Raw genomic sequence first — 144179 nt, 5'->3', positions numbered from 1 at the left:
AAGTGAAGTGACTTTCACTTTCTTTGCCCTGGCTCCCAGCACAGATTCTACTCGATCCCCACTGGTTGTTAATTATGGACCCACTGGGAGAAGAAATGGCCTCAGCCCAGAGCCCTCTGCATGTCTGGTTGGGTTCATGGGCAAGTCTGAGTTTTGCTCAGGGACCAGCCTTTGTAGATGCCAAAGTGAAAGTCTCAGCTCAAGTTTTTGTGGAATTTTCCTTATTGAGGATGATGCCATTTCAAGAGGACAAATGTTCTTTTTGGCCTATTTCATTTGTTATCAGACGTCCTATCACTTGAAACACTGAGAGAAGATGTGTTTTCTCAGCTGTAGGGACGCTGTCTTAGGGGAGAGATTCTATGCAATGGAAGTTCAGCAAACCCAGGGATATGATTTAGAAGCAATTCACTAGGTCAGAGACACCTTTAAATCAGAAATGTGGCAAGGGGAGAGGAGAGAAATCTCAGTCAGTTATTTTGTCTACAAATCAAGAGCACGGTGAACTTTCTCACTTTTAACTTCTGTTGAAACAATGACCATAAACAACGTGCAATGCTAAAAACTAATTAAACAGCCATCCTAAATCAACAAAAAAGGGTAAATTGAATTTTAAGTAACATTTGCTCCTGTGAAATGTGTGTGGGGCAATGGGAGGGGAAGTGTGCTTCTCCATGCTGGCCTGTCCTGAGGCTGACACTTCTGTGAGTTAGACTTATTAATTAGTGAGTTGATCAGCCTGTCCCTATTACCTCAGCTGCCTTTGTGTTTCACTGAACACTCCTCTCAATAACCCACCATCACCATCACCACCATCATCACCATCATTGTCATGCCTTTCTTGAAGCCATTTGTCCAACTAATGCGTTCTCTTTTTTTCTGCTTATCTAAATTCAACTCATCCTTACCATGCTCTCAGTTCTTTCCTTCAGTCTACTCAGCAGCGCTCCAAGATTCCTGCCTCTTAATGGACACCTCAGTGGTCGTCTGGACCACTTACTGCCCAGCTGTTACACCCAACGTCACGAAAGCTATTTACTCAGTTCTTATCATTCTCATGCTCCACAGTCCCCCTGCACCCCATGCTAGCCAGGAAGGGCTAGATTGTACAGGAACAAAAGATTCCCAAATGTCAGGGCCTCAACACTAGAAAGGTTTTATTCAAGGATCCAAGCACAATGGGGTCTCCTCCAACTAGGAACTGTGTCTTGGGGTTACAGGACCACTTTGGTGCTGTCCAGGGGTAGCTGGTGCTTTCCAATGATTCATCCTGGATGTGGACAATGTAATTTTTGTGCACATTTCATTGGCCAATTTGTCACACAACTGCCCATCTGCAAGGCAATTGAAAAGTACAATTTTCCAGGTGTCTTGGAGGGGAGGAGAACTGGGTATTGTGTTTTGATGCTAGCTATATCAGCAATTAGATAATAATTTTGTAAAAGTACCTTAGATAGCTTATATTTCTTAGTGTCTCTCACGTTTTCGGTAAAATAGGCTCTCAATAAATGTTTGTTGACTAAGTGACATCATCAGTTATCCCTTATGGAACATTAATTTATGATATTTTTATCTTACAAGGGACAAGCAGAGTGGAATAAAGACTCATAATTAAGGTCTGACACATGGTAGAGCATTCATTCATTCATTCAACAAATGCCTTTTTAAGGCCTTATATATTCAAGACAGTGTTGTAAGCATTTGTAAACAATGTACTGATTGTTGTCCTTGCATAGCTTGCATTGTAGAGAAGGAAACAGACAACAAACAATAAGTATAACAAATAAAGAAACTACATAGTGTGATCGAATGTGATGTGCTGTGGAAATAAAAGAAGGAAAAGCAGATAAAGGTAAAGAATAAAGTCACCACTTCCCTGGTGGCTCAGATAGTAAAGAATCTGCTGCAATGCAAGAGACCTGGCTTCGATTCCTGGGTCGGGAAGATCCCCTGGAGAAGGGCATGGTTACCCACTCCAGTATTCTTGGCTGAAGAATCCCACGGACAGAGGAGCCTGGTGGGCCACAATCCATAGGGTCACAAAGAGTCGGGCACCTCTGAAGTGATTTAGCACAAAGGATATAGAGATTGAGAGGTTTTCAGTGAAAGTAATTTTAATTAGAGTTGTCAGGGCAAGCTTCATTGAAATAATCTTGGAAAAGAAGCAGGTGAGCAGATATTTGGAGGAAAAGCAAGTAGGAAGAAGGAAAAGACTTTGCTAAAGCCTTAAGCTGTGACGTATTTGAGGAACAGCATGGAGTTCAGTGCAGCTGGAGTGAGATCGTGTGGGCAGCTGGAGATAAATTTAGAGGGATGAGGGGAGCACATCATGAAGGCTAGTAGGCTATCATATAACTGGATTTTTCTCTGAGTCAAATAAGAGGTGATCTGAGATGTTCTGATGTTTAGTAATACATAATTACACATGTATTCTATGTGTGTCTATTTTAATCCAAAGTAGGAAGTTTAGCTTTTGTCTCATTTACATTTCTTGGCTCTCATAATAACATATTTACCTTTGCAGAGAACTTTTTCATGAATTATACCATAAAATAATAATTATAAAGATAAGAGGGGGCTGGCACTATTATCAGCTCCCACTTACGTCATGTTTATGGATGACCGAGATGGAAATTTTGCCTAGAATCCTTGTGGCCCAGCTACCCAAAGGATGGGGCTATTAGGGCTTAACCTCTCCCTTTCTAGCCTCTCCATACTTGTATCATAAGGTCTTAGAGAAAGAAACTTAATCAGCAGAATCAAACGGGCGGTGAGATGAGTTCCACATAATCCCCACTCTCATTGAGTCTGAACATCTCTTAATAAAACTCACAGTTGTTGTGGGGAAGGGATATGGGGCTGCTGTCTCTCCAGCCCGCTGAGCTACCACCTGCTCCCTGCAGGGGCCATGATGCTCATCCCCGGAGTATCATCGCTTGTTTTCCAGCCTGATCTCCCTTCCAGGGAGAAAATAACCACTGGTCTGTGGGCTCCTGCAGTCTCTCCCCAGTTCCATTAGGGCCCATGTTCACTGCCTGCATCATGTTACCAGTGACACCAGCGTGATGACCACTTTCCCCTGGAATTCCTAGGGGGCTTTCCCACTTGTTTGGTTGTCTCAGATCTGGTCAAGGTGGAGCTTGTTTCCCTTCCCCCGGCCAGGCTTATTTGTTTTTAATTACTTATTCCATTGCTGCATGATAGCGATTGCTGGATATGAGGCCAAGTTTGGAGATGTTTTATCCCTAAATTTGCTATCGGGCACAGGGTCACAAACCCCCCACACCATGCCGACTCTGCTTCTACCCTGGATGGGCTCTGCTTAGTTTCCTAGGGTGTGTCCAACAACTATGAAGTAAAATGAAAGGGAAAGTGTTAATTGCTCAGTAGTGTCTGACTCTTTGGGACCACATAGACTGTAGCCCACCAGGCTCCTCTGTTCATCGGATTCTCCAGGAAGAATACTGGAGTGGGTTGTTATGCCCTCCTCCAGGGGATCTTCCCGACCCAGGGATCAAACCTGGGTCTCTCGGATTGCAGGCAGATTCTTTCCTATCTGAGCCACCAGGGGAGATCTATTAAGTAAACACAGAATCAATGATAGTCATTACTTCCTGCCACTCAGTGTCCAGCCCTTTATGAGAATATTAACTCTTTGATGAATATGTGGTCCACGTTCCCTCATCTGACTCTTGGTCTCTGCTAATTGTGATGATTACACACCACCTTTCCCTGCCCTTTACTGTCTTGCTCTCTGCCCTGGATGCTGAGCCCTGCATGCTACCTTCCTGCATGCTACCTCCCCCAAGCTCCCTTGCAGCCTGTCTTCCTGTTGCGTTCAGTGATGGGATGCACCAACAGGGTGCAGGGGTTGATGAGGAGACTGCAGTTAGGATGTTTCTGCCCCGCTGTCTTACACTTGGGACAATAGCTCTGCTTGTAGCTGTTATATTTATGCCTGCAGCTCCTGCCAGGTGGGCCCTCTTCCAGGACTCTGGCTCTCCCTGTGTTCTGGTAATGTTAATTCCTCCCTCCTCTGGTCCCTCAGGCCCCTGCTGTTCGAATTTTAGGATACCTTGACATCTCCTGTTGACTTCCTTAAACCTGTACCTAATCCCACTATCAAACTCTTTTCAAAACCCCAGCTTTGGTGCCTTCCATTTCCTGCTGGGCCCTCAGTGATAGACCAACAAACACTTCTCTCTGAGGCAGGAACAGGATATGGCTGTAGGTCCTAGGGGTTCCCTGTTGTCTCCTCTCCCAGAGATTTTATCCTCATCCTTTCCTGCTGGATAGTTTGATTAGGTGACTTCAGCCACTCTCAGCCTCCGGGTTGGGAGTAAACTAAAGGTCATCTACCACTGAGTGCAAATGCTGCAGGCTGGAGGCAGGGGTGCGGGGGTGTTGTTGAAATAAGAAGATGTATTCATTGCCTCTGACGAGTCCACAGGCTGGCTGGGGTATAAGAAATCACACACCACTGAAACAACACATACCATTGAAACAATAGGAGTATAAAAAAAAATGATCATTATTATCTGTTAAGCATGGGCTTCCCAGGTTGCACTAGTGGTAAAGAATCTGCCTGCCAATGCAGGAGACACAGGAGACGTGGGTCTGATCCCTGGATCAGGAAGATCCCCTGTAGTAGGAAATGGCAACCCACTCCAGTATTCTTGCTTGGGAAATTCCATGGACAGAAGAGCCTTGTGGGCTATAGTCCACGGGGTTGCAAAGAGTGGGATGAACACACACACACACACACACACACACACACACACACAGAGATTTATCAAGCACTTAATGTGTGTCAGGCTTTGCGGCATGAGAGATTTCATTAAGGAGGCATGATTTGACCTGCACCTTGAAGTAAAGAAATGAGCATATGTGGAGAATGAGAAAACGGAGGATGAGGACACAGTGCCAGTCCTAGACTGGCAATTCAACTCAAGGGACTCTGGAGGAGGCTGCTCCTGCCACATAATTCTCCCTAAGACCCTGGGTGGGGTGGCATGCCGTGGGCTGGGACCTGGAGCATGGCTCCAGAGGGGAGCTTTCCTGGGGCACAGCTGCCTGCACTAAAGGCTCTTCACAACCCTTCCTCAGCCCATTCTTGTGTTCCCCTTGAGAATGTGGACCTTGACCTCCTGCTTTGCCTTCTTCCTTGCTTCCTATTGGTCTGATGAGAATATGTACTCTTGGGGCCAAACTCAGGATTCATCCATCTATCCAGCCATTCATTTCTTTACTCCCTCACTTACTCACTCAGATCAAAACATCTGTCCCTGTTATTCTTATCCTATCTAACTGTATATCCACACAAAGCCAGCCTGCAAATCCTCAGCTGTGGACCCAGTCATACAAGTTGAGGGGCACAGCTGGAGAAACCTCTCCACACACAGGCCAACGTTGGAACCACAAGCTCACTAGGGTCTCAGCATTTTCCAGCAAGCACTTTGTATGTCCATAATATCCTGCTATCCCTAAAGATTATCATTTCAGATCCTCCTCACTCCCACTTCTGACTCATTCACTTCCTCCACTCCTCAATTATCCTTACTGCCTTCTCTACCCTCCTTAACAGCCTCTTCAAGGCCTTGCTGCCTCATAAGCTCAATGTGAGAATAATTCATCTCTCTTCCTTGACATCCCCTTCCACTGTGAGGATTGTCTCCTCTTACATCACTTTTCTTTCACCTAAATCCCCGCCATTTCCCCATATCAATTCATGGACTCACACATGAATTCTCCAATGATGTCCTGTGGTTAAATATTAAGGACTTTTTTGGTTCTTATACTGCTTTCTTGCTTATGGTGTCCATGTCCTTCTTCCTGCAGGAACTTGGTAGATGTTTTTGTTTTGTGACTTCCAAGATTCCACTTCCTCTGTGGTCTCCTCTTCTCTCTTTCCACTCTTTACCTCTCTTTCACTTCTTGTTCTTCCTCTTCTCCTTTCCTAACTCAACTTCTAAACTCATTGTTTTTCTCTGTCTCCATCTAGAAGCATGAACTCTAGATCCAGTTGATATGGAGTTTGAATCTTGACTCCATCACTTCCAAATTGGGGAGTTTTCATACCTTGCTGTGACCCCATATTGCCTAGCTCATAGTTGACACTCAAAGAGGCAATGGCAACCCATTCCAGTGTTCTTGACTGGAAAATCCCAGGGACAGCAGAGCCTGGTGGGCTGCTGTCTATGGGGTCGCACAGAGTCGGACATGACTGAAGCGACTTAGCAGCAGCAGCAGCATAGTTAACACTTAATCAACATGAATCATTATTCCTCCAATTGTCCAAGCACAAACCTGGAAGTCATTCCCGACTTCTTCTCCATCCCTTCATCTTGTCCCAGCCACAAGGATCTTGATCTTCTGATTGTTTCTTGGAGCTGTCCATTTTTTGTTCCCTTCAGAACTGACCCAGTTCAGGGACTCATGTAGCATCTGATTCCTAACTGTTCTATTTGTTTCCAGCTTTAGCTGCCTGATCCAATTTTTACTTTGAATCAAAGCAATCTTTCTAATAAATAATTATAGCCTCATCCATGCTTAAAATCCTATTAGGATTGCTACTGCTTTCAGGATGGAGTCCAAATGCCTTGGCGTGCAATGGGAGGCTCTCCCAGAGCTGCTGCCTGCTCCTTTCAAGTCATACTTTCCACTATCCATGCCATGACCTAGCCATCTAATTTCCTACCTAAAGATGTTCATTAAACATGGATCTGGACCTGTTGGATGAGACTTACTGGCATCAAATGTCCCAAGAGTCCACGTATTTGCCAAGTGTCTCCTGTCTCATGTGTCTGTTGTTTAGTTAGTAAGTTGTGTCTGACTCTTTTGCAACTTCATGGACTGTATCCCACCAGACTCCTCTGCCATGGGATTTCCCAGGCAAGAATACTAGAGTGGGTTGCCATTTACTTCTCTAGGGGATCTTCATGACCCAGTTATTAAAGTCACGTCTCCTGCACTGGCAGGCGGATTCTTTACTGCTGAACCACTTGGGAAGCCCACACTTGTGTCTGATCACTTCAAAAATTGGGAACCTGTGCTTTAGAAAATATTTAGCAAAAGCATGCACAGTCCTCAACCTCAATGACAGGTCAAAATGAAATTAATCAATGGCTAGATGATTTAGTCCTGGCTATAAACGCCATAGGAAGGAGGTTAGAGAAAGGTACTGTGAATTTCTGCCTCTTTGCCTACTTTTTGCCCACAGTTTCATCATTCTATCATTCATCATTCCCATGTCTTCCTAGCTCTTGTGGAGGAAAATGTGAAATTTAAGAAAGACTTATTCCATCCACTATCCATGGACCCTCATATCTTCCTTCCTCACCATGTCTGAGACAAGACCTGTGTCCTCACAAGACAAACAAGTTTAATTTAAATCCTGGGTTTCTTTTGCATGCATCTCAACTGGATTATATAGCCTGTAGCTCAAATGGTAAAGAACCTGCCTATGATGCAGGAGACCAGGATTCAATCCCTGGGTTGGGAAGTTCCTCTGGAGAAGTGAATGGCAATCCACTCCAGTATTCTTGCCTGGAGAATTCCATGGACAGAGAACCCTGGCGGGTTACAGTCTATGGGGTCGCAAAGAGTCAGACACGACCGAGTGACTAACACACACACGTCCAACTGGATCAGGGTGTGAGCTATATGGAATGAGACACAGGAACCCCACCTGAGGGGAAAGTGAGATGAAACAATTATTAGTTTTGGAGTCAGAATTCCTAGGATTGAACTTAAGTAAATTTGTGTATTCCCTTGGACAAATCATAGATCCTCTGGGCATTGCATCTGGCACCCCTAAATGGGCTGGGAAAGATGATCATCAAATTAGTAGCATTAGTATACCTTTGCCATGGGATCATTATGAGACTCCTGTAGAATAAGAGTTGTGAAAACACCTTTAAATCTTAACATGCCATGTTGCAAAAATAGATTTAAGAAGGCTAGAAAACAACATTGGATCCTCAGATTGTTAGTATAGATATTTTCTTCCAAATGTGAGGTGGACGTTGAGAGTGGGTGAGGGGCCTGGTGTCTGAGAAGGGATTACCAAGGGTCTATTTGAAGTGAATCTTAAGAGCAGGAGGAGTCTATTCCATGAACCAGTTTCTTTATGTTCTTCCTTCAAAAAGGGCCATGTCCTTGTCTGCTTTTTGCTCTTTCTTTCGGAGCAAATTGAACTTCTGAGAATCTTAGAATTGATCTTGGAACACCAGGTTTAACATGTTAATACTTGTGGAGAAGTCTTTGGTGGACATGTCCCCACCTTGGTCCCCATCTGCCTCTCAAACTTAAGCTCCCAGTGGATCCTAAAAATCCATCTCCATTACAGTCTAACTGGTTTGATCACTCTGGCAACCCAGAGAATTGCCTCTTGTATTTAAGACAGGCTGACCTGGGATAAGAAAGATTCAGTAGGTATACGTGTTTCTTTGGTGGTAAAGTATATCACTTTTCTAGGGTCAAAGAATTCCTTCTGAGAGGATCCTCAGTACCACTTGGGAGTGCTGAGTCCAAAGTGGTCAAGTGAGATACCAACTGGGAGGCAAGCAGAGCTCCGCTCTCAGTCAACAAAATCCACACAAAGTCAGCCAGTTTTTACTGCTTATCTTTGGTAATCCTCTGCTCTCTCTCTCTGCTCTCCTTCCTCCTCCCTTTTGCCCCCCCACACTGAGGAAGGCCAGGTTTTATTCTAGCAAACTTGGGTAACAATAGATATGATTGTCAGCCTCCCTGGGGCTGGCCGGGTTTTTATGAAATTAGACATATTTGTCTTGATGTTTAGGAGCGAGCATGAAATTCAAATCTCTGTGTTGGCATTCCGCGGGCCGGGCCTTTAATATTCAATGACATGACTTCATTGCGGTTTTGACAACACTATATAGAAGCTGTGCTTACCATTGAAAATTAAAGCCACTGAAAGCGTTGACAACAGCAGAATTGTGAATGCTTCCCAGCTCCTGAAGTGATTGCTATTCCAGTTTGTCTAGAAGTGCTTATTGTGTTTGTAATGCCGTCAGTTCCACTTAAAGACGACTTGAAGTCGGTGCCATACAGGTAAGTACCAAAGAAATCTCCGTCTTCCTGTCTCTTTCCACTCCTCCATCGTTTCCCATACAATTTTTCCACTGAGGGCCCATTTGCATTTGGTTACAGAGCCCCTGATTCCCTCTACTTGGGAGCCGGTTGATTGCACTTTTTTCAAGTTTCCAGGTTAACCAGACTTTCATTTTTCCTTTTGTTCATTTGCCTTTTTTTTGTCTTCTTTTTCTTCCCTGTGAGTATCGGGAACACTGGGCTTTAGTGTGTTACTGTTTAAATCCCCGAGCGTGTGACTCTTCTCTTCTCCTCTCCTGTGTAAAACGAATCTTAGGTGGGGGTTGAGGAGGACTTGGTATCTGAAGAAGGATTATAAAAGAAACTCTCTTTTGAAATGAATGCCAACTGTAAGAAGAGACGACTCTGTTGACCATGACTTCAGTTTGGGTCTTTGTAATATTGAGAACGTTCAAAAGAAAACTTAAAAAATAACTAATAGGGCTCAGCTCTGCTGTTGTTGTGGGTGGTGGTGTTAAAGCAGATGAACTAGTAGAGAATTCTAATGGCCTCTTCCCTAGGCTGGATGCTTGCTTCAGTCTTTGAAGATTTCTTCCTCTGCCACAAGTGGACATGCGATGATTTTATCAGAAAAACATTCTTGGTACAAGCCTTTCATCCTCAAGCAAGCCGAGACTCTTGGAATGTAAAACTAGGATGCAAATAAGAGAGCTGAGAGGAGGGTCTGGGGTGCTGAAGGCAGTGATCTAAGAGGGACTTTGTGGCAGATGAAGGCGGCAGTGGCTGAAGGAAGGGTCCGGGGTGAGAGCAGGCTGTATGGACACGCACAGCCTCGGTCCTAGGGAGCCAGTAAGGGGCAACTGCCAGGCTTCACCCTCCTGTCTTCCTCAACACACTCCTCATTGGAATCCACTTTCCTGCTTTTCCAGACCCTGCTGGATAAAAAGGTTTTTGACAATGGATGATGAGCCTTCTTTTCTGTTTCTAAGCAACCTCCTTGAATTTTGGAAAATAAGAACTCCATCGCCAGAGCAGGGCTGCTATGGGGCAATTTGAATGAGGCACCAGGATACAGACATCTGTACCCTGCACTCTTCCTGGACACGTCATGATTCCTGAGAGTTACCATTGACTCTCCTTTCCCTGACTTTACAGAAGGACCATGTCATTCAGTTCAGTTCAGTTCAGTTGCTCAGTCGTGTCCGACTCTGCGACCCCATGAGTCGCAGCACGCCAGGCCTCCCTGTCCATTACCAACTCCCGGAGTTCACTCAGACTCATGTCCATCGAGTCAGTGATGCCATCCAGCCATCTCATCCTCTGTCGTCCCCTTCTCCTCCTGCCCCCAATCCCTCCCAGCATCAGAGTTTTTTCCAATGAGTCAACTCTTCGCATCAGGTGGCCAAAGTACTGGAGTTTCAGCTTTAGCATCATTCCTTCCAAAGAAATCCCAGGGCTGATCTCCTTCAGAATGGACTGGTTGGATCTCCTTGCAGTCCAAGGGACTCTCAAGAGTCTTCTCCAACACCACAGTTCAAAAGCATCAATTCTTCGGTGCTCATCCTTCTTCACAGTCCAACTCTCACATCCATACATGACCACAGGAAAAACCATAACCATGTTATTAAGGGGAGCCACATGCTCAGATGTCTTCCCAGGAAGCCCTGAAGCTTAAGAGACACTGTGTTTGTTACTTTTCAGTACTCCTTTGAACCTTAACAAATTATTGGTGTTCCCTGGAGGTCCAGTGGTTAGGACTTGGCTGTTTCACTGTCAAGGCTTTTGTATAGCCCCGGGTTGGAGAACTAAGATCCCTCAAGCCATGTAGCATGGCTGGGGAGAAAAAAACGTTTAGTAGAATTAAACAACATGGCTAGATTTTATAATTTTTAAAATATATTTAAACTAGGGGACTTAAAAACAAAAAAAGTTGTTTGGTGTTTATTAGCTTTCCCTGCCTACCCAGACTCTGGCTTGTCATTTATCTCCTGCTATGGCCCACACAGATTCTGGTCTCCTTTGCTATGGGTGCCATCCTTCTGTGACCATCCCCAGGGCAGGGAACGTGGTCTCTTGAGTGGATTTGAGATTTGGGATGAGCCCTGGTGATCATTTCCTGACTTTTCAGAATCAGATTCTGTCCTTGGTGCCTAACTGCTCTTACTCTGGGGGTCACGTTTTTGTCTCTTCCCCTCTTTATTTCTTTTGGCTGTGTCAGGTCTTAGTGGTGGCACATGGGATCACGAGGGACCCTTCCCTGTGGCATGTGGTCTCTCCAGTTGTGGTGCAAGGTCTCTAAAGTGTGAAGGCTCAGTGGTTGTAGCATGTGGGATCTTAGTTCTCTGAGCAGGGATTGAACCCATGTCCCCTGCATTGCAAGGCAGATTCTTAACCATTGGATCACCAGGGAAGTCCTAGGGACCATGTTTTTAATTTAAAAAGTTAGACTTCTGTATAGAACTTTGAAACATGGCATTGTTGCACGGTATTTTGAATATGAGTGATTTAGACACCACCAATATGCAACTTTATTTATTTATTTATTTTTTTTTTGACATTGTTTTAAACTTCATTAGTGAGAATAATTTCCCCCAGTGCTCGATGAGAACTGTGAAAGATATCATGAACTTTCTCCTCATTTTTAGATGCTATTGTTGTTGTAGGCCATAAACACAGGTTGGTCCAATAAATAGTGTATGGAGTCTCATGCATACGTGCTAAGTTGCTTCAGTCATGAACGACTCTTACCGACCTCATGGACTGTAGCCTGCTAGACTCCTCTGTCCATGGGATTCTCTAGTCAAGGGTACTGCAGTGGGTTGCCACTTCCTTCTCCAATGGAGTCTCATGTGATGGTCAAAATAGAACCAAACCTGGAATTGCATATACTTCCTTGCTGTGATTTGAACTGCTTTGGGCTGGAAGCCTGGGTGGGACAGAAGACATGGCTCTTTGACTGTCTGCTGCTCCCTGGTTTCTTGCTCTATACTCCCTGCTTTGGTCATGAGGTCTCATAATGAATCTCACAAGGTTGGAGGCATGGGAGGGAGTGGTGAGTGGATGAGACAGTATCTGCTTGGCTGGGGACATCACAGTCTCTGGTATGGGCCGAGGGATAGAGCTGATTCTTCCCTCGAGGGCACTTTCTTGGGATCTTCAGAGGTTCCCTTCTGGTTCCCTTTGTTCTGAAGTTTCCCTGACCTGTGAGTGACCCCCATCCAATTCAGCTGGATATTGTGACACCTTCCTTTGCCATGGACATCCAGTGGTAAACCTCAAATCTCTTTCTGCTGAAGACACTCCTTCTTCTAGGCAGCTCCACTGACTTGAACACAAAAAGGCCCGAGGTCTACCTGGTCCACATCTGTCTGTGAGAAATGCTCATGCACCTCTTGTTCTCTTAGAGTGAAGGCCAATCACAGCAAAGCGGCCCTCCCCACTGGAGTCGTCGGCCAACTCTGCCCTCACCCAGCAGATTTCCAGGTGGGAGTCAAACTCCTGCTTCCAGTCCCCTTAATATTCTCAAGTGTGAGTCAGGTGGCTGTCCTCTATGCAGAAATACATTTCAAATTCCTGCACGTCATCCTGCTGAAGAACCCTCCAGTGAGTCTGGGAAGAGCACATATCATTTGCTACTCTCTAAGTCCTGATTGAGCTGAGGGGTCCAAAAGTTGCAAAACCACGTTTGATTTCTCTCTTGTAAATTCTGCATAAAGGGGTAGGGCTGAAAAGCAAAGCAGGACATGTCCCATTCTATCTTGTCACACATTCTTGCTTCTCCAAGGGCTTTACAGTCTGGATGAGGGGCCAAAACAAAATGAGAAACAGCTTAAAAAGTGAGAAAAGAAATGTTACAAGTCAAGTAGCCTGAAGCCTCAATTGCATAGGACAGACGATTAGCACTATCAGGTTGGGGTTTGGGTGGATGGAGGAAACCGGGACACAGGGTAGAGTCATAAGTGTATGTTTGTTCAGAGCATTCAATTTTAGCCTTATCTTACTGATTTTCTACTTGAAATTCAAGATCTAAGCACTCCGTGGTGATGAGCCAAGCTTCAAGGGTTCTCCTGGCTGGAAATGACTGGCTGAGAAAATGCTCTGCGTCCAGGCGGCTCCTGCAGAGAGGTGCTGAGAATGATGAAATACACACTTATAGTAAGCACCACATGCATGGAAACCTTGTCTTTTTAACCTACATGTGTTTTTGACCAATTCTAGAAATCTCCTGAGAAGCTCAGCACATGGGAGAAGGGATAAACTTGGATCAACAACAGTCACTGTGCAGAAACATTTAGACACCCATTTCCTTCGATACATGTGGACACAATGCACTCTGTTGCTTAAGACTCTATTTCAGACACTGTGAGATACAGTCAAGTCTCTCAGGTAGCAATGCGATGAGAGTCACATACCCACCTCCCTCCACCCCCCAACTAGACTCACTACGGGGCACAGTGTAATGACACATTTGAGTGTGAGGACAGTGAGGACCTGGTCAGCTCAGCAGGAAAGATGAGCTCCTGCCACAGTCCAGGAAAACACCAGACTGTGGGAATCGACTGTGTCTCACTGGACTTCACCTCACCAAGTTCAGGCTGTGCTCAGTCATGGCCTCCAGGATTCCCAAATGCACAGGTATTAACTGTATTTGATGTTGACAAAGACTGGCAGGGTCTCTGACTCACCACTCCCTAGACCTGGTAAGTCTCCCAGAATTTTTAGGCAGGGCTTAGTAAATACCCAGTGTCTTTCCTGGCACATAGTTGGTCTTCCCTGAGTATCTGTGGGTTGACTGAGTGAAAACTTGAGGGGGAATGTCTGGGGTCCTGTGATGTAAAGCATCTCTGGCTTTGACTCTGCCTGGGATGGGGCCCGGGAAGCAGTGTTGGGAAAGACAAGTCAAACCTTCCCGGGGTGGGGGTGGGGTACCCATGCTCCTCAAAAGTCTTTGTTCTCTGGGCATTTCACTCCACGTTCCTAGTTCTTGGCCTGGTGTCTCTCTCTGTAGGTTTGCTACAAGGACTTTCTCCTGGAGGAAAATGACTATATTTGTTATAAAACTCTCACCAAGCTTCCACTAGGGTCACTTTAAATTGAGGTGGTTTGGGGGATAGAGCGGCAGAGAGCTCCCATAACCTCAGTTCTTTATTGCCAGAAGGTTCCACTTTACGAGCATACTAACTTTCTATTCCTGGAACTGAGGGTCATTTTCTCCATTTCTGGTCCTGCTGGGAAGGCTTCCCAAAGATCTCTTTTCCTGGCGTGGCTCACCTCCCCAGAGACAAGTCGGGGCTGAATGGGGGAGTTCTTCATCAGCTTTGCACCTCCCCTTCCTGCACCTTCCTCAGGAGGGCGCTCGCGAGCTCCCTCCCAGTGAAATCGCGTTTAAGAGGAGGATAATTTCCAAGGGGCATCGGCTCACCAATGTTTGTATAAAACATCCGAATCGTCACCGTCGAAGGCTGTGAGCCCCAGGCGAGCAGCTGGAGGACGGCCAGGTCCCTGAACTCAGGCCACCAAGTGCCTCCCTGGGGTGCCCAAGTTGGAGAGCAGCAGCAAAGAGAACCTCCCCACGGGTGGACTTGGCTTTCCCTCCTCCCTCCGGCAGGCTGGAGGTTTCTGAGGTTACAGACTGAATCCACTGTTTAATTTCTAACCTCCCATGGCTCCCAATTTAGGGCTCGCCTATGGGGTCCAACCACTCAATTAGGGCAGGCACTCAAGGCGGTGGTTGTTTTGATAGTGTGTGGTCGGAGGTGGCATCACACCCCCTCATCCAGCACCCCTTCCTTCCTCCAACAACAGCCTCCTTCGGGCTTCTTTATCTGGTAGCATCTCAGTGGCGGGTTAATGTCGTGGCAAACATCAAGTACTATTGACCTGAGAGCCACATTGGAACACGGTTAGGCCTTGAAAAACTGGGGCAGTCAAGGGAGAAGGGCCCCAGGATGGAGAAAATGGAAGCAAATGGTAGAACTGAAAACAACAAAGAAATGCCTTCCCTAGTTTGGACATTTGCCAAAAGTGACCTCTGTGGTGCCTCACTCCTCTCCCTGCAGGGTTGTAAACCACTTGCTCTAATTTTCTAATAATATGAATAGCTACTCTTTGTGGAGCCCCTACCTTTTAAGACAGGATCTTTTTCCTTCCTCCTTTACAGAGGAATGAATGGAGACTCAGAGAGGTTAATAATCTTCCCAGGTGCCACAGGCAGTTGGTGGTGAAGCTGTACCAAGTCCAAGTGTGCTCCAAAGCTGGCCTGCCCCACAGTCGCTCTGTCCCTGCTGAACTCTCACTCCTGCTCTCTCCATCTCTCTGTCTTTGTTTCTGCCTGTCTGTCTCTCTTTGTGGTCTGAATCGTGTACTGACCCAAATTTTAAGGTAGCCGGAGAATACCGACTTACCTGGATCACTCATCTGCTTTCGTTAAGAGTCATGGTGGAAGAGATGGAGAGGGCTGGGACACAGTCTAGTACACGTTTTGTAAAGGACCCACAGGTTTGTACACTCCGATTCTGTTCACTCTTTTCTCTCCCTCCTGTTCTTGGCAACTGTCCCTTAAACCCGTCTGTTCTCTGCCTCTAATATATTATGCTGATATTTTATTACCAAACAATTACATCCACTAATTTGAAAAGGAAACGAGCAGGAAATTGCAATTATAAGAGTAAAAGCAATGCTCTTTTATTTCTCCCCTTTATGCATATGAAATATGGTTTGTCATTGCCTCACAACAGACTTTCCTCCTCTTCCAGGGCTCTTCACTGCCTTGTCTTTAATAATTGAGCAGAAACAGGAGTCATAATTAGATTCCTGATAACAGAGGAGCTATCCATGGGTTTGCAGATGTGGAGGCTGAGCTTGGAGCCAGGGAGCCGCCACCATGCTGTTATAGGAGAAAACACGCTTCATGTTGTTTCACTTGAGTACCTTCCAAAGCATTCTGTACATCCATGGTCGTCTGTGTAGATTATTTGTTCACCACTATTGTTTTTCTCTGTCTTGGTCATGTTTTCCCACCCCATTGACACTGGGCTTGGTCAGGACTTGCTTTGGTCAATGGAACATGGATAGATGAGACGTACACCTCATTTAACTGAGCAGAAGCTTTCCATGTGCTTGTGTGATTTGACCCTGTTTCCCTTGAGCAACACTCAGGAGGGCGGCTGCTCCATCTAGGTCCCTGAGTGACTATGGTTTGCAGAAATGCCCTGCTGACTCCTGATGGATGTGTGGCTGGAGCAAGAAATAAACATTTGCTGTTTTAAGCCACTGAGATCTGGAGCTATTTTTTTAAATCACAGAATAGCCCAGCCAACCTGACTGATATATCTGTGATCTCATTTGGTTCTCATTATATCCATGGGATTGAGAAAAGGCTGACCACCCTGGGTAGTATGTGGGAAAGAGCCAGTGATGTGAAATCAAAGGGACCTTCAGGCTTAGACAAGCAATACAGTGTCTCTGAAATCCTGTCCCTTTTTAATACTGCTTACCTTGAAGGTTCCTGAGAATCAGAGTCAGTGTATGCTAGAGGTCCTGGCATAGTGCCCATCACAGAATAAACACCCAATAAAAGATAATTTAAAGTATTATCTTTAGAATCCTCTTTTGATTATGTCCGTTGAATAGATAAGAATGTGGAGGCTAAACCAGCTGAAAAGACCTGCTTGAGCTAATTTCATAACAACTGAAGTGTGAGCTTCAGAGCTGTGTCCAGAGTTGTCTCCCTGGACTAAATGTGTTCCCTGAGTGGTATGCCCCGAACTGTGCTAAGGGGTCTAGGGAGGGGATTGGTGGCAGCCGACATGTCAAGAGATGACAACACTGATCCCTGGAGGCAAGTAATCTACATAGTGAGATGAGCTAGATTACAGAGGCAGCCCCAAAGAAGCAACTTGTTTATCTGAAGCACATGCTATTCTAAAATTCCAGCTTTGGGTGCATAAGAATCCCCCAAGTGGCATCTTAACATGTGGATTCCCTGGTTCTGCTCCTAGAATTTCTAGCTTAATGCTATCCTATCTGATCAGCACATGACAGGATCCAGCATCGGGGTCCCTGGGTTCAAGTCCCTCCTCTGCATCTCCAGATTAATGACACAACCTTGGGCAACCACTCTGTACCCCAGTTTCTTCATCTGTGAGATGGGACTATGCGAACAGTTATGTATTACAGTGTGAGTCAACTTGGGTAACACATGCAGAGCTTATGGACCTAAGCAAGCACTCAGTAAGTGTTACCCACTAGTATTCTGATGCAGGGGTTCTGAGAACCACTTGTCCAGAAATTTCTCTAAGGAACGGCCCAGGGCCTTCCTTTGGTCTCCTACCTGGGACACCTCCATGGGAATTTTAGGGGCAATGGCCTCCACCATGGTGAGGTCTGCTGGAGGGGGTTTCAAGTCATGGAAGCTTTGAGTGTGGAACCTATTTAGGTCAAGCAGTTCTTTTGTTGTTTAGTCGCTAAGTCATGTCTGACTCTTTGCAACTCCATGGACTGCAGCACACCAGGCTTCCCTGTCCTTCACCATCTCCTGGAATTTGTTCAAACTCATGTCCATTGAGTTGGTGATGCCATCCAACTATCTCATTCTCTGTCGCTCCCTTTTCCTGCATTCAGTCTTTCCCAGCATCGGGGTCTTTTCCAATGAGTCAGTTATTCACATCAGGTGACCAAAGTATTGGAGCTTCAGCCATAGCATCAGTCCTTCTAATGAATATTCAGGATTGATTTCCTTTAGGATTGACTAGTTTGATCTCCTTGCTGTCCAAGGGACTCTCAAAAGTCTCCAACACCACAATTCAAAAACATCAATTCTTCAGCGCTCACCTTCTTTATAGCCCAACTCTCATATCCAAACATGACTACTGGCAAAACCATAGCTTTGCCTATATGGACCTTTGTCAGAAAAATGATGTCTCTGCTTTTTAATACACTGTCTAGCTTTGTTATAGCTTTTCTTCCAAGGAGCAGGCATCTTAATTTCATGGCAGTTCTTCTTGTTGGCTATTAAACTGCAAATAGGCCATCTCCTTCTGCTCACTTTTGCAGAGATTTGCTCCTGGGAGAAGACCCTTATTAGCAGACTTTGTTTGTGGACAATCTCTGGCTGGCAGGTGGGCAGAAATCTGGAGAAGTTCCTGGCACTTGGTGGCCTGAGGCTGGAGTCAGGGCTGGATTTGCCTCAAATGAATTGTTTCACTTATTGCTCATGCCTGGTGCCAAATGCCTCATTTTGCCCCTTGCTAATCATCAGATTAAGAGTCAATTTACTACAAGAGTGGTTTTCTTCTTTAATTTCTTTGAATAATTCATGTCCAATTCAGGAAGATTGAACATGGTCCGATCTCCCTCCCCGTATGCCTGTCCTGGCTCCCCAATTTTTCTTACTCTTCTAAGTCCACGCCTCAGCAAGCCAACCTCCCAGGGTGACATGCCTAGGCTGTGAGAAGGCAGAGAGGGTCTTCTCTGGGGAGAGCTGTGCCCTGAGCTGGGAAGGGCTTCCCACTTCCCACCCTGGGAAGGGTGCAGGAGGCTGCTGCCATGGATGTTGTGCCCTGAGCCAAGAAGGAGCCAGAGGGTGTGCAGAGCATGGCTACTTACCACATCGGCTGTCAGTATTCAAATTCCAGCTCTTCCAGGGGTTCAGATGGAGACTGTAGGCAACACCTCATCTCCTTATTGCTTCAGTGTCCTGACTTGCAGGAAGGATGAGAACAGTGCCTCCTCATCATGCTGTCCTGAGGATAAAAGCACAAATGTAGAAAATACAGAAACATACAAGAAGAGAAAACGTAAGTAGAAACCACTTTGAAGGAGGTTGGTGTGTGATAATCTCTCAGTTAACATTGGCTGTTATCATTATGTATCTCTTAGATCAGACTTTGAAGTTTATGATGAGGTATAGGTTCTATTGTATTTTATTTGTTCAATTAAAAATTAATTTTAATTACAGAAGGAATTCATGAATACATTCTCCTTGTAAAATTTAAAACATTACAGTGAGAATTATTTCCACGTGTCTGTTCTCATTCTTAGCTCCTCTCCAGGGTTTATCACTTCTAAGTTTAGTATGTAGCCTGATTAAACACTTTAGAAGGCATCTACACACATACATGTGATTGTGGAAAGTAATAGAATATATCCAAGCTTGCCTGCAATGCAGGAGACACAGGAGACCTGGGTTTGATCCCTGGGTCTGGAAGATCCCCTGGAGGAGGAAATGGGAACCCACTCCAGTATTCTTGCCTGAAAAACCCATGGACAGAGAAGCCTGGTGGGCTACAGTCCATGGAGTCCCAAACAGCCAGACATGACTGAGCGACTGAGCACACACAAGTATTATCCATCATCTATCTAATCTAGTATAAATGGTGTATACTTATATGTCATTTTCACTCAGCACGTGTGTTAGAGATTATTTCATTTCAGAACATACAGGTATACCTTATTTATTTTAATAACTTCTTACTATTCCATATTATGGGGATATCACATTTAATTTAGCCACTGTTTAACATTTTTCTTTACTGTAGACAGTGCTGTGCTATATATTATTGTAGGTGTCTTATTGTATGTATACATCTTAAAATTTTCTCAAGGGTTGCAAAATGAGCTCTCCACTTTCAGTTGTGAAAATGTACACTCCCCTCAACTGTGTATAAATTATATGCTTTCATACCAACTCATTGTCCTTTCATATTACCTAATTTAATTTTGCCAACCTAAGATGTATGAAGAAGGCGATGGCACCCCACTCCAGTACTCTTGCTTGGAAAATCCCGTGGACGGAGGAGTCTGGTAGGCTGCAGTCCATGGGGTCGCGAAGAGTCAGACACGACTGAGTGACTTCACTTTAACTTTTCACTTTCATGCATTGGAGAAGGAAATGGCAACCCACTCCAGTGTTCTTGTCTGGAGAATCCCAGGGACAGCAGAGCCTGGTGGGCTGCCATCTATGAGGTCACACAGAGATGGACACGACTGAAGCGACTTAGCCGCAGCAGCAAGATGTATGAAAGGATACAGAATTTTATTGGTGTTTTAAATAAAAGTTTCCTTCTTCCTAGTGAAGTGGAGCCACTGTATATGTGTATTGGCTGTTTGTATTTTTGCTTTTGTGGCTGATCAGTTGTGATTGTTGCCTATCGTCTTATTGAGTTAGGTTTCTTTTTCTTATTTATTTGCTTTTTCATTTATTTGAATACACTTTACTTACAATATCATATTAGTTTCAGGTATAAAACATATTGATTTAATATTTTTATAGATTATACACCACACATACAAAGTTGTAAATTATTCACTATGTTCCCTGTGTTATTTATTTATAACTGCTAGTTTTTACCTCTTAATCCTCTTCATCTATTTTGCCCCCCCTCCCACTTTGTGATAACTACTGGTTTGTTCTCTGAATCTGTGACTTTGTTTCTGTTTTGTTATATTTGTTTTGTTTTATAGATTCCATATGTAAGTGAAAATAGTTTTCTCTGTCCAACTTATTTCACTAAAGCATAATACCCTCTAGGTCCATCCATGTTGTTGCAAGTGGCAAGCTTTCATCCTTCCTTATAGATAAGTAATACTCTATTGTGTTCAGTTCAGTTCAGTTGCTCAGTCGTGTCCGACTCTTTGCGACCCCATGAATCACAGCACGCCAGGCCTCCCTGTCCATCACCAACTCCCGGAGTTCACTCAGACTCACATTCATTGAGTCAGTGATGCCATCCAGCCATCTCATCCTCTGTTGTCCCCTTTTCCTCCTGCCCCCAATCCCTCCCAGCATCAGAGTCTTTTCCAATGAGTCAACTCTTTGCATCAGGTGGCCAAAGTACTGGAGTTTCAGCTTTAGCATCATTCCTTCCAAAGAAATCCCAGGGCTGATCTCCTTCAAAATGGACTGGTTGGATCTCCTTGCAGTCCAAGGGACTCTCAAGAGTCTTCTCCAACACACAGTTCAAAAGCATCAATTCTTTGGCGCTCAGCCTTCTTCACAGTCCAACTCTCACATCCATACATGACCACAGGAAAAACCATAGCCTTGACTAGACGGACCTTTGTTGGCAAAGTAATGTCTGTGCTTTTGAATATGCTATCTAGGTTGGTCATAACTTCCAAGGAGTAAGCGTCTTTTAATTTCATGGCTGCAGTCACCATCTGTAGTGATTTTGGAGCCCCCAAAAATAAAGTCTGACACTGTTTCCACTGTTTCCCCATCTATTTCCCATGAAGTGATGGGACTGGATGCCATGATCTTCGTTTTCTGAATGTTGAGCTTTAAGCCAACTTTTTCACTGTCCACTTTCACTTTCGTCAAGAGGCTTTTTAGTTCCTCTTCACTTTCTGCCATAAGGGTGGTGTCATCTGCGTATATGAGGTTATTGATATTTCTCCCGGCAATCTCGATTCCAGCTTGTGCTTCTTCCAGCCCGGTGTTTCTCATGATGTACTCTGCATAAAAGTTAAATAAGCAGGGTGACAATATACAGCCTTGACATACTCCTTTTCCTATTTGGAACCAGTCTGTTGTTCCATGTCCAGTTCTAACTGTTGCTTCCTGACCTGCATATAGGTTTCTCAAGAGGCAGGTCAGATGGTCTGGTATTTCCATCTCTTTCAGAATTTTCCACAGTTTGTTGTGATCCACACAGTCAAAGGCTTTGGCATAGTCAATAAAGCAGAAATAGATGTTTTTCTGGAACTCTCTTGCTTTTTCCATGATCCAGCAGATGTTGGCAATTTGACCTCTGGTTCCTCTGCCTTTTCTAAAACCAGCTTGAACATCAGGAAGTTCACGGTTCACGTATTGCTGAAGCCTGGCTTGGAGAATTTTGAGCATTACTTTACTAGCATGTGCTGCTACTGCTGTTAAGTCGCTTCAGTCGTGTCTGACTCTACTCGACCCCATAGACCGCAGCCCACGAGGCTCCCCCATCCCTGGGATTCTCCAGGCAAGAACACTGAAGTGGGTTGCCATTTCCTTCTCCAATGCAGGAAAGTGAAAAGTGAAAGTGAAGTCACTGAGTCTTGTCTGACTCTTAGTGACCCCATGGACTGTGGCCCACCAAGCTTCCAGGCAAGAGTACTGGAGTGGGGTGCCATTGCCTTCTCTGAGATGAGTGCAATTGTGCGGTAGTTTGAGCATTCTTTGGCATTGCCTTTCTTTGGGATTGGAATGAAAACTGACCTTTTCCAGTCCTGTGGAGTGTATATAACCACAAATATGCAACATCTTCTTTATCCATTTGGATAAACTCAAAATGGATTAAAAACTTAAGTGTCAGACCTGTAATCATGAAAACTCCTAGAAGAAAACAGGTACTACACTCTGTGACATTGGTCTTAGCTATGTATTTATGAATTTGTCTCTTCAGGCAATAGTAACAGAAGCAAAAATGAACTGAAGTCTAACAAAACTAAATAGCTTTGCACAGCAAAGGAAACCATCAAGAAAACGAAAAAGCAACCTGCAGAATGGGAGACAATATTTGCAAACAATAGGTCTAATAAGGGATTAAATCCAAAATATATGAAGAACTCCTATTATACAATTCAATATCAAAGAAAAAATCCAATTAAAGTATGGGCAGAGGACTCAAATAGGCGTTTCTCTAAAGAAGACGTTCAGGTGGTCAATAGGCATAAGAAAAGATCTTAAGACTGCTAACCATCAGGGAAAAACAAGTGAAAACTACCATAAGATATCACCTCACACTTGTCAGATTGGCTATGATCAAAAAGACAACAAATAACAAATGTTGAGGATGAGGAGCAAAGGGAACAATAATGTGGGTGGGAATATAACATGGTGCAGCCACTGTGGAAAACAGTATGGAGGGATCTTAAAAATATAAAAATAGAACTACCTGCGATCCAGCAAATCACTCCTGAGTATTATCTGAAGAAAATGGAAACACTAATTTTAAAAGACGTATGCGCCCTAATGTTCATAGCAATATTATTCACAATAGTCAAGATACGGAATCAACCTAAGTATCCACTGACAGATGAACAGATACATATAATTTTAATTACTTTTGCAGATCTTTTAAAAACATATTTGGATAATGACTTTTTCTGTGTCACAGTGTTGTTAGTCTCTCATGTCCGACTCTTTGTGATCCCGTGGACTGTAGCCTGCCAGGCTCCTCTGTCCACGGTATTTCCCAGGAAAGGATACTGGAGTGGGTTGCCATTTCCTTCTCCAGGGGATCTTCCTGACCCAGGGATCGCACCCAGGTCTCCTGGATTCAGGGAGATTCTTCACCCCCTGAGCCACCAGGGTTATACTTGTAACACCACTGTGTTGTATTTGGTGACAATATCTTCTCCCATCCATTATTTGCTTTTGGTTTTATATGTATGCTTAATTTAGATTTAGTCCATTTGTATTACCCTGTTCTTTAATGACTTGCTTTTGTGTCCTATTTTTAAGTACACTTTCTCCATCCTCAACATCATAAACACATTTTCCAAAATTTTCTTCTATTTATAAAAAGTATTAAGTTTTTCATCCATCTGGGCTTTCTTTTGTAAATGATGTAAGATCTAATTTTTTGTACTAGGCATTGAGCTAAGAGCTTTATCTGTGTGATCCCAGTCATTCAAACTATCTGAAACATTAGGCATTCTGACAGTCATCTTACAGATGAGGAAAGAAACTGAGAGAGATGCTGTAATTTGCCCAAAGGTCCCAAAGGCCAGTGCAGAGCAGCCGTCTGAAATGACGTCTATCTGTGGGATGACACAGGTCGACTTTGCATGTCCAAATGCCTCCCTGAGAGCTCCCAGCAGGCTGAGCACTGGGTGATCTCACTAAAAGGAGGAATTTGGATCAGGCGGGGAATACCCTCTTTCTTTTAGGACCTGAAATCACCGAGCATCACTGAAGGCCAGGAAGACAAGCACTAAAGGGCAATGGACTTAAAAAGCGTGAAGAATGCCACAGCCTCAGCAATGCTGCTTATGTGAAGCATCTTTGGGGTGCTGTCCTCTAGGATATGGGAGGGTCTCGTTGGGCATCCTGCCCAGGCCGTTCCTGTCCCCCATTACCAGGACACTGGTCCAGGCTTTGTTCCTTTCTCCTTACAGCAGAGGGTCTAGGAGGCTGGGGGCACAACCTCTTCTTTGTTACCCACTTCTGTTGTGCCCCTTAAGAGGAAGGGTGAGTATGGGGTGGGGGGCCTAGAGAGGGGCAACGGAAGGAGGAAGGGAAATGCTCTTTCTGGTTTTACCCTGCGAATCTCACCGCCACCATTCACTCACCTGTGTGGGCTGGAAGCCGGGCTCAACTGCTCCATCTCTCCCCAAAGAGCTGTGAACCACACACTTAGCAATGCAGAGAGATGGCTCCAGGCACCCTCAGCATTTATTATAAATCACTGAGACAGGAAAGATATGAGTCCCCACCTGCAGAATCACTGAAGCAGCGACTGTGGGCATATCTTACCTGAAAACGATTTCCCTGCTTTCTTCACAGCACAGGAGGCTTCGGGGGCCAGACCCAGAGGAGCTGTTCCCTGGAGCAGCATTCTCAAGTCCTGGGACAGTTTTCTCCATATGATCCTTACAGCAAAACCCTCCTAAATGCTGGCGTTTCCTGACCTGCTTCAAACTGTCTCCCCTTAAAATACAGCCTCGGAGACCCTCCTCTGGTCCTGTGGTTTCACCTTCAGGCCTGAATTAGGATACATTGTTGTTATCTGCTACCTACTGATAGCTTTTAAACCCCTTAAGGGAAGGAGTGGTCTTCTTCGTGGAAGATCAATGAAGGGTATTTAATTTCTTTGTTAAAAAGTACAGGGGGAAAAAAAAAACCCCGCAATCTTCTTTTGTCTAATGAAAAAGCAGCTGATATTCAAATCAGCTGATTTCTTCTCTGTCCCTAGAACACAATACAATCATTCGCCCCTCAAAATCTTTGTCAAAATAGTTGACAAAGCGATGCCCTCTTCTATGCATGCATGTCAGGCTTTTCTGTCCCTGGGATTATCCAGGTAAAAATACTGGAGTGGATTGCATGCCTGTCCTCCAGGGGATCTTCCTGACCCAGTGATCGAACTCGCATCTCCTGTGCCTCCTGCACTGGCACATGGATTCTTTGCCACTTGAGGCACCTGGGAAGCGGGCCCTCTTCTATGTCTGAGCTCAGTTGTGTTGACCCAGCTGACCTTGATTCATTCCAACCCTAAAGCACATCCTGTAACATGGGCAGTGGGCAGAAGTGACCCTCTCTGTGTGGTTTGCCCTGGCACCTCTCCCTTGGCCCTGGAGCTGACCCTGTGCATCCCAGCTGCAGGGGAGGCTGTGCAGAGCCCTTCACTGGGCAGGTCTGGCCTGTGGTTTGGACCAGCCGGTGCTGCCCTCTGCTATTCAGATCAAATCCCATCATCATCAGGCGAGGACGCCCTCCAGATGGCCCCACACGTGCACAGATGCTGCTGCGAAGGCGTGCATCAGCCCGTTAGCGCATCGGCCCAGATCAGTTCACCAGACTAACTAGTGCATCTTATTGGCTCTGTCACTTCTTGGTGGGCAGCTTCCTACCCAGTTCCCTTAGCCTCTCTTTCTCAAACCCAGACTCACACAATAGAGAGGGTCCCCCAGTACTTTGGATTTAGCAAAACTTCTTTTAAAAAAAATATTTATTTATTTTGATTGGAGGATAATTACTTTACAATATTATGATTTTTGTTTTTGCCATACATCAATATGTATCAGCCATAGGTATACAAGTGTCTCCTCTGTCCTGGACCCCCTTCCCATCTCCCTCCCCACCCTAGCCTTCCAGGTTGTCTCAGAGCACCAGCTTTGGGTGCTCTGCTGCATGCCTCAAATTTGCACTGGCCATTTATTTTACATATGGTAACGTATATGTTTCAGTGCTATTCTCTCAAATCATCCCACCCTTTCCTTCTCCCACTGAGACCGAAAGTCTGTTCTTTATGTCTGTGTCTCCTTTGCTGCCTTGTATGTAGGATCCTCAGTACTGTTCTAGATTGCATATACATATGTTAATGTACGCTATTTGTCTTTCTCTTGTACAGAGTGAAGTAAGTCAGAAAGAGAGAGCCTTCCCTCTTGATGGAGTAGTGGGAGAGAGAGCAATTTTCCCTGTACTGAAAATGATTGAATGAAGAAAAAAATTATCATATGACATCCCCCACCTGCCTCAGGGAAGGCAGCTTCCTCTCAGATACATGGGTGCCCTGTGGACTATTGTAGTGTTTATGGTGGAACCTTGAGGTCACAGGTCAAGGTCACACGCTGGATCCCCTTTGCATTCCTGGCACAATAATTTCCCAAGTTGACTGCAGAGAAGTGGACCCTCAGCAGGAAATGGGAACCTTGACGGGAGTCCAGCGGGCAGTCTTTGTCTTGGCCACAGAGCATGTGAGGGTCTCACTGCCCTTGACTTTGTTGCTGCATTTGGGGAGTTGCAGGCAGCCTCCCAGTCGTGGTCTCGGCTGCCTCCCCCATCAACATCCAGACCGTCCAGGTGCACCACAGCTTATGTCCTTTAAGTGATCTCTGACTCATGGAGTGTTCCCACCTGGGCAGGATGCAGACAAGACTTGTGCTTCCCTCCCTAGGCTGTGGAGATGGTGGGGATGTGAGTTCCTGGAGGACCAGCTGTCTCAGTGGTGGGCGATGGTACACAAGAGCCCTTTTCTCCCTGTGCCCTGGGGGAGAGTTCCCAACTTTGCCAACCCTGGTGGATGTGCTTCATGTCAGAGAGGAAGGTGGTCTCCCTGTCAGTTCCATAGAGGGTGCTTTCAGTGTGGTCTCCCTCAATACAATTAGACTCCATTTATTCCTCAAACTTGAATGAATGATCCTATGGGAAAACATGGCGGAGACCTTGTTTTGGGAACAAAGTTGGCCAAGGTAATCAAAGGAGACTTTAGGAGACTTCAGGTTTGATTTTGAGTTATAATTTGCTAACGAGAGAACAAAAAGAGCACTTGGCTTTGATGTTGGAGAGTGGAGAGCCCACAGGCTGTGCATAGAAAAGAGCCCAGCAAGGCTGAGGGTGGTCAGTGGGAGTGGGCTGGGCTGTCTGGGGAACAGGTGGGAGTTGAGGGAAGTGAGAGGCCAGCAGGCTCCAGTGGCATGTGAAGCCTTGAGTGTGACTGGTCAGTGTGCTGAGTCATGTCCGACTGTTTCGTGACTTCATGGACTGTAGTCCACCAGGCTCCTCTCTGCATGGGAATCTCCAGGCAAGAATACTGGAGTGCGTTGCCATTTCCTCTTCCAGGGGATCTTCCTGACCCAGGGATCGAACCTGCGTCTCCTATATTGCAGGCAGATTATTTACAGCTAAGCCACTGGAGAAGTCTTGAGTGTGACCAGGAATCCAGATATTGTCTGTCTGTAAAGGAAGAGCACTTCTGAAGACACTGCAGGCTGGCTTGATTTAGAAAAGGCACGTTGCACGTGGCTTTGGGGAACAGAGTTACGCCATACAAACAAATCCAGCTGCACAACCAGAGGGTTACTGCATGTACCTTTAGATCAGACTGAGCTCGTCCCTGAGGGAGGGTCTATAGGCACTGAGGGCCAAGGGCCACTGCTGTCAGATTTCAGAATTGACCCTCATAAAAAGGTCCCTGGGAAGTGGATTATAGCTATGCTTCAAGTCAGGCCAAGTAGAACTTCTGGAGTTCATGGTGAGCCCAGCACGCCTTCCTTCCAAGGGCAGAGACCATGAGCCTGCCTAGGATCTCTCCTCTGTGCAGGGGACATAGTCCCAAATCTCCGGCAATTTAACAATCAGGATGGCAGTGTGGGGTTGCCTCAGACTAGCAGGCAGTGCTGGGGGAGGGCAAAATCAGGGATCAGAAGGAAGTTTGACCTCTTAGAGTGGGGAGAATGGGCTGGGACAGGGAGGGGTGAGGTACTGAATGATGGGGAGGACAAAATGCAGTCATCCCTCAAGAGGAAACCATCCAAATCACTTTTGCGAGTGCATCAGCGTGAGTGAACATCTTTATGTGCAAAACCATGCTGGGGGCAGGTCAACACCCAAAGTGAAATAAATGGAGCCCTACTCTTTCAAGACCTACCTTCCATGAAAGACACCATTCATTCATTCATCCCACAAACACTGAACTTCTGGCGTGTACCAGCCCTGTGCTGGTGCTGCGAACATGGCCCCAGTGGGAAGAACACACAGTGAGTCCACTCGAGAAAGGTCCAAACCATCTCAAGAACACCTTTGAGGTTCTAGAGGGCGGGGATGATGAGGCTGAATTGCGTTGGGCCAAGAAGAAGGCCTCCCCAAGAAGAAGACTGATTGAAAGAAACAAGCAATCAACGTTTATTGGCTCATAGGGTTGGAGGTGGTGCATGGGGTGCCCAGCCAGTAAACACATACTTGTGCCATGATGTGGGTGACAGTCAAGTATGAAAGAGTGCTGAGAACAAGGGATGAGGGAGGGAGATGAAGGCAGGAAGGATCCCACAGGGTCATGGGGAGGAGTCAGTGGTGTGTGTGTCGGAGGGAGCCTCGGGCACCCAGAAGCATCTTGTGCCCCCTGTGCTAGGTTCTGTGGTGCTGGCGCTCTGAAGGCACACAGACCACAGAAACGAGAAGGAAGAGCTTCGGCTCTCATTCCTGTGACTTCCCCTGCGTCTTAGAAAAGGCATGTGGAACATGGGGAAACCGCTTTCTGAGGCTGATGCTGCAGAAACGGGCTTCCTGGGGACCGATGTGCTTTCATGCCCTGTTCACAGAGGAAGGGGTGTGAACCGAAGCTCTGAAGAGTTCTCCAGGCCTCTGCTGAGACCCAAACCCCATCCTGCAGGAGTGGACCCAGGAGGGGAACCCTCCCCAGCGCGCAGCCCCTGAAGGCAGAGGGGCAGGTGGGCGGGGACAGAGGGGAGGAAGGGAGATTCTGAGGTCTGGGAATCCGCCTCCCTGAGGGGCCCTGGCTGTCTCAGGTCATGCTTTTTCGTGCGGTTTACACAGCCTGCTTGCAGGGCCATCTTAAATATCCCCAGAGCACACGGCTGTCTGATAGCAGGACTCCCCATCTTTCTTTGCAGCTGTCTGCAGGTCTGCCTCAGGTGCTTTTCTCGTTTGGCTTAAACATTATATCATTTGGGTTAAACATTGCCCTCTTTGGGACCCTCTTTGGGTCTAATATGCCCATTTGTTTTCCCTGGAAGATTTCTGGAGCTTCCCTGCACTGTGCCTGGGGGCTTCTGGCCGCCTTCTGGGGAGCGTGAATATTGCACTGAATGGACTGTTCAGGCTGGGATGCGGCAGCCCTGTGCCTCCCACCTCCATATGTGGTTCTCCTCCCAAGGCACCCAGTGTGTGTGCCCCCAGCTCTGGGACCACTCTGAAGGCTGGCTACTTCTCACCCCAGTACTGCTGGCAGTCCTCGGTTGGAGCTGGCTGAAGGCCCCAGGACAGAGAACACATTCAGGTCCAGCTCTGTGGATGGGCTAAGCTCTTTGCCACACTTATTTCCTGATAGGAAGATAGCATGAACACCTGCAAACAAGCTGGATTCTTAAGGACTGGACTGAGTGGGACAGTGATTATGTAGTGTTAGTCGCTCAGTCGTGTCTGGCTGTATGCAATCACATGGACGATAGGCCTCCAGGCTCCTCTGTCCCTGCAGTTTTTCAGGCAAGAGTACTGGAGTGGGTAGCCCATTTCCTTCTCCAGAGGATCTTCCCCACCTGGGGATCAAGCCCAGGTCTCCCACACCGCAGGCAGATTCTTTCCCAACTGAGCCCCCAGGCCTTAGTCCATTTGGGCTGCTATAATGAAATACCACAGACTGGGTGGCTTATGAGCAGCAGAAGTTTATCATTCACAGTTCCAGAGGCTGGAAATCGAAGATCAAGGCACTGACAGATTGAGTGGCTGGTGAGGGCCTGCTTCCTGGTTCATAGATGGCTGTCTTTGCTGCGTCCTCATAGGGTGGAAGGGACTGGGGAATCTCTGGTTCTCTTTATCAGTGCACTCATCCCATTTATGAGGGCTCCACCCTTGTGACCTAATCACTTGCAAAGGCCTCACCTCTAAATACCAACACAGTAAGAATCAGGGAGAGGGAGCACAAACATAAGAGTGGTGCTGGAATGAATCAGAGAAGAAGCAAGGGCCACCAGTCTCACCAGCTCTTTAATTTTATACCAAGATTCTGTCTCCCAGTAGAGCCGCCATAGTCTCTTGCTGGCAATAAGGGGTTTATATGTAGGGAATGGAGAAATGCCAAAAGGATTTCTCTCCAGGGTCCTTCCCTGTAGACCCATTTGCCCTATAACACAGAGGAGGTCAGCCTTCAAATGGGGTGCTGGCATAGGTGACCCAATTCTCCCCATCTTGGTCAATCAGAGAGATCAACCTTGAAAACTGCAGACATCCAGCCTTGGGGAGAATAGAATATAAATACCTACAGTGGTCTGATTTCAGGGGGAAGAAAGACTCCTTTATGCTATAAAATTCAGCTATGATTTTTGACACATTTGATGAGTATATTAACTCCAAGCTCTTTGAGAAGAAAAGACAATATAAGTTCTTCTTTATGGATCCTCACATCCATTGTAGTGCTTAGTACATGATACATGCTCAGTCAGCAATTTTTGGATGACATGTTTTGTATTCAGTTTTGTTTAATCTGCAGTGACTTAGGTGAGGCCATGGCTAGGGCTTAAAAGGGAGAAGCCTTGGAATTAGATAGCCCCAGTTGCATGAGGCAGACCTGAGGGGTGGGGAGGGATCCAGTGCAGTAGACAGAAAGCTCCACCTCAGCGGAGGTGGCTGATGAACAACAGGAAAATCCCAGAGGGCAAGCAACCCAAGGTGAGGAGCAGCATATAAGGAAGCAGACAGCTGCCATACCTCCATGCGTCAGGCACCCTTCTTTACACGCCAGCCTGTGAGGCAGGTAACACGGCTCTTCCTCTTATGGATGAGGAAGAAGAGGCAGATAAACCCATAACCTTCTAGGGTAGCTCAACTGATAAACCATCCAGGCTAATTCACTGCAGGTTTCATGCTCTTTACCACCTTACTCTGTGATTCTCAGCAGAGTGGGGGCTTCAGGGTGGGCAGTGCCAAACTGAGGAACCCAGCAGTCGACTTAGGGAAACTCAGGGATCAAGCATGGGGTTAGTGATCAGCAGGCTGTCCTGTGGGGTCTAGCATGGGTTGAACCACATCCTAGAGGGGCTGGATGTTGGGCTGATGCTGGAGATGGGGATTCATACACAAGAACCAGGCAAGAAAACAGTGGCCAGAATCAGGTAACGAAGTTCCCTGGCTCAAGAGCTAGTCTACCTTCACTAAAGCCAATAGCACTGAGTCCCAGGATCTTGTGAAACACCTCTGAAACACTCCTTCTCCAGGCTTGTTGTTGGCCAAATGCTAGGGCCAATCCATCTTAGAGCGTTTTCTTAAAATGGGAATTACCTGAATAGGGGAGGGGGAGAAAGCAGAAGCCACCCAGCCTCATCCGATGCACCTACTCGCTCAATTACTTTTCAGTGAAGACATTACTTTAGGCCCATCCTGTTTTTTTCAGGCCATACAACTGGAGCTGGTGTTGATTTCCAAGGTTGTGTTATATGATGGGGAAAAGTTCTCTGGAGTAAAATTCTGGGGCTCATTAAACAGTGGGTAGAAGAGGAGGAGAGAATGAGGCAAGGAAGTAAAGAGAAAATTATGGCAGGGTTATGTTTTCTTTTCCTGTAGGAAAGGACCTAAAATAATTGCATCTCCTGTTTGGAACATTTTTATTTTCCACACTTCATTCCTGTTTATGCAAAGCAGTGGGTAAGGAGAGTACGTTCTTCAGGGAAATTCTCCCTGGGAAATGCCGTACTGTGTTCACAGGACTTTCAGGTCATTGTGGGAATTGTTTAGAAACCAGAATTTACTTACAGAGGAAAATTGACCAGAAGTTCCTTCTACCCCCACCCCCTCCTTGTAATTTAAACACTTTGTACTAATGTTTTTTATTTGGACAAATCAATTGGCCTCCTTTGGAGTGTAACTGGAGAAACTCGGGAATGCTTGTCCAAGTTGGTTTAGTACAAGCCCACGCTGGGAAAGTTCCCTGTGTATTTGTTGGGGTGCCTTCTGAAAAATAAGAAAGGAAATGGTGCTTTCTTTAGAGCGGCAGCCTTTACGGGCAGCAGGCCTTCCGCAAGTTCATCTTTCTTTTCTGTGGCCAATGCCTTAATTTTTTCCTCCAACAACTATTAATCAAACCAGCTCTTAGGATACAACCTCATAGCAAATTGACCCTAAAATATAAACAGTATATACTCTGTCTTCCCATCCCTTTGGCACTGATATTAAAGCAAAGACCTTGACTAATACTCAAGGAAGTTGTGGATGGTTGAATTTCAGACACTGGCCACAGGCTGGCTTTCCTCAAGCTCTTTGAAGAGCACCACCACTCCACATAAAAAATAGCTTTCTCTACAAATGCCCTCTTACTCATCTCCCTCCATGATTTTACTAAGAATGAGCCCAAGGGGCTGGATGTTTTGGAAGGACTTTGACCAACTCTGTCTTCATTGATGGACTGGAAAGAAAGGATAGGAGGATGTCAGGGAACACATCTGCAGAGATTTCAACAATTTTTCACGGGGATGGAAGTTTCCTAAGTTCTGTCGTGTGATAACAGCATTTAAGCCTGGAGGGAAAGGCAACCTTTGAGAGTGTTTACGAACTCTGATCTTGGAGGAAATGGAGAAATAAATTGGAGAAAGAAATTGAGAGAAGGCAGAAGGATTTGGGGTTGAAGTGTGGCTTAAACAACAGAAATTTATTTCCTCCTAGTTCTGGAGGTGGAAAGTCTGAGATCAGGTTGTCCATCGGGTTGTTTTCTTTCAAGGCCTCTTTCCTCAGCTTGTAAATGGCTATCTTCTCCCTGTGTCATCACATGTCTATGTCCTAATTTTCTCTAATAAGGGCACCAGTGGATGAGATGGTTGGAGGGCATCACCAACTCAATGGACATGAGTTGGAGCAAACTCTGGGAGATAGTGAAGGACAGGGAGGCCTGATGTGCGGCAGTCCATGGGGTCACAAAGAGTCAGACATGACTTAATGACTGAACAACAACAACATATTGGATTAAGGTCCATTTTAATGATCTCATTGTAACTTAGGCTTCCCTCATAGCTCAGTTGGTAAAGAATCTGCCTGCAATGCAGGAGACCCAGGTTCGATTCCTGGGTTGGGAAGACACCCTGGAGAAGGAAATGGCAACCCATTCCAGTATTCTTGCCTGGAGAATCCCATAGACAGAGGAGCCTGGCAGGCTACAGTTCATGGGGTTGCAAGAGTCGGACACGACTTCGCGACTAAACCACCAACCACCACTGTTGTAACTTAATTGCCTCTTTAAAAGTCTTATCTCCAAATATATTCTGGTACTTGTTTGGAGAAGGCGATGGCACCCTACTCCAGGACTCTTGCCTGGAAAATCCCGTGGATGGAGGAACCTGGTGGGCTGCAGTCCATGGGGTCGCTGAGGGTCGGATACGACTGAGCGACTTCATTTTCACTTTTCACTTTCATGCACTGGAGAAGGACATGACAACCCACTCCAGTGTTCTTGCCTGGAGAATCCCAGGGACGGGGGAGCCTGGTGGGCTGCCATCTCTGGGGTCGCACAGAATTGGACCTGGTACTTGTTAGACTTTAATAAATAATTTTGAGGGAAGACAATGCAGTGCATAAAAGGGATAATCGCAGTCAGAATGGCTGCGATCCAAAAGTCTACAAATAATAAATGCCGGAGAGGGTGTGGAGAAAAGGGAACCCTCTTACACTGTTGGTGGGAATGCAAACTAGTACAGCCACTATGGAGAACAGTGTGGAGATTCCTTAAAAAACTGGAAATAGAACTGCCTTATGATCCAGCAATCCCACTGCTGGGCATACACACTGAGGAAACCAGAAGGGAAAGAGACACGTGTACCCCAATGTTCATCGCAGCACTGTTTATAATAGCCAGGACATGGAAGCAACCTAGATGTCCATCAGCAGATGAATGGATAAGAAAGCTGTGGTACATATACACAATGGAGTATTACTCAGCCATTAAAAAGAATACATTTGAATCAGTTCTAATGAGGTGGATGAAACTGGAGCCTATTATACAGAGTGAAGTAAGCCAGAAGGACAAACACCAATACAGTATACTAACGCATATATATGGAATTTAGAAAGATGGTAATGATAACCCTGTATACGAGACAGTAAAAGAGACACTGATGTATAGAACAGGCTTATGGACTCTGTGGGAGAGGGAGAGGGTGGCAAGATTTGGGAGAATGGCATTGAAACATGTGAAATGTCATGTATGAAACGAGATGCCAGTCCAGGTTCAATGCACGATGCTGGATGCTTGGGACTGGTGCACTGGGACGACCCAGAGGGATGGTATGGGGAGGGAGGAGGGAGGAGGGTTCAGGATGGATTTTCTTTTAAAAATTTAGAAAAAAATTAAAAAAAAAAAGGGATAAATTTGGAGGAGTTTGTGCAGCTAGAAGTCAATTTGGTTCTTCTACACATAGGGGCCAGATCTTGGCTACAGAGCATAGGCAGTGGAAATTAGTATATAGATATTAGAAGTCGATCCAGAAGGGGCCCCAAGGACCATGCATTATCCTTTGGTTCTCCAACTCGACTGCCTATTAAAATCACCAGGAAGTGTTAAAAATAAAACACAACTCTGATGCCTGGGCTCTTACTCTGGTATGTTTGTTCAGCTGGTATGAGGTGGGAACTAGAATTGGGTAATTTTGAAAAACACCTCAGGAGATTTTACTGTGTATGCAGTAGTCATAACCACTGATGTAATCCACATCCATGATTTTTACAAATAAAGAAATAGCTAGAAAGATTTGATGACTTGTCCAAGATCAGAAAACATGTGTGAACTAGCACACAGGGCTCCTGACTTGGGTCCCACGATACTTCTGCTAGTACATTTCTTTCTGTTCCCTAAATGCCAGACCCCCTTGAGGTTTCTGAGGTTGTAGATCCCCTGTCCAATGCTGAAGGACTCCTCCCCCAGCCGCTGGCAGTGTTGGAAGCCCAGGCTAGCCCTCCTGCAGAGACTGGGGTATAAAGATCGGATATGAGCTCCAGAACTCCCTGCAGTGACTGTCCTGCAGTTCAAGTCCTCCTTCTGCCCAATCCTACTCCTCCCACTGACTCACCAGTGTGGTCCCAAGGACATCTCAATAAACCTGCTGTCAGCCAGTCTTCATCTCATCATCTGCTTTCTGGAGAATCCAGCCTATAACAAGTCCTCCCTGTGTTCACAGGTTTTTCGTTAGGACTCATTGAGAGCTCACCACATTGTGCTCTGTGTTAGGTACTTGGAAATGAAGAGACATAAGACCTAGATCCTCTTCAAGCTGCTTGGCCATCTACCAGAGGTACCGGTGGTCAATGGCCAGCTCCAGTGCCCTGTTTGAGCTGCTGTAGTAGCCTGTAGTGAATGTGCCATCAGAGCACCCAAGGAGGGGATGCAGATGCTCTGAATGGAGGAAGGGTTTCTCTTGCCACCTTTACAATCTTGCCACTTCTGGATACTCTTTATTATACTTTAGGTGGGTGACAGAGGGGAAGGTGGTGAGCAGAGGAAGGATAAAAGAGTACAAGAACAAGGATAGATAGAATATAGCATGAAGGTCTGGTTGGGTCTCCCATCGGTTCCTGGAGGTCGTGTCCCCTGCAACCATCGTCAACATTAGGCCCCCAGAGCTCTTGTACTTACCCTCTCACTCAGAGGCACTAGAATCAGTTACTGACAGGTTAGAGGGAATAATGTCAGAGTCAGCATGTCATCTTCCAAGGGAGACTTGCCCTCTGTGTTTTATCCCCAGTGATGGAAGAGGAAATGATCATTAACCAGCAGATGGGCCAGGCTTTGGAGCATCCAAAGGGTCTTTCTGGTGCTTCTGAAACTGGACCCATGTGGACAGATGGTCATGTAGGCCTGTGTTAGCAGACCTGGTTGGCACAGATGAGACTGGGCCCTCATGTGTGCTGGCTGAGAAGAGGCCTGAAAAGCACACCAGTACTTAGGAGGAGGGGGTCTGTAATGCCTCTGAGCTCAGGCAATCTCATGCCTCCTACAGGGCCCCTGCCGTGTCTAGCCCTGACCTGAGCTGGACAGAATACCCGGTGAAATGGAAGTGAAGAGCTCAGTCTTGGAGCAGCCTCCAGCGTAAGTGGGTCAGCAGGCATGGCATCACCAGGTGTCTCCAGTCTGGTGGAAGACAGTCTGTACCCTTGGGGAGCCCCAGGCCTCCTGGCCTCATTTGAGGGATGTGGTTTCTGCCACAGGCCAGTATTTAGGACATACATGCATATTTAAAAGGCCTAAGAACAGACACAAAGAGGACATTACCATGTGCAAACGGTTACAGATGACTGGCTAGAGCCGGGGAACAGTTCAGGGAGTCAGGCTTAAAGCAGAGGTCCAGAACACACGGGGTCAGCCCATCAGCCCCCAGTCAAACCAGGAGACTACGGGGACAGGAAGAGCTCTCCGCAGCACCAGGCGCATCATAGACACCAGTTGGTAGGAGACTTGGTCCTCCCTTTTTGAACAAAGGCCAGGTTGAAAATGAACACTGCACAATTGTGTGCATGTGTCTGTAGAAACCTGGACATTATCAAGGGGCGTGTCTGGGGGCTTCTCATAGCACTACTGGAGGGGTTTGTACACTCAAGGTCGTGATTCGTGAACATGACTGTGTGCGTGTAAAGTGTGCATATTTATGTGTGTATGTGTACACACCGGTGGGGCTTCCCTCACTTTGGGATGAGATTGAAGATGCCAATGCACAAATTATCCAATCCACTCGCTCTCTTCTGGGAAGCTTCCCCTCTTATCCGAGGTGGCAACCTCCCCGTGTCCCATGGGGACTGGGTCCTCTCTCTTGTTCATCTCCCTCTCCCTACACTGGCATTTCTGTTTCTCTAAAGCTCCAGGGTTGTGCTTCCTCTGGTCTTGGGCGCTGGCTGCCTCCTGCAGCGGGATGCTCTTCCCCTGCCTCTTCAGGGGCTGCTTCCTTCCGGTCAGGCAGGTCTCAGGTCAGAGGTCACGTCCTCCGGGTGGTGCTTCCCACCACGCTGTGTAAAGTAGCTCCCCTGTTTTAGTTTCTTCATCTCGCACACCACAGCTTGCCGCCGTGTTAGTTGTTTACTTGGTTTATTTTCTCTTACGTATCTCCCACCCCCAGAGCATAGCCTTCATGAGGCCAGAAAGCCTCTGTGACTCACTCCCTGCAGTATCCCAGCTCCCAAACCATGCCTGGCACAGAATAGGTGCTTGGTGAGTCTAGTTAATGACTCAATAATGAATGCACCCCAAAGAGAGAATTTGCAATATTTTGATCTGCAATACTTTGCTTTCCTTGAGAAAGCATCCGACCCTTGAGAATGGGCTCTAGCTGACAATAATTTTTATTTGAAAGGATTCTGTCTGGATATTTTTTCCCAAACAACATACACTGAAGTTCTTGCCCTTTCCCTAATATTTTTGAAATGGCTGTTATTATTAATTATCACTTTTCTGCTGAAGAGAAGGACCATCTGTATTTTGGTGATGGCTCTCAGGCATTTGGAGATCTGTGTCCAGCATGCCCCTTAGGCCTCAGTAGCCTGGTGAAGAGGGGCTATTGTGCCAGAGAAGCAGCACCCCAGGGAGAACCACAGGGTGGGGGACTCCGGACTGACTTTACCACAGATGAGTTACAGCCCAATGGGAAAAGTCACAGATCCAAATCTTGTTTTCTAGCTTATAAAATGAGCTTAATAACTTCAGTCCTACTGGCACCCCACTCCAGTACTCTTGCCTGGAAAATCCCATGGATGGAGGAGCTTGGTAGGCTGCAGTCCATGGGGTCGCTAAGAGTCGAACACGACTGAGCGACTTCACTTTGATTTTCACTTCCATGCATTGGAGAAGGAAATGGCAACCCACTCCAGTGTTCTTGTCTGGAGAATCCCAGGGACGGGGGAGCCTGGTGGGCTGCTGTCTATGGGGTCGCACAGAGTCGGACACGACTGAAGCAACTTAGCAGCAGCAGCACACAGACATAGAGAACAGACTTGTGTTTGAGGTGGGGTGAAGAGGTAGGGTAGAGGGGGATGGATTGGGAGTTTGGGGTTAGCAGATGCAAATGATTATATATAGAAGGGATAAACAACAAGGACCTACTGTGTAGCACAGGGAACTATATTCAATATCCTATGATAATGGATAAGAATATGAAAAAGAAAAAAAAAATATATATATATACACACAAATAACTGTAACTGAATCACTGCTCTAAAGTAGAATTTAACATAGTATTGTAAATCAACTATATTTCAAATAAAATAAATTAAAATAAGAAAAAACAAGCAAACAAAAAATGGTTGCAGTCTTTCTGGCCTTATGAAACTATTGACAGATGGAGATAGCAAACATATATACTTAAAGGGGAGGTGGCTGTCACTCCTAATTTATATTTTTCACTCTTTCATCCGTCGACTATTTCAGACAAGGAGCCGCATGGCTAAAAGGACAGTGGGATGTGCACTTACATTGCCTCATGCATCTGGTAGGGTTGATGCCCACAGATGGTGGTGGCCGGAAGGGACCAGATTACATCAGAGAGGTGCACCCGGGCTGTGATCTCAGCAAGGATGCTCCTCAGATCAGGGAAGATGACCTTTTGAAGAAGCTGGACCTTACTGAAAGTCCTCCAGGGTCTGCAAGAGAGCCAACCAGCAGTCAGCACAGCCCGGGCAGGCTGCTCGGAGTGAGGTGACCGCTCCCAGCCCAGGCCACCCACCATGACCCTTTCAGAGTCTCTTCAGTGATAAAGCTTGAATTTTCCTGACCAGCAGGTCCTGAGGGTCTGGAGCAAAGATTTCTCTTCTTATAAAGATTTTTAAATTCACGGAGAGACGGAAAGAAGAAAGATACAATCCCTGATTGTCATATTTACTGATAATTGATTCATTTGGTGCTCTTTTGGCTTTGCTTCAGTGGGGGTTCAGCTGTGTCTTCTCTGAGGGAGCCGAACTGGAGTCAGACCCTGAGAGTTTCCCAGGGCTCCTTGGGGCTGAGCTTGCCTAGAGCTACTGTTTCCAGTTGGCGAAATCTTTTGCTCCAGTTAGCACCGTCTCTGCCGCAGCCCTGTTCCCTCTGTGCTTGTTTCCCTGAGTAAAGCTCCCCAAGCTTGGGGCAGGCAAGAGCCTGAGTCCAAGGCCCTTCTGGAGTTGCTGGGGGAGAAGCAGCAGGCGGGTGGGGGCGAAGCAGCAGACGGGTCGGGGCTGAGGGGGTTTCTGCCAGTCCCCACTCAGTTCTGTCTTCACGCAGTACCCCCAGAAAGGGAAGGCATCGCCTCATTCCCTCCCTTCCAGGTCCGAAGGACCTGTGACAAGGAGGAAAAAGGCCAGCGTGATGTAAGGACCATGTCCCCTGGAACAAAAAGGAAATGTGAAGAAGCTTGATTTTTTTTTATTGTTATTTTTCTTTAAAGGGCAAGTTCTATTTATTGGGCAAATGGAATGAATGTCATCTGAAATAACATGACTGCTTTTCTTCTCTTTCGCATAAACAAATTTTCATGACACAGTGAGAGGCAGTCAGGGTGAATACCCATCCCCCAGCCCCACACAGCCAGATTCAGCAAATGAACATACAGGGTGTCCAGTTAAATTTGAATTACAGATAAATAAGAAACAGTTTTCACTATAATCTTTGGGACATACTTATACTACAAAATTTTTCATTATTTATCTGAAATTCACACTGAGCTGGATGCCCTGTGTTTTATGCAGTGACCTGCCTTCCCTTCAGTTTGGCCGTGAGCCACCCAGAGTTTGGCTGTAGGGTGGTCTCTTGCCCGGCCCCAGGGACTGGTCCTGCTTTCGCTTCCATTCCAGGGAACCTGTACTTTCTTTCTTCTTCTCTTTTCTTCTCTGGGAGAAGTCTCCTCTTCTCAGGACCTAGGCCAGAGTCCCTGGCTCCTGGGGTCACCGAGGGGAAGATCACTGCTGTGTGTGGTCTTTGACCCAGAAATCCAGTAAATAGTGTTCTCTGTGTCAGCTGCACATTGGAAATGTCTGTGGAGCTTAAAAAATAGTGTTGGAATCCCCAGGGATTCCAGATTACTTGGTCTGGGGCTTTCTGGGTGTCTCAGTGGTAAAAAATCCACCTGCCAATGCAAGAGATGCTGGAGAAGCATGTTCGATCCCTGGGTTGGGAAGATCCTCTGGAGAAAGAAATGGCAACCCACTCCAGTTCTTGACTGAAACATCCCATGGACAGAGGAGGCTGGTGGGCCTCCTGGGGTTGGTAAGAGTTGGCCACGACTGAACAACTGAGTATGCATGCATGTGGTCTATCTACTGGGAATTTCAAAATCTCCCCAGGTGATTCTAATGAGCTCCCAAGGTTGATATCCAGGCCTCAGAACCGTCAATGAGGAAAAGTGCAGGTCTTGCCTGGGGTCTCAGGCGACAGAGACTTTGAGAAAGTCACTTATTCACTGAGCGTGCTCAGGGTTCCAAGAGGAAGAGAAGCCAGGTATATTTCTTATTAATAGTAACATCAGGATCTACTAGTCTTTTTTTTTTTTTTTTTTTTGCTTTTTTTGGTTGTTTTTCCTCTATGTTTGCAATTTCCCTTTTAAAAAAATTATTTTTATTTATTTATTTTATTGAAGAGTAGTTGGTTTACAATACTTTGTTAGTTTTGTGAATAGCAAAGTGATTCAGTTTTACATATATTTATATATATGTATATTGAGTTATATATAACCCAACATATATACATAAAAACCCAAATGAAGTTTTTGACCAACCCAATATATACATATATACACACATACATATATTCTTTTTCAGATTCATTTCCAATATTGGTCATTACAAGGCATTGATGGGACCTACCAGTCATTTTTTATGGCCCTCGTCCTCAGACAGGTGTGGCAATTCCAGGAAGTGAGAAAGTGAGATCTGAAATGTCTCTTCTCTATTGTCCAGGTGCTCACTGGGCACCTGGAGAGAGAAGTTTCCTCCTGCCTTCCCAGCACCTCTGAAACATGGCCGTACATGGAGCCCTGAGCATCATACCTGTGCGTGCGTGTGTGTGTGTGTGTGTGTGTGTGTGGTGGGGGGACAGATCAGCACAAGAAGATTCGTATGGGAGTAAGACCAGTGGGTAATGCGGTATTCATCCTCTGGGTGGCTGTGGTTTGCTTCGGTCCCTCCTGTGGGGTGGGGATGGTGCAGGGAGGAAGTGGGTAGCTGAGAGTGGGGAATAAGGGGGCCATGTGAATTCACCACTGTGCTCACACCTGTGCATGCTAACAGGCAGGGAGCAGAGTGTAAGCAGAGCAACAAGAGCTGTAACATTATGACCTCATCAAACTGTGATTGTCATTATGACATACCATATAGTCTTATTTCTGTGATAGAAACTGCGTATGCTAGTAGTTACACTGGCATACAGCTCCTTACCCAAACCCTTGGGACCACGTTTGTTTCAAACCATGACTTTACAGATTTCTGAAAGGGAGAGTGATAAAAATCGTTTAGAAGCAGAATTCTGGTACAATGGGCAGTTAATGGCCCACACTGAGTTCTGCAGCAACACTTACTAATATTGACGCCAAACAAGGTAAACAGCACCACAAAAGTCTCAAGTCCAGGTGAAATTGTGAAAATTCTTTTGATTTTTGAATCTTTTTGGATTCTGTGATTAGGAGGGTGTGGGCTTGGACCCACCCACCTCGTTTATGGAATGTGAGGTGTTCTGTGGGCTTCCCAGGTGGCTCAGTGGTAAAGAATCTGCCTGCCAGTTCAGGAGATGCCAGTTCGATCCCTGGGTGGGGAAAAACCCTTGGAGAAAGAAATGGCAACCCATCCAATATTCCTGCCCAGGAAATCCCATGGACAGAGGAGCATGGGGGTGGCTACAGTTCATGGGGTTGCAAAGAGTTGGACACGACTTAGTGACTAAACAACAACAACAGGCAGGGTGCCAAGTATTGAACACTTTAAACGCCTTACCCCGTTGAAACCTCACAGCAGCCCTACCCACATTATTAACCCCATTTTGCAGATGAAGAGGTTAATGAGGTTAGACATGGCTCTGGAGAGGAAATTAGAACCGCAATTCAAGTTCCATCCTGTCTGACTCTGGGCCTGAATGGTGCTGCTTCAGGGGCTGCAGGGGGAGAGGTGGGGAGAGGTGCACCCAGCACTGGGCAGACGGGGGTGGGTGATGTTGTCTGTCTGGTTGGGCAGATGTGTGTCCGTGTATATACAGAATGTGCATGGATGTTACTGTGAGAAGCTGCATGTGCATGTATGTGTCCCATCATTTGTGTGTCTTTGTGAGTGCAGAGGGTCTGTTTGGTGTGGAAAATCTCTGGGTGTGTCATCGTGTGCTTTTGTGTGAGTGCTGCCTTTTGTCATCTCCGTATCAGCGGTTCTGGAGCTGGGAGAGTGGCCCTCATCACATCTCTGATCTCACACAGTGTGCAGCCCAGGGGCAGAGGCCCAGTTCAATGAATTTCTGTCATTCTCTGGGTAGACTGAGCCTTCAGATGGAGGCCTGGTGAGGGAGACTCTTCCTGCGGGGCCCCAGTGGACCACTGATGCAGAGCGGCCCACAGTCACCCAGTAGCCCAGGGAGCCCCCAGGGGCACCTCGGCAGTCAGTGAACTCCATCTGGGTTCATTTGTTTTTGAGGAGCTGGTTCTCTGGATAAATGAAAGAAATTCAGAGTTTCCGAAGGTTCCTCAGGGAGGTTGCTTGTTTCCTCGATCGAGTTTTTGATTTGTATGGTTGGTTGGTTCACGTACTGGCAGCCAGTTGCCTGCAGTTTGTGGGGAAGGCTGGTGGACAACTGTTTACTCTTCTCCCAGACTAAGCTGTGGGGGTGACTGTGACACCCCGTGCCCAGGAAACAGGGCCAAGCAAGCAATGACCTTGAAGGCTGGGAACGCCATCCAGGTCTTGGGGCAGCTAACCTGCCCATTGTCAGATATTTTTGAGTTCCTATCTTGCCTGGAAAATCCCATGGATGGAGGAACCTGGTGGGCTGCAGTCCATGGGGTCGCCAGGAGTTGGACACAACTGAGCAACTTCACTTTCACTTTTCACTTTCATGCATTGGAGAAGGAAATGGCAACCCACTCCAGTGTTCTTGCCTGGAGAATCCCAGGGACGGGGGAGCCTGATGGGCTGCCATCTATGGGGTTGCACGGAGTCGGACATGACTGAAGCGACTTAGCAGTAGCAATAGCAGCAGTGTAGGATGAAAGAGAAATGATTTTATGGGTGTCACTACTGAACTGAACTGGAAGAAAGGGGAATAGGGAATTCTAAATGAGAGAATTGTTAATAACTGTTAACACCCAATGCACCTCCCCAGCACTCTGCCCAAGCTTAACATAAATCTCCTATACCTACAGTTAATGTTGCCTCCAATTATGTGCCTTAAATTTCTCCCCAACAGGCATGCACACACACACACACACACACACACACACACACACGCACACAACTGCTTTCACCTGTGGTTTCCATTTCATTCCTGTTTGGGATTGCAAAAGCATATCAACCTGCTATAATTCAGGACATATCTCTGACACTTTCAATTTTTTCATCAAGTATGTATAAGGGGTTTGGATGTGACTGTGAATAGCTGAGGTCAAGGTCAAGATGATAAATGGGGGAAGGGCCTAACCCTGAGATTTAACCCACTTTCTGCTGGGTGAGATGGACTCCAGAGGGCAGGTCTGGCTCCATGGAGACTGAGTAGAGAGGAAGTCCACCTTGCCCATGTACCCAGGATGGGAATTCATAGCCTTCAAGATGGACCACCTCCTGCCCTTCCTCAGCCTTCTTCTTCTCACTTTGCTCTTTTTTTCCCCCTGGCAATCCCATCCCCTCATAGACTCTAGTTATTAACGTTGTACTGACAATTGAATATATATATGCTCTATTTCAGTTGTCCTGAGTTTAGACTGTGAGTCCTGAATTGCAGGTAACACAAACTCAATTTCTCTAAACCAACCCCTTCTCCCCTCAAAACGGTCCCCTACATCCTTCTTCACACTCATCCAGCAATGCCTGAGAGAAACTTGGGATCACCCTACAGTCTCCTTGTCTCTTACTTTAATATCTAATTGGTGAAGGCTAAAAAAGAAAAAAAATTTAAATTAGTCCATTTTTATTAAAACACAACAAAAATGCAAAAGGTTTCTACAAGTGTGTAGCATGATGGGATTTTTAAAAAAGTGAATAATCACCGTGCAGATCAAAGAACAGAACTTCACCAGCATAGTAGTCTACCTGCCACTTCCCAGTCACTGCTTCCAGTGGTAACCAGTCCTCTGACTTCTAAGATTGGTGACTAGTCTTGTCTGATTTTGGACTGTATATAATTTGATGCATACAGTGTGCATCTTGTAAGTCTGGTTTTCACTCAACATTATGCTTGTGGGATGCACCTAGGCTGTGACAGGTTATCAGTTTTTATTTCTCGTACCATGGAGTATTCTCACTTCATGGTAAGGGAATTTTGTTGTTAAGTTTGTATTTTCATAAGGACATTTGAAGACGTCGTGACTGAAGTCACATCATGGGAAGTGTCCTTTCATAGTGTATGTCTTTAAAAGCAGAACATATCTATTTGTGATATTTGAAGTAGATCAGTAAGGAAGGTAAGTGACTCTGGACAGGACCAGACAGTCAAGGAGGTAGTAAAAGTAAAAGTGAATTTTTTTCCATCTTCCAGAGTTTGTGCACTTTGTTGTAGTTTTGAAAGAAAAGTCATCCTTCAATTAATAACAGACAACGAAGTCAATATGATGGGAGCAGAGACAATGATGTGATCAAATGCCAAGAAATGACTGACGGCTGAAAAAATATCATGTGAGCCAAAGCAATTTCTCTTGACTTCTAACTTTGTTCATCCAACGAATAACATTTCATCACAGTTTTATCAATGGAACGCAATTCCACCCAGATCATTCTGTCAGTGACAAGAAACAGCATCAAATCATTTTGTCCACACAAATAAATCAATTGTTGATTATTATTTTCTCCCATTTGGGATCCAAGTAAGAGAACCAAATGTCTTGAGTAAAAACGAAGGAAAGAAGAAAAAAAATGATTTCTATGTTGACAAATCAAGTTGGGTAAATGCAATTTAAGCCTTTTTTTTTTTGACACATGCTGATGTGAGAAGAGATAAGCAGTTTTTAAATTTAGAGCAGAGACAAACTGTAATAATAAACACATGGAAAGAAAAAGCAAACATTCTTTGTTCCCTTTGGATACAATAGCATTTTGAGTTCTTCCTTTTTGCTCGTGTAGTTCTCTTTACTGTGATTTCTCTCTTATTTTTTGAATGGATAATCAAGTTTTGAGAAAAATTAAATTACAAGGTTTTACAAAATCTAAAAGGGGAAGTGTCATCATTAAATGACCAGCTTGTGTGGGGAGCTCCCTGGCTATCCATTAGGCTACGATTCCTAGTCCTGCTATTTAGTCTTGCTGTCCCATCTCCATGCTCCTTCAGAGTCCTTGTTGGTGTCCACTACGGGGCGGGGGGGGGGGGGGGTGAAACACATTTTGTTTTACAAACTGAAGTTCATGTTCATGCTATACAAGTTAGGCATCAGGATTTTTCAGTCAGTAAAATAGATTGACCATTTCTTTCCCACCAGTGCACCTGCTAAAATCCAAACTTCCAGTGTGAAGGTACTAAGAGGTGGGGTCTTTGGGAGGTAATTAGGTTATGAGGGTGGAGCCCTCATGTATGGGATTAGCACCATCATAAAGAGGCCCCACGGGCTTCTTAGGTAGCTCAGCTGGTAAAGAATCTGCCTGCCATGCAGGAGATCTGAGTTCAATTCCTGGGTCTGGAAGATCCACTGGAGAAAGAATAGGTTACCCAATCCTGTATTTTTGGGCTTCCCTGGTGGCTCAGTTGGTAAAGAATCCACCTGCAATGGAGGACACATGGGTTCCAACCCTTTGTTGGGAATAGTCCCTGGAGGAGGGCATGGCAATCCACTCCAGTATTCTTGCTTGGAGAATCCCCATGGACAGAGGAGTCTGGTGGGTTACAGTCCATGGGGTCACAAAGAGTCGGATATGACTGAGCGACTAAGCACAGCACAGCAAAAGACCCCAGAGAGCTCTCTCACTCTTTCTACCATGTGAGGATACAAACATAACTCAGTGGGCAGGGGTTGGAAAGATGGCCCTCACCAGAACACCACATGCTAGTGACCTGATCTTGGACTTCTAGCCTCCAGAATTGTGGGCAATACATTTGTGTTGTTTATAAGCCATCCAGTCTAAGGTATTTTGCTTTAGCACCCTGAACGGATTAACATATGCATTATATCATGAACATGTCTGTTAAATTTGCCCAGGGAGGGATGAAATCCCCACCAGGATCTTGTGTGGAGAAGTGCTTGCTCTTTGGGCCAATCGAATGAAGCTTGACCCTTGTCATAGTTCCCTGGGCCACAGTTCTCTAATTCTACTGGCTCACTCTCATTTCTGACCATCTCCTAAGGCCTTAGCTGTGGTGTCAGAAGGGGTTCTAGCATCTGTAATGCTGTTTCTTCCCCAGCCCCCACCCCAGAACCACCAGGAGGGAAGGAACTTTCTCTTTGTCAGAAGCACAGAAACAGATGGTCTACACACTGCCCTTCCCTGATGATGAACTTTTTTTTTGCCACTGAAAGTGAGTCTTTGTGCCTGTATTGTGATTTATTCTCCTAAGGCACACTAATATTATTTCTAGTCCAGAGAATGAAAAATGAATAGGATAAATACAAGACAGGTTCAATGGGGCATCAAGTTCCACATGCAAGGCCAAACTGGACTTCAAATCCTCAAAGTTGGTGAATTTATTATATAATCTGGGTCTCTAATACATGAGGCTTCCCCAGTGACTCAGCGTTAAAGAATCTACCTGCAAAGAAGGAGATGAAGGAGACAGGGTTTGATCCCTGGGTCAGAAAGATCCCCTGAAGGAGGAAATGGCAACCCATTCCCATATTCTTGCTGAGAAAATCCCATGGACAGAGAAGCCTGGCAGGCTACAGTTCATGCGGTCTCAAAGAGTTGAACACAGCTGAGCAACTGAGAGTGCTCCAGTACCTACTAGCTTCTCTGAATTAAAGAAGGGCTTAACAAAGGTGTTTTTGAGCATGAAGATGGTGATGCTTATTTGTGGGCACAACATTTAAAGCATAAACAGAGTTCAAGGAGATTTGACATAGTCCAACTACTTCCACCTGGTGGCTCAGAGGTTAAAGCGTCTGCCTGGAATGCAGGAGACATGGGTTCAATCCCTGGGTTGGGAAGATCCCCTGGAGAAGGAAATAGCAACCCACTCCAGTACTCTTGCTTGGAGAATCCTATGGAGGGAGGAGCCTTGTGGGCTACAGTCCATGGGATCGCAAAGAGTCAGACACGACTGAGCGACTTTACTCACTCAAATACTTCCACCTAAATAAGGGCTCTGATACAAACAATGACTATTTTTAAAACAACCTCCTTTTTATGAAATTCAAAGCAATGCTTATTCATTAAATTAAAAAAAAAGCAAATGGGAAGATGTAAGAAGAAAACATCATGTAAGAAGAACACAGCTATATTCCTACTTCTTTGTTAAGTTTAGTCTCTCTCTCTCTCTCTGCCTCTCTTTGTCTCTCTCATCTACCCTTGTTTTGTTTTACAAATTTAAGTTCATGTTTATTCAATACCTGATAAAGTTACTTAGACTGTTTTTACTCAATCTATTACATAAGTACAATTGTCAGTTGTGGAATGTAAACATATTTTAACAAAGCCCTATTTTGAAGGCATGAAGGTTGTTCTTTGTTAATTTACTAAGTTAAAAATAAAGCATTTATAGGCACATTTAGACACATATCATGGAGTAAGTCTCAACTTAATTTCCTTAGGAAATATCGTTAAAAGTAAATTAAAAAAATTTAAATCAATTATTGATACTTACTAGTATATTATCTTCCAGAAAGTCTGAACCAATTTAGACCCCCATTAATAATATTTGGAGGGATATGTTTTCTAGTGTAAGCTTGTCAGAATTGAAGAATGGATTTTTAAAAAACAAAAAGTAGTATTTTAGTCTACATAAACTAATGAATATTTTTTCTTGTTGCTTATTTTTTGTTTCCCATTTGAAATTACCTGCTCATATTCTTTGCTCATTTTCTATTGATCTTATTTCTTTAAAGAACTCTGATACATAATACAAATACCTTCCACAAATATATGCTTTTGCTTAAAAATTAGTGATTCCTTCTTTCTCTCAAAAAAAAAGAGGTTTCTGATTCTTATATATTAAAATTTTTTCGTATTTCTTTTAACACTGTTTTTCTTTGTTTTTAGGTTTAGATCATATTTTAAAATGACATGCATTTTCCATGTGGTAGTGTATATGCTCCCATGCTACTGTCTCCATTCATCTCACCCTCTCCTTCTTATCCCCGCCCTTGTCCAAAAGTCTGTTCTCCATGTCTGTGTCTCCATCGCTGCCCTGCAAATAGGTTTATCAGCACCATCTTTCTGGATTTCAAATATATGTATTAATATATGATATTTGTTTTTCTCCTTCTGACTTAACTTTGCTCTGAATAATATGCTCTGGGTTGATCCATCTCATTAGAACTGACGCAAATGCATTCCTTTTTATGGCTGTGTAGTATTCCATTGTATATATGTACCACAGCTTCTTTATCCATTCATCTGTTGATGGACATCTAGGTCATCTCCATGTCCTAGCTATTGTAAATCATGGAGAAGGAAATGGCAACCCACTCCATTGTTCTTGCCTGGAGAATCCCAGGGACGGGGGAGCCTGGTGGGTTTCCGTCTATGGGGTTGCACAGAGTTGGACACAACTGAAGTGACGCAGCAGCAGCAGCAGCAGCAGCAGCTTTGTAAATAGTGTTGCAATGAACATGTGTCTTTTTCAGTTTTAGTTTCCTCAGGGTATATGCCCAGAAGTGGGATTGCTGGCTCATATGGTGGTTTTATTCCTAGTTTTTTAAGGAATCTCCATACTGTTTTCCATAGTGACTGTATCAATTTACATTCCCACCAGCAGTGGAAGAGGGGGTCCCTCTTCTCCAGAACTTCTTGTTTGTGGAGGTTTTGATGATGGCCATTCTGACTGGTGTGAGGTGATATTTCGTTGTAGTTTTGATTTTCATTTCTCTAATAATGAGCAATGTTGAGCATCTTTTCATGTGTTTATTAGCCATGTGTATGTCTTCTTTGGACAGGTGTCTGTTTAGGTTTTTTTGCCCACTTTTTGGTTGGGTTTGTTTTTCTGGCATTGAGTTCTATGAGCTACTTGTACATTTTAGAAATTAATCCTTTGTCAGTTGTTTCATTTGCTGTTATTTTCTTCCATTCTGAGGGTTGTCTTTTCACCTTGTTTATAGTTTCCTTTGCTGTACAAAAACTTTTAAGTTTATTTAAGTCTCATTTATTTTTGTTTTTATTTCCATTATTTGAGGAGATGGGTCATAGAGGATATTGCTATGATTCATGTCATACAGTGTTCTGCCTATATTTTCTTCTGAGAGTTTTATAGTTTGTTGTATGACACAAGGAACTCAAACTGGGGCTCTGTAACAACCTAGAGGGGTGGGAAAAGGTGGGAGGTGGGAGTATGTATATGTATACCTATGGCTAATTCATGTGATGTATGGCAGAAACCAAACCAATATTGTAAAGCAATTATCCTTCAATTAAAAATGAGTAAATTTAAAAAATATACATTTTCTTCTGTTTTATCCCCCTTCCTCCTTACTTCCTTCTCTTCATTTTATAATTAAAGGGTCAGTGCCTCTGGGGTATGGTATAGGACAGAAATCTAACATTTTCTTTTCATATATGTAATCAGTTGCTTAAGAGCTATTTATCGAAAATTCTATTCTTTCTCCCTGATACTGAGTGTGATCTTGGTTGAATACTGAACTTTAATTTGTATTAGAGTCTATTTCTGAGCTTCCTAGGTGGCTCAGTGGTAAAGAATCTGCCTGCCAATGCAGAAGCCACAGGAGATGTGGGTTCTATCCTTTAGTAGTGAAGATCCCCTGGAGGAGGAAATGGCAACCCATGCCAGTATTCTTGCTGGGATAATCCCATGGACAGAGGAGTCTTGTGGGCTACAGGAATCCATGGGGTCACAAAGAGTCGGACACAACTGAGTGACTAAACATGTGTGCACGCTATTTCTGGAATTTCTTCTCTGTGCCTTTGATTCATTTGGCAATGAATTCAGCACCACATTGCTTTAATTACTGAGTTTTATCATGTAAAGTGTTAATATATAAATGTTAGTATCTGGTGGTGTTAGTTTCCACTCATTAGTTTCTTTTCATGGGTTTTTTTGTTCATTCTTTGAGATGGATTTTTATACTACCTTTTCAAGGAATTTTGGCATTTGGTTAAAAAGAACTGAAACCAATGGGTTATTTTTGGAGGAAATAATATGCTGAAAATACTATTTCAGAAATACTATTTGTTCTTATTTATTCAAGACTCTTGTATGGCCCTCAGTAAAGTATAATAGTTTTCTTCATTAAATGCTACTTCCTGCATTTATTGCTAGATATTATATATTTGTTTTTTTTTTTTTTTGGTGAAAGCCACTGTGGGGTGTATGCATGCATGTGAGTGTGTGTGTTTTGTATCTGTTCATAAATATTTTGGTTGCTTCTCTTAAGCTTTCCTTTTGCCCTCTTTATTTAAATATAAGAATTCATCAGATTTTCTTGTTTTGTTGCATTGGCTACATCTTCCAAAGTATTATGCAAAAACAGTCATATCAGGTATCCTTTGTAAAATTGCTGCTTACTCTAATGTGGACTCCCCCTGTGTTTCATCATTTAACTGAATGTCCACTACTATTTTATGACAGAATTCATTTTTAAAGGAAAAAAGCTTTATTCTTAGTACCCTTATATATATAAGGAGTATTATTTTTTTCTTTAAAAATTGAAATATCAGCAGATTTAAAAAAACTCATAGCAATTCTTAAATTTCAGAAGTCACATTTACCTGACCATGTGTATTTTCAGTATACTTACATTTTTGATTTGTGTTGATATTCTATTTGGTATTTTTGGATTAGTATTGTCAGTAAGTAGCATTTGTAGGTGTGTATATGGCGAATATGTGGGTATATAAGTGTGTTTTCTCTATCAAGTTTAGGCATCAAGGTTATGGAGAATAAACTAGAAATATTCCATTAAAAATAAACTCGAATAGTTTATATAGCATGGAAATTGTCTGTTCCTTGAGGACTATAAAGAACTCACATATTTTCCTGTGCCATTTGAGATATAATAAATATTACATTTTGAGATTGTTTTCTTATCATTTTTCATCAGTTCAGGTCTTCTTTCTCTTTGATTCACTTATATTTTCCTGGAAAATTGTCCCCATTTCATCATTGCTGTTTATATTTTTTTAAAAACTTCTGGGTGTATTTACTTTCTCATTTCTAATTTTTTTTGTGTGTGTGTGTGTGTCTTCTTTATTATTTACTTGAATGTACTTCCAAAATATTAGCTATCTGGGTTTTTTCTTTCAAAGCCTTATTTCTAGAATTTATCAGTTTTCTCATTTCTAATTCATCCTTTTTCATTAATTTTTAAATTTCTGCTTCCTCTGGGTTTATTTTTCACCTGATAACTAAATTGGATGTTTTGTTCATTTTCATATTTCATTTTAAATTTTACTTAATAAAATTAATTTTATAGTCCTCATAATTATCACTAAAATTTGTTGGTTGTGACACAAATGATTTTATTTATAATTTTCCGTTTGTTATGATCTTCTAAATAGTCATTTAAACATTTTAGATCTAGTGTAATTTAGGAATGGTTTCTCATTTTCCAAATAGTTGTATTTGTATGTTTCTGCTCTTTGTAATTCAATTACAAAATGTCACCTCTTAGCATCTGATTCAGATTTTATCATGGTTAATATAGCATGCATTTTCATAGTGCTTCATGAATATTTGAAAAGATACAGCATTCTCTGTTGACAGTGTATAGAGTTAGCTACGTGTCTGTATAGGACTGGAGAAGGCAATGGCACCCCACTCCAGTACTCTTGCCTGGAAAATCCCATGGACGGAGGAGCCTGGTAGGCTGCAGTCCATGGGGTTACTAAGAGTCGGACACGGCTGAACGACTTCACTTTCACTTTTCACTTCCATGCACTGGAGAAGGAAATGGCAACCCACTCCAGTGTTCTTGTCTGGAGAATCCCAGGGATGGGGGAGCTTGGTGGACTGCCGTCTATGGGGTCGCACAGAGTCAGACGGATACTTAGCAGCATCAGCAGCATAACTGAATCACTTTGCTGTCCACCTGAAACCAAGACATTATAAATCAACCATATTCACAATACATTTTTTTTTTTTTTTAAAGAAGGGTCTCCTATAGTCTTCTGTAGAGAAGGAAAGGGAAATGAGGCCTCTGCAAGGGGGATGGGCAGCGGAACTGACGCAGGTGCAACAAAGATGGCGGCCGGACAGCTGGAAGAGGCAGCCTGAGCAGACGGGCGTGAGGACTTGGTCTTCTATACTGATGCGACAGCCCTGGGGGTAAGGAGCCCTGAGGGACTGTGAGGAACAGCAGAGAGGCACGTCAAGGTGTTACTGGCTGTCTGGGCAGATGGGTGCCTACAATGATCCTAACTGGCGCCATCAATTGAATTTTCTTTTAAGCCCAGACTAGAGCAGTTCGGAGACATTTAAATTAGAAATGTATTAAATAAACGTTATTAATTATATTATTTGGAACCTTCCACTCTTTGCTGGCAACATGATCAGCCGAAACCTGGTAGAAATGCGTCCAACTTTTCTGTGATTACTGCGTGGCTCTCAAAGTTCTCATTTTCAGAGATTCTGCTTTACATTTTAAAAAATCTTAATATTTTGGTTCATTTTTGGCTAAGTCGGGTCTTGGTTGCATGCAGCATGTGGGATCTTTTCATGTGGCACACATACTTCTCTCTAGTTGTGGGTACAAGGGCTCTTCGGTAGCTGCAACGTGCGGGCTCTGTACCTGGGGGCTCTCTGGTGGAGGCAGCTGGGATCGGTAGTTGCAGCCTGTGGGCTTAGTTGCCCTGAGGCATGTGAGATCTTAGTTCCCGGCCAGGGATGGAATCTGCATCCCCTGCATTGGAAAGCAGATTGTTAATCACTGGACCACCGGGGAGGCCCTTGCTTTATGTTTTATGATATGCAATGAAGATACACATTTGTTGTACCCTAATCGTAAACACCTACAATCAATTTAAAATGCCCCTCTTGGCCTATTTAATGCTTTGTTTGCAATTTCTATCCCTGTTCCCTTTTTGTGTACATATATCTTGGCTAAGCATTTAACCTTTATTTCTGACCTTGTTTGAGTTGTATCTTGTGTACTGTGAGCAAACATAAAAAGCTTTTGTCTATTAATGAGGGAGTTAATTAGATTGATAGCTTTTTTCCAAACTGATACATGTAGTGGACATTGCTGTCCTCTGCTCGGTATCTCTTCTCTCTTGCTTTGTCCTAAAGGACACCAGATCTTTCCAGGAAATCACCCGCGGTTTGGGGAGAACCTGACTCCACCCTCAACGAGATGGGCTTGACTGGTGTAAATGTAACCCCATCCCGTGCCAGTGATTGACTCAGGAATCGGTGGGTAACTCAATTCTGGCCAAGACTCGGAAAAGGAAATGAGATTGAGGGTTTTTCTGGAGAAAATGTCTTTGTCTCTAAGGGAGCCACAGCAAAGGGCAATCTCTTGTCTTCTGTGAGTCTTCATCACATCTGGACACTGCACGTGGAGCTGCCATAGGGCATGGGCTGTCGTCTTGCTGTCTGCTTGACAACGGAGCCCTCACAGGAATTGCAGAATAAAGAGATGAGAAGAACCTGGGTTCTTAAAGACAATCCCAAACTTCTGACTCAATGGCCCCGTGGCTGTCTTATGTCTTGCATTCCTGTCACATAAAATTAGGCAGATCTTTTTTGTTTTTGTGCTTCAAGCCAGTTTACATCAGAGTTTCAATATGTGTAGCTGAGAGCACTTTACTGACACATGTGTTCATTTTTCATCTTTTTACCTTTTATGTTTCTATTTCTTTCTTTCTTTCTTTTTTTTTTTTTTGGTTTTCTGTCATTGATCTTTATGTTGTATTTTCTTTGGTTTTGTTTTCTCTTGAGAATTGGTAAGTATGCATCTGGTTTTTAATTTTTCTGAAAATTGAGTAGCTGGACATATTCCTGTATTTTTACAAGTATCAAAGTCAACATAATAATGATCATTATGGTATTATGATTATAGCTAATGTCTGTTGATCTCTTAATAGATGCCATCCATTTTGCTAAACAATGTATGCGTATTTAGTCATTTAGTTTTCACCGTAAGAAGCACAGACACAGAAAGTTGAAGTAGCTTGCCCAAATGAAGCATAAACGGTAGATTGCCTACTCTGCAGATGAGGAAATTAGTGCCATTTACTGCATGCCATGCTTTTAGCTTTCTATTCACTTCCTGTTTTTTTGTGGTTACTGGGGAATTTCAGAACCAGAATATTAATAATTAATTCTTTTTATATTATATATTCTTTCAATTAAAAATGTTTTCATTTTGCTTGGCATCCACATTTCCTACAACCATTTAGACCTGATTCTACATGCAAATGATTCTGATACTCACTTCCATCCCTTTCAACTCCAATTTTTTTTATTCTGAATTATTTAACATGGTTTATTACTGGATTAACTGACATGCTTTTGAACCATTTCATTCAGAAGATATGTCATTTTCATATAGTTTGTACAGAGTGATTGCAGAATTTCCCCAGAAATTTTATGTATTTCTTTGATGTGTTCTCATACTTAGTGCTGAGTGGAAATTTGAACCTGTTTTTTTTCCTCCTTATAGTCTATCTGGTTCACTTCTTACCAGATGATAGAAGTGTGTGTATGTATAGTGCTGTGTGTGTGTTCTTTTTTATGCAGTTAATTTTCATTGCACAAGTAATTCTTGAAAACATTCTCCTTAGAAATATAAAGATCTTACATTTAGAAAGATCCTATTTGACCAACATTTCCTGAAGACCTTTCTGTTGAGGGAACATCTCTGTGTTGTTTGAATCCTTCCAGAAAGTTTTCTATGAATTTGCAGACATAGATCCATAATTACAGCCAACACATGGCTTTACTTCAGGGAAATGCTACTCTGAGAATATATGTTGAAGGCATCAGTGAGGGGTTTGTGGTGGGATGAAGTGGGGTGCAGAGCACCCTCATTACCTAAGAAAGAAGACCCCTCTTTGCAACAGTGAGTGTGTGGTCCACTGTCTGGTGAAACTGAGCCTGGATTTCTGATTTAAGATTTATTCCACAAAAGCAAGACCGTCGCCTAAAGCCTGTGGCTTTGTTTTCCTTGTCAAACTCATCTGCCAATTAACCTGCACCTTAGCTCCAGACCTATGTAACCAGTGGAGATTCCCCCCAGATTCTGACCAAGGTGTATTTATTAGTTAGCACTGTTAAGTTTCTCATTTTCTCATATGATTTCAATAGAGTTTGACAAGAGCAAAGTCCCTGACTTGTCTAGCAAGAGGCCACCTTGGGAAGAGAGCAGGCCAAGTGGCTATAAATGGGCAGGTTGTCTGGAACTCTGGAGAAAATAATGTAGATATCAAGTCCTTTACCAACACCTGTAATCCTTTGATTAGAAAGAGCTAGGTCTCTTTCTATGAGAACTTTGTCCAGTGAGGGTGGTGCTCTGGACCCTGAACCAGGGGAGATCTGGGGAGTGAGTGGGGACCCTCCTTGATCTGAGCTCTAGAAAAACAAGTTCCAGATTCTGCCCACCAACTAAACCTACTGTACCCAGTTCCTTATGGATTGCATTAGATTTGTTTCTCAAGTGAATCAATTTAGTAAAAATTTCCTATTTTAATTACTCTCATAACTTCCAAAGAGAAAGTGATGCTCCAGATTACCACCCCAGTGTAAAGGAGACTGATGAGCCCACCACCTATGTGACGGGTAGATAATCTGCTCAGGCTTTCAGAATTCTTGAAGATGGAGCAATTGAGTACCTTTATATGACATATAATTTGGTGTCTTTCATGTCTATAAAAAAGGAACAACCAAAGAGACTGAAAAGGAAGTGCTGACTCGTGCATCTGTTGGGTTGGCAGCTCTCAGCCTCACTTTAGTTAGTGAGTGCCTCCTGGAAACACTCAAACTAGTGGTCCTCTCCCCACCCACATCCCACTTCATCTTGCCATCTGCTTTATTTCCTTGTAACATTTCTGGTCTGAACTTATCTGGGGCACGTACTTCTTGCTTGTTTATTTTCCCCTCTGGAATGTATCCTTGATGGGAGTAGGAGTTGGAGTCTTGCCTGTCTCATCCACCACATAGCCCCAAGTTTTGGAGAAGTGTTTGCTGTAGAGAAGGCATTCAACAAGCATGCATTTAACTTATTGAACAAACCCATACATTAAATTCCTAATGGTGGAAATTTAGATGCTGGAGTCCCAAGTGGGGAAAGAAAACATGAGGGAGGAAGATCTCAACTATATGGGATCCTGCTTATCTTAGAAAAGCTCCTAGATTTGCTGTATGGTTGAGTCTTGAAGCTCATGGCCAAGGAAGGGTATTTTCTTTTACCACCATAAAACATGATGCTTATAGGTTGGACTAATGAGCCAGAAGATAAACACAAATACAGACAAATTCTGAATTTGGATTCAAATTATAAGTTGTACAAATAGAAGACAGGGGAGATGTTTGCTAGTTGACAACTGAAACAAAAATTTGCAATTTGGCTGACATCTTTTGTGAATCAACAGAATGATTAGCTGTTAAAAATTTTACAGTTAATGGGATATCATGTCTAATAATAATGCAAAAATACCAACATTCATTTCAGTTCAGTCACTCATTTGTGTCCAACTCTTTGCAACCCCATGGACTGCAGCAGGCCAGGCTTCCCTATCTGTCACCAACTCGTGGAGCTTACTTAAACTCATGTCCATTGAGTTGGTGATGCCATCCAACCATCCCATCCTCTGTGGTCACCTTCTCCTCCTGCCTTCAATCTTTCCCAGCATCAAGGTCTTTTCCAATGAGTCAGTTCTTCATATCAGGTGGCCAAAGTTTTGGAGTACATTCATTTCAGCCACTGTTTATTTTCTATCAACCATGTGTGCCAGGCATCGTGCTTAAAGCTTTTTATACATGACTGAACCTTCTGATAACATTATTATTATGCCCATTTTATGGATGAGCATAATCATAATTTAGGTTCTGAAAGTTTAACTTGTGCCAGGACACAGAGTTAGGACATAGTGGAACCAAGGGTATCTCATTGAAAAAGCCTCCTGTTCTTAACCACTGGTTACCTTGCTGTTCTACATTGTCTGAACATATCTGGGGCATTGGATTCAGCTCCAGGAGATGCATTTTAAGATACACAATAACCAAAGTGGCTTCACAGGGAGGTCACTGGCTTGGTAAAGGGTACAGATACTATAGCATGTGGGAGAATGTTCAAAGGAAAGGAGGGTTTTCAGTGCAGAGGAGGGGCAATGGGAAGTGGGGGTCAGAAATGAAAGGGTATCTAATGGAAGTGAACACATCCGCTCTGCCCAGCTCTAAATGGCAGAACTGGAACAGCAGATGGAAGTTACAGTGAAGCAGATTTCAGCTCGACACGAGAACTAACTTTCTAAAGATTAAAGATGTGGGCTGCAGCTCTTGAACCCACCCTCCTCCGCCCTCCAAGCCTATATAGCCATCTGTCCATGGTTCTGAATTTCAGGAAGGCTTCCCTTCCACCTCTGAGAGTCTGGGATTTTCTAGATAGGTTTAAATTTTATTTAAAAGAGAAGTAAAGACCGTCTGAGCTGATTTGAGGTGAATTTTGTCTAGGGGCAGGGGATTATATGACTCTCTAAGTTCCTTTCAGCCTATCGAGCATGTAACTCTTCCACTGAGTGGTGACTGGGCACAGCTGAAGTCAGAAAAGGAGACTTTGTATTTGTTTTGAATCACAATCCACTTTTAAAATAATAATTCTTTTATTGCATACTTGTATTCAACTCATTTCAAAGGGTCTTCCTTATGTATCTGTATTCAGTCCTGGGTAGGTGCTAATTTTTAAACCACACCCCCTCCCTACCTCACTCCTTCCTAATCCCATCCAAGGTCAAGACTATGCCCCTTCCTGCCTCCTGTAGCCCTTTCAACTCTTCTCATCCCTAGATATACACAGAAACTGCAGATAAAAAGTACCTGTGTTTATAATTCATGAAATCCAAAAAGCAGTGTGAAAAAAGGGAATGAATTCTACATGATTACAAGGCAGGAGAGGGACAAAGCCAGCTCCAGGTGCATTTCTACAAGTCACTGTGGGTTGAATTTCCTCCCAAGAAGGTATGCTTATTTGTGGTTCCCCACCAGCCCTTTGGTGCAGACAGCATCTACAAAGTACTAGATGAAACGGGATTGTGTGCAATCTCACAAGATGTTCAAAGGGGAGATAGGTCTTGGGGTAAGATTGGAAAAGTCCCAGTCCCTGAAATTGTCCTTTTATGGGCCTGAACTCTTACAGTCTGAGTTTTGGTTTTCAGAGTTAGTATTTCCTGTGGCATGCTTCACCTGGAGATGAAAAGTCTTGGCTCTTGGTGTCATCACCAGGAAGGGGGTCCCAGAGGTAGCAGTAGTTTATTGATTATTTGTTGAATACCAGGCACTGTCCTAAGCCCTTGGCATATTTATCTAATCTAGCCTTCATAGCAGCACTGTGATTATATAAAATGCACTATTACCATCTGCACTTTACATATGAAGAAACTGAGCCTTAGAAAGGTTAATATTTTGACAAACTCATACAATTAGTAAATGGTGGCTATAAATTGAATGTTGATGTCCTCTCAAAATTCACATGTTGAAACCAATGTGACAATATTTGGAAGTGGGGCCTTTGGAAGGTGATTAAGTCATGAGTCCTCATCTATCCACGGAGTCCTCATGAATGGGATTTCCCCTTATTTTTTCCACCATGTGGGGACACTGAGAAGACCATCATCTATGAACCAGGAAGCAGCCCTCACCAGATGCTGAATTTGTCCAGTGCACTTGGACTTCTCAGCCTTCAGAACTGTAAGAAATCAATACCCATTGTTTATAAGCCACTTGTATATGACTACCGTGCATGTTTAGTTGCTCAGCCATGTCTGACTCTTTGCAATCCCATGCACTGTAGTCCACTAGGCTCCTCTGTCCAGGGGATTTTGCAGAAAAGAATACTGCAGTGGGTTGCCATTTCCTTTTCTAGGGGATCTTCCCGACTCAGGGACCAAACCTGTGTCTCCTGTGTCTCTTGCATTGCAGGCAGATTCTTTACCTGCTGAACCATCAGGGAAGCCCTTTTAAGCCACTTGCATGTGTGCTGAATTGCTTCAGTTGTGTCCGACTCTTTGTGGTCCCATGGACTGTAGCCCACCAGGCTCCTCCGTCCATGGGATTCTCCAGGCAAGAATACTGGAGTGGGTCACCATGCCCTTCTCCATGGTTTAAGCCACTTAGTCTATCGTATTTTTGTTAGAGAAGGCTAGATTCAGACAATGGTGGAGGTTGGATTTGACTTCAAAGCCTATACTCTTAACCAGCATATGATACTGTTGCTAACACTGTAAATATAGTAATTATCAGACTCTAAGAAATAGGAGACAGCCCATCATAAGGACATTATGCCTGCATGCATGTGTGTGGGAGGGTGGCAGGAGGTGTCTAGTGTGAATGAACTCTAATCCTAACCAAGTTAAATTACTAATCTGAAATTTATCTGAGATGGTTAATGTAATTTTGACTTCTGATTTGGTAAGGTCATTATTAGCATTTTATTATTTGTCTCAAAGTCAATTGAAGGTACATAGCAGGAAGTGATTACTTAGTAACCAGCTACATTCTCCCTCTCTTCTCTCTCCCTTTATCCCTCCATCTCCTCCTCCCTTCCTCTTATCCTCTTCTTTTCTTCCTTCTCAATTACTCAATTATTTCTGAGTGTTTTCTGTGTGCCTGGCACTGTGCTATACACTGGGGTTACAAAGATGAGTAAATCTCAGTCTATATCCTTTGGGACTTCACAGCCTGGAAAGAGAATTAAAAAAAATAATTACTATTCAACATGGCAATGTTTATAAAGGAGTAGACTTTCTAAACTAGTGTTTTAAAGAACACTCTTTGGCAGAATGTTAAGTAAGGGTATCACAGAAAGGAAGTATCTTGAGTTATAATAAGTTTAGGAAATGCTGGGTTAAAGAAAATCAAACAAGTTTTTTTCTTACTGGGGAATTTTCAGTAACTTTGATTTGCTAATGTGTGCTGTGAATCTCCAAGAAGGAAAGAGAACTTATTTTCCAAACCCTCTGACCTCAGATAACTTTTTTCATTGTATACTTAATGAGTCCAATCATTCTTAACCTCCCTCTCATCTTTCCCTCTCTCAGTTATCCATTCACCACCCATCCATCCATCATCTACCCATCTATTCATCTACCCATCCTTCCCTCCTTCCATTCATCATTAATCCACACCTCCAACACCCATCCCTCCATTAGATATCCACCCATCCATCCATCCTTCCTTTCATCCATCACCCATCCATCCATCCATACATCCATTCATGTATCCTTCCTTCCATCCATCTTGAGTGCCCACTATGTGCCAGACACTGTGCTACATCCTGGGAATCCATCAGTAAACATATCTGTGGAGTTAGTATTTTAGTTGGAGAGATAAATATAAAACAAACAAACAAATTATAAGATTACAAGTGTGTGGTAAGATTCGTGCAAGAAATAACCGGGATTCTAAGGTGAAAAAAAAAACCCCAGTAATCTACTTACGTAGGCAGTAAAGAAAGCCCTCTGTGAGCAAGAGCCATTTAAAGCAAGTACCTGGAGAAAGAGAATGAGCCAGCTCTGCAAAGAGTGAGAGGAAGAGCCATCCAGGAAGAGGAAACAGCAAGTGCCAAGATCCTGGAATGCAGAAAGGCTTGGCAAGCTTCAAGAATTGAGCTTCCTCCAGGATTGTAGGTCTGCTTAAAGCAGAAGCTGAACCTGACACATTTTTAAGATTTAGAATCTCATCATCGTGATATCACAGAGTTGGAGGAGACCCTGACACCATCTCTTCCAAGTTTCTATTCCATCTTTTAAGATACAGGGCTGCCTTCTCTGCTTGGCTCTCTTTATAGGGTTTTCTCCTTAGAAGGGGGATTAACTTCAGCCCTAGAATGTAGCTGGGAACAGTGTTGCTCGTGATATTTCTCTTTCTTATGAAATGAGGACCAGTGAAGATTCAACAAATTTCTGTGTTTTTAAGGAGAAAACCTCTTAGAGGTAAAAATCCTGACCAGTTCAGTTCAGTTCAGTCACTCAGTCATGTCTGACTCTTTGCAACCTCATGGACTGCAGCATGCCAGGCTTCCCTATCCATCATCAACTCCCAGAGCTTGCTCAAACTCATGTTCATTGAGTCAGTGATGCCATCCAACTATCTCATCCTTTGTCATCTCCTTCTCCTCCTGACCTCAATCTTTCCCAGCATTAGGGTCTTTTCCAATGAATCAGTTCTTCATATCAGGTGGCCAAAGTATTGGAGCTTCAGCTTCAGCATCAGTCCTTCCAATGAATATCCAGGACTGATCTCCTTTAGGATGGACTGGTTTGATCTCTCTGCAGTCCAAGAGACTCTCAAGAGTCTTTTCTTCCAACACCACAGTTCAAAAGCATCGATTCTTTGGTGCTCAGCTTTCTTTATGGTCCAACTCTCCCATCCATACATGACCACTGGAAAAACCACAGCTTTGGCTAGATGGACCTTTGTTGGCAAAGTAATGTCTGCTTTTTAATATGCTGTCTAGGTTGGTCATAGATTTTCTTCCAAGGAGCAAGTGTCTTTTAATTTTATGACTACAGTCAACATCTGTAGTGATTTTGAAGCCTCCCCAAATCCTGATACAAGTAATTATAGTCAGTAACCTTCATTCCATTCCAGAAATAATACAGCAAGACTGAAGGGGGAATATGACAAACTAGCTGTTTATTCTTGACTCAGTGGCAGAGTGTGGAACCAGGATAACTTTGATTCTTGAAGACGAGTGCTCTTCTCCCAAAGCTTTCATCATTCAATTCTCTCTTCAAGATTAAGCATTCCCAAACAGTGCTTTTATGGTCTCTGCCCTGGTTCAAGGAGTTACAATGGATCTTCTTTACTGTCAAATGAACTGAACACCTCTCTGCTAGACATTCAGGACTATCTATTATTAGCATAATTTTCTTCGGAGCTTCTTCTTGTTCCCTTACCTCCACTTTCTAATAACACACACACACACACACACACACATGCATAGGCATAGCATGCAACTAGGGACTCAAAGGAATAAAGAAGATAATTCAGGCTTGTTTCAGCATCATAGCCTTAGTTTGACCTTCTGCCATGTGCTGGCTGCCTGACTACGTTTCATCTTCCTCATCTGCATTAACAAATAGCAATGATATTAATAATAATGATATTTTCTAGGTAATAATAGTACTTGTCCTATTAGGTTGTTATTATATGAACTCAACTGTCACCATATCTTCCCTACTATAGGCTAGAATGGAGAAGGCAATGGCACCCCACTCCAGTACTCTTGCCTGGAAAATCCCATGGACGGAGGAGCCTGGTAGGTTGCAATCCATGGGGTCGCTAGGAGTCGGACACGACTGAGCGACTTCACTTTCACTTTTCACTTTCATGCATTGGAGAAGGAAATGGCAACCCACTCCAGTGTTCTTGCCTGGAGAATCCCAGGGACAGGGAAGCCTGGTGGGCTGCTGTCTATGGGGTCGCACAGAGTCAGACATGACTGAAGTGACTTAGCATAGCATAGCATAGGCTAGAAAGTGATCCCTCCTCTGCAAATAAATTCTTCCATCTTGCTTGCTCTCTGCCAGGGTTCCTGTCCTTTGATTCTTCCAACCTCATCTAGACTGTATGGCCTTTCCTTAACTACTCACAGTTGACCTTTAAAACACAGATTTTTGGTTCCCATTTGCTGTACCTCTCACAACCAGCTTTTTTCCATTCACAGTTCTTGTTTGCAAGTAACCAAGCATGGTCACAAACCTTGTTTGTTTGGGAGGGAAAGTTGGAAGGTCATTCTTTGAGGTTCAACCTCGGAAAGCTGTGACAATTAAGGTCAGTTTCCATCCTCTTGGCTGGCTTTTGCTCAGCCAAAAACTCCCCTGGTTGGCTGCAGAAGGTACTCCCAGGGTTTCTAATCTCTTTCATGGTTTTGTGACTCTTATCAGTCACTGATGCATGCTCTGTGGCTTGAGATGCCTTCTAGTTCCCTAGCTAATTGTGGCCTAAACAAATTCAAAGTGAAGATCGAAGAGTTTCTTCCAAACCTAGAACCCAGCATATCTTACTTTTCACCATAGCATTCATCATAGCTATTGCTATGCCTACAGAGACTCTTGAAGATCATCTGTGTGCCCTCCCTCCTCTCTACTGTAGATGTCACAAGTCCATAGGTGAGTGAAGATGGGGTGTGGACACCTCAGATCCCTTTCCTGGTGTTGCTAGTGGTTGGGGAAGCAGTGGAGTAAGAATTGCTTCTTTTCCTGTTGCCCAGGCTTCCTGGATGCCCTGGCCAAATAGGTGGCAGTAAGCAATGAACTGGTCTAGCAAGGGATGGTCATAGCACCATCTCAGGCTCCAGCAGAGACATAGATCAGTGGCTCCAGCATTGAATAGGTCTCTTTTCTTGTCAGTAGCTGGAGAAGAATCACCAGGAATAACTCATTCTATATTAAGACATGTTTGAGGACGGTTCTTTTCCATGAAATGGTGATTTCAGGCCTTTTGCCTTTACTGCAAAAAAAAAAAAAAATTGTTTGGAACTTGGAAGTAATGAATAATGCAAGAAGATGTGCTTTATGTGTATCTCCAGAAGAATTTTACTAATATCACATTGTTTATAACTGTATCACATAGTCATTAATAGCAAGAGACCAGGGAATGATCTTTGAAACTGAGCACATCATGTCCACAAATTACATTCTGATTCTGTTTGTAGAAAGGAAAAGTGGTAACATTTGAGAGGCAACTACAGTGTCCATCACTCAACATCCCTGGTCAACCTATCCTACCTGTCATTTCTCTGGGCTCATCCTTCTGCAGCCTTTTATCCCATAACTGCCTCTTCTCTGTGCTCATTCATACCACTGGTGCCCAGATCAGGACAATGGATGGCAGGCCACTCCTAAGGAACTGTGGAACACTGTCTCCTCTCATGGTTACCGGTCTCATGTAAGAAGCATTCTGACCAGTTCTGGATACCAGAGACTATCAGATAGGGAAACAATGACTAGCTTTTCTTCGGGACAGATGACCATTTGGAGTCCTTTAAACTGATAGGAGACAACCCAGTGGTGTGACCTGCATCTTCTTGCTTGCTCACCAAGACATCTCCAGTGTCTTCTTTGTTCAATTGATCCTGACCCCCAGATCCTAGGTCATAAGCTGCTTCTGAACAGAGCCATGACTTAGACACCCTCATAGGTACAAAGAATATGTGTGCATTAACCATTCTGTGGATCAACTGATTGGAATCCAGGGGCTTCCAGGTGGCCCAGTGGTAAAGAATCCGAGTGCCAAGGTGGAGACTTGGGGATTCGATCCCTGGGCCAGGAAGATCCCCTAGAGAAGGAAATGGCAACCCACTCCAATATTTTTGCCTGGGAAATCACATGGATGGAGGAGCCTGTAGGGCTACAGTCCTGGGGGTTGCAAAGAGTTGGACATGACTTTGTGACTAACATCAATAACAACAGAGTAGAGTAGAATTTTACCTCTTTATGGAAGCATTTACTGGTTAAGAAAAGCTAGGAGATGCATCCTCCTTCTCTGCCTTCTTCCACACTCACCTTTCTCTCCACTCAACCCCATTGCCATTATTCCTTTTACTATAGCACTCTGGGTAAGGTTCTGCTAGGTGGGTTAGTTAAGTGGACTGGCACATGGATCAACTGAGGCCAACATCAGGGGCTCAATTTTCTAATGGATCATTTTCTATAAAGTTTTTTTTTAAATAATCTTAAATCATTTTAATAAGACTATTGAATTTGTTACAATATTGCTTCTTTGTTTTATGTTTTGACCATGTGGGATATAATGGATCATTTTTTAAAAACTGAAGTGTAATATAGAGGATGAGATGGTTGGATGGCATCACTAACTCAATGGGCACAAGTCTGAGCAAACTCAGGAAGACAGTGAAGGACAGTGAAGCCAGGTGTGCTGCAGTTCATGGGGTCGCAAAGAGTTGGACACGACTGAGCAACTGAACAACAATAACAGTTGACTTACAGTGTGGTGTTAGTTTTTACTCATGGGGGGTGTCCCTCAGTACAACCACTGACTGCCCAGTAAAGCTTCTGCCCTCCAATGAGTGAAAAACATGTCACTCTCTTGTCAAATGATGGACGTGTCTTGCCTGTGTTATGGTCAATCTATCTACTTACTGTTGTTTTCTGACGCAGGGTCATGGCAATGAAAGATGCAATGAAACAAACCGTGTCTACATATTAAAAACCTAAAATTACATGCATAGAATAATCCAGCGCTGTCCTACTCGCTGTTTGTCTGGTTCTGACAATATGATTCACACAAGACAGGATTCACAATCCAGAGAGGTGACCACTAAGAGGGACTGTGAAGGGGGCCAGAGTCATCACTTGGAGAAGTTTTGAGAGGGAAAGGGGTTGGAAGTGAGGAATCATGGAGAAGCATCCAGACACTAACTCACTCTGGAAGAGAAGGGCTCTAATGTCACCCCTGCCAGGCTTTGGTGGTGAGGACTTGACTGTTTTTCAGAGCAGTGAGTTGTCCTCTGAGTTTTTGAAGCACTTGGTATGATCAGTGTTGAGCATCGCAGAAACAGCATCTTCTGCAGCTCTGTACTGCCTTCAGAGGAATGGTGTTCCAGCTTCTTGGCTGGTATTCAAGTCTCTGCCCATCATTTCCCAGCATATTTCCACAGCCACAGCTTCCTCTTTTCTCCTACTGGAATCTTCTCCAGTCAGACTGAGCTTGCTGCCTCCCAAACAGGCCACGTGCTTCCTCCTTCCTCGCATTTGTGTGTTGTTCCCACTCTTGGAATGCGCTTCCTTCAGCCTCCTTGAGCACATGTGGTCCCAAATTCAGGATGACACCTCTCAGGCCTAAAAGCAATGGTTAGGAAGCAGCAGAAGATGGAGTCAGCTTGAATATAAAGTAAAAGAAATACTAATTCGAATGACCCAGAGCTTGGTACCAAAAGGTTCCTGGATGCCTGAAGAACCAGTAGAAGAGCATGAGCCATGAGAGATGTCACTCCAACCTGGTACTCACACTAAGGCTCAACTCATCCAAAAGGAAAGCGTGATGAAAACATGTTCAGCAAAATTATACATGCTCATTTCTTAACATAGTTCTCAGATTTAATCGTAGGGAACGTTTGTTTTGGTTTGAATTTCTCTCATTTTTAGATACCATTTTCTCTCGCAAACTAGGTCATTTGAATTATCTGCTGATAGTTCAAATCTGTAGATAATTTGCTTTTACTCACATTCCTAAGAACTAATTACCTGTACATATAAAATGATGAAATCTCATTATATTTTCTTTTAAAACTCTGACATGCATTTAATTACATTAGTCAATTATTACTGTACATGCTGAGGATTTGCTATTGACCAGCTCGTGCTGGAATATTTACTGCACAGATGTGTTACTTTAATTAAACAAATGTGATTACACACATATCAATTTTTATTTGGTTTCAAAGCCCAGAATCTAAAAGTGATGCAGTTGGCAGAGCTGTAAGGTATGGTGCTGGTTCCCAAGAACGCGGCGAGAGGCTCTTTACTGAGGGAACACCAAGTGCCTGCAACTCTACATGGGAAACTCCAGCCACAAGTGGGTTTTTGTCAGTGTGTAAGTGCCACTGAGTGAACCCAATAAGGGAACAACAAACTAGCTCTGGATCTTCCTAGAACATCTTCAGCTTTGTTCCCTTATATATAGAGCAGTGAGGGACTGTGCCTGGAGAACCACAGGAAAATGAATCTAAAGGTCAATCTACCTGGGAGCGGGCATGGTTTGGGATTGGTGTTTTGTTAATAGGTGAGTTGGTATTTGTTTATAAAATCAGAGGAGACATGGAACAAACATTTGAACATTGTACCTGGTCTCTTGGGGTTCTTCCTGTCATAAACTACAGTATATCCCCCAACCATGTGGCTAGCATCAAGAAGGATGGCCATCTTCTAAGGCTTAATCCCAACCACACAGTTCTGAGTAACAACAGGAAGACTTAGAGAACCAGAATGTGCTTTATGAACTGGAGTGACGTAAAATTCTCTATCCCTCCTGGTACAGTGACTGCACATATCAGGTACTTAATTGTAAGTAGCCTTGGAAGCTGTTAGTCAATTCAGCAATCAACAACCAGCAAGCGCTGTATGAACTGGTTGCTGGTAGACACACACAGAAGGGAGGGGCTCTGTCCACAGCAGTGCAGACTGCTTGTTTTCCTTCATCTCACACTGCGTTTTATTTTAACTGAAGCCTAGCTAATTTCCACTGTTGTGTTAGTTTCAGGTATACAGCAAAGTGATTCAGTTACACACACACACACATTCTTTTTCAGATCCTTTTCCAGTATAGGTTTTTATTATTATACGATACTGAATACAGTTCCTAGTGCTATACAGTAGGTCCTTCTGCTGACCTATTTTATATGTAGTAGTGTGTATCTCCTAACCCCAAACTCCTCATTTATCTCTCCATCTCTCGCCCTCTGGTAACTATAGGTTTGTTTTCTACGTCTGTGAAGCTGTTTCTATTTTGGAAATAAATTCATTTGCATATTTTTTTAGATTCTACATGTAAGTGATATCATATGGTATTTATCTTTCTCTGTCTGACTTACTTCACTTAATATGATAATCTCTGGGCCCGTCCGTGTTGCAGCAAATGGTATTATTTCATTCTTTTTTACAGCTGAGAAGGCAATGGCACTCCACTCCAGTATTCTTGCCTGGAAAATCCCATGGATGGAGGAGCCTGGTAGGCTGCAGTCCATGGGGTCGCGAAGAGTCAGACATGACTGAGCGACTTCGCTTTCACTTTCATGCATTGGAAAAGGAAATGGCAACCCATTCCAGTGTTCTTGCCTGGAGAATCCTAGGGATGGGGGAGCGACGACTGAAGCGACTTAGCAGCAGCAGCAGCAGCATTCCATTATACACACACACACACACACACACACACACATTTCCCACATCTTCTTTATCTATTCATCTGTTAATGGACACTTAATTTGCTTCCACTTATTGGCTATTGTAAATAGTGCTGCTGTGAATGTGGGAGTACATGTATCTTTTCAAATTAGAATTTTTGTTTTTTTCTGTATATACGCTTAGGAGTGGGACTGTTGGATCATATGGTAACTCTATCTTAAGTTTTTTAAGGAACCTCTGTGTTGTGTTGTTTTGCAGGGATGTCTCTGTCTGGGCCTCCTAGATATGGCCCCTGAAGAACCAATCCAATTAGTCAGGTCAAGCCAGAAGTTCCATCCAGGTGTTTTGGATGCGGACAGCATATCCGAGGATGAGGTTGGGGAACAGATGAAATTGGGATATGCTTGGGTTCCCCAACCTTCCTGAGCATGCAGAATGCACTGACATGCCACTGAGTGTGCCATCAACTCTAGGTGCACAGAGTTTTGCTAAAGGAGAAGCAGCAAGTTGTTGCAAAAAATAGAGGGCCCAGGCTTCAGGGTGAGACAGAGCTGGGCACCCACATGAGACAGACCACTCGACTGTGTGGCTTTAACCCCTTGTGATGGTTTCCTCATCTGACATCCCATAGTGCTGTTAGATGGATCAGAAACCATGTGTAATGGCCAAGACTTAGGATGTTCCCAGGAAATTGTTGGAAATTTGGGGAGTGAAAGAAGCAGTCTGGACCAGCTGGGAGAAGATGGTTGTTGGAAAAACTTGTTTTTGGTCATTTTGCTTGTGTTGGTCTTCCTTTTAGCAGGTTACATCGTATCAGTGGTTCTCGCCCACCTCAAGAACAAAACCCACGATGCAAGCATTTGCAGAGTTTTAAGAGTATGACAGTTCTCTGGTCCAGTTCCCTGGAAGGGAACACATAAGCTCTTTCAGCTGTTAAGCGGCAGAGTTAGGAAACAAATGCAGATCAACTTAAAGATACATGCTCCTCGTGTTACATTTCTTCATGGGGTGAATGTTATACACCATCCATAGAAACATGCATCTACGAAGAGGGACTGGGGAGGACAACGATGAATCCAAACTAACAGAAGCATTTCAGGCACTTCTGTCTCACCCAGTGCGACGCTGTTGGGGTACACCCATCTTCCTGCTGGGTCTCAGATTATCTCTACAGGAGGCCACCGTTTTTTCCCTAGACTTTTTTGGACTAGACTTTCCGACCCGTCACGTGGCTTGGAATGTTAATCCTCTCACCCAGTTGGGGTGAGCTGAGGGTTATGCAGACTTCTCCAGGTTCCAAGCGCCTCTCCTTCACCTGGGGTTCCAGTTGACCCTTGAAGAACACAGACTGGAACTGTGCAGGTCCACTTATATATAATTTTTTTTAAGTGATGAACATGACAGTACTGCAGGATTCCCAGTTGGTTGAAGCTTCTGAAGTGAAACTGTATTCGGAGGGCTGACTGTAAATTATATGTAGGTTTTTAGTTTGCAGAAGGTCAGTGCCTTTGACCACTGGGTTGTTCAAAGATCAGTTATATTATCATTTTCCATGTGTGCCATGGAATAAGGAAGTTTGGGAAATACTGGCCTAACTAGAATGCTTGGTCAGAAGACAGCTTGGTCTTGGCTTTGTCTCTGAATAGCTAAATAGCCTAGCACAGCAAATTACTTGAGCCTCAGTTTCCTCCTCAGCAAAATGGACACAATTTTATCTTGCAGTTTCGCTAGGGTTAGGATTCAGTGGGACTGTCTAATAGAGTCTCTGAAATATCATAAATGGTCAATAACAGTGAGTTGAATGTGCCACTTTTTTTTTTTCCAATTTATAATCTAGCTCGCTGAAGTAACTTCTGACTTTCCACTACTCACAGCTTGGTAGTCAGAATCAGGAGATAACTTAGCTGTTGGAGCTTGGAGTTTTGGCCGTGAGCCACCCCTGCCTCATTCCTTCGGCTAGCCAAGGTTCTGGTCTGACATGGTCACCTTACAGCAGAGGCTGGGAGGAGGCCCTGCTGGCTTCATCTTCCGAAGGAACCCAGGGTAGACCCAGCCCTGCACCCCCAACCCATCCAGCTCCCTGGCTGCTGATCTCATCCTTTTGCCAGGGAGAATTACACTTAAAACCAGATTTGTAGGAAGCAACGTGCATGCACACACAGCCGAAGCCTGGAATTGCTTACCCCCAAACAAGTTCCCTCCTCCTTCTGCTCCAGTTCTTCCTCTTATCAGCAGCTCCTCGGGTGGGGGCGGGAGAAGAAACGGAGTTTGCACCGCCTGTGCAAGGCGGTTTCCGAAGTCCTCTTCCACCTGACCCCATCCTGGACCAGCTCCGAATCAGAAACTCCAAGTTCACGGCGTGGTGCGCAGCCTGAACCTCACTGCTTCGAGGGGGTCAGGGTGGGTTGAACCCAGCTCTGCAGGGGTGAGGGCTGGGCTGCTCGCCCACTGTACCTCATTATGTATTCCTTCATTGTTTCCTATGCAAATTAAGTTAATGAGAATTAGGAACATAATGGAGCCCATTCACCGTTCTAGTCGCTAGAAAATGGGTTTGACTACCAATTTTCCATTACAGCTGTTTTGTAATTACCGTGGAATACTCTGAATTCTAATGGAGACGCGGAGCTGCCTGACAGCCTCTCAACTACTTTTTTTTAAAGGAAGTTTTTTTTTTTTTTTTTTTAAAAGGGAACCCAAGCTCTGTAACAGAAAAACCTTTCAATCAGAGTGGCCCTGTGTAAACCTCCTCTGCTATTGCAGGAAGGATCTGCTTCTACTGGTGGGGTTACCTGACCTTTCCTGGGGTTAGAATAATGACCTTGCAGTCCCCACATTAATCTGTTCCCTTGGAAGCAAGGAAAGCAGAGTTTGGGGTCACATTCAGCCAGGAGCTGCATTCTGAAGTGGTCAGAGCAGCCCAGGGCTAACTGCAGGCACTGCCCTGGGGCTTGATCTGACCTCCCTGCGACCCCTCCCCAGGCAAGCCCCAGGACCACAGACCTTAGTCACCTGTTGCTAAGTTCTAGACACTTATCAATGTATGGGTGAGTATAGGGGTATTCCTTGACACCAAACGTCCTTCTTTTTTGGGCACTGAAGACTCTAGGGAAAGAATATGTTAAAAGTTCAAACAGTTCAAAATTTGCCAATAGTTCAAAATGACTGGAGCGCAAGAGGCAAGGGGGTGAGGGTGGGGCAGAGGACTGTGAGCGCTGAGGGAAGAGAGCAGGGAGGCCGTGACCTCAAGACTTGTGCTTAAGGTCTCTTAAGCATGGGGGGACATGTTGAAAGCCTCAGTTTAGAAGAATATTCTGGTTACAGTATAGAGAAGGGATTTGAACATAGGCATCTTGGGGTGGGGTTGTCATGGTTACAGAACACGTGAAACCCAGGTAAGGGGTGATGGCAGACGTGCGCTGCTGCTGATCACTGGGGGAATCGTGAAGGACTGAACTAAAGACGTGACAGTTGGGTTGGAGAGAAATGGATGGATTCTGAAGGCATTTAGGAGTTAGAATCAAGTGTGATGGTTAATTGAAGAGTTGGGTTTTGCAGGGCAATCAAGGGGTTCAAGGGCTCCTTGGCTTCTTGGGGAGAGCTAAACTTCATGGAGAACATAATCTGTGTCAGCCACTCTTTTCTTTTACATGTGGAACTCACATTAGCTTCCCAAGAACCTAATGATGTAAGAACTATTATTAACCTAAGAGAAGCTGAGACAAGAGGAGGTAAAAAATAAAAAGTTCTCGTCCAAGCTATCACGGTCAGCTACAGTCAGGACTCAAATGAGGTGAACTAGTTCCAGTCTGATGATCCAGTTTCACAGACTAGGCGGTAACTCTTAGAAAAGGAGATCTGCTCTGGTGTGTGTGTCTGTGTGTGTGTGTGTGTGTGTGTGTGTGTGTGTGCAAGAGAGAGAGAGAGAGAGAGAGAGAGAGGGAGGGAGAAATCAGTGCTGGATGTGTGAGGTGTGGGTGCCATTAGAACATTATCGCATAGATTTCCAGTAGGGAGGTTGGGTAGGTAGACTATATTTTAGGAGGGAGGACGGGGCTGAATACACATTTCAGGTGCGATGGCAATGTGCAAACTGACATCTGAAGCATGGGATGATACAAAATCTCTCAGGAGAGGAGAGTGAGGACCTCTGGTAAATACCAGTTTATGTGCTGGACTTGAGAAACGGACCCCACAGAAGGCACTGGGAGACAGAAGGGTGATAGCTGGGAGAAAGTGATGGCCCAGGATCTGAGGGAGAGTGTGGCTAAGCTTCAAATCCTTGGAATTTAGAAAAAAAAGATGCATATAGATTGGTTCTTGAAAAATTCTTGAGCATGAAAAAAGCTTATCAGGGATGATTCAGGAAGCTCTAGGAAGGGAGTGGCTTCATCGTTAGATAGGACTTCTACTCTATGCCCTGTTTTCCTGACGTGCTCGGAAGCCGTTTCTTAGTTTCAGCATCTTTTGCCACCTGGAGAGGCTGAGAATTTTCAAAACCATCAAGTCCTGATTCCTTTTTATTTAACAGTATTTCCCTCAAGCTCTGTCTCCTCTCACATGTTACTGTAAGCAGCAGGAAGAAACCTGGCAGTGCCTTTGCTTGGAACTCAGCTAGATAACTATATTCGTCCTTTGTAAGTCCTACTTTCCCCTTACACAGATGACAGTTTTGCTAAGCTTTCTGTCCACCACGTACCAGGGATCCCCTTTCTTCCAGTTTCTATTAACAAGTTCTTCACTTCCTTCTGAGCTCTCACTAGCACCCTCCTTTTGAGTGTGTCTACTAACAGTCTGGACTTCCTTGGTGGCTCAGATGGTAAAGGATCTGTCTGCAACATGGGAGACCTGGGTTCAGTCCCTGGGTTGGGAAGATCCCCTGAGAAGGGAATGGCTACCCACTCCTGTATTCTTGTCTGGAGAATTCCACGGACAGAGGAGCCTGGTGGGCTACAGTCCATGGGGTGGGCACCACCAAGCAACTAACACTTTGGGGGCTTCCCAGGTGATGCTAGTGGTAAAGAACCAGCCTGCCAATGCAGGAGGCATAAAAGGAATGAGTTTGATCCCTGGGTTGGGAATATCCCCTGGAGGAGGGCATGGCAACCCACTCCAGTATTTTTGCCTGGAGAATCCTATGGACAGAGGAGCCTGGTGGGCTATAGTCCATAGGGTCACAAAGAGTCGGACATGACTGAAGCGACTTTGTACACATGCATTCACTAAAACTCTCCTCAAGGTAATTTTCAGGCTTTCTCCATCATGCTCCTCAAAATTCTTCCGGTCTCTACTCTGGTCCTAAAGCCATGCTCACATTTTAGGTGTTTGTTGCAGTAGTACATGAGGATTCTGTATTTGTTCAGGATTCAAGCAGAGGAGCAAAACCAATGAGAGAGATATATATGTATATATATTAAAGGTTTTGTTGCAGGCTTACACAATTGGAGCTGGTTAAGCAGTTCTATGAGGCTACAGTATCCTCACCTGATACTGGAGATTGAATCTGAAGGCAAGTGGTCAGGACAAGAAGATCCTGAAAAGGCTGCAACCCATAAGCACAAGCTGAGCCCCATGATCACAGGCTGAGACCTGTGCTTCAGAGGCTGGTTGCCTCTGATTTTGATGATGACACTATCATGCAGGAGCAGGATGGGGGAGGGGTGGTGGGTGTATCACAAAGCTGGGCAGGAGCCAGAGGTGTTGAAGGAAGATCCGAGGGAAGGTGATGAAATTGCCCTCCTGGCTGTTGCTTCACTTCTGCCTTTCTACCTGCTAAATCTCCCAGGAATGTCCCCAGTGGTCCCTCTTGACCATAAATATACAAGAAAGGGAATTATGGGAAATGTAGTTCAGCCTGTCAGTGGTGGACGCATTATAAAGCTATCATGTCTATGTTCCAGTTATCCAAACATCTCTGTGTAACTGAACTCTTTTCCTGAAATACTTTTTTGTTCCTCCTATCTCTACCCTCACCTATGCTTGGCCCCAACAGGACCTCCACTCTTATTATCCCCATATATCCCCATGCTATTTAATACTTTCATTATAGCACCAGCCAAATGCATGAGTTTTATTTATTTGTCTGTCTCTCCTAGTGGACTCTGAACTCCTTAAAGTAATATGCCAAATTTTATCTTATATTCTCAAAAGTTATTGCCTAGCACATAGTAGGTGCTTTGTAAATGTGAAATAATGAAAGAAATCACAATGTCTCTGGTCTTCAGTGTGTTTTGGATAAAACAGTATTCCAAGTCAGAAGGCCATTGTGAACATGAGCACTGCTAGTGCCCAGTTCCTGGTAGGTTATTATGGAAGTTCCAGAATTCTCTACTGGTTTAGCCCTAGGGTGAGGCAGATGGCTGGGACACCCCTGCCCCTCACACACATACACCTTCACATGGGACTCTGTCAAACTTGTCATCCTGGAACCACCCAGGTAAGGGAGATGGTAAGATCTTGAAGAATGCTATATGTTTGCAAAGCTCAGGGAGGAGATGAACTGATAATTCCCCTTTTTGAGGAAAGACACATATGATACTTACATATGAGGATTCTCCAGTTAGCTAGAGAGGAAAGGATCCCAATCCTGGGGAACCATGGTCAAGGGGACATGTTGTCTACGGAAGTGAAGAGACACCACGGTCAAGGGGACATGTTGTCTACGGAAGTGAAGAGACAGTGCAATGTTTGACCTAGCTTGCCCAGTCAAGGGGATTTGCTGTCTACGGAGAAGAGATACCATGGCTAAGGGGACATGCTATGTATGGAAGTGAAGAGACAGTGTGATGTTTGATGCAGAGCTTGCCCAGGTAGTGAGCACATCAGTTTCAGATCCAGGTAAGCAGGGTGTCATCTATTCTGTCAGCATATTTGTTTATTGAACACCCACTTATTGAAGACCTACAATTTATTAGTGCTGCATGAATGCTAGGGATAAAGAAGAGTTAATACATGTAATATGCTTAGCATAATACTCAGTGTCTATAAACTCAAATATGCTGATATTATTATTAAGTGATATATATATAGGTCTCAATGTATGCTCTATCTTTGTAAACATGGAGTTGTTGTCTATTTTCTATCTTCCTCTGTACTTGGTTGGTTCCCATGATGTGTCATCTTGACTAATTATCCAATTCTTGACTAATTGCTATAATTTATTGAGTACATATGTGCCAGGAACTGTGCTAACTACTTTAATTTTACAAGAATTATGATTAGATTCAGCTGCATAAAATGTAAAAAACTCATCTGATTTCTTTCTCTCATCTAAAAGGTACCTGGAGGTAACAGCCAGGGCTAGTAAGGTGGTTCTACCATGTTGTTAGGAAACCAGGACTTTTTCTATCTTTCTGTTTCATTAGTTACAAGAGAAGCTGGGAAAGGTAGGCTTTTAACTGGAGGGCATGATTGCCATGAATAAAAATTGAACTCTGTTACCAAGAAGGAAAGGGAGGATGGCTATTGAATGAAGTCATAGTGTTGCAGACCCAAGCATCTGAATCTATCAGAAGTCAAAGAATGACCTCTCCTCTGCATCAGAGGTTCTTAGGAAGCCTGAGAAAAAGATGTCCACAAGTACCGCAAAGGTAAAATTCTTGCTCAAACCTGACTTAGAGGGGAGGTTGGGCCACTCTCAGACCCGTGATAGGGAGTTTAGCAAGATGGTGCATTGATCCAGGAATGAATTTCGGAGACTGACTTGTAGAAATATCAAGGGTCTAAAGATGAGGCATTGTTCATACCTGGTATTTCTGTTTACTTCTGCTTCAGCCACTGAGGGAGTACATTTCTGCTCTGTGTCTAAAGGGAGACAGATGTCAGTTTGAATAGAAAAGAAGCAGAGGGCCAGTCCCCACATCTCGTGGGGACCTAATTCACACTCAAGGAACATTTGATCCTCTGGGCTCTGAGGGAAGTTTAATTGAAATGCAAAAACCAAAGGTCAAAACCATGTAAAATTTAAAGGCCATTTTTACTATTTGACAAGGAACAAATTGTAACTTTATATTGCTTTTAGATGCAATTTTGCTCAGTGAAATTAGATTATGCTCAACGAAAGCACCTTCTTTAGAGCTTTTAGATTAAATATTAGAACTTATTAGAAGGACCTTGATTTCGTCAGTAAATACCAAGGAAAATATTTGGTGGGAAATGCAGCTGCCTAATTTGCATTAATACAAACGAGAGAACTATTAAGCTTAGTTGATTAGCATATTCATATGTACTGTAGTCCCCGTGTATTTAAAATAGATTCTGCTAGATTCTGATTACAAAATCGGTGTATGTATAACGCTGTGAACCAGCAGTACATTGCACACGGACTGAGGGCGAGGGCGCCAGCGGGAGGTAATTTTTGGATAGAATAGTGGTCTCAAGATTATTTCCATAACCTGGTACCACGCAGAGCCAGCCGCATCCTGAAGGCTCTGAGAAACAAATGAACTTAGGGATAGTAACCCAGGATAGAGCCTCAGGGAGCACGGTTATGTCCGAATAGATACTCCTGAGTACATGTGTGTTTCATTTATTTCCTTGTTTCTTCCTTCGTTAGTTCAACACCCATTTATGATGCACCCATCCCATTCCGGGCCCTGGTGCTGGTGCTGGGATGACTGCTGAGAACAAGGCTCACCTTAAGAATAGGGTTCATTTCTTCAAGGAGCTCCAGGAAATGAGCAGATCTACAGTCTTCCCACAGGATTCTGGGACCGGAATCTTTCAAGGCAGAAGTGGGAGGAGCCAGGGGACGCAGGGGCGGGGCAGCCTGGAGCAGTGGCTGCTCTGGCCCTGGCGGCCTGCAGATGACTCCCAATCTACCAAATGCACTGAGGAAAAGGCCCAGCGCAGGAAGCTGGGAGGGGACCATTCGAACCTGGCCTTGATGATGAACGGGATTCCAGAAGCCTCTCAGTGGGCATGAGGGCAGAATGTGAATGAGCACAGGTGTGGAGAGAGAGCTTAGGGTCCGGGGGTCTGGGGACTGCAGAGAAGGAGAGACCAGAACAGACGAAAATGACTGCTGGTACCAGAGATTGACCTGCTTCCCTTCCTGCCAGCTCCCTGATGCTGGGATCTGAATCAGCTGCTTGAAAGTCAGTTTATTCTCAGGTTGTGTAAACTGATTTTTTTGTTTGTTTTTGCAAATATATTAAAAATTGGACTTAAAATTTGAGATGATTAATTGAGATGATTAATTGGGGTGATTTCTGATAGATTTTTTAGGATCTCTGTACCCACCCCATCCATATCCGGTAGTTATTATATATATATATGTGTATGTATATATAATAAGTATCCTATATAATATATAATATGTAATAATATTTTATGGAATCAATAATCATGTCCCATCTCTGACCTGGGATTTCCAGGTTTCTGAGAGCAGAGAACGAGGTTGGGCCTCCAGGAAACCTGGAATGGTGACGGGTGTGACAGCAACACTGAGGTAAACATTCCTGGTGAGCTCTTTCATCTCCTGTCCTGCCGGGGCCCATTCCCCATGACATACAGGACCCGTACAAGTGGGGACCTTATGCCTACACCCCTCCCCAGGAAAGGCTGGGGAGGGGTGTGTTCTCTGCTCCCCCAAATGCATTTCTTCTACTTTTCCTGTTTCCAAAGCAACGACTTGAGGTGATGGAGTTGGTCAGTGAGCAGCTAGTACACTTGAATGGGTTGTTGCATAATTCATTGACAAATAAGGTCACTGTCCCTTAGTGTATAAACAGGCCTCCCTCTGGGGAAGGCAGCACTCTAAGGGACATCGGCACTTCCTGGTCTGTGTGTCTGTCTTGGTCCCAGGGCTTCCAGAGCACGTACGTCGTGCCAGGTACCATCTTCTGAGATGGTGAGTGACGCCGACTTCTCATGGCAGAGCAAGAAGGCAGCGGTCATCACTCTTCTGATGATTCTGTTTATTTTTTCTGTTCTTTTGTTCTGTCATCTTTCTGGACCCCAGCCTATGGAATCCTGGATTTTTGGTGCCAGGAACAATTGTAGACATTATTTTATTCTATACACAAAGAAGTGAAGGTTCGGGAAGTCCTGAGACACGCCTCAGTGATCCAGGCCAAATGTCACATCTTCTGAATCTCAGTCCAGAATGGTTTACTGACGATTTCCAGCGTTTACTTGGTTTACATTAATCCAAGCTGCCCTGTGTGCATCGTAACTAGAGGTAACAGGCTCTGAAGCGCCCACAGGAAGAGAAAGCTCCACGCTATGTGACTTTCCTTGTTCTGGACATTCATTCATTCTTTCATTCTTCGAACAGTACTTGCTGAGTACCTCCCAAGTTCTAGGTCCCAGAGATGAAGCTGTGAACAGCAGGAAAAAGCCCTGGGCTCAGCAAGCTTGCCTTCTAATGAAGGGAGCAAGACAATACAAAGATAGTTGGCAGGTGAGGATACCTGCTCTGAGGAAGGATCTGGCGGGGTAAAGGGGGTGGATGGTGAGCAGGATCTTGTCCTGAAGAGGGCAGTGTGTGAGGCTTTATAGTGAGTCCCCTTCATACAAATGAGCTGTGTTCTGAGAGTGCGTTCATAAGTGTGATTTGTTTGTAAGTCCAGCAAAGTTAGCCTAGGTACCCAACTAACACAGTGGGCTATATAGTACTGTACTGTAATAGGTTTTAGTACTTTTCACACAAATATATGTACATAGAAAACAAGCACAGAAAAGAAAACATTTTTAATCTCACAGTACAGTACCTTGAGGGCTTCCCAGGTGGCACTAGTGGTAAAGAACCCCCCTGCCAATGCAGGAGATGTAAAGAGATGTGGATTTGATCTCTGGATCAGGAAGATCCCCTGGAGGAGGGCACAGCAACCCACTCTAGTATTCTTGTCTGGAGAATCCCCACAGACAGAGGAGCCTGGTGGCTGCAGCCCATGGGGTCACAAAGAGTCGGACATGACTGAAGCTACTGAGCACGCACACACGGTGCCTTGAAAAGCGCAGTAGTGCAGCACAAGAGCTGACATCCAGGGGCTGGCACGCAGGTGCACATCCTTGAAAGTTTGCAACTTGAAGGTTGGTATGTAGGGGGCTCCCTGTATTAGGAAGCACCTGAAGACACCAAGGAAGGGGACAAAAGACTACGTGGGGGGAGAGGGTTCCACATAGAGGCAGAAGACACAGCTGGTCAGGGAGAGACAGCGTGACCTGGGGAGGGGAGAGACGGAGGGCCGAGGACACTCCGGAGCAAGGACCCAATCGTGCGTGTGCACGCGGGGGACAACACATGGTACGTTATCCAGTTGGCACGGTTTGATAGTGAAACGTGCTGCTTGGAATCACCCCAGGACAAATGTAAATGAGGGGACCCTGGACAGGCTAGGGTGGGCAGCCGTCTGCTCTGAAGGGCAGTGTGAGGCACCTGCCCCTGCTGTGGGTGCCTGAGGGGCTGTCATCCTAACAGGCTGAGGCTAGGTGAGGGCAGAGACAGGGAGAGTCAGGGTCATTGCAGTGATTCAGGTGGGAGACGGGGGGCTGGGAGCAGGCAGGGCCATGGGGGGCAGGTGTGGCTGGATCTCAGATACATGAACATGTGAGGCAGATGGGATTTACTGGCAGGTTGGATGGAAGGCAGGAGAGAAAAGAAGAGTCAGGGATGACTTCATGCCTGGGCAACTGAAAAGACACTTGCCTCTACTGAGTCACCAGGAGACTGTCCAAAAACCAGGCTTAACGAGAAATGAAGAGGTTATTTTTCTCCAATACAACTCACTCAATGTTTGTGTTCCCTCTAAATTCCCATGTTGAAACCTGATCCCAAATGTGCCAGTATTGGGGGCCTCTGGGAAGTGATTAGGTCATGAGGGTGGAGCCCTCATACGTGGGATTGGTGTCTAAAGAGGTCTCTTGTCTCTTCCATCATGTGAGGTTACAGCAAAAAGACCACTGTCTGTGAACCAGGAAGCAGGCTTCTACCAGACACTGAATCTTCCAGTGTCTTGATCTTGGGCTTCCTGCTTCCAGAACTGGTGAGCAATAAAGTTCTATTGTTTGTGAACCACCCAGTCTGTGCATTCTGTTACAGCAGCCTGAATGGATTAAGACCTCCATATTATCTCTGATGTAACATCAAAGTGAAGGTGTCAGAGGTAAGAGAAATAGGAGTTATAAAGATATATGTTTGGTATAAGAAGTCCCTGGAGACTGCATGATGCCCCTGGGTGAGTGAGTCTGGACAGGAAGACAGAAAGGACTGGCCTAGGGCCCTGCAGAGTTTAGAGGTTGAGATGTTCAGGATGCCCCAGAAAAAAAGACTGAGAAGGAACAGAGACAGAGGTGAGCAGGAAGCAGGGGTGTGTGTGTGTGTGTGCTAAAGTCAAGTGAGGAAAACATTTCCGGTCTCTATCCTAACCTATTCCCTCTGGCAGGGTTCTCACCAGGACAGTGACTGGGGACGGGATTTAGTTGGAGGAGGAGGAAAGCATTGAGGAGTCAGCCCTGAACCCCAAGCTGGTGGCCGTCCTGTGAGGACAGGGGCTGCTGTGTCATGAGCAGTGTGTGCATCTGGGAAAGGAAGGCTGGAATAAAAGAAAGTGCCCTGAGTTGACCTCCCCTGGAGCAGCAGGAACTGTGGGTGTGGAAAGTGCCATCTGGTCAACCAGGGACAACCATTCCTTGTTCTGTGGGCCAACAGCACATCCTATGATCTGACCCCACCTGCACCTCTAAGGTATGTCTGGCTGAGGATGAGAGTTTGTGAGGAAGAAGGCAGCCAGACCTCAGGCAGTTTGAAGTGACTGGGGCATCACTACACTTGACTCTCTGGAATAAAAGAGCAGAGGGGAGATGGTGTCAGGCCTCTAGGGGTGGGGCTGAGAAACAGCGCTGGGAATTACAGACAAGCCCTAAAACCAGGAACTTAACAAAATAAGGAGAAAGTGGGATCTGAATTCAAGGATCAGGTCTAGTTTTGCCACATCATATTCTGGCCTTTCTGCACCTTTGTCCCTTTGCCTCTAGAATTGGGTATATTCCTGTCTCATGTGAGTTTCTGTAAGAGTTAAATGGAATAAATGATACTAAAATCAATCTATGTAGACTTAATTCATTATAAAAATAGAATCATTTATCTTCTTTCTTTGTAATTTGTGTTACCCCTTTCTGTTTAAATTGAAACAGATGTGGGGGCTTGTTTTCTAGGGAATAATACAAGGAACAGGGGAAGTAGTCTTTGTTGGTGAATAATGGAATCTTTGGGCTTCCCTAGTGGCTCAGTGGTAAAGAATCCACCTGCCAATATAAGACACATGGGTTCGATCCCTCAGTTGGGAAGATCCCCTGGAGAAGGGAATAGCTACTCACTCCAGTATTCTTTCCTAGAGAATTCCATGGACAGAGGAGCCTGGTGGGCTACTGTTCGTAGGGTCACAAAAGAGTTGGACACAACTTAGCGACTAAACAGGGGCTTCCCTGGTAGCTCAGCTGGGAAAGAATCCACCTGTAATGCAGGAGACCCCAGTTCAATTCCTGGGTTGGAAAGATCTGCTGAAGAAGGGATAGGCTCCCATTCCAGCATTATTGGGCTTCCCTGGTGGCTCAGATGGTAAAGAATCCACCTGTAATGTGAGAGACCTGGGTTCGACCCCTGGGTTGGGAAGATCCTCTGGAGATGGGAACAGCTACCCATTCCAGTATTCTGGCCGGAAGAACTCCAGGGACAGAGGAGCATGGCAGGCTAGAGTCCATGGGGTTGCAAACAGTTGTACACGACTGAACGACTGTCAATTTTCACTAGTGACTAAACAACAACAATGGAATCTCAGGGGGGAAAAAAGGAAAGTGGTTGCAACTCTAATAAGATCACTTTCGGTGCATCCCTGACAGTGGTGGTGAAGACGTCATATTAATATTTAGCTTCATGACTGTCAACAGGTTCCCTTACACATTGTCTCATTAAAGAAGGCCAGCTCTAATCTGCCCTTCCAGAGAGCCTGTGATGGAAATAATGGTGGGCCTGATGCCAGAACAGCTTGCTGAGCAGACGTCTAGTTCATTCCCCCATGCTCAAGAGGGCCTCCTAGATGCCCCTGACTCCCTCCTTTTCTAACAACACCATCTGAGGCTGCCTGTGAGAGGTGATGGTCCTGGGAGCCCCAGCCTTGCCCTCTGTCCCCAGGGGCACAGCCTATGTAGTGAGCATCCCCTGGCGCATGTGCCTGAATGCAGGGACACAGTATGGTGATGGACGTCCCAAATGTCTGCTCCCCGTGGTCAGACCACGTCTACATCACACGTTAGAGGATGGCATGCAGCCCTCTATGGACTCTGCCATGGACTATGGACTAGCCCACCTCTGGTTCCTGTGTCTTCCTTCTGACACCAGCAGGGTCCCTAAGGAATATGATATCCAAGGCAAGGTTCTGACTCAGGAAGGCTCAGATTGGGCCATCAGCCTGCCCCCAGTCCGGGGGAGGGGGTGGGTCCAGACAGGGGAGTTTTCCTGTGGGGAGAAGGGAGGGGCCTCAGCCTCGGGCCTTCAATCTAAGGCTTGAACGGGAAGGTAGAAGGTCAGGCTCACTGCAGTGGGCTCCCAGGATGGTGGCTGAAGCAGGCGTTCTCTGACTAGTACCTGTCTTGCCCATGGCAGTGCCCCGAGGTCTAGACTTCCCCATGAACCTAGGGCTCTCCTTTGGTCCTTCTTGCTGGAGCTGTATGATGCTCACAGCCTGCAGCGTGTGCCCCGCCCCACGCCCCTGGGGCTGGCCTTGTAACCCCTTTTGGTGCAAAATTCTGCATGGCCTCACGCACATGTGTAGTGATCTCCTGGGTCAAACTCAGCTCTTGCAGCGCCAGAGGCAACAAGTGTGTCTCCCGCATCTTCCCCCTCCCCTGTTTGTGGCTCCCAGCAAGAGCCTGGCTCAGGGCACAGGAAGCAGCCAGGAACCTGAAACCCTGAGCCTCAATGTGGTGAGGCTCCACTGTGACAGTGCGAGCAGCTGCGAGCAGGTGGTGGTGGTGGTGCCAGGGGGAAGGGAGATTTTAGGCTCCACGATGTCAGAAATCGGCTTTCGTAGCTCCCTCTTCCCTTTCACCTGTATAGCCAGGAAGGCTGCGGCTTTGCTCCGCGCAGGCAGGAGAAAGCCCAGGCGGGGAAGAGACTGGTCCCCTTCCCAGACAAGACCACCAGGGGGCAGTAGAGCACACTCGCAGGCTGCCTGTGGCCGCCGCACCGGGAGCCGGGAAGGTCCGCAGAAGCTTCTGGTGCAGGCGAGACCGGCCCAAGGGCCCTAGGGTCAGAAACCATCCTCTGGGCACCCTGCCCGTTTCCGAGAATGGGAAAGCTGTGCGTGGGCTTCAAATCATCCAGCTTCTTCTTCTTTTTAAAACAGAAAGTGGACAATCTTAATAGCCTTATCAACATTTCGTTCTGGACGGTCACTCTTACTTCCTTGGCCTAAAAAGCCCAGAGAAGTTGTGTAACTAAACTGAAGACATACAGCTATCAAAACTCGATTTTTCACGGTGGGGTTTTGACATCCCCCCCTCCCCTACCCAGGACCTACCGCCTTGCTCCTCAGCGATGAATCCAGTCCTCACCTGGGAAGCTGATGTCCAGGCTCCACTTTTAGAACTCTATCAGAAGTTCTTGGAGGGAGGAAATGCTTGCCCGGAATTTGCATTTTTAGCGAGCTGCCCAGGTGACTCTGATAAACATGCTAAATGGAGTCCTCCCCTTGTGGGGGAACCTCACCTGAATCATATTTTAAAGAAAGTGATTTTTTCCTTTGTCTTCCTGCACCCCTTCCCCACTCATGCGGGGCTTGCTCTCACCCTGCTCCTGTCAGCCCTTGCTGGGGACTGCTCACCTCTGAAATTGCCCTCTGTCACCTGCTTGTCTCCACCACTCCCGGTGCCCCCCCTCCCCCGCAACTGACGAAGTTGACACTGAGCTGCCTTATACCAACACCCCTTCCAAAGTGACAACAACTTAATCTGATTAGAAAAATCAATTCTAGTGGGAATAAGATAGAAAGTGGCCCCAACAGCTGCTCAATCCCAGTTATCATGGGAACTGAAAGCCGAGCTTTCTGGACAGAACATCACAGTCTGGGCTCTTAATCCACCAGTGCTGCTTGACATACAACAATACAGTAAGGATGGGAATTTCAGGGACTCGTGGAGAGATGCTTTCTGAGAGCTAGAGACACCTGGCAGAGGACTGGAGTTTGAAGGGTGTTTTACCTGCATCGCAGAGGCAACTATTGTTGAAAAAGGCAGGTATTGTTGTTTTTTTTCGTTATAGAAATAATATATGTGCATACAAAATAGCCACACAATATAGGAAATTATAGAGAGAAAATTAAATACACACCAATTGCTGACACCCAGCTGGGTTAAGATATGAGACATGTGTCCAGACATCTTTCTGTCAGTTTGGACATGATGAACAATGGCTGGACCGTAGGGAGCACAGACTGTGCCAGACATTGTGCTAGGTGCTTTCCATGCGGTCCATCATCTGTAATAATCCTCACATGACCTAGGGACTGGAGGGGATTTTTTTTTAACGCATAAAGAAACTTGAAATAGAGGAGTTGACTCATCTCTCTAGGGTGAACAGGAACCTAACCCAGGCTTCCTTCACACCTGAGTTCAAGTATTTATTCACCTCCTGATCTTGCTACCTCCTGATCTTGTAGGTGTGTGCACACCCTGTAGACCCACGCATAGAACGTTCACAGCCTGGCAGATGCACACATGGGCCTCACACACACACCCTGATGACACACCCTCACCACAGACACACAGAACTCACTTGCAGATACACCATGCATCCACACACATGGAACTCACACCCCCCACATACATGTCCCACAGGCAAACACACACATCCTGCGGACACACACATACCACTCACACAGCAAACACAGAGAATTTACACACAGACACTCCAGAAACATACAGAGCTCCCAAACATGCACCCAGGACACACACATGCACACACTGCACACAATCATAGAAAACACACACACCACAGATATACACATAGGACTCACACATTGCAGACATACAAGCCACACAGACACACCCAAACCAGACATGGTTACATCCACACAGAGATGCATAGACCCACACACACACACACAAGCTCCTCTGAAATCCATTTTTTTAAAATATTCAGTATGTATATGGAGCTTTCATTCTTTTAAAAGCCTGCATAGTATTCTATTGCATAGATCTATCTTAATGTTTCTGATCAAATTCTGTTGATGATGATCTATGGTTAGGAAAAGTATTTGAATTTCAATAAGATGAAGATAATGAAAAACTACTGAGTTTTCATTATGTCAGATTACAATGCATTTTATCATCTAATCTTCACAATACCCTTGTCTATACCTCCATTTTACTGATGCAAAACTGAGGTTCAGAGTGTTTTAGAGCTTCTAAGTGACAAAGCCAGGAATCAGAGATAGAAAATGTTTCCATACTTACCCACAGTATGAGCTGGCTTCCAACGAGCACCTTGTTCATACATGTCTCTGTTTGAACAGCTCCTAGAGGAGAGCTTCAAGTCCAGGTTATATGCATTCTCCATTTTTTACATATTGCTGAATTGACCTTCAGAGGTGGACTCCCTGAGCCCATATGCGAATACCTTATTTCCCTTAAATTTTGCCAGCACTGGGCATTTTTAATCTTTATCTTTTAATTAGGTGAGAAGTTATGTCTAAGTATCAGACTAATCCTTTTAGGAAATCAGATTTTCACTGACATGGTCAGAGAAGGATTTGTGGTGGAGGAAGAATGTGTGGACCCTGAAGATGAGTAGGCTTGCATTAGTAAGGATATTTTTCTTGGAGACAGGGGCAGAGGAATTAGGCAATATCCTAGGGTTCTTAGTGGTGTTAGCCCTTAGGTCTTGGGGCTTCTAACATGCTGAGGTGCACGTAGAAGCTGTTGAAGCTGGCTTTGTCAGAGGGATACCCTGCCCTGAGACGGAGTGCTTGGGAATTTGCATCCTGTAGACAGGGACCCAGTGAGTCTTAGAAGGTGGAGGAGAGTGTGTGAAGGGGCTGCGCCCCTCCTCTGTGATGCTACCCAGATGTCTCCTGGCCAGTGGGGGGTGACAGAAGAGGCTACCTCAGAGGTACCCTGGTGGTGATTTTGGGCTGTTTATTCTCAACTGCTTCTCAGGCCCTTCTTGCACAGCAGGCATTACCAGAGCGGGTCCGTGGTGAAGCAGTGAAGTGAAAGTCACTCAGTCATGTGTGACTTTTTGCTACCCCATGGACTGTAGAATGACAGGCTCCTGTGTCCATGGAATTCTCCAGGCAAGGTTACTGGAGTGGGTTGCCATTTCCTTCTCCAGGGGGTCTTCCTGACCCAGGGATTGAAACCTGGTCTCCTGCATTGCAGGCAGATTCTTCACCGTCTGGGCCACCAGGGAGGCCCAGGATAGCTCCATGGCACCAAATGCGTTTGCCCTCCAGCCTGAGCTGTTTGCTACTGGAAGATCACGTCGTGTTATGTGTTTCAGGCCTGGATCTCACACAGGTAGCTGCTTGTTGCCTTACAAATGATGACTCTCCAGGTTCACGGTTTATTAGACCATGATAGAACGTCAGGCAGCTCTGCAGGTACAGCCGGGTCTGTGTCATATCCCCCGCCTGCCCCTTGCCTCCACGTCAGAAGCTGCCCGTGCTCGTCCTGCCCTGTCTCCATCGCCACCTGCCAACCTCTTTAGCTCAGCTCAGTGCCCCTCGAGCTGGGCAGCGCTGGGTGGCTCCTGGAGTTCACTCAGCCGTTGCAGGTTTGACATACGATCAAAATTGCAGCTATTCCCACCTCAAATTCTACCTTCCTGGGCTTTATTTGCAGCTTTTTCTTTTAGCTTTTTCTTGCCCGAGAGATTGGATTTCCTGCTTCTGTTGTAAATTTACTTCTAAGTGGGTGCCTTTGCTGTGGTGGAAGAGAGAGCAAGAAGGGAAAGTAATTGCCACAGGCAAACCATCCCGCTGTAGTCCAGGTGGCCTGAAGACTTGTGTTTCTGCACAGAGAGGCTTTTGTCCCCAAGAGCTGGAGCCCCAGATGCCGCTGCTGCTGCTAAGTCGCTTCAGTTGTGTCCGACTCTGTGCGACCCCATAGATGGCAGCCCACCAGGCTCCCCTGTCCCTGGGATTCTCCAGGCAAGAACACTGGAGTGGGTTGCCGTTTCTTCAGGAAAGAAGCTAAATTAGACAGGAGAGAGAACATGCTTTCTTTCTCCAGGAGTCTGAAGAAACATTGACTACAGAGAAGTAGGCAGCAGGAGTACATAAAAATAGTTGATTTTCCTTTCTTCTCGGACTTGTCTCAGGAGAGGCTTTGCAGCCCTTGACTCCAGAGGGTGATCCAGCCTGGGTACTGAGAGTGGCTGTGTCCACTGCACTTCTGGCCACACCAGTGGTTCCATAGAAGGAGGTCCCAGAAAGCATGGAGTTCAGTATTTTTGGTAAATACAATAGACTCTGTTCATTCACATGAATGTTATTCTCAATTTCTGTTTTACATACTTTGTATTGTTTTATCACACATTTTGCTTTAACATACGTTGTAATAGAATTCATTGGTCCTACTTTTGTTTTAGACAGTAATCTATTACAGCTATTAAAATAAGAATAAAGAAATATTTATCATACTGGTATTAATTCCATTTTCATCCCCCTTCATTTTATTTTGTGTAGAGCCCAGTTTCTGGCTGGTATCATATTCTTTCTGCTTTTATGACTTTCTTTGATCTTTCTTAAATATAGGTGCTTAACAATGAGTGTTCCTTTTTTTTTTTTTTAAGAAAGTATGTCTCATTGATTTTTGAAAGACTTTTTTTTTTTTTTGGCTGAGTATAATGAATTGACAGTTTTTTTTCAATACTTTAAAATGCCATTTCATTTTCTTGTGGTTTCTGATGAGAAGTCTATTATAGTTCTTATCTTCATTTCTCCTTAGATAAGATGTCATATATCTCTGGTTGTCCTCAAGATTTTTGTCTTTGGTTTTTAGTAGTTTTGATATGGCATGTCTAGTTTTATTTTTTCCCCTGCTTTGTGTCATATCACTACTTTTGGAAAATTCTCAGCTCTTCTTTTTCCACGTATCTTTTTCTGTCACATTCCCTTTATCCCCCTTCTCTGTGCTCTGTTTTCAAAAAAGCTTGTTTTCTGTTTTACTCCTTCTCCTCCTCCCCGTCTTCCTCCTCTACTTCCATGACTACTTCTACTACTACTATTGCTGCTACTGTTAGTACTACTATTTTATTCTCTTTCTGTTTCAATTTGGGTAGTTTCTATCTTCATGTTCACTTATTCTTTCCTCAGCTGTGTCAAGTCTGCTGGTGAGTCTTTCTTCATGTCTGTTAATGTGTTTGCATTTCCAGCATTCCCATTTGGTTCTTTTTTTTTTTTTTCTCAGTTCTGTTTCTCTGCTAAAGTTATGTGTACTCAGTTGCTCACATGTCCAACTGTTTGGGACCCCATGGATTGTAGCCCACCAGACTCCTCTGTCCATGGAGTTTTCCAAGCAAAAATATTGGAGTGGGTTGCTATTTCCCACTCTGGGGGACCTTCTTGACCCAGGGATGGAATCCACCTCTTCTGAGTCTCCTGCATCGGCAGGTGGATTCTTTACCACTGCACCACTTGGGAAGCTGCTTCGTTATCCATCTTTTCATTAAGATAACCATTAATTATAAATTTAAATTCCCTTTCTGATGGTTCCAACATCTGTGTCATGGGTGTTTCTGCTTCTGTTGGTTGCATTCTCTTGATGGTGTTTTTTTTTCCCCTTGGTTTTTGGAGAAAAGATATATATTGTTGAAAGACATATCTTGTGTAGGACACTTGAGGCCGAGGTAAATAGTTTGGATGCTTGAACATGGACATGCCTTTCCTTTTGTTTAAACTTTAGTTTGGGGATTTGCATGAATGCAGTTAGTTCCTCTGGATTTACAATTCACTGTTGCTATAGTTACCTTCCATGCAGCACATGCATCTAATTCCTCGAGCACTGTTCCTGTCTTGAGTTTGGGTGTTGATTTCCCATAGTTTTTCTCAGTATCTCATCTACTCTTAGCTTTAGGCCTTCCCTTTATGCTGTGCTTCAAAGAGAGTTTCTTTTCATGCTCTTGTATCTCTGCCAGCAGGATTCAACTATCACCTGTGACTTGAAAATTCTTGGCCTGTGGTGGGGAGCAGGTGTATACTCTGTTCTTCTCATTAAGAGTCAGCCTTACAAAGGCAGTGTATCCCTGGGCCTCAGGGCTGTGGTCTTCTCAGGGCTCCTGCCACTCTGTAAGGGGGCAGTTCTGAGCCCATTTCAGATTCTTGCTCCTCTCCTAAAGGAGAATTTGTTTTGTTTTCTCTCTGCTCTTCCCCCAGTTGTAGAGGAAGACTTTCCCACTGCTCTAAGTAGGATGGTGTGTTGTCTTCTCCCAGCTGTTTGGCTTTTATTATGAAGAGGTGGCAGGCACGAATCTGGCTGGGGTTTTATGCCTTTCCTGCAGCAGCTGCTGATCTCTTTTCTCAGGCTTGCACTACAAGGGAATGCTTTTTCTGGACGCTCATCAATCTTTTTTGTGGTCACTGGTTAAGTGTGTGCAGCAGAGCCCACGAACAGGTGCATGTTTCCCTTATATCTGCATCCTCACGAGTTCTGTATTCTCTTGAGACCCATCACTTCGCCCTAACAGTTCAATAACAATTTCAGCTGAATTCTTACCCATGTCTGGCAGCATTTGCCCCAGGTAAGCAAGTGCTCATGTTCTATCTCTCCTTGTACACACTTGTATTGACTTAGATTTCAGATCAGTTGTCTGTTCTGCAAGCTCAGATAGCTGACAAGTTCAAGCAAAGTTATAAATTTGTAGATTGTACAGCATTTTTTTGTTGTTGTAGAGTGAGAGTTACAAACTCTTTCAGCCTCGTACATTTCAAGCAGAAGCCAGAAGTAGCACTATTCTTAATACTCCTAAACTGGAAACTACAAAAATGCCCATTCGTAGTCAGATGGATAGATATATGGCAGTACATTCACCCAAAGGACTACTATATAGCAATGAGAATGAGTGCAGTACAACTACATAAAACAATGTGGATATAACATATATAATGTTGAGCTAAGGAAGTAAGTCATGAAGGAGTATATACTGGATAATTCCACTTATATACAGTACAAAACTAATTCACGCTCTTAAAAATCAGGGGAGCAATTCATTTTGGAGGGCCAGAGGCTAGGAGGGGACAGGGATCTTCTTAGACACCAGCAGTGTTCTGTTTCTTGATGTGCTTGTTGTTTCTATAGTTTTTACATTTCTGAAAATACAATAAGATATACATGTATAATAACTACTTTCTGTATGTATCTTATACTTTATAAAATATTTTAAATATTTTCTATAAATATAATCAAGCTTCCCTGATGGCTCAGATGGTGAGGAATCTGCCTGCAATACAGGAGACCCAGGTTTGATCCCTGGGTCAGGAAGATCTCCTGGAGAAGGAAATGGCTTTCCACTCCAGAATTCTTGCCCAGAGAATTCCACGAACAGAAGAGACCGGTGGGATAGTCCATGGGATTACAAAGAGTCAGACACAAGTGAGAGACTAACGTTTAACTTTCATAAATATCATTAAAACATGGATTTATAACTTTTTATTTTTATTGACTTATTTTTAACTTTTTAGATAGCTAGAAAAATAAAAACAGTTAGATCACAATTCAGTAAAAGATAGGAAATTAAGTGAATGCTAAGAAATCTTATAAAATCATAAAGCCTAAGGACATCAATTATAGCAATAAATATAAATGCTTGTAAATGTTACCCATTAAAAGATAATAAAATACAATGAAGCTCATATGTTTTTAATGATGGGAAAGTGTAAAAAGGACTATAGGTGAGCAGTTTTTTCCCTAGTTTCCATCTTCTCTTCTTAAATTATAATTGTACTATCATCGTGGTCTTCTTAAGACAATGTACCTAATGTGTATTAAACAGTGGATGGTGCAAGGATATTTGAAGACAGGTGAGAAACAACAAGTTAGTAAGGGTAATGATTTGGGACAGACAAAAAATATATATAACCCCTGCAGATCAAGCTGATTCTGAGCTAGACCACCTTCAGATTTTCTGCAGGAAATCATTTTTGTTAATTTAGTAATGACCTCCAAACCTCCTGATGCTCACCTCAATTCTCCACCCTCCAGAACACTACCTCCATGACTCTCAGAAAATGTTAGCTCTATGAATGAGACTGGGCACCAGAGGATAAAGCCATTATTTTCTAGACCCCAGGAAGGGAGCATCACATAGTGACTATTATGTAGGGAAGTGTAAGGGGAGAGATGGAGAAGTCAGGCCTGGAAGATTTGACTCTAGGAAGATGGAGGCTTTATAAGGAAATTAAATAGAAGAATTTGTTCACCAAGTCAAGAGAGATCATGGAAATGGATATAGCAACTATTCTTATCAGAAATTGTTCTGTGAAGAGAATGTGGATTTGGGGTGTTTTCTTACAGTAATTGTTCAAAGACATTCAAGAAAATGGAAACATGTAGGTGAGGACTTGAGTAATAAATGGATCCTAGAATTCAATTGCTCCAGTTTTTAAAATAGGAAAGAAGTGATTTAGAGAATTTTTCAAGACTTATTAAAACAACTTACTTTAAAAAAATGATCATTATAATTTTCTAGAAATTTCCACATCCACAATCTAATTGAAGTTATATGAATTATCTGTTTAGGAATGTACAAAGTAATGTGCATCTGAGATTTTTCTTAGATCAAATGATTATTATTCAACAAAGACATTTGAGATTGCAACTGTGTGTCACACACTAAATAAAGAGCTCCAAAACAAGTCTCTGTTGTCAAGAAGTTCAAAATCTAGTGACAGGGATAGATAGTCATGGGGATAACAAGAACTCAGGGTTAACAATATTGCTATTGCAGAAAGTTGTGTGTTGGAAAATAGTTCTCCATGGGTCTCTCACGTTCCTGCATGTTTTTAAAATGAGGCACTCTCTCTTGTTTTGTACTATATTTTCAAGGATTTTAGTATAATGAACAATCTTGGAAAATAGAGAATTTCTCCCTTTGGTTCAAAGGGCAGGTGGCTTTACAGTCCATTATAAAATATTTTGCTTCCTTCAGTTTGAATTCTTCTCTTATAACATCATCCACTAAGTTTGTAGATGCCTTCTAGCCCATTCTGGGGCACTCTACAGAACTGGAAACTGGAGCAAATGCTGATACTCTGGCTACTGCGATGTTGTGAGTGATGAGCTGTCTTTGTTACTGACTCAAAGTATGTCTCTTCCCAGCATCCATGAAACTGTGGCAGGCTAACTTATTAGTTTGTAGGTAGGATAAAATTTAATATCCTTCACAGGTCTGAAGATGTACTTATTTTGGCTAATACAGTAGCAATAATATAGTAGGATATGAAGGATGTTAGGAAAATTGAGTAGTGAGAGTGTGGGTGAGAAAAAGCAAGAAAAGAAGAAAAGTAAAAATCCAGGTAGAGGAAATAGTATAAATAAGGGCCAGGTTATGGGAATAGGGATGTTGAGAGCTGTTTCAATGTTAATCAAGAATGTGAATGTTTTCATGAAGGAAATATAGTTGAGGGATATTAAATAGAAGATAGTATATAAGATTTTAGTTTCAAAAATGTCATTTTGATAGTAGAGAATGAACTGGCAGGGCCAATATGGGGGCAGAGATCTTTACAGAACAGTTGGGAACCACTGGAGTAATCCAGATGAAGCACAATAAAAGTATAAAATAAGGGAAATAGATAAAGAGGAGAAAAATTTCACAAAATATTGTGGAAGTAGAATCAACTGATTATGTTGACAGACTAGATTTTAGAATTTCTTTAAGCTAAATCTATCTCTGATACCTAAGTAAATAGAGGAGACATCTAACATGGTATATGGTTGAAGAATAAAGGGCTGTATTATCCATACGGTGTGGTGGTGGTGGTGTTAGTTGCTCAGTCATTTCCAGCTTTTTGTGACCCCATGGACTGTGGCCCACCAGGCTCCTCTGTCCAAGGGATTCTCCAGGTAAGAATACTGGAGTGGGTTGCCATTCCCTTCTCCAGGGGATCTTCCTGACCCTGGGATCGAACCCAGGTCTCTCACATTGCAGGCAGATTCTTTACCAATTAGCCACCAGAAATACTTGGACTTAACAAATGTATGTAGGTATTTGGTTTAGAAAGAATGACCACAGTAGGATGGCAGAGTGAATATTACTTGTTTGATAATTAAGGAAATTGTGGCCCTGAGGGTTAAGTGGATTTCCGGGAGCTATAGATCAGTGAGTTAATAGTGGGACCTGGATAAAATGAATAATCCAGTCACCTTTTCATCTTGTTTACTAGAGCCAGTTGTCAGCACTGTCACAAATTTCTTATCCATTCAGAAAGGATATTGACTTTATCTGGATGAAGGAAGCAGAAGGGAGAGAAATCTGCAAAGTATACATTTTTCTTTTGTTTGAGAGATATATTAGACCTGTTGGTTCATTGCTAAAAGAAAGGGAATAGAGGATTTGTGTTTGGCAATGTGGGCCAAAAAGAGTCTGCCTTATTAATGAAATAGCTCCCCAAATTGTATTATTAGGAGTACTGAACTTAGATGGCCCAGGAAGAAATATGTTCTGCTAGAATGCAGATACTCATATTTGAACATCTAATCATTAGACTAAACTTGTTTACAATTGAACAAGGCTAGAGCATTGAGTCTGTGTCTGTTTTTGTTGTTTAGTTGCTAAGTTTGTTTGACTCTTTGTGACCCCATGGTCTGCAATCTAACAGTCTTCTCTGTCCATGGGATTTCCCAGGCAAAAATACTGGAGTGAGTTACCATTTCCTTCTCCAGGGTATCTTCCCAACCCAGGGATGGAATCTGCATTTCCTACATTGGCAGGTGGATACTTTACCACTGAGCTACCAGGGAAGCCCAAGTCTGTGTCTACACAATCTTAAAATGTCCATTCAAACAATTCAGTGAAAATAGTGAAAGGCCATGTAAGTCATACTTCTTGTTTGAGTTTTGCTATTATGGGCGGAGATTTTATCACAGCTTCCACAACTGAATGGAGGTACGATTTCAAGAAAATCAGTTATTCTTTTGGGACATTGGAACTGTAAGATATGTTTTATCATTCTTATACTCTAAGAGTGGCTAAAAGTTTCAGAGAGAAGTATGCAGAGTATAGACAACGACCAAGGTCAGAATATTAAAGACATCCACATTTGGTGAGTAAGAGGACAAAGAGGATCTTAAAAAAGAAACAGTGAGGAAATCAGAGGAGCACTGAAAAGAGTATTTCCATTTACCTATTTCTTAAAATGTTTCTTTCTAGGTGTCAATGAATTGGTTGTTTTTCCATGTCTGCAGAGTGATGTTGAAAGAAAATTAAAGCCTGGGAAATTTTAGTTGGGTATAAAACATTTAAATTTCTGTTTAACATAAGAAGAATAGAAAGTCTTACTCCCAACTCTCTGCAAAATAAATCATTAAAAACAAGATAATTTCCAACTCTCTGTAATATTAGTTACCTTAGAATTTCTTCATCTGGCTATATTCTTCTCTCATTGGTTATGTTTTCATTACTGGCTTTTTTTTTTTTTTTTTTTCAATCAAGATGTCAATTTCTTAAGAGCAGAGTGCCAGCAAGTATTGGGTGAGTGATAAGTGTGTTTTAACTTATTTGTTTGGAAAATTCTGTCTTCTGAGAGTGATGGAGTTGAAGATTTTAAACTTGGAGTTGAAGACTCAAGAGGAGTGGAAATGTTTAGAGTTCACTTGACTAAAGACAAAGTGCTTTCAAGGTCCTTCAGACTCTGAGAACATCTGAAATATCTCAAGTGGACTTGGAATTCCAGAGTCTTAGCTTGCTGCCTGAACTGCCTATCACCCTCTTGCCTTCTTTGCATCAGTTATCTGAGAAAGAGGCAGCCTGCTTTTTCAGTTTGTAGGAAATACAGTCTCAGAAAACAGCTGCACTCAACTGTGGAACTCTAATGGTACACATCACTCTTGGTCATTGGCAGGAGATGTCCTTGTCTCCCAAAATAACCTTAAACACAGGGTTAGATTGTCCCATAATTGAAGAGTACTGAAAGAAAGAATCAAATGCATGAGGGCTGATGGACATTTTAATCTCAGTGTACTTAACAATTTGGGCTTCATTTGTAGTCATATTGGTGATGGCAGCCAGGTCTTAACCTCTTGGGATACAGGTTCCCACCACAGGAACATAAAGGATCCTACAGAGAGCTGCCACTTTGAGAGAGGTCTCAGCCAGTGATGGATAGCAGTCATATGGCAGAGTCAGAAGGTAGGGCTGTAAGCCATGTTCTCATCCTTGGATCATTCCAGCACCTTGAGTCTTAAGGTTTATTGAAGCAGGACTTTTACATTAGTGAATGCCATTAAGGTCTCCTGGGTTCCTGCTCCTGGACCCCCTTTTGACATATCTCTCTCTTTTTCTTCTTGGATATTTGGTAACTTATACTCTTCTTTCCTACTCCAAACCTCCTTCCACATTTATCCTAAGAACAAAAGCCTGGAGCATCATATAGCATTGTTGTTGTTCAGTTGCTGAGTCATGTTTGACTCTTTGTGACACCATGGACTGCAGCATGCCAGGCTTCCCTGTCCTTCACCATCTCCCAGAGCTTGCTTAAACTCATGCCCATTGAATCGGTGATGCCATCTAACCATCTTATCCTCTGTTTTCCCCTTCTCCTCTTGTCTTCAATCTTTCCCAGCATTAGGGTCTTTTCCAATGACTTAGCTCTTCGCAGCAGATGGCCAAAATATTGGGGCTTCAGCTTCAGCATCAGTCCTTCCAATGAATATTCAGGCTTGATTTCCTTTAGGATTGACTGGTTTTATCTCCTTGCAGTCCAAGGGACTTTCAAGAGTCTTCTTCAACACCACAGTTTGAAGCGTCAGTTCTTCAGTGCTCAATGTTCTTTATTGTCCAACTCTCACATCCACACATGACTACTGGAAAAACCATAGCTTTGACTATACAGACTTTTGTCAACAAAGTAATGGCTCTGCTCTTTAATATGCTGTCCAGGTTTGTCATAGCTTTTATTCCAAGGAGCAAGTATCTTTTATTTTTATGGCTGCAGTCATTATCTGCAGTGATTTTGCAGCTCAAGAAAATAAAGTCTGTCACTGTTTCCATTGTTTCCCCATCTGTTTGCCATGAAGTGATGAGACTGGATGCTATGATCTTAGTTTTCTGAATATTGAATTTTAAGCCAGCTTTTTCACTCTCTCTTTCACCTTCATCAAGAGGCTCTTTAGTTCCTCTTTGCTTTCTGTCATCTGAGGTTACTGATATTTCTCCTGGTAATCTTGATTCCAGCTTGCGCTTCATTCAGCCCAGCATTTTGATGATGTACTCTGCTGCTAAGTCGCTTCAGTCGTGTCCGACTCTGTGTGACCCCATAGATGGCAGCCCACTAGGCTCCTCTGTCCCTGGGATTCTCCAGGCAAGAATACTGGAGTGGGTTGCCATTTCCTTCTCCAATGCATGAAAGTGAAAAGTGAAAGTGAAGCTGCTCAGTCGTGCCCGACTTTTAGCGACCCCATGGACTGCAGCCTACCAGGCTCCTCCGTCCATGGGATTTTCCAGGCAAGAGTACTGGAGTGGGGTGCCATTGCCTTCTCCGTGATGTACTCTATGTAAGTTAAATAAACTGGGTGACAATATCCAGCCTTGACATACTCCTTTCCCAATTTGGAACCAGTCCCTTGTTACATGTCCAGTCCTAAGTGTTGCATACAGGTTGCATACAGTTCTGCATACAGGTTGAGAGCATCATATAGCAAACCTCCATGCATATATTTGCATTTTAATAAATAAAGTTTTGAGCAAAATGAATGCCTTGGCTTCTGGAGATGGAATAATTGTCATCAGAGAACTAGTCAAGACATCTTGGGTAGGGGGACTTCTCAAATGCTTACTAACTTATTTTCTTAGCTTTCCCCCCACCCCTATTATTCTCCTATAGGTATCCTATGAACACATATTGGTTTCGGATTTTAGTGCTTTTGCTGGAACTGTTCTTTGGAAAACTGTTCTCATAATTGCTAACTTCTACATTTTCCCTTTCAAAAGAGAGTTCATTATCCAACCTTGTATCAAATGCCACCCTGATCAATTTTCAAATTTCTGCATTTGGACTTCCTCATTTCTTTCCACACCAATGTGTGGAAAGAAAATTTAGGAAAAAGTCAGGAAAATTTCTTTCCTTACTTTCCACACCAATGTAGTCCTCTCTCAAAGCTTGCATCTTTATCTACCTGCTCTTTCAATTGTTTGCATTATTATTTTTTGGCCCTGCACTTACAGAGTCGAACACACTGTCAAGCACATAGAAGCAATTTCACTTTGTATATAAAATTATTATCGAGCGTAATGTGCTAATCATTGTCCTAGGTGCTTTTGAATTCATCATCTACCAAATGTGTGTTGATTGGGGTTGAATTTCTTTTTTTTAAAAATTTAATTTTATTTTTAAACTTTACAATATTGTATTAGTTTTGCCAAATATCGAAATCATTACCGTGTGTGCATGTGTGCTCAGTCATGTCCGACTCTTTGCAACCCCATGGACTGTAGCCCACCAGCTCCTCTTCCCATGGAATTCTCCAGGCAAGAATACTGGAGTGGGCTGCCACTTCCTCCTCCAGGGGATCTTCCCAGTCCAGGGATCAAACCTGCATCTCCTGCATTGGTAGGTGGATTCTTCACCACTGAGTCACCTGGGAATTCCATTCCTTATCATTAGGAATCCTCTTTGTGTTATAAGTGTTTACATTTGTTTGTATTTAAGTAGATAGTCATGCATTAAGAAGGTGGTTAAATGGACATACAAATTTGTTAAAGCTCATCATGTTTTATGCTCAAAATAGGTGCAATATATTTAGGTAAATTAATGGGCTTCCCTGGTGGCTCAGAGGTTAAAGCGTCTGCCTGCAATGCGGGAGACCTGGGTTCAGTCCCTGTTTTGGGAAGATCCCCTGGAGAAAGAAATGGCAACCCCCTCCAGTATTCTTGCCTGGAGAATCCCATGGATGGAGAAGCCTGATGGGCTACAGTCCATGGGGTCGCAAAGAGTCGGACATGACTTCTAGAGTTAGTAAAGTAAAGTATACCTTAATGAAGTAGCTTTCTAAAATGGAGATAAGGGACTTCCCTAATGGTCCATTGGTTAAGACTCCATGCTTCCAATGCAAGAGGTGCAGGTTCAATCCTTGTTCAGGGAACTAAGATTCCACATGACACGTAGTATGGCCTAAATAAATAAACAAATAAAATGGAGATAGGCTATTCCTTTGTTGAGACCAGCTTGTGAAAGATCAGGAGATCATTTCCTCCTGACAGTCAACCCACCAGTTACCCAGGCAGGGGACATACACCTCTCGACTTGGCCACAGGGAATAGAATTTCAGAGATTAGACTTCTGCCTGAGAAATCTTTGAATCAGACTGGAAGCAAAAAACCCCTCAGGTTCAAGCATCTGAAATGTGCAATGGTTAACTAAATCACATGTTTGTTTATGATACCAGAACTGTTTTAGTTTATAGTGTGCATTCTATATTATATATAATGATTATAGTTGTAACCATTTAATTTTATTGTAGTAAGACAATTAAATATAAATCATCTGTTTTACTAAGGATAATTAAAATTATCAAAATAATTTATTGTTATAATATATGGAATCTGTGTTTTAACCATTGTGTTATCATTGGAAACTCAGATTGTATTTCTCTATAGAGAGAACAAAGTCCTAGTGGAGAAGAACCTGAGTGCTAACTCAGTAGTGGAGTGCTGCTCAGGGTATCTATTCCTTGGTCTGGGCCATCCTTCAGGGGCCAGTTGAGGTTATTGCATCTGTGAAGCATCTCTGATTCCTGTGCTCCTCCCTTAGGGCAGCATCTGCTGGCCTGCCTTCAAATGACTTGCTGGATGCATATCTAGACTTCTCAGTGTCTGACTTTCTGTCCTGTTTCCTATTGTTACTCACCTCAGCAAGAGCTCCAATCACCTGCCCATTCTGACTTATCTCTCCAAGTTCTTTCCCAATTCTCCTTTTTAGCTTGTTTCCAAACTGTCAATACCTCCATTGATCCCCAGTTTAAAATAATGCATCTTTCTAATTTCATTGACTATAGATATCTACTCAAACTACCGCACAATTGGACTCATCTCACACGCTAGTAAAGTAATGCTCAAAATTCTCCAAGCCAGGCTTCAGCAATACGTGAACCGTGAACTTCCAGATGTTCAAGCTGGTTTTAGAAAAGGCAGAGGAACCAGAGATCAAATTGCCAACATCCACCAGATATCGAAAAAGCAAGAGAGTTCCAGAAGAACATCTATTTCTGCTTTATTGACTATGCCAAAGCCTTTGACTGTGTGGATCACAATAAAATGTGGAAAATTCTGAAAGAGATGGGAATACCAGACCACCTGACCTGCCTCTTGAGAAACCTATATGCAGGTCAGGAAGCAACAGTTAGAATGCAACAGTTAGAACTGGACATGGAACAACAGACTGGTTTCAAATAGGAAAAGGAGTACGTCAAGGCTGTATGTTGTCACGCTGCTTATTTAACTTATATGCAGAGTACATCATGAGAAATGCTGGGCTGGAAGAAGTACAAGCTGGAATCAAGATTGCCGGGAGAAATATGCAGATATTTCTCAGATATGCAGATGACACCACCCTTATGGCAGAAAGTGAAGAGGAGAGTGGAAAAAGAAAAGTAAAAAGCCTCTTGATGAAAGTGAAGGAGGAGAGTGGAAAAAATTGGCTTAAAACTCAACACTAAAAAAAAAAAACAAAACTCAACATTCAGAAAATGAAGATCATGGCATCTGGTCCTATCACTTCATGGGAAATAGATGGGGAAACAGTGGAAATAGTGTCAGACTTTATTTTTGGGGGCTCTAAAATCACTGCAGATGGTGATTGCAGCCATGAAATTAAAAGATGTTTACTCCTTGGAAGGAAAGTTATGACCAACCTAGATAGCATATTAAAAAGCAGAGACATTACTTTGCCAACAAAGGTCTGTCTAGTTAAGGCTATGGTTTTTCCAGTGTTCATGTATGGATGTGAAAGTTGGACTATGAAGAAAGCTGAGCACCGAACAATTGATGCTTTTGAACTGTGGTGTTGGAGAAGACTCTTGAGAGTCCCTTGGACTGCAAGGAGATCCAGCCAGTCCATCCTAAAGGAGATCAGTCCTGGATGTTCATTGGAAGGACTGATGCTGAAGCTGAAACACCAGTACTTTGGCCACCTCATGTGAAGAGTTGACTCATTGGAAAAGACTCTGATACTGGGAGGGACTGGGGTCAGGAGGAGAAGGGGACAACAGAGGATAGGATTGCTGGATGGCATCACTGACTCGATGGACGTGAGTTTGAGTGAACTCCAGGAGTTGGTGATGGACAGGGAGGCCTGGCATGCTGTGATTCAGGAGGTCACAGAGAGTCGGACACGACTGAGCAACTGAACTGAACTGATAGATATCTACTTGGTAGAAAGAAATCCTAGCACTGTTGTTTATCAACCATGTGGATGGGAGCGAATGACCTAGCCTCACTGCTGCTGATAATATTAGCTCCCTTAAAAAAAAATGCTTATTTATTTTAATTGGAGGATTATTACTTTATAATATTGTGATGGGTTTCGCCATTCATTAACATGAATTGGCCATAAGCATACATGAGTCTCCTCCCTTCTGAACCCCTCTCCTACCTCCCTCCCCACTCCATCCCTCCAGGTTTTCACAGAGCACTGGCTTTGGGATCCCTGCATCATACATCAAATTCCCACTGGCTATCGGTTTTACATATGGTATGTAAAACAGAAAATGTAGTTTCAGTGCTATTCTCTCAAATCATCTCACCCTCTCCTTCTCCCACTGAGTCCAAAAGTCTGTTCTTTGTGTCTGTGTCTCCTTCGCTAGTTCTCCTTTTAAGGTTTATTGTGCAGATTATATGGGTTGATCTTTGTAGTTAGGACAGTGCCTGGCAGCTAGGAAGTGCTATGCAACTGTTTGTTGTTCCCATTAATACTACTATTATTATTAGACTCTGTGGCTCATTATTAAAGATAAAACACAAAATATACACCTCACCACTGGGGTGATGAATAAACATTGGCATTCATTATGTAACAAAAGTTATTGATGCCTTTCTGAGGTTGGTTACATGAAGGTTCTGGGAGACCTTAGGAGACAAAAAGGAGGGGGTGAGACAAACAGGAGGGGGTGACTTTGGAGAATGGGACACCAGAAAAGGGGGTGCAGACAGGGGTGATGCCACAGGGAGGGAGAGGGCATACAAGTTTTATGATTTTGTTTAAGGTCTTAACTTCAGTTATTTCTTATGTCAGCGAGACCATTTTTCTTGTCACTTTCAGCCTTTGGGCTGAAGGGTTGCTGATGCCAACTGCTCCTTGGCTTTTGTGAAAAGTTTCTTCTCCAAATTCTGTTCTTGACCTTGAAGGGCAGGTCTCCAAATTGGGCCTGATCTATGGCAATCAGAAGTTGTGAGAAAAAGGTTTGTGTGATATTCACACATGGCATGATATTCATATATGTTATGTAAAGTGCAAAGCCAAAGCTTGAATGAAAAGCCAGAGTACAAGTTAGCCTAGAGAAGAGGAGGGGTCAGTTGGGAGTGACCAGCTGGGTTGAGAGGCACTTCAGTCAGCCCACTCATGTTTATTGTATCCTTAGAGGAGAATGCGTGTCCTGGAAGGGACTGAATTGCCTTTCTTTGGGTGTCATTGACCAGTGAGTTGACTCACGATGCTTCCCAGCTACCAGCAGTCTCTGTAGGGGAGAAAATTAAAGGCAAGCTCCTGTTGGCAAAGATATTTGGATACAATCCAATGAGCTACTACTTGAGTGCTAAGTCACTTCAGTTGTGTCTGACTCTGCAACCATACAGACTGCAGCCTGCCAGGCTCCTCTGTCCATGGGAATTCTCCAGGCAAGAATACTGGAGTGGGTTGGCATGCCCTTCTCCAAGGGATCTTCCCAACTCAGGGATCCAACCTGTATCTCTTACATCTCCTGTATTGGCAGGCAGGTTCTTCACCACTAGTAGCACTTGGGAAGCCCCAGTGATGTACCAATTACCTCCTAGGTGGGGGTCGGTCTGTGGCACTGAAAAGAAGAAAGCATGGCTTTTTCCTCCAGTGGGAGCTGTCCTTACATAAGCACGGAGTGGTGGAAACATATAGTGAGCATGTAGTAGTCAAAACTCCATGGTTTTCCAGGGAATGAAACCACGCCCAAAGTAGCTTAAGTGAAAAAGCTTAATTTATTGGCTTCCAAAACTGAGAAAACAGGAGTGGTTGTCTTTAGGGATCCAGGAGATGCACATAATTTTCTCTCTTTACTTTCCCGAGTACTCTCCTCCTCCTATTCTGATCTGATGGTCTATTGCCATGCCCTGGGGTGGCCACCACAGTTTCAGGTTGGTGTCATGCCACCTTGGCAACATCAGAGGGAAGAGAAAGCTCCTTTTCCTTAGAGTTGATATATACAGTTCCAGAGAATAGCCCATACTGGAGTAGTTTGGGTCCTGTACTCATTCCTGGTCAGTAAGTGCAGACAGCTTGTTGAACTATGAGGGTAGGTGGGCCTGGTCATGGAAACTATGAACTGGAAAGTAGGGTCCTGACGTGCAGAGTCACCTGGAATGAGAGAAGGACAGCTCTCTAAAATAAAGAGTGGGGGGACTTCCCTGGTGGTCCAGAGGTTAAAAACCTGCCTTCCAGGGCAATGCAGTAAGATCCCACATGCCGTGGGGCAACTGAACCCACGTGCAACTCTAGAGAGCCCATGCTCTGTGATGAGAATTCCCTAAGTGCCGCAACAAAGACCCAGCACAGTCAAAATAATAATAATCAATAAAATAAAGAGTGAGGACTCTCCTAGGAGGAAGGGATACAAGATCCGGCACATCCTGAAATGGCAGGTGCTCATCCCCAGGTTGGGGATGTCCTGTGAGCCCTGAACCTAAGGCCATGAAGGCTGGGTAGGGGGAGCACATGGTGAGCTAGTGAAGGCAGAGCAACTCCCTGTGAAACGCGGCGCCTGGGAAGGAAAGCTGCGCTCCTTCTCTCCTGCAGGGATTGCAGAGCAGGAGCAGGGAAGCGGGCCCTCTCAGCGAGCGAGTGGTGGTTATCTAACAGGGGCCCCTGATGAAGCCATTTAGCAGCACTCACGCTAAGGGGTGATGACCTCCAACCCTGGAGCCGGGGCGCCCTGGCAAAGGCAGCCTGTCACCACCCAGAGTGTAATTTGTCAGGGACACGAAGGTTAACATTTTTCTTCACAAAAAACATCTTTAATGACCATCAGCAATCAGGACCTCCGATTTCTGTCTCATTTGAAAGCTTTTAATGCTTTCAGAGGGATAGATGGGGTGACCCAATAGGTCTCTTCCATCTCTGATTTTCTATGATTAATGAAGTTCAATTGTGCAGAATAAAATGGTGAGTTTCTCGTTGTCAGTTCAGCTGTATTCCCTTTTCTCCTCCCTCTTTCTTTAACCATTTTTTTTTCTCCCCAGGCAGATGATAATCACACACATTTTCTCTTAATGCTTCAGGGGAAAAAAGGACTTTTTCTTCTGGGCCAGGCTCTGAATATGTCAAGGTGGGTGTATTTATCCATGGTGTAAATTGTTGCTGAATGGCACAAGCCACCCCTCAGTTCCGCACCCCCAGGAGAGACTGGGGCCTGCATTAAGGGTACTAGGAGCAGTGTGAGTGTGAAAACACGTTGTGTTTGTAGAGTTTGTTAGGCTTTTTTCCTAAGGACCTTGGTAAGGTACATTTAATAACATGCTGACCTCTTCTGGGATGCGCATGTGGGACTTTATTACCTTCTTCTGTTTGGGGGAAACTGAGGCCCCGAGCAGTGATGGGCTTGTTCAAAGCTGCCCCTTCCCACTGCACATGCAGAAGTGCATGCCTCCACGTGTGCAATTCCACTCAGCTGAATCTGGGGATTTTGGTGCAATTTTTAAAAGCATCTCTGGAGAGAAATTCTAGAGGAATTCAGTGAGGCTTGTTCTCCTCTTTGCAGCATGAAGATTTTTCTAGGCTGAAAGTCCTCTGAATTATGAAGAAGCAGACATCTAGAGAACTGTCTTGGGAATTAGAGGTTTTTCACCCTCATACACTCCTTGCTTTGGGAAGAAAAGCCTTTTAAGAATGCAATTTCCTCGGGTTTGTGTGTTTAACTTCTGTTCTGGTTAAAGGCACAGATTGGGCTCCTCGGAATAACTGGATATGCTTCTGAACATGGAAGGCAGTACAATGACCTCAGACAGAATTCCCTCCCAGGAGGAGCAGAGATCCACTGGCTTTACATTTCTGCCGCCAAGGAGTCCTGGGAACATCTCATAAAGATTTGACATCCTGATTTGTAAAAGAAACAAAACAAAAAAAAACCCTATTCATACAAACACCCCAAATGGCTGACTTAGATGACTTCCTTGATTCTGAGATCCTGGAAAGTCACAGGAGAAAAAAAAAAATGCCTACCATCTCATTAGTCAAGGTATTATGGCAAGAGTCATCATAGATTTCAAGCAGCAGGGCACATGTCCTGACTTTTTAGTTCTTTTTGATATGTATCCAGGAGTGGAATTACTGGGTAACTCAATGTTTATTTTTTGAGGAACTGCCATACTGCTTTCTACAGTGGCTGCACCATTTTACATCCCCACCAGCAAAGCATAAATCTTCTAAATATCTCTACATCATAGCCAGCATTTTCTGTTCTTTTGATACTTGCCATCCTAATGGGGTCAAATGATATTTCATTGTAGTTTTCATTTGTATTTCCCTAGTGATTACTGATGTTAAAAATCTTTTCCTGTGCTTGTTGGGACGATCATGAATTTTGAACATATCTGACTTGATAGTTCTCAACACTGTTGCCTATTAGAATCTCCTTTGGAATTATTTTCCATCCATTAAGTCAAAATCTTGTGGAGTAAGGTTTAGGCATCAGCATTTTTGTAAGTGGCTCAGTTGGTAAAGAATCTGGCCTCATGGCTCAGATGGTAAAGAATCTGCCTAAGGTTGAGGTGCTCTGAGTCTCAAATCATACTTGAATAGTCTGGACCTATCATTGTTTGGGCAGGTATTATCCTATCAATGCAAAGAAATAGAGGAAAACAGTAGAATGGGAATGACTAGAGATCTCTTCAAGAAAATTAGAGATACAAAAGGAACATTTCATGCAAAGATGGGCACGATAAAGGACAGAAATGGTATGGACCTAACAGAAGCAGAAGATATTAAGAAGAGGTGGCAACAACACACAGAAAAATGATACAAAACAGATCTTCATGATCCAGATAACCATGATGGTTGATTACTCACCTAGAGCCAGACATCCTGGAGTGCGAAGTCAAGTGGGCCTTAGGAAGCATCACTACAAACAAAACTAGTGGAGGTGATGGAATTCCAGTTGAGCTATTTCAAATCCTAAAAGATGATGTTGTGAAGCTGCTGCACTCAATATGCCAGCAAATTTGGAAAACTCAGCAATGGCCACAGGACTGGAAAAGGTTAGTTTGCATTCCAATCCCAAAGAAAGGCAATGCCAAAGAATGTTTAAACTATTGTACAATTTTACTCATCTCACAAGCTAGCAAAGTAATGCTCAAAGTTCTCCAAGCCAGGCTTCAAAAGAATGTGAACCTTGAACTTCCAGATGTTCAAGCTGGTTTTAGAAAAGGCAGAGGAAACAGAGATCAAATTGCCAACATCTGCTGGATCATCAAAAAAGCAAGAGAGTTCCAGAAAAACATCTACTTCTGCTTTATTGACTATGCCAAAGCTTTTGTCTGTGTGGATCACAATAAACTGTGAAAAATTCTTAAAGCGATGGGAATACCAGACCGCCTTATCTGCCTCCTGAGAAACCTATATGGAAGTTAAGAAGCAACAGTTAGAACTGGACATGGAGCAACAGACTGGTTCCAAATCAGGAAAGGAGTATGTCAAGGCTGTATATTGTCACCCCGCTTATTTAACTTGTATGCAGAGTACATCATGTGAAATGGCAGGCTGGATGAAGCACAAGCTGAAATCAAGATTGCTGGGAAAAATATCAATAACCTCAGATATGCAGATATCTGAGCGTAGAAAGTGAAGAAAAACTATAGAGCCTCTTGATGAAAGTGAAAGAGGAAAGTGAAAGAGCTGGCTTAAAGCTCAACATTCAGAAAACTAAGATCATGGCATCTGGTCCCATCACTTCATGGCAAATAGATTGGGAAACAATGGAAACAGTGAGAGAGCTTATTTTTGGGGGCTCCAAAATCACTGCAGATAGTGACTGTAGCCATGAAATTAAAAGATGCTTGCTCCTTGGAAGAAAAGTTATAACCAACCTAGACAGAATATTAAAAAGCAGATACATTACTTTGCCAACAAAGGTCAGCCTAGTCAAAGCTCTGGTTTTTCCGGTAGTCATGTATGGATGTGAGAGTTGGACTATAAAGAAAGCTGAGTGCCGAAGAGTTGATGCTTTTGAACTGTGGTGTTGGAAAAGACTCTTGAGAGTCCCTTGAACAGCAAGGTGATCCAACCAATCCATCCTAAAGGAAATCAGTCCTGAATATTCATTGGAAGGACTGATGCTGAAGCTGAAACTCCCAATACTTTGGCCACCTGATGCGAAGAACTGACTCATTTGAAAAGACCCTGAGGCTGGGAAAGATTGAAGGTGGGAGGAGAAGGGGAAGACAAAAGATGAGATGGTTTGATGGCATCACCAACTCGATGGACATGAGTTTGAGTAAACTCCGGGAGTTGGTGATGGACAGGGAAGCCTGGCGTGCTGCAGTCCCCAGGGTCGCAAAGCTTTGACACGATTGAGTGACTGAACTGAACTGAAGAATCCTAGTTTGGGCCGGTGCTTTTGAACTATCCTTATTATCAAATGGGATTAATAATTACAGCTGCCTGGCAGAATAATTTTGAACTTTTAATGAGGTAATAATATGATATAACAATGAAGAACATTGCTTTTAGTAGATCCATATCACAGGGGAAAAGGCAAGGGCCACCTGTGCTGCTGATAGTAACCATGAGAGACAGTCATCTTTGAAGAGGGAGCAGATCACAGTGACACTGACAGGAGCCAGGAGTGGTGGTTCTCATCCTGGCTACACATTCAAATCACCTGGGGAGTTTGAACTCGCCGTGCATTCCACAGAGCTCTAGAGTTCTGGCCTAGGTCCTAAAGATAGATGGGGCATCAGCTCCTGAGCCTGATGTGGGAAGAGCCTGTGTTCTCTGCTGTCACAGGGAGTAAACCTCACTGTTGTACTTCAGTCACTCAGTCGTGTCGGACTCTTTGCAACCCCGTGGACTGTAACCCACCAGGCTCCTCTGTTCTCCTCTGTCCATGGGGATTTCCCGGGCAAGAATACTGGAGTGGATAGCCATTTCCTTTTCCAGGGAATCTTCCCCACACAGAGATTGAACCCACATCTCCTGTATTAGCAGGCAGATTCTTTACCGCTGAGCTACCAGGGAAGCCCCAAGGAGTCAGAGAGGTTGCTTCAATCTCCCAGAGCCTCAACTTCAAACAGCCCAAAAATAACGTGAAGGGAAAACAGTGCTAGTCGCTCTCTAAATCTCCTTGGCTTTAATGTCTGTTAGTCATAAAGCAGGTTAGTCATTGATTTAAACATATGATTCCTCACTTGATACAACATTCTTTTAATTTCGAATTCCTATCTTGCAATGCTGACTCACATGATTGGGATAATACCATTATTATTATCCTTTAGCCTTTTCATATGACAAAGAACCAAATGGCTTGATTCAAATAAAAAATTAAGTTCGGGCCCTTTTTGTCTATTGCATGCATTCAAAAAGGATTTCCTTTGATCTCATAAGGCAATTATTGGGCTTTAATTATGTGTCAGGTGATTATGAGAGCAGTAATTTTTGGAGTTGTATACCTCAGTTCTACAAAGCTTAAAAAATCTACAATGCTTTCTGGCAAACACCACATTTCATACCCAACCAATGAAGAGTCTCTCAGTTATATTTTTTTTTGGGACAACTAATCGGTAGTAATCAAGCAAAAATGTATTCTGAACTGTCTTCTTCTGTAGCCCCATTAGTCTCCTTTTTGTGTTCAGTTCTTCTAATTAAAAACAAATGTTTGTACAGATGGATTTGAATCAGAAAGATTCTGGAGTTAAAAGCTGTGCTCACAAACAATGCTTGTTTCCCAACAGGAAAATGGGACCTGTTGCCCTCAATCAAACTCAGCCACAGTCAGCTTCAGCACCCCTCTTTGTTCCTTGTTACCTACTCACTTTAGACCCATAGAGCCTCAATTAGTAGTTTACTGTTAAACCAGTTTTTTGAAAAGCAAACCCCCAATTTATAGTATTTGCAGATGTCCATTGTGTTATCATTACCAGTACAAGGGCTTATTTTAAGCTACCATCTTGACTTCCCTGTGGAGCAGGGAAGGAACATGTATATTTGGATTTTGTAATCAGATCCTGTGAAGTTATTACTGACAGTTCTTACTGTAGGAACAAGATTGTTTATCAGTCATTTCTATTTTAGTCTGAATTCCAGCTCCTTAGCTTCCTGTCTCAGACACAATGCCTTTCTGTTTTGAAAGAGAAAAGGTCTTTCCCTGTCAATGAGCAGGTAAAGAAGCTTGTCCAAGGAATAAGAGAAGACTGACTTTCAGATACACATATCCCTGCTGTGTGGAAGAAAGAACACACAAAAAGAAGTCATAAAGGCCAGGTTCTTGTCCTGTGGCTTTTGCCTCTGTGACCAAGGGCAAGGCAGCCTCTTGGTTCTTGGGTTTGTCATGAGGATATGAGCCAGCTGGCCTCGCAGGGTTCTAAGTGACCATTCCCCATGGCACCTGACTCCACCAGGCTTAGTCACAAAACCAGCAGTGGAAGTGAACTGTGGCAAAAGGGACCAACCGCATTATTTCATCATGCTTGTCTAACCAATCCAATAGTTTCGATGGGAAAAACAGTAACGAACTGTGTGAGGGAGTAAAGGGGAGAAAGTCCCAAAACTTTGCAACAGTTTTTCCCCTCACTGGTGTTTGTTAATGCTCAGAGAATCTCTTCCTTGGAATCAAGTGGTATGCATTTATCATACAGTCGTTACCTTATTAAGCTATAATAAATGCCTAGTTAAATGCATACAGGCCATTTCTGTTGCAATTTAATTACCAGCACAGTTAATTAGGCAATATACTCCATCACCATTTTTATTCAAAGGGTTTCTTGACTTTATTAAACAGTTTTGAGGAGGACTCCTGGACCTAAAACCCTTAGTTAGGAAAGGGAGAACCATTAACCGCCGCTGTCATCTATTGAGTGCCTACTGTGTGTCAGCGCCCTGTAGAAACCACCTGTACCTTCTCACAATACTCACTGAAGGCCCTTGCACAGGAAACGTGTGTGCGTGGTCCCTCTAGGGTCAGTGACACTTGCACCTCGTGTAATGGGAGCAGCTGTGCTTGCGAACCGCGGGGAGAAGATCCAGGTATCGGCTCCTCGTGGCCTCTACTGCCCCCAGCCGAGGCCAGAGGACACGTTTACAGGCTCCTTGGAGTTCCTCTCAGTGCCAGATTTCCCCGGGCAGTGTTTCTAGGAACCACAGGGAGAGTTCAAATGCATCAACACTTTTCATACAGATGAAGAAAAGCAAGTAAAATGGCATCATTAAAAGTTTTGGCCCTAGCTTAAAGTTCTGAAGGATGTCAAAAACATCTGTTCTGAGGATATTCTGGATTTTGCAGCTGCTATTGGGCTTCAGGAGAATGGATGAAGGACTTTAGCGAATAGATACGGATCGATAGGGAAGGAGAATGAAGATGATGAGCGATTGGGTAGGGGTGGCCGAGAGGAGAAGAGCAGAAAGGCAAATTTCCAGACTTCAGACTTGTGCCCATCTACTGTGCTGAAACACAGTGACAGATGAGCTCTGAATAGAAAAGATGAAAATTTGTGGCAGGACTTATGCAGGAGACTGGTAGAAGGCATGGGGCTTGGAATCTGACCTTCACCTATTTTATTCCTCACCTGATTACTAAAGGTAGGGGACTGCTTTCTGATGATTGGCTCCTCATGGTGAAAGGAGCCTGGGGATTCCTTCCTTTTAAACCAGCATGAGGGTTAAAGGAGGCGACGTACACTAGCTAAACTGACTCGTTCCTCCTTCCAGTCCCCAGTGGATGCTCCATACACAAAGGATAGATGCCAGTACACACTCCCTGATTTGTCACTTTATGTGATGTGTGGTCGGGGCTTCCCAGGTGGCTCAGTGGTAAAGAATCTGCCTGCCAGTGCAGGAGATGCTGGTTTGATCCCTGGGTGGGGAAGATCCCTTGGAGGAGGGCATGGCAACCCACTCTGGTATTCTTGCTGGGATTATCCAATGGACAGAGGAGCAACTGAGCAGCTGAACACACAAACAAGATGTGTAATTTTATAAGTACTGTGGAGTTCCTTACAAGGCAAGGGGCTGGCGCCTTAATACTTTAAAGCATTTAAGACAGTATTCTGCCCACATATGAGCCATATTTTAAACATACTTCAGTTTGTTAAATAATCAAATTAATTTGTTGATTAATATTGATGACTTCATAATATGATCTGTTATATAGTATTTCTTAAAAAAAACATTTTCTTACCCATTCAGCAGCAATCTGTCTCTGAACTATTAATTTTCTTGTTCAATTTCCTTGTGTTGGGAGGAGGAATTTGATAGCCATGAGGGTAGAGGCCTTGTGTAACTTGTTGACTATTGTGTTTCAAGCATCTGACACTTAGTAGATACTCAGTGCATGTTTGTTGAATAAACATACACTTTTTTCCCCTAGAATGACAATTATGTAAAGGTCATGAGGTCTTCAACTATGGGGAGAAATAATGTACATATTTGAACATCTCACCTGAAGCCAAATTGACAAGGTGAGGTGTTGAAAGCACTCATGTGTCCCAGCTATGCCCTGGGCCCTGAAGACAGGGTGATGAGTTAATTAGACAAAAATCCCTGCCTTTTATGGCACTTTTGTCCTAGAGGGAGAGATGACAGCACAAGATCATTCTATGGAGAGGAAGTAAGGGGTGAAGTGGGATGGAAAGTGACGAGAGCATATGAAAGTGGACATTGCCATGTTAGATAGGGTTCCAAGAAAGACACCAGTCCATCAGCGGGCTTTAGAACAAACACCTGAAGGAAATGAAGGGGTGAGCCATGAGGATATCTGGGAAAAGAACATTTCTGAGTAAAGGAAGTACAAGGATGAAGACCCAGAAAGAGGGACATCCCTGGTGAGGATGTTGGAAGAAGTGAAGTGGAATAAGTGAGAGGAATAGTAACAGGAGAAGAGATCAAAAAGGTATCAGGAGACCAGATTCCATAAGTCCCTGAAAGGACTTTGGCTTTTACCTGAGTATGGTGGGGAAGCTCTGGATTTTGAGCAGATAAGTGGCGTCAATTTAACAGGATCACTCAGACTTCTGGGTTGACTGGATGAGAGGGTGGAAAGGATAGGCTCAGTTAGTCGGGTTTCGAGAGGGTAATTGAAGTACGAGGTGAGGTCATGCTGACCAGCTTGTCATGATGGAGATGGTAAGGAGTAGTGATCATCTGGATAGACTTTGGAGGTGGAATGAACCGGATGCTCTGATTTTTTTGGGGGGGTGTGATTGAAAGAGAGGAGACAAAAAGGATCCCAGAATTTCTCACTTGAATAATAAGAAGGGTGTGTTGCCACTTACTGAGCTGGGGAAGATTGTGAGAGAAGCATGTTTTGGGAAACTGAGGCATTTTTTGGATTTCAGTTTTAAACCTTTAATTTTGAAGTGCCTTTTTAGTATCAAAGATGTCAAGGTGTCATGTAGATAGTTGGGTGTATAAAATTAGAATTTAATGAACAGCTATGGACTAGAGATAAAATTAGAAATGCACCAGTATTTAGACATCATTTAGCTATGAGACTTGGCTTGCAAGGTCACCAAGGGGAATAATTATAAATAGACAAGGAAAGTGACCCAGGGATTGGACCCTGGGGCATATGAGAGAGTTGAGGAGAAACCAGGAAAAAGAAAAATCAATAAGTGAGGTAGGAGGAAACCCATAAGAAATCCATTACTGCTTCAAAGAAGTGGGAGTGATCAGTTGTAAGATGGGTCAAGATGACTGAGAAACTTCTGTACTTGTATTTAGCAAAGAGGAAGGTACTCACATCCTTATCAAGAGCATTTTTATAGGAATAGTAAGAATAAAATCTTGATTGATGTGGGTTCAAAAAGTTGAAGAAAGGAATTACAAATCAAGTTTTCAAGAGGTACTGATGTAAATAATTGTACTGGTACAATTGGTTTTCCATATGGAGATAAAATTGATCCCAATTCCATACCAAGAAGAAACAAAAAAAAGTCATGTGGATCACAGAGAAAATGTAGAAAGCAAAGTTTAGTGCTTATAGAAGAGAATACAGAAGTATATCTTTATGACAAAGAGGTAGGTAACAACTCCTTAAATAAGATATATAAAATATAAGTCATAAAGAAAAATCTTACATTTTTCTAACACTGAATATTAAATCTGAATGACTGAAGACACTATATTCAAAGTTCAAAAATAAGTCACACATTGTACAGCATTTATGGAGAACAGTATGGAGGTTCCTTACAAAACTAAAAATAGAGCTAACATATTATCCTGCAATCCTGCTGCTGCTGCTGCTAAGTCACTTCAGTTGTGTCAGACTCTGTGAGACCCCATAGATGGCAGCCCACCAGGCTCCCCCGTCCCTGGGATTCTCCAGGCAAGAACACTGGAGTGAGTTGCCATTTCCTTCTCCAATGCATGAAAGTGAAAAGTGAAAGTGAAGCTGCTCAGTCATGCTGACTCTTAGCAACCCCATGGGACTGCAGCCTACCAGGCTCCTCCGTCCATGGGATTTTCCAGGCAAGAGTACTGGAGTGGGTTGCCATTGCCTTCTCCCATGGATTTAGACAAAGAACTTATGATTGCCAAGGGAAATGATGGGGGCAAGGAATAGTTTGAGAGTTTGGGATGGCCAAGTACACACTGCTGTATTTAAAATGGCTTACCAGCAAGGACCTACTGTCTAGCACAGAGAACTCTGATCAATATTATGTGGAAGCTTGGACGGGAGGTGAGTTTGGGGGAGAATGGATACAAGTATATGTAGGAATAAACTCTGGGAGTTGGTAATGGACAGGGAGGCCTGGCGTGCTGCAGTTCATGGGGTCACAAAGAGTTGGACATGACTGAGTGACTGAACTGAACTGAACTGAGCCCCTTTCCTGTCCAGTTGAAACTATCACAACATTGTTATTAGCTATATTCCAATACAAAATAAAAAGTTAAATAAAAAAATAAGCTGCAGAGAGGAAGATGGTCGTGATATCTTTAATCAACAACAAAAGTTGGTAGTCAGAATACATAAAGACGTCCTAAAGCCAATAAGAAAAATTAAACCGTTTAATAGGATAATGTGCTAAGGAAATGATCTAATAGTCAATTAACACAAAAGGAAACTAAGAAAGCCAGTCCACATGAACAGGAGTTCAAATGCATCAGTGATGAATAAAAATCACCTTAGAACAAATTCTTCACAAGTCAGTCAAAAGGTTTAGTAAATCCAAGTCTTGATGAAGATATGAAGGCCAGGGATTTTTTATACACTATTTATAGGAGAATAAATAGGTAAAGATTTTGGAGAGCAAATTTAGCAGTGTGCACTAAAGTCAAAAATACTTTACGATGTCACAATTCTACTACTTTGAGTATACCTTAGAAAAACTCAGACTCAGATGTAGAAGTAGATGTCTACAAGGATATCTTTTCCAGGATGACTTTAGTAGCAAAAGATTGGAAACAATATATATGTCTATCAATATGAGAGTGGATAAATTGTATATTGTAAATTATGTGTTTACCTAATACACTTTCACATCCATCACAAGGAATGTCCTGCATACATATGGATGATCTGAAACCTTAATATTGTGTAAAGAATGTGATACATAAAGATGAAAAACTTGCAAATAATGTCTATGTTTTTATGGCTAGGCACTTGCAGTAAAAGTCAAGGTCCAGAGAGAGCGATGTGGTTATATCTGAGGATACATTTAGATGAGTGGGGCTGGAGGAGGGTACACAGGGCCCTTCACTTGTGTCTGCAACCATCTATTTTCTCAGAAGAAGAACCATCTGACACAGTTCTATCAAAATATAAATATCTGTAAGTTTTGGATGGTGAGAATACAAGTGAAATTTTTTTCTTCAATATATCACAATTTGGATAAAGATATGGTGAGTGAATAAATTATATAGATTTTAAAAGAAAAAAAGAACCAGTGAAGAGAAGTGAACATCCAGACAATTTAGCCTTGTTAGTGCTTTCTCACAAATGAATGAATTTGCTGTCCCTGTTGTGGGTGGCCAGACAGGTACTGCTGCTGCTGCTGCTAAGTCGCTTAAGTCATGTCCGACTCTGTGCGATCCCGCAGACAGCAGCCCACCAGGCTCCCTTGTCCCTGGGATTCTCCAGGCCAGAACACTGGAGTGGGTTGCCATTTCCTTTGCCAATGCATGAAAGTAAAAAGTGAAAGTGAAGTCGCTCAGTCTTGTCCAACTCCTAGTGACCCCGTGGACTGCAGCCTACCAGGCTCCTCCGTCCATGGGATTTTCCAGGCAAGAGTACTGGAGGTACTTTTATTACAGATCCTAGTGCAGGGTTTCTTGCTTTGGGAGAGCTCCTTTTAGATGGACTGCAACTTTCCTTACAAATGTAAAGTGCTGCTCCTATATTTAAAACGGATAACCAACAAAAACCTATTGTATAGCACACAGAACTCTGCTCAATGTTAAGCGCCAGCCAGGATGGGAGAGGTGTTTGGGGGAGAATGGATAGGTGTTTGTGTATGGCTGACCCCCTTCCTGGTGGGCTGCAGTCCATGGGGTAGCTAAGAGTCCGGCACGACTGAGCAACTTCACTTTCACTTTTCACTTTTCACTTTCATGCATTGGAGAAGGAAATGGCAACCCACTCCAGTGTTCTTGCCTGGAGAATCCCAGGGACGGGGGAGCCTGGTGGGCTGCCGTCTATGGGGTCACACAGAGTCGGACACGACCGAAGCGACTTAGCAGCAGCAGCAGCAGAGCCCCTTCACAGTTCACCTGAAGCTATCACAACATTGTTAATTGGTTATACCCCAATACAAAATGTTTTTGGTGTTAGAAAAATTAAAAACATTAAAGGGCTAATAGTAGGTCTTTGACCAAAGACTATCTGAGGGTATTCCAGGTATGAACATGTCAGTGGCAGTACATGTGATTCTCTAGGGTGCTGTGAAGACCACAGCTGGCCTAGGGTGGGCATGTATGTGTGTGAGAGAGGGATCTATCAGGTTGTATGCGGGCATCCAGAGGAAAGGCTCTCCTTTGGTCCCCTCCTCGCTCACTGGTAACCAGAGCCTCTGTCCTCTGTGGTTCCCTCCGGAGCATCTTTTGTTGACCTCCATCCTCCCCACCCCCTGGTACTTTCAGGCGCCAGGTCGTATAGACCATCACTGTGTGTCACAGGTGAGGACAGTAAAGGCAGCTGAGTGAGAGACAGGAAGCTGTCTGAGTTACCGCCTCCAACAAGACTTTGACTGCAAATGACAAAATAAATAATAAAGAAAAAACCCAAACCCTCAAACCAGCGTACTTAAAAAATAAAATGTCTTTATGGGAGAAGGAGGTTGCTTCTTTTGGATCACATCATCAAACCACAGGGAAAGGCAGACCTGGAACAGAGCTGGCCTTGGGGATGACTGGACCTGGGGTCAGACCTCATCAGAGCCTTCCATCTCCTTTCTGATGTTTGGGTGATAGCCAAGCTTCTATGCTAAGAATTATGGCTACAGGCAGATTCTGACTTACATCCTGACAGCCTCACTCTGGAAAACGAAGAGAAAGACGCGAACGGACCCAAATGGCACCCTCACATTGTACAGTGCAGCCCATGCTTCTTTTCCTTTCTTGAACAAATCTGGAAACATTCCAGGAAAGGTCTCTCATCAGCCTGTCTTAGTGTATATGCCATATACTGGCTGTAAGATCATGAGTAGGTTTACCTAACTTCTCTTTGCTTTAATTTCCTTTACAAGGGAATAATAAAGGGGAATAATAATATAGTATTATTATATTATAATGGGTTTCCCTGGTGGCTCAGAGGTTAAAGCATCTGCCTGCAATGTGGAAGACCTGGGTTCGATCTCTGGGTCGGGAAGATTTCCCTGGAGAAGGAAATGGCAACCCACTCCAGTATTCTTGCCTGGAGAATCCCATGGACAGAGGAGCCTGGTGGCTACAGTCCACAGGGTCATAAAGAGTGAGACATGACTGAGCGACTTCACTTTCTTTCTTTCATTATATTATAATAATCTTACATAACTCACAGGGTTATTGGGATGATCTAGGCAAAGCATTTAAAACCCTGCTGGGCTCAGAGTAAAGATGTTTTAAAAACAACAAGTCTTGGATTGATGTAATAAAGCTGGTTAAGAGCTCTGCTTTGTTGAGCCTGGTTGAAGATGCCCTACTCAGTAGCAGAAGGCTGCAGTCTATTCCAGAAGGAGAGGAGGCTGGGCAGATCTGAAGGGTGGCCACAGGCCACAGGTGCTCACCCTGGGATTTTCATCTTTTAGGCTCTATGTGTCCTCTTGGTTCTTAGAGAATATTCAGGGCTCTAATTCCACTCTTTCCTCTGGTACCTGTGCATTTATAACTGGTTTTGGCAAGTCATCATTTTGTTTGTTGTTTTTCAGTTGCTAAGTCATGTCAGACTCTTGAGACCCTATGAACTGCAGCACGCCAGGTTTCCCTGACCTTCACTGTCTCCCAGTTTTGCTCTAACTCATCCATTGAGTTGCTGATGCCATCCAATCATCTCATCGTCTGTCATCCCCTTCGCCTCTCACCCTCAGTCTTTCCTAGCATCAGGGTCTTTTCCAAAGAGTTGGCTCTTTATATCAAGTGACCAACTATTGGAGCTTAAGCTTCAGCACCAGTCCTTCCAATGAATATTGAGGGTTGATTACCTTTAGGATCAACTGGTTTGATCTCCTTGCAGTCCAAGGGACTCTCAAGAGTCTTCTCCAGTACCGCAGTTCAAAAAACCTCAATTCTTTAGTGCTCAGCCTTCTTTATGGTCCAACTGTCACACCTACACGACTACTGGAAAAACTGTATCTTTGACAAATGGACCTTTGTTGACAAAGTGATGTCTCTGCTTTTTAGCATGCTGTCTAGGTTTGTCATAGCTTTTCTTCTAAGGAGCAAGCATGGCTTGGAAGAAATTTCATGGCTGCAGTCACCATCTGTAGTGATTTTGGAACCTAAGAAAATAAAATCTGTCTCTGTTTTCACTTTTTCCCCATCCATTTGCCATGATGTGACGGGACTGGATGCCATGATCTTAGTTTTTTGAATGTTGAATTTTAAGCTAGCTTTTTCACTCTCCACATCCAGAGGGTTTAACGGCCCATTATCCTAAACTCTTTTGATTAGAGCACACAGCTCTGTGGGATCCAGCTCCTTACCTGCAGCAATGGTCATCAGATTCCAACATTATTAAGACATTTCTAGTTTGTAAGTCTCTTCTCCTAACCCTTAGCACCAGCTTCTAAGGCTTGGCAGCTTAGTGTTCTCTTAAACATACACCCCTGGGACGATAAAGCAAGACCACCACTTTTGGCAAGGAACTCTACGTATACAGGTATTCATTCAGTTAACGAGACGCGTTTAGACCTTGTCTGTGTACCTGTACTGAAAAAGACTGTGGAAAGAAAAAGGAGGAAAGCTGAAGGCGGAAGGCAAAGAAAGACATTAACTTGCAGTGATCATTCTCACTGCACTTCTGCATCATTGTATTTGACTTTGCAAAGAGCCTGTGATGAAAGGATGCGTATTCCCATTTGCCAATGGAGAGATTAAGGCTCAGAGCAGATAAGTAATCTGCTCAAGTTCACAGACTGGAGGAGAAGGAGGAGAGGAGGACAAGAATGAGAATGAGGAAGTATGGTGGAGGTTGTATCATATCCTTGACTTTAATTAATTTTCAATTATTTATGCAGCTTTCATTAAGTGCTAACTATGTAAGGTCCAAAGAGAGGAGGTTAGCTCACCTGTCCCCCGGGTCCCATCTGGTGACTGGCCTCTGTGGGTCACAGAAAACATAAAAGTGGATATCCACTGTGGTACATGCATTCAATGCAACACTGCTCAACCATAATAAAGAATGAAATAATGCCGTTTGAAGCAACATGGAAGGACTTACAGATTATCATATTGAGTGAAGTAAATCTGTAAGAAAAAGACAAATACCATATATCACTTATACATGTAATCTAAAATATGACACAAATAAACCTATTTACAGAACTCTAACAGACTCACAGACATGGAGATCATATTTGTGGTTGCCAAGGTGGTAGGAGGGGGGCGGGGTGAAGTGGGATTAGCAGGTGCAAACTATTTATAGAGAGTGGATAAACAACAAGGACCTACTGTAGAGCACAGGGAACTATATTCAATATCCCGTGAGGAACCGCAATGAAAAAGAATATAAAAAAGAATGTATATATGTGTGTGTGTATATGTATATATATATCTGACTCACTTCGCTATACAACAGAAATTAACACATTGTAAGTCAACTATATTCAATAAAAAATAAAAATAGTCATAGTTCCTTTATAATATAAATAATATTCTTATTTCTTTAAAAAAAGTAGACCTCTACTGTGCTGAACTATTTGACTTTACAGAAGATCCATCCCCTCCCTTGCTTCCCTTCAGTGTCTCTCTGGATGCAGCCCCCGTCTCACAAAGCCAGGTTCTTGAATCCCAGGAAAGAGGCGGAAGAAGGGACGGACCTTCCATTTTTCATTCAGATTCAAACTTCTGTTTTGCAAGAACAAAGGTCAACTTCCATGGACCAAGAGCTATTATTTTGCTGAGAAAGCTGTTCTTGAGACTAAAGATGCTGACATTCTATGGGAAAAAAAGCCAAATTCATGCCTGGAAGCAAATTTGTAAGAAATATACTTCTGTGTTGCCAAGGCAGAATTTTCTCTCATCTCTCCCCCAACCCAGTCAACCCCATGTTTTCACCAGCATGCATATTCTTCTGGGGAAATAAATGTAACTTATCCCAGATCTAATTAATGACAGGCATATTTTTAAACATGCCTCATCATTTCTGGTTGCACATATGTCTTTCCTATCTTCTTAATTTAGGCACATAATCATGCATAGAACATGACCACTGTGGTAGCCAGAACAAACTCTTTACATTGTTAATTAGCTATTTATTTGGGGGATTCACTTTTCTGGGTGTTTTGCCTCAGGTTTCCCATATGTGAAGCGACTCAAGTGGCTCTCAAACCAGGTTCTGCAGAGGCTTTTTTGGGGCCCCTGAGGGAGGGGAGGAGATGCAGAGAGTGAAATATACGAAGCCTCTTTCACCCCTAAGCTCTGCTTTGGGCAGAGCACATGTGTTTTTATCTGCTTGATAAAGTTATGCTTCCTCATAAGATTACATTTGAAGAAAGGATTTTGTTCATCTCTCCTTCCATTGTAACATCCCATGGCTTTAGTTCTCCAAACTGAATTTCTCTAATGTATTTGGATGCACCACTACTCTGAAACAGATTTTTCCTTCCTCAGCTGAATTCATCAGTTCATCACTTTATCACTGAATTTGTGGGGGCTGTGGTGAAGGGAGGGAGTCTCAGTGTTCAGAGCTGCCCCTGGGAAGTCTTCTGAAAGATGTGGAGATGCGACTGTAGGAAGTGATTTGATAACACAAGTTGAATTCTCACCAGGGCCAGCTTAAGCACAAGTACAGCCCAGGTAGCCTGATGTGAGGGTTTTCAGAAGTCCACACTTCCCCAGAAAATGTTTTACCTTGCCCACCAATGTCTGATGATTGACATGCCACTGGTGGGAGTTGAGCTTGTAAATTTAGATTTTAATCTCATTTAATGTGTTAATAGCCCTGTGGGTGAGTCCCTAGAGAGCAAAGCACACATGTGCTCTTTTCCCAGTTACTGGATAACTGAGAACAGGGTTTTCTGCAAAACTTTGTGGTCTTCCCTGGTGATTCAGATGGTAAAAAGTCTGCCTGCAATGTAGGAGACCTGGGTTCGATCCCCGGATTGGGAAGATGCCCTGGAGAAAGGAATGGCTACCCAATCCAGTATTCCTGCCTATATAATTCCACGAACAGAGGAGCTTGATGGGCCACAGTCCATGGGGTCACAAAGAGTCGGACATGACTGAGCAACTAACACTTTTTTTTAAGCTAGTAGGATATTATGGGGTGTGAGAGAGAACTGAAAAGAAGACACCAAAAATGGTCAGTTCCCCAGTTTACTGATCCCTTCTCTACAGGCAAATTTCAGCAATCAGAGACTCTTGGACTCTCTAACAGGAAGGCCCCTTGGGGTATGTTCTCCAACCTCTGACCAGCACTGAACACTGTCCTGATACATTGTGACCCTGGTTTTGCAAATACTCTTGCGGAATAGAATTCACCATCTCACAATCAAGCCAAGTCCTTTTAGGGAGCGTTCTGGCTAAATGGAAAGTTTTTCTCTATATTGACTTAAAACTTTCAGTGTTCCAGTAATTTTCACCCTTTATTCTGGGAACAATGCAGGCTTAATCCACTGCTTCTCCCTAAATAGTCTACCCAGGGCTTAGAGGGAAGCATCCATCATGGCCCCCCTTGACTCTGCTCCTCCATCTCATCTGGCTTTTCCACTCTAGTAAAACCTTCCAGTTTTCTTCTATTTTCTCTCCTAACCAGGCTTCTAAAACTAGCCTCTCTGGCCCTGAATCTGAATTCACTTATTTTGGGCTGTCAGAGTCTCTTCTTAAGTTCCAGGCCCAGAACTCAGCATAATAACCCAGAGCACAAGGAATGCCGGGCTCTTCCTCTGCTGAGGCTGACGTGCCAGTTACGCTTTTCTTGACCAGGACGCCATTAGCCTTTCTCTAGCAGTTGCCTCCAACTGTTGTTAAGCTTGCACTCAAGATAAATGTCTCAGTCTTTCTTTATGTGAATGGCTCTTATATTAGTTTTCTCTAATCATGTTCCCAAGGGATTGATTTTTTAAATTTAGATGGAAGGGGTGATGGTTAACTTGACTAGGCCATCACACACCTAGTTATTTGGTTAAATATTATGTTGGGTGTATTTGGGAGAGCCTTTCTGGAAGAGATTAACATCTGAATTGGTGGACTGAGTAAAGCAGATGACCATCCCTAATATAGGTGTGCATCATCCAACCCACTGAAGGCCTGGAAAGAACCAACAGGCAGAGGAAGGTTGAATGACCTCTGTCTGAATGCTTCAGCTCAGGCATCCCTTTTCCTCTTATCCTTGACCTTCCTGGTTGTCAGCCCTTCTGACTCAGACTGGAATCTAAACCACTGGCTCTCAGGCCTTCATACCATACCACTGGTTTCTCCAGACTGGAGATAGCAGGCTGTGGGATATGACCCAACATCTTATGATAAATTATTAATATCTCCTATTGTTTTTTCCCCTCTGGAGAGCCCTGACTGATACACATTTCTCAACATTTTCTCCTATCAATCTTAGTATTGTTAATATCAGACAGTGTCTTCAATGTAGGGTGCCAACCTACTCACCGCATGGATTCATCTTAGGCAGATGCCTGAAGAATTCACTTTCTATGAATTTGATCTGGTTGCTATACCCTGGGACCTTATAGCAGTGCCTGGCCCAGGACAGGCCCTTAATAAGCAACTGCTGGAATTATAAACAGATGAGCCACTGTTTGACCCATTCATCTTCACCCAAATGAAGGACTGGGTCAGGAAGAGTCTTTATGGTCCAACAATCTGCAGGTGCGGTCAATACATACAGCTGTGAATTCACTTCTTGCATCCCTGGGCTATGCTATGCTATGCTAAGTCACTTCAGTCGTGTCCGACTCTGTGTGACCCAATAGATGGCAGCCCACCAGGCTTCCCCATCCCTGGGATTCTCCAGGCAAGAACACTGGAGTGGGTTGCCATTTCCTTCTCCAATGCTTCAAGTGAAAAGTGAAAGTGAAGTTGCTCAGTCATGTCTGACTCTTAGTGACCCCATGGACTGCAGCCTACCAGGCTCCTCCGCCCATGGGATTTTCCAGGCAAGAGTACTGGAGTGGGGTGCCATTGTCTTCTCCATCCCCGGGCTATATGTCATCCCATATTTCTCTATCTTATCTTAAAGAATTTCATGAGTTGTTTCATTAAATCACTTAAAAATTAAGATACAATTTATCTAAGAAGAAAATGAGATTGTTTTTATAATTTTCTAGTTAACTTGCATAGGATTTCTATGATCACTTTCTTATAAAAAGAGATTTAGATTGCTTTCTCCACCCTGGGATAGAGTTTCAACCTGAACCCAAAGACCTGAATTTGTTTAAGGTGACTAAATATTAAATTTCTAATTGTTAATAAATGCACACACACAGGCACACATAGACATATGCAGCAATGGCATGATGAAGAAATATTAGCATTTAATAACAGCACTGAAGAGTGGCTTGCTGCTGCTGCTGCTGCTGCTAAGTCACTTCAGTCATGTCTGACTCAGTGCGACCCCATAGACGGCAGCCCAGCAGGCTCCCCCATCCCTGGGATTCTCCAGGCAAGAACACTGGAGTGGGTTGCCATTTCCTTCTCCAATGTGTGAAAGTGAAAAGTGTAAAGTGAAGTCACTCAGTCATGTCCAACTCTTTGCGACCCCATGGACTGCAGCCTGCCAGGCTCCTCTGTCCGTGGGATTTTCCAGGCAAGAGTACTGGAGTGGGTTGCCATTGCCTTTTCCGGAAGAGTGGTTTGAGGATTTGTTAATTTCTTCTTTCTATCTTTTTCTTTCATTCCAGTTGCTTTATTATGTGCATGAGTTACTCATTTTATAATGAGACATAGGGATTTTTAAAAAGTGAGTGTGTTTACCACCATCCTTTAACTTATATTGGACTTTAATTCCTTCTTAGTTACATTATCCTACCCCTCAAGTTAAAGTTTATTAACGTTGTGAGAGGAAACAGAGCAAAACAAAAAGTTAAAGACTAAGATTTCTCACTACTCTCTCTTAACCTGATGTTACCTTCCCAAATCTATACACTTATCCTCTCCTATTGTCTTTAAAATCACACTTGCTGTTTTTTGGGAAAATTTTAATATCTTCAGTCTCCTCCAAGCTGTAGCCTTTCTGACAATAGTTTACCAGTTACATAGTTTCATGGGATTCACAAGACGCTTAGAATGCATACATATACATATGAAAAGTGAAAGTGTTAGTTACTCAGTCATGTCCAACTCTTGGTGACCCCATGGACTATAGCCTGCCAGGCTCCTTTGTCCATGGAGTTCTCGAGGCAACAATATTGGAGTGGGTAACTAGTCCCTTCTCCAGGGAATCTTCAAGGCCCAGGGATTGAACCTGGGTGTCCCACATTGCAGGCAGATTCTTTACCATCTGAGCCACCTGGGAAGCCCAGTCACACACAGGCACGCACACACACACATACACACACATCTGTATGAAATTGGTCTGGGGACATAGTTATGGAGTATGAGGTCTGCAAAGCTCCAAGTTTATAGAAGATTCAGAAAAAGCTGTGATCTCTAAATTCAGAAAGCATCTAGATTAGTTGGGTGGTAGGACTTCCACTGGAGAAGGCGATGGCACCCCACTCCAGTACTCTTGCCTGGAAAATCCCATGGACGGAGGAGCCTGGTAGGCTGCAATCTATGGCGTCACTACGAGTCGGACACGACTGAGCGACTTCACTTTCACTTTTCACTTTCACACATAGGAGAAGGAAATGGCAACCCACTCCAGTGTTCTTGCCTGGAGAATCCCAGGGGCGGGGAAGCCTGGTGGGCTGCCGTCTATGGGGTCGCACAGAGTCGGACACGACTGAAGCGACTTAGCAGCAGCATCAGCAGGACTTCTGTATTGGGAGCTGTGGTGGGCCATCCAACAGGGTAAATCAGATGTGAGGTTGTGTAAGAAAACTATATCAATACATTTACCCAAGAAAGCATAATAAAGCTCAAGGAAAGAAATATTAAAGCTTTAGGTCATCATGAGCAAATTTTGGAGAGGGTTCAGGGTCTTTCCCTAACATCTTGATGAGATAGAAAGAGTAGCTTGGTTATTCTGATGCATTATATGCAGAAATGTAATCACAGAGAAAATACCTTAGTTGGCCAAATATTACCCACTGGCATATGTGGCACTAGATAGAAGTCAGGATTCCTAGGGTGGAACTGTTACCACTTCTTTCTTTCTCTGTGTCATACACACACATGTGGCTCCACCCCCATTCCCAATTCTGCTGCTTCTCCTTCAAGTTCAATGCCCTCCTGCCAGAAGTTGTCACCTGTCTTTTCTCAGAAGGCCTTGGTAAAGTTACACAGCTGAGCCTGGCAGGCGACTGCCCCAGGCCAAACAAACAAACAGAAGAGAAATCTTTCAGGCTGGGCACCAGGGAAAAGTGATCTTGATGCCGTCCGTGGCGTGAGCCGAGGCAATTGATGACTTGGCATTCTGTCTCCGAGTCATCAATCATACAGAATCAATCTCGGCTCCCTCAGGAGCTGGCCCCCGGCTCACATAATTCTCTCTCCCTGCCACCAACCTGAACAGTCTGATCCCAGTGGTGGGAACTGTTTTGTTCTGCGTTCAGCATTGATTCACTTGGCCTTCAGTAGTATTTTCTACATTCCCCAGAAATGTCACTTAATTTATTCTCTCCAAGGTGGCTAAGTTGCCTGGGTCTCACGGCATCAACTGGGGCAGGCAAGCAGAGAAAAGTGTCTGCTTTTTTGTGTCAAAGGCACAGGCCTTGGACCCCTAGCCTGAAAGTCAGGACTCTGCTCCCAGGCTCCTGTGTTCTTCTCTGAGGATGGGCAGGGGATCAAGCCCAGGGGATATGGCCTGTTATGTCCCACAGCCTTGCGTGGTTTCCGTGAATTCTAATACTTCCAAGCTCTGTGATCTTGAACATGTTACCTAATCACTTAATGCCTCAGTTGTCTCTTCTGTTAAATAGTGATAGGAATAGTATCTACATAGCATCTACATGGAGTTTTAGGATTAAATTAGATCCAGGCAAAGTTGCTTAGTATGGTATAGGGCAGTATGATCAGTGTCTCTTCTATTAAATAGTGATAGGAATAGCATCTACATCATGAGTTTTAGGATTAACTTAGATCCAGGCAAAGTTGCTTTGTATGGTATAGGGCAGTATGATCAGTGAGCGTAAGTTATTAATACTGTGATTATTAGGAAACAAGATGTATAGGGTTGATTGTATTTATTATAATGTCAGTGGCCATGAGGGGAATGACCTTGAGAAAGTGACCTGTGCAGAAAGAACTATTCTTCTTTTTTTTAATCACAAATAAGCCTTTTCATTATTTAGCTTCTTGCACTATTCACATAACAGAAACTGATAAACCCATGTTGCTGTTTAATCACTAAGTCATGTCTGACTCTTTTGCAACCCTATGGACTGTAGCCTTACAGGTCCCTCTGTCCATGGATTTCCCAGGCAAGAATACTGGAGTGGGTTGTCATTGAACTACTCTTCTAACTTATTTCAGAATCCAACGTCTGGCCAGCACTCACTTAGCTCAAAAATCTCAGAATAAGAGCCTACCATAGACTAACTTCCTCTCAGAATTCATATGTTGAAACCTAATCCCCAATGGGGTAGTATTTGGAGGCAGGGCCTTTGGGAGGTGAATAGGTCATGAGGGTGGAATCTTTGAGTGGGATTAAATTCCTTATAAAAGGGACCCTACACAACTCCCCAGTCCTTTCCACCATATGAGAACACAATGAGAGACAATCATCTGTGAAGCAGGAAGCAGGCCTTCACCAGACACCCAACCTGCCAGCACCTTGATCTTGGACTTCCCAGTCTCCAAAACACTAAGAAACTTTTGTTGCTTGTGAGCTACCAAGTCTGTGGTGTTTTATTATAGCAGCCTGAACAGACTAAGGTAGTCTTTCTCTTCTAAACAACAGGTAGAGGGCCTTATAGAAACCGGCTGAACAGTTTGTGGCATGTGCTGGCTGGATGGACCAGAAGGAGGTGGAAGAAGTTAAACTTTGTGAACTTCATGAGTTTTGTTCAGGAGAGCTCAGAGGGGTGTGCACAGATGAAGGCCTCCACATTCCTTCCCAGTGAAAGCCTCCACTTTATCCCTCTATGTAAAATGAGAAGAAGGAGGAGGAGGAGGAGGAGCCTTGCTGGTAGGTGATGGGATTCTTTTCCATACCAAGTGGGGAGCAGAGGAAAGACAACAGGCCCAGGAGGGGGTCAGGCTGCAAACCCCTGGCAGGGGCAATGAGTTCTTCCTTCGCAGGCTAGATCTCAGTGTGTCTTTATGTCTGTGCCTGTCTTCTAGCAACTCGAATCGTCTTATTCCAAGAGATTCTCAGGCCTGCTTTATTTGTTATGAGACAAGGAGGCACTAATAAATTCCTCTGTGTGAGGTATTTAATTACATAATAATGTGTACACTAATCAGGGTAAATGTGTTTGTGAAAACACCTTGATATGGGAACAGTTAATCACCCAAGGCATTGCTTCTTAACACACCTTGGAAGTTAACTTAATTAAATTAATTAGAACAATGAAAAAATTGAACTGTTTATTGGTCCACAATGGCCTGAAGAAACACTCCCCCCCAAATGCAGGAACATCTCCCACACTGCAAACTATTTTTCCCCAAATCCTCAGCCCTTATGGTTATGGTTACACCCCAGAGCTTGCAGCTGGTCCAGCCTCCCCCGGTGCCTTATCTTGGAGTCATTTCCTGTTATAGACAGAAGGCAATCCATTTACGTGTCTGCAGGCCTGCAAGTACATATGCACCCACAGGCATGTGCACACGTACATACACAGGTGCACACACACATGCACACACTACATGCCTCTTGTGCACTTTACCAGAAGCTCAGGGAAATCAGGTAAGCTTTCACCCGGATTCCTCAAGTGTATGTTTTGCAGTCAACCACTGAACAGGCCAGCCTCTGCATTCTAAAGTGAAGGAAGGAGGAATGTTTTCTGAGGGATTATTATAATCATCATCATTGCCATTCCCATCATCTTTATTTGTTAATGATGATGGTGTTAATAATCTAAATTTGCATAGAGTTTTGGAGAAACCTCACTGTTTCTTAACCCCACCTCCCTCTCTACTTGGGCTTTGTATGAGGTGACAGAAAACACAGGATGCCTGCCCTGAGGAATGTATAAGCTGTGGCATCTAGCTCCTTATGTTAACAAACGTAAAAGCCATTATGACAACTGAACAAGCGTTGAACAGTTTGCCCATGAAATCAATCAATGAAGTGAGCTTGCACAGCAGAGACACCAAAGGCCACAGGGGGTGGGAGTCTTGTGTTGGGAGAGGAGTGTTCAGAATAATGGGCATCCTGAGACCCCCAGAGATTGCCCCTCAGATCCAGGAAGAGGAGCCCCCAACCATCTGGTGAGTTACAAACATCATAGTCAGCTTCTAGATAAGTAGCATCTTTGGCCTTGACCCTGCCGTAAAAGGACTATGGGAACATTCTCTTGCAAAACTGCCTCCCTAATGGGCAACAGCTAAATGAGCTACTTCTGTAGCCTAAATTTCCTACTACAAGATTAAGAGACTTCATGTGTATGGCCTAGAATTACTTTTTACATGTGTATTCTGGTTTCCTGTTTCAAAATTTAGAATAGCAACAAGTAACAAAGCTCTCATGGGTTCAACACAAGGCTTCCTTTCCGAAAAGTCTATTGGCTCCAGGATAAGAACATGGACTGGGGAGGGCATAGATAAGAGACTTCCTCCCATGAAGTGCAGGGCCTAGGAGTTTGTTTCCTCTGAGATTTTCTACTGTGCTCATCATAAACTTACTGATGCAGCTTTCAGGATTGCATTTGATAAGTTAAGATGGAGGGTTCACAGACTCAGGAATAGGGAGAACAAACTAGTGGCTACCAGTGGGGAGAGGGAAGTGGGCAGGGCAACATAAGGGTAGGGGAATGAGGGCTTCAAACTACTAGGTATCAGATAAGCTACAACATGAGGCACATAGCTAATATTTTACAGTAACTGTACAACATGAGGAATATAGCTAATATTTTATAATACCTGTAAATGGAGTATGGGCTTTAAAAACTGTGCATCAGTGTATTGTACACATGTAACTTATATAATGTACATCAATAATGCTTCAATAAGAAAAGATGGAGGCTTCAGATTCTGAACAAGTTATAGAGGCAAGCTTCCAACCAGCTCAAATACCCAATAGCCCAGTGCTGCTATGTATCATCTCAAAAATCAGGTTAGTCCTGGATCATCCTTTTTCTCCCTGAACAATGTTTGGGTCAGTGGGATCTGCTGTCAGTCAAGGTCCTTTGAGGAAACAGGGAGACGAAGCACCCAGATGGGGTGGGTGGTTAGGCAGCATTAAGGAAATTCAACAGAAGTTGTTGAAATTCCTCAGAGCTTTCAAGATCAGGGAAATACCAGCATTAGTGGCTCTGGCCAGAGGAGCGGAGCAATTGCTAGGTCTAGAGAGACTTGTAGTTGCAGTTGCAGAGAAGGTTTCGGTTGGGGAAACACAACCACAGCCAGTGTGTGGAATACAGGGAAGGAGCTGGAGGAATATGCCTGTCTGCTCTCCCATCCCACCCCCTCATCCCTTGCCAGGGGCCCGGGAAACCAGAGTGCTAGAGAGCCTGAGTGATTTGGTCCATGCAGATCAGCCTGGGGCCAAGCAGTATGAGTGGAGCTCAGACCAGCTGGTATTCCAGGAAAATGGGGAGTGAAAGAATGGTCATGACATCCCTGGTCTCTGATGAGTCCCTGGGATGAGCCCCCATGGAAGGGTCCTTGGTTTATGCAGGAAGGAATTTGAGAGTATGTGGAATAGAGGGAAAGCAGATTTATTCAGGAGATACATGCTCCACAGACAGAGTGTGGTATGTCTCAGAAGGCAAGAGGTGGCTGCAAGGCATGGAGTTGTCCTGGAAAACCTCGAGATATGGGGTGGTTAGTTTATGGGCTGGGTAATTTCATAGGTTAATAAGTGGGAGGATTATGCCAACTATTTTGGAGAAGGGTTGGGGATTTCCAGGAACTGAGCCAATGCCCACTTTTTGGCCTTTTATGGTCAGCCTCCAGCCTTGGAGCAGTGGGGGTGTCGTTTAGCATTTGCTAATGAGATGGTTGTATGGCATCACTGACTCAGTGTACATGAGTTGGGTAAACTCTGGGAGTTGGTGATGGACAGGGAGGCCTGGCATGCTGCAGTCCATGGGGTCACAGAGTCAGACACGACTGAGCGACTGAACTGAACTGACTGAACTGAATGTATTACAATGAATGTATAATGAGGTTAAGGTGTGCTGAAGTTGAATCTTCTGCTATCTTGGGCCTAATTGGTTCTAACCAATATATGGTTAACCTCAACTGCTATGTCATTCTTTTAAGGGTTGTGCCCTGCCCCCTTCCCTCCTGTTAGATTATGAGTAGAAGAGAAGTATTCCATAAAAGGGAAATTGACAAAAAGTGCATCATGAATTTAATTTATTATTTATCATTATATTATTTACATATACTATTATACATCATATATTATTATATTATATAATCTATTCTTTCTACATTAGGGTCATAAGTTTTCTGTCCTACAATATTATTTAAATGCTCCATATATTGAAATAGATGCTAAAGTTTAAGCTACTGCCAGGCCATAACTTCAGCTTTACTACTTCTCTCCAGACAGTTCTTTGGGGAGGAGCTCGTAGATAGAGATCTGCAGTGAACGACTAAGAAGGCTGGCCCCAGACTCCAGTCTGCAAGACACAAAATGAAGCGAGAAACACACTATGTAGAGTGTGCTAATCAGCAAGGCACAGGGGTGATGAGAATTTTGCTCTCTTTAGATGCTTTGGTTTTCAAGTTCCTGAGTTAGATCATACCTGCAAACTATAGTCAGACCTCCATCTCCCATGCCTGCCAAACATACCTACTTCATTCAATAATAGGTTAATTATCCAACTAAGCTTGGCCAAATTTCTAATCTGGGTGAGGCACATATTAGGGACATTGTGCATATTAGGGTCTAGGAAGGAATTTCAGTGAGGGAAGTAAATAAACTCAGCATAAGGCAATATACACTGCAATGCACACCTTGAAAGGCATAAAAGCAATGTGCTACCAGAGTTTAGAGAAAACAAAAGACATGCCTAGCAGGGATAATGAGGAAAACCTCCATGGGAAAACGAGTATTTGAGGTCTCAAAGGATGGAGGTTGTCAAAGGAATTTGCTCAGCGTTCCCTCTCTTTCGAGGCTCCCTTCAACTTGCTTGCCTTTGTTCATTCTATCATTAAACCACCTGGAAAGCCAGCTCTGGGTCTTCTTTTTCAGTTTTCAGGGACTAGATAAAGTCTTTCCTATTTCAAGGAGCATTCCTCTATTGATCCAGGTCACACTGATGTCCCACTGCCCAAGGCTGAGCTCCATCCTTGCTGTGCTGACCCCTTCATGGGCTGAGACTGGTTTTTGTCAACCACACTCTGAGCAAGCAGCACACTTCCTTCATAAGTAGCTTCCATGTTGCCTGTCTGTGTTCTGGAAGACAGTACTGTCCAAATGGAGTCTGGAGGGGGACAGACAGTTCCGAGTGCTGTCTTGCATCTCAGTGATACACCCCAGATCCCGGAGAAGCACAATCATAGGAAAATCGGATCTTCTGGCCATGAAACAGGGGGTGATGGATAAACTCAGCTCAGGGGCAGGGACTCCACACCCACTGGGCTGATGATCTGAGTTTCTGGACCGTTTATCCATCTCCAAGTTAACTTTTTTCTCAAAGATGATTACAGAGGAAAGATGTGAACGTAAGCGGAAAAGGTCCTCCGTGCCTCGTTAGCTCAATCCTCCTGTAATTACAGTCCCATCAGACGGGAAGGACAAACGTGTTCCAGGAACGTGATTCTTCAGCACAGCATTCCTCATTCATCACCAACGCTTGGCCCCAGACTCCCACCCTTTCCCCGCCCCCCCTGTTTCCCTTCCCAGATCTCATTCTGGTTCCCTTCTGGCTTTTTCCAGAAAAGGGCCCAGGACCTGGAGCCCCCAACCCTTCCTTTATGGGAAAAGTAGGAGTTTAGGGCTGGTTGGTACTTTTTACTGTTCTTTTCTGCATGAATTCTTGATAGTTCTCCAATACGCTTTGCCTCTTTAGGAGGGCAAAAGGCAGAAGGCAAGGAAAAAAAAGAAAAAAGGAAAAAGGAGAAAAGATCTTTCATTTCTTCCACACAGTTGGATGCTTTCCCCTGAAGTTCATACATAAATCTCAGAACAGCATGTGGTGCAGACAGATAACACATGCCCAGAGGGGGCTGCGGGCCAGCACAGGGAGGGACTGACCCTGGTGACCCCAGATGGTGTAGCTGGCAGTCACACGCCTTTGCATGCCTTCCACGATTACAAAAATTGTTGGATAATCCAGATGTATTTGACATACTACATCCCTAACTGGGCCAAAGCTGATCTGAAAGTTTGTGTGGAATTTCCTGTCTCTTTAGCTGGACTGGATCCATACCTGTTTGCATGCCGTTTATTTCCATGTTGCAAATCAGTTCTGTTCATCCCATTTGACCCTATTCAATCTAAATGTGGACAAGTGTCCGACACTGAGAATTTTTCAGGACTTCCCGGAAAACTCTGCTTCCACTGCAGGGGCTGTGGGTTCAATCCCTGGTTGGGAAACTAAGATCCCACATGGTATGTGGGGCAGCCAAAAAAACCCCCATTTTTCATGTATTTTCATTGTTGCCAAGAAGTATGGTAGCAGTGAAGGCTGTCTACCACACAACCTTGTTCTTCTCTGAGTCTCGGGTCCCTGCCTTTCCTACTAAACTAGAGAAGTGGCTGAACAAACACAAGGGGATCAGAATCCTTTTGGTTGACCTGTCTTTCAAGCCTATACCTACAGTTGGTCCAGAATTCATTCATTGATTCTCAGCATCCATTAATTGATTGCTCATGGCTTCATAGACCCAGGCAGCTCACATTTAGTAGTGACAGTCAATATGCTAAGTGCTAAAGGTATAATGATGAATGTGAAAAGGTTTTTCCTTCATGGAACTGGGACAAATCCATGAATTTTTCTTCTTTCAATCAAGAGTTCCCCTCTACCTCTCAAGGCACTTGCCCAGCAGCCCCAACATCTTCAGCACCTCCAGTCCTCCTGGTCTGAACTTTCTTCTTCCTCCCTGAAGTTGCATGTCATGGTCACAGGTATAGAGTTACCCTTGGGTGGAGGAGTGGATGAAAGCTTTCCCTTCCCCTAAATGAGGATACAGCATTTTTTTCCTCTTTAAATCTTAGTTGATTGACAGCCAGCTAGAACATCTTTTCTCTTTCTGAGTTGAGCTTCTTATACTGTCTTCCTCTCTGTGGGCCCTTGATTATTTCTAGGTTGCATGGAAGTTCAGTGAAGCAGTGAAGCTCTGGGGTTACAGTTACTCTTTAATGAGTGTGTTTTACACCAGGGACAACTGAGGGGCCATGCCAGAGGTGGGGTTTGAGGATAAACAGGGCCCAGAGTCTGCCTCCAAGAATCATATGGTTTAGGTAGCAGAAATCATGCACACACCAAATAATTTAAAAAACAAAAAGGAAATTAGTAATATGAGGAATATAATTGAAGTTCTATTTCTGGATGTATATTTATATATGAGATTTTATATATATATATATATATACACACACACACACCAAATATTGATTTGATATTGATTCTCAGTATCCATTAATTGATTACTCATGGCTTCATAGCATATATATATATGCATATTATATATATATTCTCACTATATATACATATATTCATATATATATATATATATACACACACACACACACATATATATATGAAATTCCCTGAGGCTCAGACAGTAAAGAATCTGTCTGTAATGTAAGAGACCCAGGTTCTGTCCTTGGGTTGGGAAGATCCCCTGGAGAAGGGAATGGCAACCCACTCCAGTATTCCTACCTGGAGAATCCCATGGACAGAGGAGCCTAATGGGCTGTAATCCATGGGGTCTCAAAGAGTCAGACACAACTGAGTGACACACGCATGCACACACACACACACATATATATATTTTTAACTGAACTACAGTTGATTTATTAATACAATGTGTTAGTTTCAGGTGTACAGCATAACATTTCAATTATGCGCACGCACACACACACACATATATAGTTATTTTTCAGTCGCTAAGTCCTGTCCATCTCTTAGTGACCCCATGAAATGCAGCATGTCAGGCTTCAATGTCCTTTACTCTCTCCCTGAGTTTGCTCGCACTCATGCCCTTTGACTCTGTGATGCCATCCAACCATCTCATCCTCTGTCCCCTTCTCCTCTTGCCCTCAGTCTTTCTCAGCATCAGGGTCTTTTCAAATGAGTCGACTCTTCATATCAGGTGGCCGAAGTATTGGAGCTTCAGCACCAGTCCTTCTAATGAATATTCAGTGTTGATTTCCTTTAGGATTGACTGGTTTGATCTCACTGATGGCCAAGGGACTCTAGAGTCTTCTCCAGCACCACATTTCAAAAGCATCGGTTCTTCAGTGCTTAGCCTTCTTTATGGTCTAAATCTCACATCCACACATGACTACTGGAAAAACCATAGCTTTGACTATATGCACCTTTGTTGGCAAAGTGATGTCTCTGCTTTTTAATACACTATCTAGGTTTGTCATAGCTATTCTTCCAAGCAGCAAGCGTCTTTTAATTTCATGGATGCAGTCACCATCCACATTGATTTTGGAGCCCAAGTAAATGAAATCTGATACCGTTTCCACTTCTTCCCCACCTATTTGCCATGAAGTGATGGGACCAGATGCCATGATCTTTGTTTTTTTTTTTTTATGATCTTTGTTTTTTGAATATTGAGTTTCAAGCCAGTTTTTTCACTCTTCTCTTTCACCTTCATCAAGAGGCTCTTTAGTTTCTCTCTGCTTTCTGCCATAAGGGTGGTGTCGTCTGCATATCTGAGGTTATTGATATTTCTCCCTGCAGTCTTGACTCCAGCTAGTGCTTCATCCAGCCCAGCAGCTCGCATGATGTACTCTGCATATGAGTTAAATAAGCAGGGTGACAAGCTTTGGCATTTTGACAAGCTTTCCCAATTTTGAACCAGTCCATTGTTCCACATATGGTTCTAACTGTTGCTTCTTGACCTGCATATGGGTTTCTCAGGAGGCAGGTAAGGTGGTCTAGTATTTTGATATATTTAAGAATTTTCCACAGTTTGTTGTGATCCACACAATCAAAGGGTTTAGCATAGTCAGTGAAGCAGAAGTAGATGGTTTTCTGGAATTCTCTAGCTTTTTCTATGATCCAACCGATATTGGCAATTTGATCTCTGGTTCCTCTGCCTTTTCTAAACCTAGCTTGTACATTTGAAAGTTCTTGGTTCATGTACTGTTGAAGCCTAGCTTGAAGGATTTTGATCATTACCTTGCTAGCATGTGAAATGAGTGGAATTGTGTGGTAGTTTGAACATTCCTTGGCATTGTCCTTCTTTGTGATTGGAATGAAAACTGACCTTTTCCAGTCATGTGGTCACTGTGGAGTTTTCCAAATTTGCTGGCATATTGCATGCAGCACTTTAATGGCATCATCTTTTAGGATTTGAGATAACTCAGCTGGAATTCCATCAGCTCCACTAGCTTTGTTCATAGTGATTCTTCCTAAGGCCCACTTGACTTTTCACTCCAGGATATCTGGCTCTATGTGAGTGATCACACCATGCTGGTTATCTGGGTCATTAAGATCTTTTTTTAAATAGTTCTTCTGTGTATTTTTGCCACCTCTTCTTAATACCTTCTGCTTCTGTTAGGTACATACTGTGATACACTTTCTCATAGCAATTTTGAAATCATTGCTACTAATCAAAGAACATAAAACTCTTCAGCAGAAAATGCAAAGCATAATTAGGATGGGTTATGTGTTGAGGTGAGAAATCAGTCAATGAAAGGAAGGTATAATGTGTGACGTTTGTAGTGTTCATACCACAGAATAATGATGGATGAGCCCAACACGTGTTTGCATTTCACTACCAACCTGGCCTCTTCCTTGGTGTTCCTGCCCTACATAGCAGAAGGGCAACAGTATTCATAGTTCAAAAGCAAAACACAGCAAAACACAGCAAGAAGTAGCTAATTTGGCCAATTTTTCCAGGCCTAGAAATCTGGAGAAGATGACCTACCAGAGGCAAATGTTATAGACACAAAGAGTAGGATGAGGCTTTTGGACCTCTGGAGTCTGCCTGCATCCCTTTGATAGTTTTGGATCACATACTAGCAACAGATCCTGGTGACCTCACTGTGATTAGCAGCCGTGGTTTGTTACTACCAATCTTTACAGTGCTTGATCTGTGGGTTTATTCTTATCCTCTTACATATGCTATATGTAAGGAAAGTTGAAAGAAAGGGATCTATTTAATAGGAAATAGAAAAGACCAAGACAGCAGGAAAGCTATAATGAAATTATCTGTCATCGTATGGAGAAAAAGACAGAATGGGTCTGTATATGTTTAAGTTAATTTTTTTCTTTTCCAGTTGAAAAATCCCAGCACACATGGAATAAGTTCTAGGGGCTTTGGAAGGATCTGTATAGATTGTAGCCACTTGATGACAGCTTTGGCTTTTACTGAAAGAATATGTGTTCATTGTCATGGATTTCTGGGGTTTGATGCTGGCTTGGAATGGCTAAAGGAAGGGTCACAGTGTTCTAGTGGGGAGATTGGAATTCTGGAGTGGATTTCCAAACCTCCTGAGTTTCCATTCTGGGCATCCTTAGCGTGCCTCTTTTGACTGAAAAAAATGCACAATCTAAAAGTTGAGAATTGTATTTTACTCAGTGGACTCTGAAGACTTAAGCCCTGGAGACAGCCTCTCAGATAAGCTCTGAGGATCTGCTGAGAAGAGTTAAATGGGGAGCCAGGATACATAGGAGTTCTTGCAACAAAAATCCCAGATAGTCAGAAAGTCAGAAGATTACTGCTAATTAAAGAAATTTGACATCTCAAGTTAATGAATTTATCATTTTTCTATATATGAAATGATGCAAGCATCTGGCCTCATTGAAACATTCCTGTGATATACACCTTAACTATCTAGGGTCAATATCCTGCCTTTTTCCATTGTGAATTCCCTCTGGTGCATGGTCTGGGGCAGCTGCAGGAGCTTGAAGCCTGAAGGCTGATGTCCTTTGTTAACTGATTTGGCAGGTAAGATTCTTCATCCACACCTCTTCACCTCTATAGTTATGCCCAATGCTGAAGTGAGCATACAATAAAAGTTAAAAATTATTATTGACTAATAATGTATGTTCAATAACATTTCAGTTGAATGAATGGATAGTATTCTGTATAAAAGAAAAGAAAATTGCAAAGGAAGCAATAATCTAGTGAAGCCATATAATTCATTCCAGAACTCAGAATTAGTAACTTTGCAGTTATCCACTTTTATTGGAAAAACCAGTACCTACTTCTTCTGTGGGTGTTGTTTACTGTGAGGGTTTGTATGTACTGAGGCACTACTATGTGGTTTTCTGTGGGAGGATATTTGCGATGGCATTATGAAACCATGAAGCTGTGCTGCTGTATACTGCACACGGTAGGGTTTGCTTTTCATCTGGGGGTGGTGTGCTGAGCCCTGGCAGTCCATAACTGTGTGTGTTTTATAATGAAATCATGTACAGATGTAAGAACTGTTTAATTAAAAAGGCTGAATGCTGAAGTATTGATGCCTTCAAACTGTGATGCTAGAGAAGACTCTTGAGAGTCCCTTGGACAGCAAGGAGATCAAACCAGTCAATCCTAAAGGAAATCAAGCCTGAATATTCATTGGAAGGCCTGATGCTGAAGCTGAAGTTTTGAACACTTTGCCCTGATGCGAAGAGCAGACTCATTGGAAAAGACCCTGATGCTGGGGAAGATTGAAGGCAAGAGGAGAAGGGGACAATAGAGGATGAGACAGTTGGATGTTATCACTGATCCAATGGACATGAGTTTGAGCAAACTCTGGGAGATGGTGAAGGACAGGGAGGCCTGGGATGCTGCAGTGCATGGGGTTGCAGAGTCAGACACGACTGAGTGACTGAACAGCAACAACAAATGGTCACATGGTCATGTTGGGTGAAATCAGAGTGGGAAGGTGGTGACTCTCACTCAGGGCTACCTTATGAAGGGAACTCATGCCTAGTTCACTCTGAGTGGGCAAAGGAAGTGCATCTCCACTACAACATGGGGTCTAAAATCAGATCACAGTTGCTCTATCTCTCTGGAATGTGCTGAAGATTAAGGAAACTGCTCTTCTGTTGGTTCCGGATGTGCTCAGGGGCCCTTGGCAAAACTCGTAATGCCCAGCTCCTCTCTCTCTCCCATTTCAGCCCTCTTCTGTCCCAGATTAAGTGCTAGGACCTCATGGGGAGATCTCTCATTGCCCAGGCGTGTGATCATTCCTCTCTTGACCCCAGAGCACTGCAGCCTCTCACTTGCCTCTTTCTTATGGCTCTCACACAATTCCCTGTCTGTGGGGCACGTCCTATGCTGAGAGCTCCCCTGATGACCAATGCATTACCTCCTCCCTGAGACATTGCTTAACCCAAGAGAAGGTGTTATCTCTCCTTCTGTGAAATTGAAAGTGTTAGTCACTCAGTCATGTCGGACTCTTTGCAGTCCCATGGACTGAGGTCCGTCAGGCCTCTCTTTTCATGGAATTCTCCAGCACGAATACTGGAGTGGTTGCCCTTCGCTTCTCCAGGGGATCTTCCTGACCCAGAGATCAAACCCAGGTCCCCTGCATTGCAGGCAGATTCTTAACCACTGATCCACATGGGAAGACCCAAATGAGAGTTCTCTGGGAAACAAAGGATCCTGAAGGATCTATGAGAATAAAGCTCTTATGATAGAAAGTCCAGGAGGGGATTTTTTTTTTTTAATGAGAGTTTCAACTTTAATATGTAGTTTTAAGATGATTCCCTCCACCTACTCCCAAATGAAAGAGCCTAGTAGGCAACGTGGCCCTGGTCCTATCAACATTTCTCTGATCTGTAAGCATTTGAGTCACCATGCAAGTCACCCTGCTTGCCTAGTGACTCTGCCCCGCATCTTGGAATCAGCATTAACCCCTCCTCTCCCTAGTAAGCGGCCATTTGAAAACTACTTTCAGTGTTACTCCTTCAGCGGCTGTTCTTTCATCCCAAGCCTGTGTGGAATCCCTCCATCCAGCCCACCATCATCAATGCCTCCCTCTTTTCTCTGGATCTGCTCTCTCTTTCTTCCAGGATGCCAGAAAAGCTAATGTTACTCTCCTCTTCTGCAAGGCTGACACGCTTGTACCCTTCCTTGACTGAACGTTTGCTCCAGTCACTTCAGATGCCACAGATTGAACCTCTTGCTCTGTGGGTCATGCCCATATGGGGGATTCCCTAGTCTGACCCCATATTTCCAACTTCATTCCCCATTTCTCTGCTTTGCACACAGAAATGCATTCCCACTGTACCAACACACTGCACACACACACACATGCATGCATGCTCATACACACATGTACATACATGTACACACTTGCACACATATACTCAGACACACGTACAAAACAGATGCAAATGCACTCTCACATAACCATTCTTTGAAAAACACACATTGTGCTTATCTGTCTTCTCCTGAAAACTTTCTATTCCCACCTCTGCTGGATCAGTCACGAAAGTCTAGTTTAGGTGTTACCTATTTCTAGAATCCCCCATTGACTCTTTTCCAGTATAATCTTATGCTATTTGCAAACTACAAAGGAAGGTTGGAGGGGAGAGTTATTATTTACTGAATATTTGCTTGTAAACAGTATGTTTTACATTAAAATTAATTTTTACAATAACTTGTAAAAGAGATACTACTGTCCTCCTTTTGCAGATGAGAAAAGAGACAGTAAACAGTTGGGTCAATTTCTCTCTTTCTTCTAAACTTCACTCAGCCTAGAAATGGCAGGGAAGGAGTTAGTGCCTTGTATTCCTTTTTTTTTTTTTTTTCAAGCTCAAATCCATACTTTGAATCCTTTTCCAAGAGGTCTTGCTAAAGCTCCTCTAAAATTTTGTAACACTGTATTTTTGTGTGAAACATGCCACCTCTCTCCTTATCTTATCTCCCTTAGATCTTTTAGAGTGTGAGCTCCGTGACTTGCCCACTGTGTAGACTTCAGAATCAATGCTCTTGAGAAGCATCTGAACCTCATTTTGGTTTTACATCTCCAAAATGGAGCTAAGATATGGATCCTTTTCACTTCAAGAGTTGTTCTGAAGAGTGCCTAAATTTTTCTGAGATAGTAAACATAAAAACACTTTATAAACTACAAAGCATCAAGAACACATACTTGGTTCAGCACAAACATTTATTAGGCACCTCACATTGCTGGGGACATAAAGAAGAGGAATGATCCCTGCTGTCAAAGACATTGCATCCCAGGAAGAGGATATATGTAAATAGAAAACAATCTCAGGATAATGTAAAGCGCATGGCCATGAAGTATGACCACTCTATAAAGACAGGCAAGTGGGTGAATGGAGGTCAACGGAGTGTCTGGTGCTGGAAGATGGATCAGATGGACAAAACTTTACAGGATAAATGGGAGATAGATATTCCAGGCAATGGGGTCAATAGAGGCATGTACTGGGATGATTCTTATTTATTGAAGGAATAAATGAATTAATGTCTGGAAAGGCTCTGCCCCTAGGTAAGACAATCCTGAAAGTGACTCACATGGATTCTTCTGATGATTTTCAAGTTCCAGCTAGGAAGCATCTTCTGAAACTTTGTCCCTTGCTTGTGTTCACCCATCTTACTCCACCAGAATTTATACAGAACTTTTGGCACTCACTGACAACCTTTTCTTTTAAAGATTTAACTATTATAAATAGGTATCATGTATTATGCTTTTAATAAACTTGCAAGTGGATATTACCATTTCCATTTTTAGAGATTAAAATAACTGAGGTTCAGAGTGATGAAATAATGGCATCAAAGTCAAACATCCATAGTGTTAGAGGAGGAATTTGAACCCCTGACCTACACATGAAAGAAGCAATGTGCTCTCTGCCTGTGAGCTGAAGCATGTGACTAGGGAGGGTCAAGAGGGAGCCTGGAGTAAGTGGCTGGGGTAGATTTTATTTTAGGATAATGACCTGAGTGGTCAGTGGAAAGATGAGACAGTTTTCAAGAGAAACAGAAAATATCACTTGTTTCTTCTCAAAGTAATGGTTTCCAGGGCCAGGGAGGGAACTTTATCCCCCATCAACCCTTTAAGTGTACCCTACAAGTCTTTCCGCTGCTCCCCTGTCTCCAATCATAGAGTAGCTTCCAGGCCAGTAAAGCTTGACTTTGTGCTTGAGTATAAGGCAAAGTCATAAATTTGTGTCTGATTCCTCCTAGCTCTCTTTTAAGCCTACCATAGAGTTGTCACATTTTAGAAGACCAATCAAAATTTAATGAATGGATGGATGGATAAATAAATGAATAAATTTAGGTCTCAGCAGCATGAGTGATTTTCTGCAAATGCACTTCTTCTGAGTCTAAAAGCAAATGCTCTACACCAAAGAATGCATCTAACATAAAAATGATTTTCAACTCCCAGATCAAAACCCATGGCCTCCAGAAAGGCCTCCCTAATCAGCCTTGAACTTTCTCTTACCTGTCCAGTCTCATTATCTACCATTGTTTACCTCAAACCTTTCCCTTCTCCAACAGCCTCCTTCCATTCCCTTTGAACACTTTGCTCCAATATTACTGAACTATGGCAAGATTTCCATCAGTCCTGTTAGATGCTCTTCCTTGGGTTGGAACACTCTGCTCTCTGTCATTTCCTCCTTTTCCTCAGATAGGTCTTGATCTAGTAGCCTTCTCTTTTCCTCTTGTTCCAAGTCTGAGTTAGATGTTCTTCATTTGAACTTCCAAGCCTCATGGATTTCCCTACCCTCAATTGCCTATTTGCTTCTTCATTTTCTCCCGTAAACTGCAGGCACCTTAAGAACAGAAAATTTTATTTATAGTCCCAGGAACTAGGATAATGTCTGGCACACACTTAGTGTTCAAAATATACCTATGACAGTAACGAACAAATGGACAAATAAAATCATGCTCTGTGAATGTGAGAGTGGGTGTCCCTGTGCTTGGGTAGCACCTTCTCACATAAAGGCTGCTCTAAATCCATGAAAAGTGACTGAGTAAGAAGATAGGAAAGATGCTTATGAGGCTTCTGTGTAATTTTAATGGGCTTTTATGCATCCTACTTCATTAATAAAGGAAGAATGGAATACTCCAGCATTTTTTATCTCCCATCTGTATTCAAATACAACTGAATTTCTCCCCAGCAAAATTTCAGGATAAATTAATGATCTTCATTTTCTCAGAAAACTCATTTTTCCTGAATGGATAGACTGTTGACGCAACATAAAAATGTGATTTCCTGCCTAATAAAGGAAACTGGCTGATATATCGTGCTGTAAAATGACCTTTGGTCTTGCCATGAGTGTATGCGCTTTGGGTTGAGTGGGGTCATCCTCTGTAGGGGAGACTGTTGGACTGCGGTGAAGGTGCTCCTGCCTTGGGGTCACCATTCCTGTGGCCTGGTCAGTTCTGGCTGGGTTTGACTTTCTCAGTCAGTCCAGGGTGAGTGGGGTCTCAGCTTAACCTGTTGACTGACTGTCCTTTTGCTGTTTGTCAGCTGTAGGTGGCTTGGTCTTGACACATAAGACACTGGCCTTGAAGGCAGCTCTCTGTAACTTTGCATAAGCATTTAACATCCCATCTTTGACAACCAATAAATTTAATAAATGCTTCTGGAAGACACAGAAAAAAAGGGAGAAGTAGATTGAATGGAGAGGTTACCATAGATACCTATGAGAGAAAGTTAAGAGAGAGGGCTGCCCCATGAATGCTGGGTACTCTGGAGACCAGATCAGAAAGTACTTTCCCCTGTAGGAGATAAGAGTCTGTGAGAGGCCCACAGGGAAAGGCAATGAAGCCTGGGGCTCCTGGAGGCAGTCTCTAGCCAGAAGAGGCCTACAGTTGAGACCAGGAACTCTCTAGATGTTGCAAGGTCCTCATCTCATTCTATCTCGACCTTGGTACTTTGTTAAATGAGGTGGGATTGAGGCAGAGGGATGGAGATCTATGGCTAAGAGGGCTCTGCAAACCAAGCCGCCTTTGGCCAGTAATTACACTGTTGTTAACACCCCTTGTTGTAATTGTTCAGTTGCTAAGTCATGTCTGACTCTTTGCAACCCTATGGACTGCAGCATGTCAGTCTTCCCTGTCCTTCACTATCTTCTGGAGTTTGCTCAAATTCATGTCCACTGAATCAGTGATGCCATCTTCCAACCATCTCTTCCTCTATCACCCCCTTCTCCTCCTGCCTTCAATCTTTCCTAACACTGGGGTCTTTTCCAATGAGTTGGCTCTTCACACCAGATGTTCAAATTATTGGAGCTTCAGCTTCAGCATCAGTCCTTCCAGTGAATATTCAAGGTTGATTTCCTTTAGGATTGACTGGTTTGATCTCCTTGCTGTCCAAAGTATTCTCAGTTTGAAAGTATCAATTCTTTGGTGCTCAGCCTTTTTTATGGTTCAGCTCTTACATTCATACATGACTACTGAAAAAGCCATAGCTTTGACTATACAGACCTTTGTTGGCAAAATGATGTCTTTGCTTTTTAATGTGTTGTCTAGGTTTGCAATAGCTTTCTTTCCAAGGAACAAGATTTTTAATGTGTCTTTTAATGTGTCCCACTGGCTAGATCCAGTTAGAAGCCTAATTGGCTAGACCAAATTCGAAGATGCAGAATGCCAGAGTGGGTTGCCATGCCCTCCTCCAGGGGGTCTTCCCAACCCAGGGATTAACTCAGGTCTCCTGCATTGCAGGCAGATTCTTTACCAGCTGAACTACCAGGGAAGCCCTACTAAGCACAGAATAGTGAATGACTAGACCCAATTCGGAGAAGGTGATGGCACCCCACTCCAGTACCCTTGCCTGGAAAATCCCATGGACAGAGGAGCCTGGTGGGCTGCAGTCCATGGGGTTGCTAAGAGTCAGACACGACTGAGTGACTTCACTTTCACTTTTCACTTTCATGCATTGAAGAAGGAAATGGCAACCCATTCCAGTGTTCCTGCCTGGAGAATCCCAGGGACAGCAGAGCCTGGTGGGTTGCCATCTATGGGGTTGCACTGAGTCAGACACGACTGAAGCGACTTAACAGCAGTAGCAGCAGGGCTTAGAACAAGAAGGACAGAGAAGGATGCAGAATGTATCTGGAAGGGAAATGGGAAATAGTCCACATGCTTGTACTATTTCATTTAATTCTAACAGAAAT

Source organism: Bos indicus x Bos taurus, chromosome 24 (assembly GCF_003369695.1).
Source record: "Bos indicus x Bos taurus breed Angus x Brahman F1 hybrid chromosome 24, Bos_hybrid_MaternalHap_v2.0, whole genome shotgun sequence".
NCBI classification, from domain to species: Eukaryota; Metazoa; Chordata; class Mammalia; order Artiodactyla; family Bovidae; genus Bos; species Bos indicus x Bos taurus.
This window is presented reverse-complemented; position numbering follows the sequence as displayed.